This window comes from Coregonus clupeaformis, chromosome 17, assembly GCF_020615455.1.
Source record: "Coregonus clupeaformis isolate EN_2021a chromosome 17, ASM2061545v1, whole genome shotgun sequence".
Classification (NCBI taxonomy): domain Eukaryota; kingdom Metazoa; phylum Chordata; class Actinopteri; order Salmoniformes; family Salmonidae; genus Coregonus; species Coregonus clupeaformis.
Genome location: NC_059208.1, coordinates 38,983,117 through 39,105,012, shown reverse-complemented (window position 1 = coordinate 39,105,012; position 121,896 = coordinate 38,983,117). Strand labels below are relative to the sequence as shown.

Sequence of the window (121,896 nt, the reverse complement as noted above, 5' to 3'; positions counted from 1 at the left end):
CATCAATTTTAATGGTAGGTTTATTTGAACAGTGAGAGACAGAATAACAACAAAATAATCCAGAAAAATGCATGTCAAAAATGTTATAAATTGATTTGCATTTTAATGAGGGAAATAAGTATTTGACCCCCTCTCAATCAGAAAGATTTCTGGCTCCCAGGTGTCTTTTATACAGGTAACGAGCTGAGATTAGGAGCACACTCTTAAAGGGAGTGCTCCTAATCTCAGTTTGTTACCTGTATAAAAAACACCTGTCCACAGAAGCAATCAATCAGATTCCAAACTCTCCCCCATGGCCAAGACCAAAGAGCTCTCCAAGGATGTCAGGGACAAGATTGTAGACATACACAAGGCTGGAATGGGCTACAAGACCATCACCAAGCAGCTTGGTGAGAACGTGACAACAGTTGGTGAGATTATTCGCAAATGGAAGAAACACAAAATAACTGTCAATCTCCCTCGGCCTGGGGCTCCATGCAAGATCTCACCTTGTGGAGTTGCAATGATCATGAGAACGGTGAGGAATCAGCCCAGAACTACACGGGAGGATCTTGTCAATGATCTCAAGGCAGCTGGGACCATAGTCACCAAGAAAACAATTGGTAACACACTACGCCAGGGTTCTTCAATTCCGGTCCTGGAGGGCCGAAACGCCTCTGTTTTTCATCCTCTCCTTCTAATTAGGGGCTAATTCAGACCTGGGACACCAGGTGAGTGCAATTAACTACCAGGTAGAAATAAAAAACAGAAGTGTTTCGGCCCTCCAGGACCGGAATTGAAGAACCCTGCACTATGCCGTGAAGAACTGAAATCCTGCAGCGCCAGCAAGGTCCCCCTGCTCAAGAAAGCACATATACAGGCCCGTCTGAAGTTTGCCAATGAACATCTGAATGATTCAGAGGAGAACTGTGTGAAAGTGTTGTGGTCAGATGAGACCAAAATCAAGGTCTCAACTCGCCGTGTTTGGAGGAGGAGGAATGCTGTCTATGACCCCAAGAACACCATCCCCACCGTCAAACATGGAGGTGGAAACATTATGCTTTGGGGGTGTTTTTCTGCTAAGGGGACAGGACAACTTCACCGCATCAAAGGGACGATGGACGGGGCCATGTACCGTCAAATCTTGGGTGAGAACCTCCTTCCCTCAGCCAGGGCATTGAAAATGGGTCGTGGATGGGTATTCCAGCATGACAATGACCCAAAACACACGGCCAAGGCAACAAAGGAGTGGCTTAAGAAGAAGCACATTAAGGTCCTGGAGTGGCCTAGCCAGTCTCCAGACCTTAATCCCATAGAACATCTGTGGAGGGAGCTGAAGGTTCGAGTTGCCAAACGTCAGCCTCGAAACCTTAATGACTTGGAGAAGATCTGCAAAGAGGAGTGGGACAAAATCCCTCCTGAGATGTGTGCAAACCTGGTGGCCAACTACAAGAAACGTCTGACCTCTGGGATTGCCAACTTGGGTTTTGCCACCAAGTACTAAGTCATGTTTTGCAGAGGGGTCAAATACTTATTTCCCTCATTAAAATGCAAATCAATTTATAAAATGTTTGACATGCGTTTTTCTGGATTTTTTTGTTGTTATTCAGTCTCTCACTGTTCAAATAAACCTACCATTAATATTATAGACTGATAATGTCTTTGTCAGTGGGCAAACGTACAAAATCAGCAGGGGATCAAATACCTTTTTCCCTCACTGTACTGTATAGTGTTTTCAAATGAAAAATCACAATCTGATGTTCAAAGGGTTCCAAATCTCTCAGAAAATGTATAATAACACCATCCATTTCTATACGCTTTAGGCGGGGTAGATGTATAACAATACTTGAGATGGAAAACTTACCATATTCATACAAAATCTAAAGATAAATATGATATAATGTGCACTACCTTCAATTGGTTTGGTGTAACAAATAATGTTGTCCTTCTCATACACAGTTCTACCAGTTACTGTATGGCAATGCTTTAATATTATTTACATGTATTCATTACAGTATATTCTTTTAAAATGAGGAAAGAAGATCACAACATTTTTAGCCTTGGCAGCCATTGGTTGTCAGCCAATAGCAAATGCAGATAAATCTCCATCAGTGGCCAAATCCAATAATAACGTGGCATCTTGAACTTTAAAAATTATCAGCACACTCTGGCAGGACAACAACTATATAAGTGGCAGCAAAACCATCGACTCAGCCAGGCTTGTTCGCAGAACTGCCTTTGGAGTCCGCAGTACATATAAGACCAACATTATACTGAAGTTGACCTTGTAAGCTGTAAGCTTGTGACTTTTCCTCTCCAGAAACGATCCAGAGAGACTTATGCAAAAAACATAATGTCATTCCAAATGTATTAGGCTATATAGGAATAAAAAGCATGAAATACAAAACATTGTTCAAAGTCCCAATGTCTTTGTGCAACGTCTATATCTCCCGTATGGTTGTGAGGACATTCCAGATGCACAGAGTTCATAGGGAGTCATGTAGTCTGAAGGAGTCTATGCAGTCTGTCATGTAGTCTATGGGTAGTTGTGTAGTCTGTCATGTAGTCTACATATGCAGACAAAGCTGCCATGTTGCAGTCAGTTCCCAAAAAGGAGAAAAGTCTACCCCAATAGTCCACAGGCCTGAGGTGAGAGTCCACAGGCCTGGGGTGAGAGCTGAACTCTACTTGAGTTCATGCCTCAAATATCAAAAAGAGCAGTTTGTCCTCCAACTTCGCAGTTGAGCTCTGTGATAAGACGAGACCCTCTCTCATTCCACAAGCCCTCTTCTCTCCAACTACACTTCCAGGCTGACTCCTGGAGTAAAGTTACCAAGCAACAGCCAGGTGGTGTAGAGTTCACCCCCGGACAAACTCCAAAGTCGTTATGGTGAGACGATAGTAACAGGGTAAAGCAGGAAGCGTTCCTCCTAATATAGTTGTCCCATTGGCCTTACAGAGAGCCTGGGCAGAAAGTCTAACGTTGCATCTGAAATGGCGCCCTATTCCCTATATAGTGCACTAATTTGAAGTATTGCACTATATAGGGAATAGGGTGCCATTTCGGACGCACTCAATGTCTATGAGAAGTCCAGCGGACGAATCATCATGGTTGTTGCTCGTAGCGAGTAGCTGGGACCCTTAAAGTAGTGCCACTTGATGCCATTTAGCTTCCCGACGTGTTGCCCTTTGGTAAAGTACATTCCGTTGAGGTTGGACGGGCCGCAGGCGTCGAACCACCAACCTGGGTAGAGCAAAGAACAGACGGAGAGAATCAGATAATTTTATAAATCCCTATGACAAAAAGATTAAAACAACCAAAGACAGACGCACAGAGTGGGGAGTGGGGAAAAAAAGTATTTAGTCAGCCACCAATTGTGCAAGTTCTCCCACTTAAAAAGATGAGAGAGGCCTGTAATTTTCATCATAGGTACACGTCAACTATGACAGACAAAATGAGGGAAAGAAATCCAGAAAATCACATTGTAGGATTTTTAATGAATTTATTTGCAAATTATGGTGGAAAATAAGTATTTGGTCAACAACAAAAGTTTCTCAATACTTTGTTATATACCCTTTGTTGGCAATGACACAGGTCAAACGTTTTCTGTAAGTCTTCACAAGGTTTTCACACACTGTTGCTGGTATTTTGGCCCATTCCTCCATGCAGATCTCCTCTAGAGCAGTGATGTTTTGGGGCTGTCGCTGGGCAACACGGACTTTCAACTCCCTCCAAAGATTTTCTATGGGGTTGAGATCTGGAGACTGGCTAGGCCACCCAGGACCTTGAAATGCTTCTTACGAAGCCACTCCTTCGTTGCCCGGGCGGTGTGTTTGGGATCATTGTCATGCTGAAAGACCCAGCCACGTTTCATCTTCAATGCCCTTGCTGATGGAAGGAGGTTTTCACTCAAAATCTCACGATTGTTAGGCCTACTGCTGATAGGTAGCTCTCTCTGCTCTCTCCCTCCCCTCTGTCTGTCCTTGATTGCTGGAGTGAAGTCTGGTGTGCGGGAGTCAGGGTTCCAGCTGCAGCTCATTCACCATAATCACCTCAGCCTTTAAGACCCGGTCAAACTTACCACTCATCGTCAGATCATAGTCAAGACGACCATATATTTGGAACCTGACTCCTGCCTCCGCTTCACTCCTGCCACCACCATCCTGCTCTCCATTACCGGACCTCTCTTTTGGACTCACCACGGACACTAGGACATTACGGTACCACACCTGCCCTGATCTGGATCTGTTACCCTCCCTGTACCTGGACTTGCTCTTCCCATATATTTGGAAACCTGGACTTTGAACATTGTAAATAAACCTGTTAAAACTTCTCTGGCTTGGTGTACTTGTCTGCATTTGGGTTCTTATCCAGTTAAATCATAACAGTATGATCTGACCAACATGAACCCAGCAGACAGTAGCTCGGATACCACCCCAGAGTGCACTCAAATTTGGACTGCCATAGCCAATCAGGGCATTTTACTTGGCCAACATGATACCCTGTTTAAAACGATTGCTGAGGACAGTCAGGTGCTGCTTAATCAGGTTCAATTACTCTCCAATCAAGTATCTGCCCTTACTACCCCTTCAGCCCAGATCAGAGAGCCTTTTGTTCCTGCTCCAGAGCGCTATGACGGGAACATGGGAACCTGTGGCGATTTTTTGACTCAATGCTCGTTAGTGTTTGAACAACAGCCCCTCACCTACGCCTCCAGAAAGAGCCCGTATTGCCTACCTTATCAACTCTACTAGCGGTTCCGCTCGTGCCTGGGGATCCGCGGTCTGGGAGAGTCAGTCGGACATTTGCAACGCTTCGTTGCCTTCACCACGGAGATGAGGAAGGTTTTGACCACCCCGTACGAGGCAAGGAGGCTGCGAAACGGCTGTTTTCTCTTCGGCAGGGGGCTCGTGAGTGTGGCGGAGATGGCAGTGGAGTTTCGGACTTTAGCAGCAGTGAGTGGTTGGAATGACGAGGCATTACAAGGAGTGTTCATCAATGCTTTGTCTGAGACCTTAAAAGATGAATTGGTGTCATATGATGAATCGCCTACGCTGGATAATCTTATTTCACTCACTATCAGGTTGGATAATCGGATTCGGGAGCGCCGCCGGGAGAGGAGTGTTAGTTCCAAGCAACCTGTCTGTCATCAACAAACTCCTCCCTGCATCGTCCCTACGGAGAGAGCCGTGTCTTCCCGAGTCGATACGAGGAGCACTGAACCCGAAGCCATGGAGGTGGGTCGTGCACGGTTGTCCTCAGAGGAGCCGTGCACGTCGTATTCAGGCTCGGGTCTGCCTGTATTGTGGAGAAGCTGGTCATTTCGTTCCTTCCTGCCCAGTTCGTCCGGGAAAAGGGCCGGCTCATCATTAATGGGAGAAGTTTTGGTGAGCCGAGCAGCGGATTCTTCCTCTTCTCCCCGCATTCTGCTCCAGGCATCCCTCCAGTGGCAGTCCCAGAATTTCTCTGTTAGTGCGCTGATTGACTCTGGTGCCGACGAAAGCTTTTGGATAGAGAGTGGGCTCAACAAATGGATTTGGAGACTGTTCCTATGGACTGTCCGCTGCAGGCTAAGGGTCTAAATGGACAATTGTTGACCCGCATTACCCATCAGACTGTTCCTGTTTGTCTTAGAGTGTCGGGGAAATCATCAGGAGAACATTCAATTCCATATTATCGACTGCCCACAGACTCCCCTGGTCCTTGGTATCCCCCTGGCTCATAAAACACAATCCACACATTGATTGGGTGACAGGTAGCATTGTTTCATGGAGCACATTTTGTCATGTGAATTGTTTGTGTTCTGCTCAGACTCCTGCCAGTACTGTGCCTCAACCTCCACTGGAGTCCATGGATCTTTCTGCTGTTCCTGACGTGTATCATGACCTGGCATCCGTTTTCTGCAAACACAGAGCTACTTCTCTTCCTCCTCACCGCCTTACGACTGCGCCATTGACCTCCAGCCAGGAGCCCCGCTCCCCCAGCAGTCGCCTGTACAATCTCTCCCGGCCGGAGACGGAGGCTATGGAGAACTACATTCGGGACTCCTTGGCGGCAGGTATTATAGCGTCCTTCCTCGTCACCTGTAGGAGCGGGATTCTTTTTGTTGCTAAGAAGGATAAGACCCTCAGACCCTGTATTGATTACCGTGGACTTAACAACATCACCATTAAGAACAAGTATTCTCTGCCTTTGATTAATTCTGCTTTTCCCCTCCTTCATGGTGCTACCATCTTTACGAAACTGGATCTACGAAATGCGTATCACCTGGTGCGCATTCGTAAGGGTGATGAATGGAAGACTGCCTTCAACACACCCTTGGGACATTTTGAGTATCTGGTTATGCCTTTTGGGTTGTCTAATGCCCCTGCTGTTTTTCAGGCACTAGTCAATGATGTCCTTCGGGACATGTTGAATCGGTTTATTTTTGTCTATCTGGATGATATCTTGATTTTCTCAGAGTCCTCCCAGGAACATGAACTGCATGTGCGCCAGGTGTTGCAAAGGTTGTTGGAGAACAAACTGTTTGTGAAGATGGAGAAATGTGAATTTCATGTGTCTGAGACCTCTTTTGGGTTACATCATAGCTCAGGGGGAGTTGCGGATGGACCCAGCTAAGATCTCTGCTGTCACGGACTGGCCAGCTCCCTCTACCCGCAAACAACTTCAACGATTCCTGGGGTTGCGAACTTCTATAGGAGGTTCATCAAGGACTACAGCCGCATTGCGGCGCCACTCACCGCTCTCACCTCCATCTCACGACCGTTCGCTGGAATGAAGGGGCCGAATCAGCGTTCGAAGAACTGAAACATCACTTCGCCTCGGCTCCCATTCTGATGCAGCCGGACCCCGACCGCCAGTTTGTCGTGGAGGTGGATGCATCCGACACTGGGGGTAGGTGCAGTGTTGTCAGCAACGTTCTCCTGAAGATAACAAACTGCATCCCTGTGCTTTTCTCTCAAGGAAACTTTCTCAGGCAGAGAGGAATTATGATGTTGGAAATCGTGAACTGCTCGCCGTTAAGCTGGCTCTCGAGGAGTGGCGACATTGGTTGGAGGCGGAACAACCCTTCATCGTTTGGGACGGATCATAAGAATCTGGCTTACCTCCAGTCAGCGAAGCAGCTCAACCCCCGTCAAGCCAGGTGGGCACTATTTTTTGGGAGATTCAATTTTTCTCTGTCTTACCGTCCTGGGTCACGTAACGTCAAGCCTGACGCCCTGTCTCGTGTTCATTCGGCTGTTGATACTGGTAGTAACCCTGAACCCATTTTGCCTCCTACCTGCAGTATTGCAGTCATCACATGTGACATCGAGGGGATTGTTAGACAGGCTCAACATCATCAAGCTGACCCTGGGAGGGGTCCTCCCTAACCGGATGTTTGTCCCTGAGTCTGCTCGCTCCCAGGTACTTCAGTGGGCTCACTCGTCTCCCCTTACCTGTCACCCCTGGAGTTTCGCGACCCTTGACTTTGTGCGACGGAAGTTCTGGTGGGCCACGATGGAGGCGGACACTCGAGCCTTCATTGCTGCTTGTACGGTATGTGCACGAAGTAAAAACTCCACCCAGGCCAGCGCTGGTCATCTACGACCTCTACCTATACCCAGCCGGCCCTGGTCGCATATCGCTATGGATTTTGTCACTGGACTTCCCCCTCGTCTGGTAAGACTGTCATTCTTACGGTGATTGATCGTTTTTCTAAGTTCGCTCATTTTTTGGCCCTACCTAAACTGCCCACTGCCAGAGAGACGGCTGATATTTTGGTTGAACATGTGTTCCGCTCTCATGGTCTACCCACGGATATTGTCTCTGACAGGGGTCCCCAGTTTGTCTCCCAGGTGTGGAAAGCTTTCTGTAAAGCTTTGGGCATTACATCCAGCCTGTCCTCTGGATATCACCCCCAGACCAACGGGCAAGCCGAGAGAGCGAACCAGGAGATGGAGACCGCTCTTCGCTGTGTCACTGGGTCTAACCCTGGGTCATGGAGCTCCATGCTCCCCTGGGTGGAATATGCTCATAACACCTTGACTAACGCTTCCTCTGGTTTGTCTCCTTTTCTGTGTGCTCTGGGTTATCAACCTCCCCTGTTCCCTTCCCAAGAGAGGGAACTTGCGGTACCCTCGGTGCAGTCCCACATGCGCCGCTGCTTCAAGGTCTGGAGGAAGGCCAGGGTAGCTCTGTCCCGAGCTTCGGCGTACATGCAGAGGCAAGCCAACCGTCACCGGTCCCAGGCTCCCGGTTACTCTCCTGGTCAAGAGGTATGGCTGAAGTCACGGGACCTTCCATTGAAGGTGGAGTCTAAGAAGATGGCGCCTCGTTTTATAGGACCGTTCAAGATACTGTCTATTGTTAACCCCTGCGCGGTCAAGCTACAGCTTCCTGCCTCCCTACGGGTTCATTCCCACCTTTCATGTTTCCCAGATTAAGCCTGTGTCGGTTAGCCCCTTTGTGCCCGCCCTCTCGTCCCCCTCCTCCGCCCAGGATCGTGGGTGGGGGTCCGGTCTACACTGTCCGGCGACTTCTGGATGTTCGCCGCCGAGGTCGTGGTTTCCAGTACCTGGTGGATTGGGAGGGTTATGGTCCCGAGGAACGTTCCTGGGTGCCCAGGAGCTTCATTGTGGATCCTGCTCTGGTCCGAGAGTTTCATAGGTTACATCCCGATAAACCCCGTCGGCCGCCAGGTGGCGTCCGTAGAGGGGGATTACTGTTAGGGCCTACTGCTGATAGGTAGCTCTCTCTGCTCTCTCCCTCCCCTCTGTCTGTCCTTGATTGCAGGAGTGAAGTCTGGTGTGCGGGAGTCAGGGTTCCAGCTGCAGCTCATTCACCATAATCACCTCAGCCTTTAAGACCCGGTCAAACTTACCACTCATCGTCAGATCATAGTCAAGACGACCATATATTTGGAACCTGACTCCTGCCTCCGCTTCACTCCTGCCACCACCATCCTGCTCTCCATTACCGGACCTCTCTTTTGGACTCACCACGGACACTAGGACATTACGGTACCACACCTGCCCTGATCTGGATCTGTTACCCTCCCTGTACCTGGACTTGCTCTTCCCATATATTTGGAAACCTGGACTTTGAACATTGTAAATAAACCTGTTAAAACTTCTCTGGCTTGGTGTACTTGTCTGCATTTGGGTTCTTATCCAGTTAAATCATAACAACGATACATGGCCCCATTCATTCTTTCCTTTACACGGATCAGTCGTCCTGGTCCCTTTGCAGAAAAACAGCCCCAAATCATGATGTTTCCACCCCCATGCTTCACAGTAGGTATGGTGTTCTTTGGATGCAACTCAGCATTCTTTGTCCTCCAAACACAACGAGTTGAGTTTTTACCAAAAAGTTATATTTTGGTTTCATCTGACCATATGACATTCTCCCCAATCCTCTTCTGGATCATCCAAGTGCACTCTAGCAAACTTCAGACGGGCCTGGACATGTACTGGCTTAAGCAGGGGGGACACGTCTTGCACTGCAGGATTTGAGTCCCTGGCAGCGTAGTGTGTTACTGATGGTAGGCTTTGTTACTTTGGTCCCAGCTCTCTGCAGGCCATTCACTAGGTCCCCCCGTGTGGTTCTGGGATTTTTCTCACCGTTCTTGTGATCATTTTGACCCCACGGGGTGAGATCTTGCGTGGAGCCCCAGATCGAGGGAGATTATCAGTGGTCTTGTATGTCTTCCATTTCCTAATAATTGCTCCCACAGTTGATTTCTTCAAACCAAGCTGCTTACCTATTGCAGATTCAGTCTTCCCAGCCTGGTGCAGGTCTACAATTTTGTTTCTGGTGTCCTTTGACAGCTCTTTGGTCTTGGCCATAGTGCAGTTTGGAGTGTGACTGTTTGAGGTTGTGGACAGGTGTCTTTTATACTGATAACAAGTTCAAACAGGTGCCATTAATACAGGTAACGAGTGGAGGACAGAGGAGCCTCTTAAAGAAGAAGTTACAGGTCTGTGAGAGCCAGAAATCTTGCTTGTTTGTAGGTGACCAAATACTTATTTTCCACCATAATTTGCAAATAAATTCATTAAAAATCCTACAATGTGATTTTCTGGATTTTTATTTATCAATTTGTCTGTCATAGTTGACATGTACCTATGATGAAAATTACAGTCCTCTCTCATCTTTTTAAGTGGGAGAACTTGCACAATTGGTGGCTGACTAAATACTTTTTTCCCCCACTGTAAGTGTGTATGAAACGCCATTGCTTAAATCTAAATGGCCCCTAAACGGTCCTTAGACCGTAAACTTCACATTGAGTTTCTCTATTCTGGTTCTGCAATGTTGAACCTTGACAGAATGCCACAGTGAACTCCAACACTAGCTATGGCAGTTGTTTAGACATCATTACAAAGGTATTTAAGCGTTAACCCTCGTAAGGCTGCCGGCCCAGACGGCATCCCTAGCCGCGTCCTCAGAGCATGCGCAGACCAGCTGGCTAGAGTGTTTACAGACATATTCAATCTCTCCCTATCCCAGTCTGCTGTCCCCACTTGCTTCAAGATGTCCAACATTGTTCCTGTACACAAGAAAGCAAAGATAACTGAACTAATTGACTATCGCCCCGTAGCACTCACTTCTGTCATCATGAAGCTCTTTGAGAGGTTAGTTAAGGACCTGTTTACTCTCAATGGTATTTAGAGAAAGGGTAGATGTGCATGGGCTCAAATAGGCTCTGTTGGGAATGGCATTCAGAATAATGACATTCACTGCATATAATGCTGTTGCAATGCACCCCTTTCTTCTTCATGCTTAACCTTTGTATGTACTTTTTATCCTCTTACTAATTTCAACAAAATACATTGCTTTCTCCCTCAAAGGTAATGTTTTTCTTTACCCCTAGCACCAAAGAGCACATGAAAATGAGCAACACAAATATTTTATTTTCAGGTTGGCACAGTGTGGCTGGTGAGGCATGTGTCAATCGATGGGTGATATATTGTGAGGCACAGCCTTTCCCCTCAGGTCTAAATGCCAGTGCCAGTGCCAGTGTGAGCTGTGACATTTCACAGAAGACCTCCCACTGAGTCCCACAGTTTGTACTGCTGTTCTTGTCTTTGGCATGGGGGTCACGGTGGCAAAGGTTTCCCATTGGTACCTTGTGACTAAATCCATGGGCATTTATTCCAGGGCCGAGCTTTTACTGTCTTATAAAAACAGATGCCCCTGCTAGAAACACTTGGTGATCTATTTCCAGAACCGGATAGTTTTTTGTCATTGTCACCTCAGTACATTAGTGAACATACAGTAGGTCTGGGTTAGGTCTGTTCAGTATGACTGAGCTTGTGTGTACAGTGCCTTCAGAAAGTATTCACACACCTTGACTTCTTTCACATTTTGTTGTGTTACGAAGTGGGATTCAAATGGATTTAATTGTCATTTTTGTCAATGATCTACACAAAAATACTCTAATGTCAAAGTAGAATAACAAGTCTAATATTGTTTTTTTAATTACTGGAAAATAAAACACTAATATATCTTGATTAGATAAGTATTCAACCCCCTAAGTCAATACATATTAGAATCACCTTTGGCAGCAATTACAGCTGTGAATCTTTCTGGGTAAGTCTGTAAGAGCTTTGCACACATGGATTGTACAATATTTGCCCATTGTTCTTTAAAAAATAATTAAAGCTCTGACAAGTTGGTTGTTGATCATTGCTAGACAGCCATTTCTTGCCATAGATCTTCAAGCCGATTTAAGTCAAAACTGTAACTAGGCCACTCAGGAACATTCAATGTTGTCTTGGTAAGCAACTCCGGTGTATATTTGGCCTTATGTTTTATGTAATTGTCCTGCTGAAAGGTGAATTTTGTCTCCCAGTGTCTGTTCCTCTATGATTTTTGCCTGTGCTTAGCTCTATTTCATTTATTTTTATCCAAAAAAGAAAACTGACAAGCATACCCATAACATGATGCAGCCACCACCATGCTTGAAAAGATGACTGCTCAATGATGCGTTGTGTTGGATTTGCCACAAACATAATGCTTTGTATTCAGGACAAAAAGTTAATTTCTTTGCCACATGTTTTGCAGTATTACTTTAGTGCCTTATTGCAAACAGGATGCATGCTTTGGAATATTTTTTATTCTGTACAGGCTTCCTTCTTTTCACTCTGCCATTTATGTTAGTATTGTGGAGTAACTACAATGTCGTTGATCCATTCTCAGTTATCTCCTATCACAGCCATTAAACTCTGTAACTGTTTTAAAATCACTGGCCTCATGGTCAAATCCCTGAGTGGTTTCCTTCCTCTCCGGCAACTGAGTTAGGAAGGGTGCCTGTATCTTAGTAGTGACTGGGTGTATTGATACACCATCAAAAGCATAATTAATAACTTCACCATGCTCAAAGAGATATTCAATGTATTTTATTTTTATCTACCAATAGGTGCCCTTTGGGAACCATTGGAAAACCTCCCTGGTCTTCGTGGTTTAATCTGTGCTTGAAATTCACTGCTCGACTGAGGGACCTTACAGATAATTGTGTGTGGGGTACAGAAATCGGGTAGTCATTTAGAAATCACGTTAAACACCATTATTGCACACAGAGTTAGTCCATGCCACTTATTATGTGACTTGTTAAGCACATTTGTACTGCTGAACTTATTTAGGCTTGCCATAACAAAAGGGTTGAATACTTATTGACTCAAGACATTTCAGCTTTGAATTCTTCATGAATTTGCAAATAATTCCACTTTGACATAATGGGGTATTGTGTGTAAATCAGTGACACAAAATCTCAATTTAATCCAATGTAATCCATTTAAAACAACAAAATGTGGAAAAAGTCAGGGGGTGTAAATACTTTCTGAAGGCACTGTTTGTTTTTCTCCTCTTTGGTTACTAATCTTTTTCTCCTCTTTGGTTACTAATGTTTTTCTTACTGTGTCTACTGCACTGATCATATGTCAATGTTATTTCAGTGAATATGGTCAAACAAATCTAAGTCAGTGCCCTGCTAACCACACTGATGGATTGTGAGACTGGCTTGTTGAATAGGGGAAATATGCAGTCCTTAGATCGGGGTGGACAGAATTCCCTGATCCCTGATGTTGTCTTGCTTCTCCTGCCATCGACCATAGACTGTCTACAAGCCCAGTCCTCCACTGGGGAACTTTCATACAGTGAGTAGGGCCACCTCGCTCCACTTACACAGCCAGAGAATTAGAGTCATTTTGAATCTCCCTGACACTTGGTACTCGGCAAATGGACATTTATGGTGCTCATTTGAAACCCCAAATGTGCTGTAGTGGGAATGCAGAAGTTAGGGGATGGAGTAAGCTCCACACACGCCTCATTACTCTGTACTGTGGTACAATGCCACCTGCACAGGTCCGTGTTAAAATTACACAACCCAGTCTCAGGGTTTGAGCTAGGAGGAGTCAGGCTAGTCTTGTAGTGGAACCAAGTTCTCTAGACAATTGACAAGGATGCATTACTGAGATGAATCTTCCTTTCTGCCATGATGTAGTGGTTTGTGGGGACTCTTCTTGTGCCATCTCTCAGTGTGGTGCATTATGGGGTCTCCCCTGCTGTCACGGTTTCGGCCGAGGCTGCTCCTCCTCCTTGTTCGGGCAGGCTTCGGCGGTCGTCGTCCCCGGAGTACTAGCTATCACCGTTTGATGTTTTCGATGTCTGTTTGGTTTTGTCTGATTGTGTACACCTGTTTCCTGTTTGGTTGATTATGTCTCCTATAAGTTTCTCGTTTTGGTTAGTCTTGTGTTGTGTGTTATTGTCCGCCTGTCCGTAGGAGCTGCGAGTTTCTGCTCTGTTTATTTGTTTTGGTGTTTTTACGCACAGTTTGCGTAATCACTCGCCTCTGTTTGTTCGAGGCCCGTATTTTGTATTTTGTCACTTTATGACAAGTAAAGTCTGTTGGACTAAGCCTCTGTGTCTTGCGCCTGACTCCTACACCACATCCACATCAGCTCCTGACAGAATAACACACCCCCATGGAGTCAGCAGGAGCAGCGGCGGCACCCAAGTCGCTGGAGGAACGGATCAGCGATCAGGACACCATGGTCCGGCAACTTGGGGCCGCCATGAATGAGGTGTCTAACACTCTGCGCCGTTTGGTCACCGGAGAGGTGCCCACACCTCCGCACACCTTACCATCACCATCGTCCAGTCCTCCTCTTCCAGCACCGGAACCCAGTGGTATTCGGCTCTCGCTCCCGAGGGCATATGATGGTACCGCAGCCGGGTGTCAGGGGTTCCTCCTGCAGGTGGAACTCTACCTGGCCACCATACACCCGGCGCCCTCGGGATACGAGAGCGTCTCCGCCCTCATCTCCTGTCTCACCGGCAAGGCGTTGGAGTGGGCCAACGCCGAATGGAGGGGAATAGACGCCGCCACCATCACCTACGCAGAGTTTTCCCGCCGCTTCAGGGCAGTGTTCGACCATCCACCTGAGGGGAAGGCGGCGGGGGAGCGTCTGTTCCACCTCCGACAGGGGAGGAGGAGTGCACAGGAGTTCGCCCTGGAGTTCCGGACTTTAGCGGCGGATGCAGGGTGGAATGAGCGGGCCCTCATCGACCACTACCGATGTAGTCTACGGGAGGACGTCCGTCGAGAGTTGGCCTGCAGGGATGCCCACCTCACCTTCGACCAGCTGGTGGAAATGTCCATCCGGCTTGACACCCTGCTGGCAACCCGCGGACGTTCCGAGTGGGGGTCGTCCATTCCACCCTCCAGCACCTCCGAGCCGAGCCCTATGGAGCTCGGAGGTGCTGGCGCTAGAGAGAGGAGGAGGAGGAGCCCGAGGGGGGCTGTCCCCTGCACCAACTGTGGCCGTGGAGGGCACACTGCGGCCAGGTGCTGGGGAGGGTCTCCTAGGGGAGAGGACGACAGGCCACGCACTGGGGAGTCATTCCAGGTGAGTAGGCGTCCCACTTACCCAGAGCTCTCTGTTGTGCACGTCTGTTTACCTGTACATTTTCCACAGGTTGCACCTCATTCCCAGCATAAGGCGCTAGTAGATTCAGGCGCAGCTGGGAATTTTGTTGATCGACATTTTTGTTTAAAACTAGGAATTCCCCTTCTTCCAGTCGACGCCCCATTTCCTGTCCATGCTTTAGACAGCCGTCCCTTGGGATCGGGGTTGATTAGGGAGGTCACAGCGCCACTTAGGATGAGGACGCAGGGGGGTCATGAGGAAACTATTCAGCTATATCTGATTGACTCTCCTGCGTATCCGGTGGTGTTGGGGCTTCCCTGGTTGATTACCCATAATCCTTCTATTTCGTGGCAACAGAGGGCTCTTAAGGAGTGGTCTGCCCATTGTGTGGGGCGATGTCTAGGTGTTTCCGTGGGGGCGACCTCGGTGGAGAGTCCAAACCAGGTGCCCGCACTGCACATTCCCCCTGAGTATGAGGATTTGGCAATCGTGTTCAGTAAATCGAGGGCGACGCAGTTGCCTCCTCATAGGCAGGGAGATTGTGCGATAGACCTCCAGGCAGGAGCAGCCCTTCCACGGAGCCATGTGTATCCTCTGTCTCAAGAGGAGAAGAGAGCTATGGAGACTTACATAGCCGAATCTCTGAGACAAGGATACATACGGCCATCCACTTCCCCTGCGTCCTCGAGCTTCTCTTTTGTGAAGAAGAAGGATGGAGGTTTGCGCCCGTGCATTGTTTACCGTAGTCTCAATCAGATCACGGTGAAATACAGTTATCCACTCCCGCTGATTGCGACTATGACGGAGTCATTGCACGGGGCGCGTTTCTTCACAAAATTAGATCTCAGGAGCGCATACAACTTGGTGCGCATTAGAGGGGGCGATGAATGGAAGACAGCATTTAGTACCACCTCAGGTCATTACGAGTATCTCGTCATGCCATACGGGTTGATGAACGCTCCTTCAGTCTTCCAATCCTTCGTAGATGAGATCTTCAGGGACATGCAGGGGCAGGGTGTGGTCGTGTACATTGATGACATTCTTGTGTACTCTTCTACCCAAGCCAAGCATGTAGCCCTGGTGCGCCGAGTGTTGAGGAGGCTGTTGGAGCACGACCTGTATGTCAAGGCAGAGAAATGTCTGTTTTTCCAGGAGTCGATCTCCTTTTTGGGTTATCAGTTGTCTGCGTCAGGGGTGAAGATGGAGGTTGACCGAGTGTCAGCCGTGCGTAATTTGCAAACTCCAACCACTGTTAAAGAGGTGCAGCGGTTTTTGGTGTTTGCAAATTACTACCGGAGGTTTATCCGGGGTTTTGGACAGGTGGCAGCTCTCATAACGTCTCTGTTGAAGGGGGGTCCGGTGCGTTTGCAGTGGTCAGCCGAGGCAGACAGGGCTTTTGGGAGACTGAAGGACCTGTTTACTTCGGCTCCGGTGCTGGCGCATCCGGATCCCGCTTTACCATTTCAGGTAGAGGTTGACGCGTCAGAGGCCGGTATTGGGGCCGTACTTTCGCAACGGTCCGGCACGCCACCTAAACTCCGCCCCTGTGCTTTTTACTCCAAAAAGCTCAGCCCGGCGGAGCAAAATTATGACGTAGGGGACAGGGAGCTGTTAGCCGTGGTACAGGCCCTAAAGGTGTGGAGGCATTGGCTTGAGGGGGCTCAACACCCTTTTCTCATTTTGACTGACCACCGTAACCTGGAGTACATCCGGGCAGCTAGGAGATTGAACCCTCGCCAGGCGCGGTGGAACATGTTTTTAGCCCGGTTTCGTATTTAAGATCACGTACATCCCTGGGTCCCAGAACGGTAAGGCAGACGCACTGTCTCGGCGGTATGACACGGAGGAGAGGTCCGTTGAGCCCACTCCCATACTGCCGGAGTCTTGTCTGGTGGCACCGGTAGTGTGGGAGGTCGATGCTGAAATCGAGCGGGCGTTGCGTACCGACCCTAGTCCTCCACAGTGCCCGGTGGGTCGGACGTACGTTCCGCTCGAGGTTCGGGATCGACTGATATATTGGGCTCACACGTCACCCTCCTCTGGACATCCTGGTATTGGCCGGACTGTGCACTGCCTTAGCGCTAAGTACTGGTGGCCAACGTTAGCCAGGGATGTGAGGATTTATGTCTCCTCCTGCTCGGTGTGCGCCCAGTGTAAGGCGCCTAGACACCTGCCCAGGGGAAAGTTACAACCCCTGCCCGTTCCACAACGACCATGGTCTCACCTCTCGGTGGATTTCGTCACAGACCTTCCCCCCTCACAGGGGAGTACTACTATACTGGTCGTTGTGGATCGGTTCTCTAAGGCCTGTCGTCTGCTCCCAATGCCGGGTCTTCCTACTGCCCTACAGACCGCCGAAGCACTATTCACCCACGTGTTCCGGCACTACGGGGTACCCGAGGATATAGTGTCTGATCGAGGTCCCCAGTTTACCTCCAGAGTCTGGAGGGCGTTTATGGAGCATTTGGGGGTCTCGGTGAGCCTGACCTCGGGTTACCACCTGGAGAGTAATGGGCAGGTGGAACGTGTGAACCAGGATGTGGGTAGGTTTCTTAGATCGTATTGCCAGGGCCGGCCGGAGGAGTGGGCGAGGTATGTCCCCTGGGCAGAGATGGCCCAGAACTCTCTCCGCCACTCCTCAACCAATCTAACCCCTTTCCAATGTGTGTTAGGTTACCAGCCGGTTCTGGCACCGTGGCAGCAGAGCCAGATCGAGGCTCCTGCGGTGGATGAGTGGGTGCGGCGCTCGGAGGAGACGTGGAACGCTGCACACGTCCCACTTGCAGCGGGCCATCCGTCGTCAGAAAGCGAGCGCCGATCTCCACCGCAGTGAGGGGCCGGTGTACGCACCTGGTGATCGAGTCTGGCTCTCTACCAGAAACCTACCCCTCCGCCTGCCCTGCCGGAAACTGGGTTGGCGGTTTGTGGGGTCTTTTAAAGTCCTGAGAAGATTGAACGAGGTGTGTTACAGGTTACAACTGCCTATTGATTATAAGAATATTAACCCCTCGTTCCATGTGTCTCTTCTCAGGCCGGTGGTAGCTGGTCCACTCCAGGACGATGAGATAAGAGAGACTCCTCCGCCCCCACTGGACATCGAGGGGGCTCCGGCGTACACAGTTCGGTCCATCTTGGATTCGAGACGTCGGATGGGGGGTCTCCAATATCTCGTGGAGTGGGAGGGGTACGGTCCGGAGGAACGGTGCTGGGTGCCGAGGAGAGACATCCTAGACCCGTCTCTCCTGACGGAGTTCCACCGTGGACACCCTACGCGCCCTGCTCCGCGTCCTCCTGGTCGTCCCCGAGGCCGGGGTCGGCGCACGGCTGGAGCCGCGCGTCAAGGTGGGGGTACTGTCACGGTTTCGGCCGAGGCTGCTCCTCCTCTTTGTTCGGGCAGGCTTCGGCGGTCGTCGTCCCCGGAGTACTAGCTATCACCGTTTGATGTTTTCGATGTCTGTTTGGTTTTGTCTGATTGTGTACACCTGTTTCCTGTTTGGTTGATTATGTCACCTATAAGTTTCTTGTTTGGTTAGTCTTGTGTTGTGTGTTATTGTCCGCCTGTCCGTAGGAGCTGCGAGTTTCTGCTCTGTTTATTTGTTTTGGTGTTTTTACGCACAGTTTGCGTAATCGCTCGCCTCTGTTTGTTCGAGGCCCGTATTTTGTATTTTGTCACTTTATGACAAGTAAAGTCTGTTGGACTAAGCCTCTGTGTCCTGCGCCTGACTCCTACACCACATCCACATCAGCTCCTGACACCTGCCAGATCACTAAATAGTACATTATGGGGTTCTCTTTGTACCATGTCACAGTGTGGCAGTGTTGGGGAGGAGTGAACTAAATGTATACTGAACAAAAATAATAACGCAAAATGGAAAGTGTTGGTCCCATGTTTCATGAGCTGAAATAAAATATCCCAGAAATTATTTATCTCAAGTGTTGTGCACAAATTTGTTTACATCCCTTTTAGTGAGCAATTCTCCTTTGCCAAAATAATCCAAACACCTGACAAGTTTGGCATATCAAGAAGCTGATTAAACAGCATGATCATTACACAGGTGCACCTTGTGCTGGGGATAATAAACGGTCACTCTAAAATATACTGTTTTGTCACACAACACAATGCCACAGATGTCTCAAGTTTTGAGGGAGTGTGCAATTGGCATGCTGACTGCAGGAATGTCCACCAGAGCTGTTGCCAGAGAATAGAATGCTAATTTCTCTACCATAAGCCGCCTCCAACATCGTTTTAGAGAATTTGGCATACATCCAACCGGCCTCACAACCACAGACCACGTGTAACCACGCCATCCCAGACCTCCAGATCTGGCTTCTTCACCTGTGGGATCATCTGAGACAAGCCACTTGGACAGCTGATGGAACTGAGGAGTATTTCTGTCTGTATTTTGTGGGGAAAAACTCATTCTGATTGGCTGGGCCTGGCTCCCTAGTGGGTGGGCCTGGCTCCCAAGTAGGTGGGCCTATGCTCTCCCAGGCCCACCCATGGCTGCACCCCTGCCCTGTCATTTGAAATCCATAGATTAGGCCCTAATGAATTTATTTCAATTGACTGATTTCCTTATATGAACCGTAACTCAGTAAAATCGTGGAAATTGTATCATGTTGCATTTATATTTTTGTTCAGTATAGTTCAACTAGTAATTTAACTACATTTAACTTCATGCAGTAGCTTGATGGTAGTTGAACTCAATTTAAATCTAGGTAGTGTTTTCAGTAGTGAATTACTTTTTTTTGCCATGTAGCGGAATAGCTAACTACTGGAACTACACACTTTTTGTTTGCCAAAATAAAATATGGGTAAAGTAGGCAAGAATGTCCTTTCTTTTTCGGCATCAGACCTGCCTAATTCTCACTTCAAACATAGTTTTTGTGTTTAATTGGCTAAATTACACTTTCTGTTAAGATATGACCCCAGAGTGATATGTTCTTGCAATTTGTAGTCTATGACATTCAGATTTAGATATGATAATTTATCACTAAGTATTTTGGATGTAGTGAACTACTTTTTCAATGTAACTTTAAGGGTAGCTTCAGTGTAGCTTAACTTCTTCCATTGTGAAGTAATTGGTAGCTAGGTAAACTACACTGCTCAAAAAAATAAAGGGAACACTTAAACAACACAATGTAACCCCAAGTCAATCACACTTCTGTGAAATCAAACTGTCCACTTAGGAAGCAACACTGATTGACAATAAATTTCACATGCTGTTGTGCAAATGGAATAGACAACAGGTGGAAATTATAGGCAATTAGCAAGACACCCCCAATAAAGGACTGGTTTTGCAGGTGGTGACCACAGACCACTTCTCCGTTCCTATGCTTCCTGGCTGATGTTTTGGTCACTTTTGAATGCTGGCGGTGCTTTCACTCTAGTGGTAGCATGAGACGGAGTCTACAACCCACACAAGTGGCTCAGGTAGTGCAGCTCATCCAGGATGGCACATCAATGCGAGCTGTGGCAAAAAGGTTTGCTGTGTCTGTCAGCGTAGTGTCCAGAGCATGGAGGCGCTACCAGGAGACAGGCCAGTACATCAGGAGACGTGGAGGAGGCCGTAGGAGGGCAACAACCCAGCAGCAGGACTGTTACCTCCGCCTTTGTGCAGGAGGAGCACTGCCAGAGCCCTGCAAAATGACCTCCAGCAGGCCACAAATGTGCATGTGTCTGCTCAAACGGTCAGAAACAGACTCCATGAGGGTGGTATGAGGGCCCGACGTCCACAGGTGGGGGTTGTGCTTACAGCCCAACACCGTGCAGGACGTTTGGCATTTGCCAGAGAACACCAAGATTGGCAAATTCGCCACTGGCGCCCTGTGCTCTTCATAGATGAAAGCAGGTTCACACTGAGCACATGTGACAGACGTGACAGAGTCTGGAGACGCAGTGGAGAACGTTCTGCTGCCTGCAACATCCTCCAGCATGACCAGTTTGGCGGTGGGTCAGTCATGGTGTGGGGTGGCATTTCTTTGGGGGACCGCACAGCCCTCCATGTGCTCGCCAGAGGTAGCCTGACTGCCATTAGGTACCGAGATGAGATCCTCAGACCCCTTGTGAGACCATATGCTGGTGCGGTTGGCCCTGGGTTCCTCCTAATGCAAGACAATGCTAGACCTCATGTGGCTGGAGTGTGTCAGCAGTTCCTGCAAGAGGAAGGCATTGATGCTATGGACTGGCCCGCCCGTTCCCCGGACCTGAATCCAATTGAGCACATCTGGGACATCATGTCTCGCTCCATCCACCAACGCCACGTTGCACCACAGACTGTCCAGGAGTTGGCGGATGCTTTAGTCCAGGTCTGGGAGGAGATCCCTCAGGAGACCATCCGCCACCTCATCAGGAGCATGCCCAGGCGTTGTAGGGAGGTCATACAGGCACGTGGAGGCCACACACACTACTGAGCCTCATTTTGACTTGTTTTAAGGACATTACATCAAAGTTGGATCAGCCTGTAGTGTGGTTTTCCACTTTAATTTTGAGGGTGACTCCAAATCCAGACCTCCATGGGTTGATACATTTGATTTCCATTGATCATTTTTGTGTGATTTTGTTGTCAGCACATTCAACTATGTAAAGAAAAAAGTATTTAATAAGATTATTTCATTCATTCAGATCTAGGATGTGTTATTTTAGTGTTCCCTTAATTTTTTTGAGCAGTGTATATTTTCAACACTGCAGTGTGGTGCATTATGGGGACACCCTGGTACTTACCCCCTGTGAGCATGAGGGCACACTTGCACATGCAATTGTCGTTGTCCATGTCCTTGGTGCTGAAGTCTGCTCCGTGGATCACCAGACTGCTCTGCCTGCCCGCTGTCCCACTGTGACTCTTCAGGAACAGTCTGAAAGGAGGAGGAAGAGGAAGACAAGAAAAGGAGGCCAGAATTGAAGAGGGGATTTAGAGGGAGAGAAGAAGACATAACACACTGTAAGAGACCTCCCGAGAAAGTTATATTTTCAGCAGACAGTCTCTCCACCTGGATCAACATGAATGAAATAAAGAGAGAGAAGAGTGAGAGAAGTGTAGACAAAGTTGTCTGGGAAGCACGTTTTTCACCTGCAAGCCTCAGAGCAGCTATTTACAGTATAACAGGAGCAGAGAGACCAAAGACCAGGTCATTAAGGGCTGACCCAGGTACAGCGCAACGAGGCACCATCAAGTAGGCTACATAACTCCCCTCCCACTGGTCCTAGTCCTGTATGTCTCAGATACACAATGTCCCTCCTTGTGTGTATGCACTATGCCCACTGTCTTCCCTCCTGTGATCATACAGTACAGTATGATACATTCTTCTCTGTCAGAATGATCATAGGCCTGCTGCGCTTACTATGGCAGGCCTTTTTGTGGAGATAAAGCATATTAACCCAAATACATTGTATGTTACAGTATGGCAGGCCTGCTGCCTGCAGGGCGGCTCAGTCTAACCTGCACATGTGGAACCTGTAAATCAACCAGGGCCTCAGCTGTACTGGTGAAAGATGTAGTGAACCAGCGGGCACATACAGGAAGGGGAGGGGGGACCAGCATCATGGAGCCCCTGTCTGGGGGCACCGTGGCTGGGGTGGGTTGAGATGGATGTCTCTGGAAGGTTGGTTGGGTGGAGGGGTAACGTAATGTTGTCTCATGCTGATCCATGGACATCAGCCATCTCGCTAGAATAGTGTGTTTTGTGGTGTTCTATTTTTAAGTTGAATGACTGGCATTGCAAGGCCACAAGACATTGTCTATTGATGAGGTGATTGACATGCGCAATCTTACAATTCAAATCTCAAATTGAGATTTGTGCTATGATGTCATTAGGATACTTGACATCAACTAATGTTGGAAGCTTGTTGAATATTTATTCAATGATCAAATAGAGTCAATGTATATATATATATACAGTTGAAGTCGGAAGGTTACATACACTTAGGTTGGAGTCATTAAAACTCGTATTTCAACCACTCCACACATTTCTTGTTAACAAACTATCGTTTTGGCAAGTCGGTTTGAACATCTACTTTGTGCATGACACAAGTCATTTTTCCAACAATTGTTTACAGACAGATTATTTCACTTATAATTCACTGTATCACAATTCCAGTGGGTCAGAAGTTTACATACACTAAGTTGACTGTGCCTTTAAACAGCTTGGAACATTTCAGAAAATGATTTCATGGCTTTAGAAGCTTCTGATAGAATAATTTACATCATTTGAGTCAATTAGAGGTGTACCTGTGGATGTATTTCAAGGCCTACCTTCAAACTCAGTGACTCTTTGCTTGACATCATGGGAAAATCTAAGGAAATCAGCCAAGACCTCAGAAATTGATTTTTAGACCTCCACAAGTCTGGTTCATCCTTGGGAGCAAATTCCAAACGCCTGAAGGTACCACGTTCATCTGTACAAACAATAGTACGCAAGTATAAACACCATGGGACCACGCAGCCTGTCAGCGTCTGGGTGGTGGTAAAACGGAATCAGGCGCAGGACACAGAACGGAGAAAATTATGGCTTCACTAAACACAAAGTAAACCATAACAAACCCTCCACGCAGGGAAGAGCAAAACAACAGCTCAACAGACTACGTAACAACGAACAATCACGCACAAACCCAGGAGGGAAAACAGAGGTAATATAGGGAAACCTATAAGCCTAATGAGTAACAGGTGTGAATAATAAAGACAGGACTAGTGTGACACAGAAACATCGATCGGCGGCAGCTAGTACTCCGGTCACGACGAACGCCGAAGCCTGCCCGAGCAAGGAGTAGGGGCAGCCTCGGTTGTATCCGTGACAGTACCCCCCCCCAGGGAAGCCCCAGCACCACGGGAAACGCAGGAGAATCAATAAGGAAGAGACTAATTCTCTCCTCATGACCCCCCTGCGTCTCCATCCGGAGTGGAACAGTGACCTACGTAACCATACCCGACCCTAAAGGGTGACTATCTAGGGCACGTATGGGGAAGGGCACATCTAAAGGCAATATAGGAATCCCTAATCTATGCGCAACCAGCCTATCCATGAAATTCCCAGCTGCACGGAATCTACGAGCGCCCTATGCTGGGAATGTGGGGAAAACTCAGGGAAAATAACATTTACCTTCATGTGAGCAACAGGGAGATCTGGGTGAGTTGGGTGCCTACACACCTGGGATGGTCCATCAGCACCCTGCCTGCTGCCTCGGTTCCATGATGGACCACCCCCTTGCTCGTTCTCTCCACATCAGCACCTCCAAGCTCCATAGGTGTGGAGTCGGAAGGCCTGGGGGATGGACTGGACGGACCCAGATCTGGACGTCCGCGGGTGGCCAACAGGTTATCCAGCCGGATCGATAAATCTACCAACTGGTCCAGGTTCAGATTAGTGTCCCTGCAGGCCAGCTCCCTACGAATGTCCTCCCGTAGACTGCATCGGTAGTGGTCAATCAGGGCCCTCTCATTCCATCCCGCGCTGGCTGCCAGTGTCCTGAAATCCAGGGCAAAGTCCTGTGCACTCCTCCTCCCCTGTCAGAGGTGAAACAGACGCTCCCCAGCCGCTCTCTCCTCTGGCGGATGATCGAATACTGCCCGGAAACGGCGGGTAAAATCCTCATAACGAACGGACTCAGCGTCTATTCCACCCCACTCTGCGTTGGCCCATTCCAGCGCTCTGCCCGACAGACAGGAGATGAGGGCGGACACGCTCTCGTATCCTGAGGGAGCCGGGTGGATGGTTGCCAGATAGAGCTCCACCTGGAGCAGGAAACCCTTACACCCGGCAGCTGACCCATCATATTCCCTTGGGAGCGAGAGCCGAATACCACTGGACCCAGGGTTTGATGGTCTTGATGGAGGAGAACTCGGAGGAGGAGGAGGTGTAGAAAACCCAACTCTCTCCCATCGATCCATGGTGTTGATTACTCGATCCATAGCCGAACCTAGTCTCTGCAGCATGGTCGAGTGCTGTTGGATGTGTTCCTCCACCGAGTCGCTGGGACCGGACGTGCCTGCTGACTCCATAATGGTGCGTGATTCTGTCAGCGTCTGGGTGAAGCGGTGAAACGGAATCAGGCGCAGGACACAGAACTGAGAAAAGTATGGCTTTACTAAACACAAAGTAAACCATAACAAACCCTCCATGCAGGGAAGAGCAAAACAACAGCTCAACAGACGACGTAACAAAGAACAATCACGCACAAACCCAGGAGGGAAAACAGAGGTAATATAGGGAAACCAATAAACCTAATGAGTAACATGTGTGAATAATAAAGACAGGACTAGTGTGACACAGAAACATCGATCAGTGGCAGCTAGTACTCCGGTGACGACGAACGCCGAAGCCTGCCCGAGCAAGGAGGAGGGGCAGCCTCGGCTGTATCCGTGACACAGCCGTCATACCGCTCAGGAAGGAGATGCGTTCTGTCTCCTACAGATGAACGTACTTTGGTGCGAAAAGTGCAAATCAATCCCAGAACAACAGCAAAGGACCTTGTGAAGATGCTGGAGGAAACGGGTACAAAAGTATCTATATCCACAGTAAAACGAGTCCTATATCGACATAACCTGAAAGGCCGCTCAGCAAGGAAGAAGCTACTGCTCCAAAACCGCCATAGAAAAGTCAGACTACGGTTTGCAACTGCACATGGGGACAAAGATCATACTTTTTGGAGAAATGTCTTCTGGTCTGATGAAACAAAAATAGAACTGTTTGGCCATAATGACCATCTTTATGTTTGGAGGAAAAAGGGGGGTCTTGCAAGCCAAAGGACACCATCCCAACCGTGAAGCACGGGGGTGGCAGCATCATGCTGTGGGGGTGCTTTGCTGCAGGAGGGACTGGTGCACTTCACAAAATAGATGGCATCATGAGGAAGGACAATTATGTGGATATATTGAAGCAACATCTCAAGACATCAGTCAGGAAGTTAAAGCTTGGTCGCAAATGGGTCTTCCAAATGAACAATGACACCAAGCATACTTCCAAAGTTGTGGCAAAATGGCGTAAGGACAACAAAGTCAAGGTATTGGAGTGGCCATCACAAAGCCCTGACCTCAATCCTATAGAAAATTTGTGGGCAGAACTGAAAAAGCGTGTGCGAGCAAGGAGGCCTACAAACCTGACTCAGTTACACCAGCTCTGTCAGGAGGAATGGGCCAAAATTCACCCAACTTATTGTGGGAAGCTTGTGGAAGGCTACCTGAAACGTTTGACCCAAGTTAAACAATTTAAAGGCAATGCTACCAAATACTAATTGAGTCTATGTAAACTTCTGACCCACTGGGAATGTGATTAAATAAATTAAAGCTGAAATAAATCATTCTCTCTACAATTATTTTGACATTTCACATTCTTAAAATAAAGTGGTGATCCTAACTGACCTAAGACAGGGAATTTTTACTAGGATTAAATGTCAGGAATTGTGAAAAACTGAGTTTAAATGTATTTGGCTAAGGTGTTTGTAAACCTCCGACTTCAACTGTATATATATACACAGTGGGCTCCAAAATTACTGGCACCTCTGACTGGCAATGCACAAACAATACTTTAAAAAATATAAACAATATAATTATAGAGAGAAACTCAAAATACCAGCATGTGAGAAATACTGTACTTTATTAATGTTTCAATGGAACCAACCAAAATCATACAATTATTTAATACAAAATAAATTTCACCAAAATCAAGATTTCATAATTATTGGCACTCCTCATTTAGTACTTAGTGCAACCACCTCTGGCAAGGATAACAGCATGGAGTCTTTTCCTGTAATGTTTGACAAGGTTAAGGAACACATTTGGAGGGATTTTGGACCATTCCTCTATGCAGATCCTTTCAAGATCCTTCACATTCTTGGGTTTGCGCTTATCAACTGACCTCTTCAACTCAGCCCACAGATTTGATTGGATTGAGGTCCTGCGACTGAGATGGCCATGGCAGAACATTGATTTTGTTGTCACAGAACCATTTCTGTGTGGATCTTGAGGTATGTTTTGGGTCATTGTCTTGTTGGAAAGTCCACCTACGGCGAAGTCCCAGCCTTCTGGCAGAGAAAACCAGATTGTCAGCCAAAATTGCCTGATACTTGGTGGAATTCATTATGCCATCAATCTTAACCAGTGCCCCTGGACCTCTGGAATTAAAACAGCCCCAAATCATCACTGACCCACCACCATATTTCACCGTGGGCATGAGGTGCCTCTCCTTATATGCATCTCTGTTTCGACGCCAAACATGCCGATGCTGTATCTGACCAAAATGTTCAATTTTGGTCTCATCTGACCAGAGCACCTTCTTCCAGTCATAATTTAAATTACGTTTGGCAAACTCTAAGCGCTTGCGTCTGTGTCTTGGGGTCAGAAAGGGCTTTCTTCTGGCAACCCATCCAAAGTGCCTGTGGTTGTGGAGGTGGCATCTGATGGTGCTTTTTTAAACCTGGTGACCCCAAGACGCCACCAAGGCCTGCAATTCTTTCACAGTGATTCTTGGGGATTTTGTTGCTTCTCTCACCATCCTCCTCCCTATCCTGGGAGGCAAAATGCATTTGCGTCCTCTACCTGTGAGGTTTTCAACTGTTCCATATCTTTTTTTTAAATATTTTTTAATAATTGCCCTGACAGTGCTCAGTGGTATATTCAATCGTTTGTGGATCTTCGTGTAGCCATTACCAGATTTATAAAGGTCTACGACCATCTGTCTCTTTTCAACTGCCAGTTCTTTTGTTTTCTTCATGGTGTTGGATGACAAAGGGATATTGTATGCGTGTTACCTCATTTTTATACCCTAGTGAAACAGGAAGTGATGTAATGGCACAATATAGTTCCTTAAGACTTAGATAAACTGAAATAAGTGGAATTTAATTCCTGGTTTAACTTTGGTAGATGTTATTTAAAATAATCTTTAAGGGTGCCATTAATTGTGAAACCTTGATTTGGAGGACATTGATTTTTAATTAAATCAATAAATGATTTTGGTGGGTTCCATTGGAACATTAATATAGTACAGTATTTCTCACATGTTGGTATTTTCAGATTATCTCTATAATTATATTGATTATATTTTTTTAAGTATTGTTTGTGCATTGCCAGACAGGTATGCCAGTAATTTTGGAGCCCACTGTATATTCACCAACTGGTGGCAGTGTGTGGATAAGAAATGTTTGTAGCCAGAGACATCATGCCCAATGAAAATGAGGGGGGGTGAAATGTAGCCTACAAAATATGTGTACAACTAATTAATGCAAAGATATTACATTCTGATGCCTCTCGAACTGTCAATGACTGACACATCTGCTTGTAGCTGTGTGGTTTCAGGTTAGATTCATGAAGTGGAGACACTGGTCACTGGTGTTTATTCTTGGAGCAAGTCTTTTAACATGAACATGACTCCTGTATATACACAGCTGTGTAAATGGATGATTTGTACAGAGCGAGAGAGGAAAGAAGTGACTATGTCACTGTTGGGAATTCAACTTAGCCACTAAACCAATACTGTATTATGTAGTGGAGAGTCATAGCTCTAATCAGTGGTTTTATCTGAATCAAAGAAAGGTTGGATGAATAAAACATGTTGAAACTAGGTAGTGGGGTGATGAAATACTGTAGGGTGTTGAGTGTGTGTGTTGGTGTGTGTGTGTGTGTGTGCACTTGTTTTCCTACATTATCAGGACCCAAATGTTGTAACATTTCACCGTAATGTCCTGAAAAGATAGGAAAACAATAACTTTTTTGTCCTGAATTTGTTCAAATGCTATTTTAAACTTAAGGGTTAGGGTTTTGGGGTTAGGTTTAGGGTTAGGGTTTTTAGGGTTAGGTTAAGGGTTAGGGTTAGGGGTTAGGAAAAATAGGACTTTTAATGGTGAAAAAAATGTACACTCCAAAAATACCTGAAATTTCACGAAAACACAGCTGTGTGTGTGTGGGTGGGTGTGTGGGTAGTGAAGGGGTATGGGTAGTGGAGGGGTGGGGGTAGTGAGTCTTCATCTGTGACATGTGCTGAAGCACAACTCTGACCCTTTAAGACTACAGAAGTCCTCGCAGATAGTCTACTGTAGGCCTATACCACTCATATCACAAAACACAGCTAGAGTTCCTGGCAGTTTAACTTCTGTTAATTCCTGACCCACACAATCCAGGATGTAGCCTGCTATTGCTCTGATAAAGAACAGACACAGGCTGTGTATTTAGAAGACATTTACACAGCCTTTTGACCGCACACAGAAACATTGCCAAGACATGTCAAATAGTTTTTGTCTGTATTTACTGGGTTTGTTGTGTATTTACCAGACAATTTACCGGATAATCCACCTCAATTGACATCTGCATCCTGTCATGTCGAGTCCATTAAGTACTCAAGTGCCATCCGTTTTGTCACCAAAGCCCCATATACTACCCACCATTGTGACCTGTATGCTCTCGTTGGCTGGCCCTCACTACATATTCGTCGCCAAACCCAATAGCTCCAGGTCATCTATAAATCCCTTCTAGGCAAATCCCCGCCTTATCTTAGCTCATTGGTCACCATAGCAACCCCCACCCGTAGTATGCGTTCCAGCAGGTATATCTCACTGGTCATCCCCAAAGCCAACACCTCCTTGGGTCGCCATTCCTTCCAGTTCTCTGCTGCAAATGACTGGAACGAACTGCAAAAATCTCTGAAGCTGGAGACACTTATCTCCCTCACTATCTTTAAGCATCAGTTGTCAGAGCAGCTTACTGATCACTGCACCTGTACACAGCCCATATGTAATTAGCCCACCCAACTACCTCATCCCCATATTGTTATTTGCATTGTTATTTATTTTGCTCATTTGCACCCCAGTATCTCTATTTGCACATCATCTTCTGCACATCTATCCCTCCAGTGTTAATACTAAATTATAATTGTAATTATTTTGCACTATCGCCTATTTATTGCCTTACCTCCATAACTTACTACATTTGCACACACTGTATATAGATTTTCTATTGTGTTATTGACTGTACGTTTTGTTTATTCCATATGTAACTCTGTGTTGTTGTTGTTTTTTCCGCACTGCTTTGCTTTATCTTGGCCAAGGTCGCAGTTGTAAATGAGAACTTGTTCTCAACTGGCTTACCTGGTTAAATAAAGGTGAAATAAAATTAAATAAAAAATTAAGTACTCAAGTGATAAGTAGGGCGATCTGAGGCAGCAGTAACAGTCACTCAAGAGGAAGAGACGGTTTTCCTGTGTGAGTACAGTTGTTCTGCCGTGTCTATTTCTCGGCAGAAACGTTTAGCGTGTCATGTCACAGGCTGTATTTCATCTCCAGGGTCAAACATCTGCGCAACCGATGCGGGCCCTTACAGCCTTTGAAGGCCAACTGTGCCGTTCTGATTGGCTTTTGTTGGAATAACGAGCAAATTAGATTGGCCAAGGCTCATTAATAAACACAATGTTGGATTGTGGGGGATTGATTTGAGCTTTCTCATTGACACCCCGAGGGAAGAAGTGTTGGTATCCTGCCATTTAATTCAGCTAATATCCAAAGGGGATGCTGGTTTGTTAGTGTTCTTTCTTCGCCGGATGTTGGATATTAAGATATATAAAAATGTTATACAAATGGTAATAGTATTAATACTACACATCATTATTACCGCTTTGTTGCAGATTTGATTTTAATCGCAATAAGGAATGGACTCAGTTGAGGATCATTGTTTTATGATAATACAAGATCATTGGAAACTTGAAGGGACAACAATAACCAAGCTTTCCCAAAATATATCCTTGGCGAACCAATTACATTACATGTATTTTCAAATAGAGGATTCTATTTTGCTAAATTACACGGTATGCATCGACTACTCCACTGCAGTCTTTAACAATGTTTTTAAAGCCCACTCCAACATGCATGAGGGAATGCACGAGGGCATCACTATCATTAGTGCAAAGTCTGCAAACCTACAACACCATGATGAGAGACAAAGTGCCGGTCGGTGCTGTTTAAGATTAGGGAGGAATTTTTGTATGATTTCTTTTAGCATGGCCTTATTTCTATTAATCAATCAATCAATCAATCAACTTTATTTATAAAGCCCTTTTTACATCAGCAGATGTCACAAAGTGCTTATACAGAAACCCAGCCTAAAACCCCAAACAGCAAGCAATGCAGATGTAGAAGCACGGTGGCTAGGAAATACTCCCTAGAAAGGCAGGAACCCAGGAAGAAACCTAGAGAGGAACCAGGCTCTGAGGGGTGGCCAGTCCTCTTCTGGCTGTGCTGGGTGGCGATTATAAAAGTACATGGCCATTAAGGCCAGATTGTTCCTCAAGATGTTCAAACGTTCATAGATGACCAGCAGGCTCAAATAATAATCACAGTGGTTGTAGAGGGTGCAACAGGTCAGTACCTCAGGAGAAAATGTCAGTTGGCTTTTCATAGCCGAGCATTCAGAGGTCGAGACACACAGCCTACATCGTTGTCACCAATTAGCTAACGTCATAGTCAACATAGCTACTAGAAGTAACACGTTAGTAAACCCGCTACAATCACATAGTACAGTGTACAGTAAGCAGTTTAGCAGATACACCGGCGGGCCCCGGTGGCAATAAATTAATAAAACCGAAAGCTTACCTTGACTTGGAAGAGTGCCAGTGTTGGATAGCTTTAGCCAGCTAGCTAACATAAATAGCATTCCTCTCTGTTTTAGCTGGGTGTTTGAGTAGGCTAAATTAGCTAGCTGCATTAGCTAGCTAAGTAAGTAAAAGTAAAAGTGAAAAAAAAATACAACGAAATATAACTAGCTCTTTCTCTCTCTTTCTGCAGCTTGTCCTTAATTTTTGAATACATTAATTTGTTCAAAACTGTTCAACTATTGTCTTTTTCTCTCTTTGAGTCAACTATTCACCACATTTTATGCACTGCAGTGTTAGCTAGCTGTAGCTTATGCTTTCAGTACTAGAGTAATTCTCTGATCCTTTGATTGGGTGGACAACATGTCAGTTCATGCTGCAAGAGCTCTGATAGGTTGGAGGACGTCCTCCGGAAGTCATAATAATTACAGTGTAAGTATGGAAGGGGGTGAGAATCATGAGCCTCTTAGGTTTTGTATTGAAGTCAATGTACCCAGAGGAGGACGGAAAACGTCGACCTTCATTGCAAAACAGTGTGTTTTAATCAGCTATATGGTGACGTGAATATTTTTAGTATAGTTTTATCTAAAAAGGATAACCCCTTCCTCCTCTGAGGAACCTCCACTGACAATAACACTTTACGGCTAGGCTACTAGGCTATATTGGGCATACAAAGTATGTAGAGTTTGCTCATTCTAGGCTGAATTACATCATGATGCATCAACATAGAATTGTTGCAATCAATCTCACTTCTCTTTTGTTTCAACCACTTGCATTAGGCCTACCTGAAACCTGCATTTATGCAGCATAAGAACATTGCTGTTTATTTCGCAGTACAGTTTAGATTTAATTCAGCCTTCTGCCTGCAATGAAGCCAGCAGTAATTGAGTTCCTGTATCTGTAAGGCTGCATCAAACCACCCAGGCTCAGCCAGCGACAGTTAAAGTTAACAGAGACTTCCACTCCCCAAAGTACTATAAGTCATGCGTGCCATAGGGGTCCATACATCAGGGGCTCTCAGTGAAGGCGGCATTCCTCCCCAAACACTGCAAAATAAAGAAAATCATAAATATGTCTTTCTCCTCCGCACCAGTGAGACGTGTCAGACTGCGGCTAAACACACTGTGGATAGGCAAGGGACCCACTGACACTTCCACAGCCCGTCTATTATCTGCTTGCCATGTCCCATTTCGAAAGGCCCCATGTTATCCCAAAAGGGGTATGCTGTTGTACTTGATTGTATGTACTGACATTCTGAAGGGATTCCCCCAGAGATGTTTGAAGCACATCGTAACATGTAACCTACAGGTGTACTTTTATTATATACAGTATGTCTGCCTGTACAACATTTTGTATGTGTGTAACATAGCACTAATTGTGGCAGTCTTTCAAATTGACGTCTTTCATCTCTTGACTGACACAGTTCAACCTAGCATGCTGGCTTCCTTCCTTTTATCTCAGTCTGAGAAGGAGGTTGGAGACGACCAAACCTTCTGAGGTCCAGGCAGTGCATGCTGTCGCACACCTGGCAGTCATTAGCCTGCTGAACCGCAGCCTGATTGGCTCATAGCAGAGGTTAATCACCATGCCCAATGGATCACTTCCTACCCAGAGGTGTCTGGCTGTAGCCCATTCGCTCGCCTGCCGCTGGCTGTCATTTAACACCATGGAGACAGACGAATATATGGACACACACACGTATGTGCACACACACTCACCATTTTTTACTTTCCAAGTTGTCACTGACTACAATCACTGAGGTAGATCATACTGTATGCATCCCTGTTAATTTCTTTAAACTAAAACCTTAAACTGCAACCCAACAAAAGGTTCATAAAATATCAGAATAATACTACCGCCTCTCACCTAATTCATCTTTAGATTTTAGATTCACACAGCTACCTTAGCATTTGATTTACATACAGACAGTATTCAGTGTTGCTGCCTCCCCATTGTACTGTGGTTATCAGTCAGAATGCAGTCCGAATGAGTGTTGGATGAGTAAACTGAGCTCTAGGAGTTAGGGGTATCAGGGATCCCATCTCAGTGTGAGGCTAGGACAGAGGGGTCACAGTCGAGCTAGACAATCCCTCCTTTGCCAAGTCCTCCTCCAAATCCCCACATCAAATACATCTGAGGGGATTGTCTGATTCCACCCGGGATCTTACCATTACCATATGGAGAAATCCCAGGATTTAGGGAACTTGGCTGGTTGAAGAGGAAGGATATTGAATAAAGATGTAACAGTCAGTTGAAGAGTAAACATAATAGGGAGAGAATTTTGGCATACATGCAGAGAAGGAGAGCGTTTAGCTGTAAACCTCACTTGTGTCCGTGCATATGTTCAGCAACTCCTACACAGCTTTTTAACATAGTTCTATTTCAAAATGTTCCGGAGATGATGGTTTTATTCAATGCCTAGGGTGCTGTCTTAAATCCTCACATACAACATTAAAGCACAACTGCAATGAAATATACTCAGACACATTTACTGACCCAAATACAGTATGGTACATGCATGCAAGCAGAAACTAACATGACATTTGAATCCTTGCAAAGATTCTATTTATAATGTAGAAAAAATAATAATCATAACTCATACTGTAGTTAGTATACCTAAGGGCATTTAACTTTCAAGGAAACTCTAAATAGCTTATAAAGGATTAACAAGTAGCCTAAACAGTTACATAATTCAATACTTCAATATGCATTGTTAATATGTAAAATGTTCCCCCTGGACCACTGTGGTGCAGCGCCACTACTCAGACCCATGTTGAAAAGGATGTAAGCCATTGGTCAGAGCCCTTCTGTAGCCTGTGTCATGTTATCAACTCTGACCCCTGACTGATTGCTCTGACCCCTGACCCGTCCCATGAGAAATAACATGTATCTGGCGCTATCTCATGCCCGGCCGACCCCCGGAAATACTCTCCCTGACCACCCAGTCCACCACACACACACACACACACACACACACACACACACACACACACACACACACACACACACACACACACACACACACACACACACACACACACACACACATGCACACACCAGTCCTGGAAACGAAAAACCTTCATGTGAGGTCCTATCCAGTTGTTAGTCAAACTTTGCAACAACACTAATATTTCGGTTCACAGCAAACCTTCTAAACAACTTACAACCATCATTTTCTTAGAAAGTGATTATACACAACTATCGTTTCCCTCGCCCTCTTCGATCCTTCAAAACTATCTTATTAAACAAGATTAGACACAAATCTATTATGAATAAGATCTGTCCACAGATTGGCAGTGTGAATGGTTGTTCAATCCAACAACAGTAAGTCATGTTGCAAGAGGGCTGCCAACCTGACAATACGACAGTATTGATCCTCTTAGCTAAATTACAATTTGAACCCAAATCCATTGAGCTGATTGTTACATTCCTAGGAATTATAGACTAAATTCACTTATTATGTAATTTGAATGGTCGTTCCACAATTTCCGGCTGTGTTATGGACATCTATACTTCCCCTCCCTGCCCCTCTGCAGTAAGAATGTATTTATTCCCATCTTTCTGTTCTCTCTCTCTCTCTCTCTCTCTCTCTCTCTCTCTCTCTCTCTCTTTTCCTCTTTCTTTCTATCAGTCTGTATTTCCTTTCCTGCTCTTTCCTCCCTCCATCTTTCTCTAATAAGACACCTAACAGGTTCTAAGGCCTCATTTTGAGGCCCATACTGTAAATGTTGATAAATTAGTGTTATCAAACGAATGTGTTGATACGATGGAGATCATTACAACGCTATTTGCAGGTCATGACTAAATTACTGTACAACCCACTATTTCAGTTGCAACCCACTATTTCGCCAAGCTAACAATTTCAGTCCATTATAAAGACTGATCCTTTGTATTGTTTACAGAGAAACATAGGTTATAGCAATTATGGTAACTTGATTCACAATGGAGCGAAAACCAAAAAGCTAATTTCACAAGCCTGTGTGGTCATGGTTCAGTGGGAGCTGTGTAGTTATGAGCTACAAGGTCAGCCTGTAAATACTCTTTCAGCAATGTCAACAGTATTTGTACAGTATAGGTTAAGCAGCATTGTTGACTCCAGCTTACAGTATATTGTAATATATGGGCATGGTAGGCATTGTCCTTTTGGGGTAAAATTAGACATTACATAAATGGAAAATACGGGGGAGAAAAGCAATAGGGAAGAAGAAAGTTAGCTGCACACACTGACTCATATTTAAAAGACAGAACAAGTGATAATATTTTCACAAACACTGTATTCCCTTGCTGTAATATTGACACTAAGATGCTGTTTCATGTTTATAAGGATGCAAGCTATTGCCAGTACAAACATCATTAAGCAAGGCTTCAACACAATAAAAAGGGAAGTGTAGCACAGACTCTCCAAGACTTCTGCATCAATCCCATAATACTGTGTCATCTGGAAATGACTATTGCCACATTCAGATGCTAGTCGGAACTAGGAAACTCTGAAATATCCAACTTGCTGATTCGTTGAAAGTGTCACGTGTATAACTACAACCAGTTAACAGGTCGGGAAATTTCAGAGTTTCCTAGTTCTAACTAGCACTTGAACGTGGCATTAGTTACACCATGAGAAGAGAACCAGGCCAACTTACTTACTTATCCAACTACTTACTCACAAATATGTTTTGAATAACCAAGATCTACATTACGATGTATTGATTGAATAGCTTTATTATATTGTATTTATTATGCTGGCTGGATACTAAATCAAACAGCGTTGGGGAGTCTTACTCAGCCTCTGTACTTTGGAAATCATTTAAATAGGGAGAACAGTAATAAATGTGACAGTTAGTCCATGCTGTATATGATTTAGATTAAGGATTAGAATCCTATATTTCTCTGGGCAATAATTGCACTTCTTTCTAACCAAGTCATTTCCGTCTGGCACAACCAAGGAGCTGGCAGTAAAGCAAACATTTCCTGGCAAAGCTTCACATTGTTTATGATAAATGCGCACACTTGTGCATCGGTGGACTACAGCTTTAAATTACCATCTGCGATATCCAATGAGTGCGTGTAGGTTTGTGGGCCTGTGTGTGTGTGTGTGTGTGTGTGTGTGTGCATGACCGTGCTATTTTCGTTTACATGTCTTAACAAATGTGTCTGTCTGCATCAGTGTAGATTATACTATTCCAGTAAAGACCCCACCACCGATGCCCAAAATAATCCAAAAACAAAACAAAATGTCATGCTATCTTTCGCTACAATCTCGTGCTTCTTAGTACAATAAATGCAAATTGAAGAACTTGTCCCAGATTGTTTGGGATTCCGAAGTGGAAGAACCAGAGCAGAGGAGAACAGAACATAGACGGCAGCCCTCTCCAACCAGTTTGTTTGTGGCCTGGAGAAGCAATCATACCACAATTATTTGTGAGAACAAATTGATTTATAGTGAACAGCAGGCCGATTAGATTTCTCCACTCAGAAATCTAGCAGTTCGAGCGCCGTCGAACCTTCCTTCCCTAAACTAAAGCCCACTGTAGGCCCAAAGATGCCTCTTTCTGCCCTGACCTGAAGAAACAAACAACCACAGTTTCCCCCATCAAAATAGCAAGAGGTTACAGTATGTGTGCGGCACTTTGCTTATTTGTGTGTGTGAGGGAGAGAGAGAGAGAGGGAGAGAGAAAAACAGAGAGAGAGAGAGGGAGGGAGGGAGACCACATCGTTATGTCAAAAATAATCTACTTTGAGTACAAATAAATCACTATCCCTGTTCAAGTGTCCTTTTACATATAGTGTAGATAAACATACCTGAATTATCACCCCTTGAACCGTATCCTAGACGGTCCTTCTCTGCACTTAACAAATCTCCCCTTGACAAATACTGACCGTGCCATAGGGAGAAAGAAGTCAGTGCCTGTGCGGTCAGTATTAAACTCTGAGAGGTAAAAAGGGATGCAGTTATCCAATCCTCACAATGGGACATATAAACCCGAATTTAGTCTCAGCGCATAACAAAACAAATCGGTTGACATCTCCCTATAGCGTTACCGTAAAATCAATTTCAGTAGCCCACAGAGAAAACCCGGAGAGTGTGTGCACCAGGTCCTAACACTTTAAGAGGAAGACTTCTTAAAGAAAATCCTGTCGTCACATAATCCAATACATTTCCACAAATTAGATATGACAATCGCCTCACTCTCAACCCGACACCACCACTTTCTCCAAAAATCTGAACGTTGCGAAACACCATTGAAGTGTCTCCCTTCCCGGCAACATAAATGGCTGTAATGTCTTCGGAAAACAAACAGAAATCCATCTAAAGTTGAAAAGAGGACATTTAGAAACTGAAGTAGCTTCTTATCAGAAGGGACTACAAATCCAACCAATCACCTCAATTGGAATTGTCAGACCATCTCCTCTCAGAGACCTTTGATTGCTCGGTAGTGTTCCAGTAGTTTTCCACATCTAATGAATCCAAGCATCTGCCACAGTTTGAAGCATATTTAACGCTCTTGAAGAAGCAAAAAGTTTAACCCCTTATTCAAGGACTAAGTATCAGTTGCTTTATGTAAATATCTGTTATGGCATGATACCATTAAATGGGAAGGAATTTGGACTGGAGAATGTCAGCAATGTCTCCATTTCAGATATCAGTCAGTAGTGGCAACATGAATTCAAGGCTTATCAAAATACATAGATACAGCTCTTTAATAGTACCTGTAGTTGCGTTTCTCACTGTCGATGTGAAAGCGGTCATACAGGGAGAAGGCCTGGTGTCCGTCCCAGTCAGTGAGCTCCACACGGAGGGCGTACTGCCTCTGGCTGGTCAGCAGGTATACAAACTCATTCCCCAGCCAGTGCTCTGCAGAAACCATCCCAAAGCCCTGCAACAGAGAAAGAAGAGGAAGAGGAGGCCAGAGTCTTGACTGAGGCCCATAGGGAATCTTACTGTAATATAAGTCATTCCCGATCCCTTCCGAGGTCTTCCTGGAAAATATGCAATCTCTCCACCATGGAATTTATTGATAACTTAGGCGTAAATTCAGGATTGACGCCTAAGCAAATGCAACACAAAGCATGAAACCGCACATGAATAGCCCTACCTGTTTATGATAGCGTAAAATTGGGACCAGCTGAAAAAGGCACACAAAGCACCATTTCCACCCTTCCTCTCCCCACCCAAACCAAACGCGTAATAAACCCACTTTATTACACAGTCCATAAGAATGACAACAGACGCACACAACGCCATGCGTGCCTTCTCAACAATTACAATGTTTATATGTGATCACAATGACTCCCATTGTAGACAAAGTGCTTTTGACAGCAGCAGCAGTAACTAACTTGCAATGGGGAGCATTAGAAACTAGGATGACATGATGGCTCAAAGAGACTGGTCTGGAGCTCTGGACTGTTCCATTAATGATTGTCGGGAAGGGTTGAGGGTGGGTTGAAGGGGGAGATGTGCCGAGAGCGTGTGATGATTAGGATAATGGAAGGGGGAAAGTAAATATGGGGCATTCCTCCAGCCTGAGACACGTCCTGCTGTGTGGGTGGAAGGAGAAAGTGGCTGGGCCACGGCCCTAACTCAATCTGACTTCCAACCGATCTGCCTTTTAGCGCTGTGATTCCGTTTCACCTCTGGAAACCTGGCTGAAGGTTGGGATAGTTGGACTCAAACACTAGTGCTTCCCCCCTATTGTTCCACACCAGAGTGTTCATTCACACGCAAACCTGGCTGAATGCATCTACTGGGAATTTCAGAGAGGAGGTTTGAAGTATTGTTGGGTAGAGATGTAAATATTTTCCTAAAATGATAAAGATTGATAGAAAGTGCTCTATCATAAAGTTACATACATTCTGATAAATATTATTTTAGACAAATACTTATTTAATAAGGTATTGCAAATTGTCAAATTGATTTGTGTCTCATACCGGTTAAAGAACACATGCACCATTTATTATCCTGCTACACATACTCTATCTAGTACTGCTAATGTAATTATAAACATTACAGTCATAAGCTCACATACTTGAAGACTAATAGTAGGGGTCACTGCCAGAGTGCTCTCCATCCTCCCACAAAATGGGAATAGCCCATTGAAGTTTGCCTGAAAGGTTTATGAATCCTTCAAGTGTATTGAATTTACGTGCACAAGCCCACAGAGACCAACAGCAGTGAATTGAATCACACAATAAAACAATATCAATCACCTTCAGGCTCTTCAAGGGAGGGACTCTGAGGGAGGCAAAAGACCACACCGATGTTGTGCCAGTATTCGGTGGCGGTGCCAGGGTCCGTCTTGATTCCATTGCCACATGTATCCCATGCTCTCCATGCTTGGCTCGAGGGGTGCCATGGCTCCCTCACTGCTTCTAATCAGCTGGAATCTCTGTCCGTACCTCTTTACCCTCCAAATGAGCCCAACCCTCTTCACCCTTGTCAAATCTATATTTACCCTCTGCAAATCATCTATTCCCATCTGCTCAGATTGGTAATTAAAATACCCTCCATTTTGAATCTGGTCTCCGGCTGCTATGCTAACTACGTTATGTTAGTATACGCTACAGCTAATTGGAACGGCAATGGGGTAGCTCATCGCACCTAAAAGCAAACAGAGCTTAGCCTCTTTTAGTACACCAGTCGATATCTACAATATTCCCGTATCCAACAGACGATGATGATCACAACACCTGCCACAGTTATGTAAGACTAAACAAATGTATCGTTTTCGGACTAATGCTGTCCTGTTTGAAATGAAGAACACCCAAGCTAGCGTCTCTAGTCTGAGGGCTGGGGAATCCCTCCCAGTGTACAGATGTTCCAGAGATACAGCTGGTGTTGCCGGGTAGGACAACATTTTGTAGGAGTGTTACACATGGGCCTGTCCACTCTTGAGAATACAAGAGAATCCTACCTCACGCTTTTCAACATGTTAAATCAAAGAGAGAGAGAGAGGCAAGAGTACACCCATTTGTCATCATTTACTGTAACAGAGGATGTGTGTTGGAAACAGACTCCTCATCCATGCATGGCTTTATCTTGTGCGTATGGTGCTGTAGAGTTGGGTTGTTTGTTATTATTCTTGTCTTACCATCTTGTACTCCTTCCATGTTTTCTGGAAGTCCACGCTGCCATCCTCTCTTTGCTGGATGATCGTCCATCCACCGCCAGCGGTCTCCATGTTACAATATACCTGTAAACACACATAAATGGACAATCATTAAGTTCTTAGACTGCCTACAAACACAATCTACATGCTCTTATCTTACATTTTAGAGCACAAATATAGACATGATAGGTTAAACTTGCTGTTGTGAACCATCATTCTAAAATACTGCGGGCCTAACTAGTGATTCCTTTCTATTAATCATCGGTTCCAGGACACAGTCCTTCTCATGAATCATCAGGGCAAATTTGAAGTATTGTGAGTCCTCCTCAAACATAATCAACGTCTCCTGATCCTCCAACAACTCCCAGGAGGTGATCCCAATCCCAGGCCTGGTTCAGATAAAAGTGGAGGGGGCCAGTGGAGTGGAGCTGGACACATACCAGTGGACACCTGGGTGGAACATGACCCTTAACCCTTGGCCTCTGTCCTGTGTAAGCTGATAACAGGGGTATCTATCTGCTGTGGTGCTCTTTGTTTGAGGAGTGGAGAAGGTCTGGAGGAGGTCTCTCACCTCGGCCAAGACCCCAGCTGAACACACAGTGCCCAGTCTGGGTATAATTAAGGAGGTATACCCCCTGACAGAATTATTCTCAGAAACCAGACACGAGGCTTTCTCCTTTCTCTCCCCCTCATCCCTCACTCCTCCGCCAACCTTCCCCCTCGTACCTCCCTGCCATCCGTCTGAGGTCTGGCAGCACCCTGTTGAGGTGGTGAAGACATGTTTAACCCCTTCCCCCTCCCCTGCCACCCTCTTGTAAACCCTTGTCCTCATCAGGCTGCCAAGTGTATATTTTGAGCCTTCGATTATTCATGAAGCACTGAAGCAGCCAATAACTATCATAGTCCCATTTCACTGGCTGCTCTCCAGTGGGTCAATGTCTTTGGCTTTCTTGGACAGAGTTGAAGCTGACTCTAGTAACAGAAAGACACTAAACTCCATTAAACACCCATCAAAGAGCTGCCTAAAGTGATGAAATGGTAGATATTTTCACATGGCAATCCCTATATAAAGCTCTGACTGGCTGCCCACCTTTTTGGTCTCCTGGACATTAATATGTATGGTGTAGACCCCATTCTTGTAGAAACCAGCTTGGTACAGATCGGCACAGTCCCGAAACTTCTTCTCTTCGTCCACCCGCTTCGTGCTGTTTGGGACTACTGAGGAAACATGGGATACATATTTGGTATCACAACTTCAGGCTGTGGAAATTCAGGCTGATACTAGAAAGACTTAGTACTTCTAAGCTAAAAAAACAGTCGCTCAGATGTAGTCGCTCAGATGTAGTGTTTCAATGTTAAACTGTCAAAGTTAAATTACTTTCAAAGACTGTCAAACAATCTGTCAACAAGCAACTTCCATATGTCATTATTTTCAAATGTCATATTTGACTGACAGGTGTCAATTAGGTCTTTAAAAGCCCTGTGCTCAGCACTTGGACGCTGTTTTCTATCCATTACCAAAATACACTGAGTATACCAAAAATTAGGAACACCTTGCCCTCAGAACAGTCTCAATTCGTCGGGGCATGGACTCTACAAGGTGTCGAAAGCGTTCCACAGGGATGCTGGCCCATTCTGACTCCAATGCTTCCCATAGTTGTGTCAAGTTGGCAGCATGTCCTTTGGGTGGTGGATCAGTCTTGATACAAACGGGAAAATGTTGAGCATGAAAGACGCAGCAACGTTGCAGTTCTTGAACCGGTACCCCTGGCACCTACTACCACACCCCGTTCAACGGCACTTAAATATTTTGTCTTGCCCATTCACCCTCTGAATGGCATACATACAACATCCATGTCTCAATTGTCTCAAGGCTTAAAAATCTATACCCGGTGACTGACCCAAGGGAGGTTTTTCTATTAGCTTAATATACTGAACAAAAATATACATTGAATAAAAATATAAACGCAACATGTAAAGTGTTGGTCCCATGTTCCATGAGCAAAAAATAAAAATCCCTGACATTTTTCATATGGACAAAAAGCTTATTTCTCTCAAATTTTGTGCACAAATTTGTTTACATCCCTGTTAGTGACCATTTCTCCTTTACCAAGATAATCCATCCACCTTACAGGTGTAGCATATCAAGAAGCTGATTAAACAGCATGATCGTTATACAGGTGCACCTTGTGCTGGGGACAATAAAAGGCCACTCTAAAATGTACAGTTTTGTCACACAACACAATACCATAGATGTCTCAAGTTTTGAGGGAGCGTGCAATTGGCATGCTGACTGCAGGAATGTCCACCAGAGCTGTTGCCAGAGAATTGAATGTTCATTTCTCTACCATAAGCTGCCTCCAACGTAGTTTTAGAGAATTTGGCAGTACGTCCAACCGGCCTCACAACCGCAGACCACGTGTAACCACGTGCTGAGGAGGATTTCTGTCTGTAATAAAGCCCTTTTGTGGGGGAAAACTCATTCTGATTGGCTGGATTGGCTGGACTTGGCTGTGTCAGGGCCTAATGAATTCTTTCAATTGACTGATTTCCTTATATGAACTGTAACTCAGTAAAATCTTTGAAATGTTTGTATGTTAAGTTTATATTTTTGTCCAGTATAAACGCAACATGCAACAATTTCAACGATTTTGCTTAATTACAGTTAATATAAGGACATCTAGGCGCTAATCTATGGATTTCACATAACTTGGAAGTGGCGCAGCCATGGGTGGGCATAGGCCCACCCACTGGGGAGCCAGGCCAACCCAATCAGAATGAGTTTTACCCCACAAAAGGGCTTTATTACAGACAGGAATACTCCTCAGTATCCCCCCTCCCCTCCCTCAAAACTTGAGACATCTGTATCATTGTGTTGTGTGACAAAACTGCACATTTTACAGTGGCCTTTTATTGTCCCCAGCACAAGGTGCACCTGTGTAATGATCATGCTGTTTAATCAGCTTACTGATATGCCATACCTGTCAGGTGGATGGATTATCTTGAAAAATGATAAAATGCTCACTAACAGGGATGTAAACAAATTTGTGCACAACATTTGAGAGAAATAAGCTTTTTGTGCTTATGGAACATTTCTGTGATCTTTTATTTCAGCTCATGAAACATGGGACCAGCACTTTACATATTGCGTTTATATTTTTGTTCAGTGCATAGACCAGTATGTCATTTTTGATCACAGTATTTAAATAAATAATGAACTACCTTTAGTTTCATGTCACATATGAGCCATCAAGCAGTGGGGTTTTTGTAATATCAAAACCGACCTTGTCCATTTATCATGATTACCATCTTTACATTCCAGAAAATGAACATGTAAGAAAAGTGACACAGAAGCCGAACTACAAGGTCTCCGTGTGGATATCCATATAGCTCATGATAAAATCAGAGGGTGACTGGCTGGCTTATTAGCAAGAGAAAAGCAGTTTGTCAAGTGGATGATCTCTCGCCCAGGGAGAGAGTGCGTCTAACTTTGACAGGCCTGTTCAAAGAGGCAGCTGTGTCTATTTCCATCTGTAGATAATTATGGCGGCAATATTTTGAAACCAAGCAAGGGGCTGAGGACAAAATAATACAAGCTATACATTTCAAGTTCCTGTTATAACAAGTGGTTTATATTTACCCTCCAAGCCCTTGTTATATCGATGGAAATTCCAATTCCAAAATGAGGGGGCGCATCTCAGTTTTCACACCATTGTTTTTCCTATTGGGATTGTTTACGCAAAGGGGATGTCACTGGAAAGCGAAATGTGTCAGTGATCCTTCGACTCCCCTTTGATCCCCCTTCCTCAGCTGAACAGTCAGTGGAGACACAGGCTGCAGGTTAGGCGTATTATTTTGGCCATTTTTATGAAGTATTGAGTGGCAGCGACAAGAATATCCCGCCGTGACAGGTTGACAGAGTGGGACCTTGCACTGTGGAGTCTAACACAACTAAAGGCCGGCCCTGTCGTGCCGCAATTTACCTCATGCTGGGAGATGGCAGGACGCATTAGAGAGGCGGGAGAGATCAGTGTCAAAGGGGAACTTTCTGACTCACAGTCTGTCACAGTAAGGACACATTTCACAATCAATGGCGCAGTCTAAGTCTACCAGAGACTGGGGACTCCCTGCTATAGGAGTGGCACCCTTGAAGAGCTTGCAGCATGGCTCTGAAAATATTATTTATTTCCCAATATTTATTTACAGACAAATACTTTGTGGTTCAGTGGGGACTTGTATTCAGTAGGGGGTTCATGTGAAAAGGACAGCAGGGCTGGGGTGTTTGCATAAATCAGTACCCTTGCCAAATGAGCCCAAATGGACCCAGAGAGGACGTGACGCAGAGCTAAAAGGACTCTCATGAACCTACATGGACCCAAGCAGACCCGGGAGGCCCCTCAAAGACCCTTGGGGATTAAAAAGGTCCCTTATACATCCCACTGTGGACCCAGAAGACACCTCATGGAGTCAAATGGACACACGTGGACACAAAGGAACCAAAATGGACTGTGACAGATCTAGCAGACTCAATTAAATTTGAAAGGATGTTAAAAACCAAATAAAATTGACTCAAACCCACAAACAAAGATCTGAGGGAAAGACAAGCAAACCCAAATAGGGTCAATAGAAGTCTGGAATAAGTCCATGATAGATGGTGCCATTACACACCTCATGGATATTCTCTCTACTTGCTCCAGAATATCTTTGCAGTGTCAGGTGTCACTTCAAGACAAATGAGTATGCTTAAACATGAGCATAGTTAAATCATAAAAAGCCTTAATAGAAGCCATCTGATGATTTACTGTACACTATGTACCATTTTGCATAGAACTCTGAGCTAAATGCGGCTAATTAAAATAAGATCATATTCCCTCCAGACATGGCTATCCCGGCTGTAAAAATGATTGATGGCTTTCATTAGGTGGGATGATAGAATACTGTGAAAGAAAATCACATTTAGTGGCCAGAGATTTTGAAGAGCGTTCCAACACTGAGGTCAATTACCACTACTAACGGTATTTGGCTCTTTGAGCTTTCAAAAGATTTAGGTAATAATGATGACCCAAATGTGAGCTCAGTGGCATCTGGCTGTATGAGATGGTTGGATTAGAGTTCAGAATGCCGTACAACAGTGGAAAAGGCATTGAAAATGTACACTGAACAAAAATATAAATGCAACATTTAAAGTGTTGGTCCCATGTTTCATGAGCTGAAATAAAAAATCCTAGAAATGTTCCATACGCACAAAAAGTTTATTTCTCTCAAATTTTGTGCACAAATTAGTTTTCATCCCTATTAATTAGCATTTCTCCTTTGCCAATATAATCCAAACACCTGACTGCTGTGGCATATCAAGAAGCTGATTAAACAGCATGATAATTATACAACAGCATGATCATTACCTTCTGCTGGGGACAATAAAAGGCCACTTTAAAATCTGCAGTTTGTCACACAACACAATACCACAAATGTCTCAAGTTTTGAGGGAGCGTGCAATTGGCATGCTGATTGCTGGGATTGTCCACACGAGCTGTTGCCAGAGAATTTGTTAATTTCTCTACCATAAGCTGCCTCCAACGTCGTCCAACTGGCCTCACAACTGCAGACCACGTGTAACCACGCCAGCCCAGGACCTCCACATCCGGCTTCTTCACCTGCGGGATCGCCATGGCTGCACCCCTGCCCAGTCATGTGAAATCCATAGATTAGGCCTTAATGAATTTATTTCAATTGACTGAACTGTAACTTAGTAAAATCTTTGAAATTGTTGCATGTTACTTTTATATTTTTGTTCAGTATAAATAAGCATAAATACAGTGCCTTGCAAAAGTATTCATCCCCCTTGGCGTTTTTCCTATTTTGTTGCATTACAACCTGTAATTCAAATTGATTTTTATGTAATGGACATACACAAAATAGCCAAAATTGGTGAAGTGAAATTTAAAAAAGAACTAAAAAATAAATAACGGAAAAGTGGTGCGTGCATATGTATTCACCCCCTTTGCTATGAAGCCCCTAAATAAGATCTGGTGCAACCAATTACCTTCAGAAGTCACATAATTAGTTAAATAAAGTCCACCTGTGTGCAATCTAAGTGTCACATGATCTCAGTATATATACACCTGTTCTGAAAGGCCTCAGAGTCTGCAACATCACTAAGCAAGGGGCACCACCAAGCAAGCGGCACCATGAAGACCAAGGAGCTCTCCAAACAGGTCAGGGACAAAGTTGTGGAGAAGTACAGATCAGGGTTGGGTTATAAAAAAATATCAGAAACTTTTAACATCCCACGGAGCACCATTAAATTCATTATTAAAAAATGGAAAGAATATGGCACCACAACAAACATGCCAAGAGAGGTCCGCCCACCAATACTTACGGACCAGGCAAGGAGGGCATTAATCAGAGAGGCAACAAAGAGACCAAAGATAACCCTGAAGGAGCTGCAAAGCTCCACAGCAGAGATTGAAGTATCTGTCCATAGGACCACTTTAAGCCGTACACTCCACAGAGCTGGGCTTTATGGAAGAGTGGCCAGAAAAAAAGCCATTGCTTAAAGAAAAAAATAAGCAAACACGTTTGGTGTTCGCCAAAAGGCATGTGGGAGACTCCCCAAACTTTGGTGTTCGCCAAAAGGCATGTGGGAGACTCCCCAAACATATGGAAGAAGGTACTGTCGCGATGTCTGGCGCAAACCCAACACCTCTCATCACCCCGAAAACACCATCCCAAAGTGAAGCATGGTGGTGGCAGCATCATGCTGTGGGGATGTTTTTCATCGGCAGGGACTGGGAAACTGGTCAGAATTGAAGGAATGATGGATGGCGCTAAATACAGGGAAATTCTTGAGGGAAACCTGTTTCAGTCTTCCAGAGATTTGAGACTGGGACGGAGGTTCACTTTCCAGCAGGACAATGACCCTAAGCATACTGCTAAAGCAACACTTGAGTGGTTTGGTTATGCATGCTCAAGGTTTCTGTTTTTTTGTCTTATTTCTTGTTTGTTTCACAATAAAAAATATTTTGCATTTTCAAAGTGGTAGGCATGTTGTGTAAATCAAATGATACAAACCCTCAAAAAATCAATTTTAATTCCAGGTTGTAAGGCAACAAAATAGGAAAAATGCCAAGGGGGGTGAATACTTTTGCAAGCCACTGTAAATGAGAAGTATGTTTCTAGACAAACTTCAGTGACATTTTAGAATCTAATCTCCCTTTTTAAACTTTTCCCCATAGTAACTGTCAGTGATGATTTGAATCCGAGCATTAAAGGAAATGCTAGGGGTCAGTTTTCAAAACAGCGCCTAACTCGATTAGACGCCATCCAATGGCACGAAAAGCTAACCGTCCCCGAATGAAAACACAAATCTGATTGGTAAACAAACAAATCCTCCCCTGAAAATCCTCCCCTGTAACGGAGCATCATCACATCTAGATTTAGACACCGTGGGGAACGGAAGTGTTGCGACCTCCCCTAGGAGCCATTATAGGTTGAATTATTTGGCAGGGGTGAAGAGGGTGACCCCAGCGCCCGGTTGGCCCTCATTGCCACCGTGGAGGAGGACGGGACCAACCCCGGAGCCAGGACGTTCATGTTTAATTTCACTCTCCTCTCGTTAAAGCAGCCACCAATCAAGGCGGGAGGCTGGATGCCCCAGTGACCCCAGAAACACCCAGAGCTGACAGAGAGATAACATGGCTGACTAGGTGACAAAGTTGCAGAGGTGTTCACTAAATGGATTCCTGGCAACTAATGGAACATGGTAGGCTACTTGCCAGGTCAGTTAATGACTTGTTTTTCATTTGGTGACTTGGTTTAGCGACTTAATAAACCCTAATAACATATGTGGGTCACAATATGGCACGGCACAGGGATTAGTTAATATGAGCCAATGAGTCGAGAGCTTTAACGACACTCAAAGGATCTCCTGCCATAAAGTGTTCCTACTGTCAGAGCTATGAAAAGAGGCCGCTGGGGACTCTTTTTGCATAGAACATTAAAGCTATGGAGTAGCACGTGTTAATCATGTCATGCACATATCCACTCTCCATGTCTCAGATATCCATTCATGCCTGCTCATTTCCTGTTAGACGGGTGAACAGCCACAGGAAGAAGTGTGGGGTCTTGGGCCGGAAGCAGGAAGTAGGGAACATGAACAGGCTGCAAGGTTTCTCGCTAGACCACTCCACTAATCCCAGCACACACATTTACTTGAAATCTCCTATGACTGAATGTGATCGAGGGAAGACTTGGGATCAAGTGGGTTTGGGATTGTGCTGTTGTGTTGAGATGGAGGGGGTGTAATGAGTTCACTGCATTGACTAAAAGTGAGGGTCATGTTGCTGTCGGGGTCAAGATATGGACCAAAGGGAAATCCCAGGTCCCTAATTATCACCACGGGGAGACACGAAGGAAGAAAAATAGTTGATTACTCAAAATGGTGGCTGACATTTCACTCAAGCAGTAACCACAGCCTAGGCTGTCACAGTAAAGCGTGATAAGCCATTACCGTAAAGAGAGCACCACACTGAGCAGCTAGAGTCACGAGTGCTTCCCGGAAAAGAACGACCACTTTGGTTTCTCCCTCAAGCAGAGTTCAAGGGACAGGGCTTCACTATGCCTCCCTGTATGGAACCATGTTTATGGTATTGGCATCATGACAGCTCTTGCTCTCTCTCAGAGGAAGCCAGAGTATATGATATGACTGCACAGTCTGGACAAAACATGTTTTTTTCTATCGCAATCAAATGTCATATTTGGTAGCCCAGTTTCCAAGCACCTTCTTTTCTTCTTGCACCTGTAATAACACACATGCATGTGTTTTTACTTTTCTCTTCAGGGTGTAGCTCCCAACTAGGCATCTTCTTGAAAGAGAATACAGTGTTATGTCTGTCAACACGAGACCCTTAGCTACTATACCTCCGTCCTTGTTGCAGAGGCTGATGAGGTTGTGCACTGTGTCCATCATTTCCTGCTGCTGCCTCTGCATGGCGGTGCTGTTGCCCGTGGCCCTGGTCAGCTGGGTCTCCAGCTCACGGATCACCCCACTCTGTTTCCCCACCAGAACCTGCAGGCTGCCCTTCTCCTCCCGCAGCGTCCCCAGCTCCTCCCGATGACGAGACTCCATCTCCTGCATCTTCTGCTCCAGGAACCTTGGGAGTCGGAAGACCCGACATAGGAAGGTTTGTTAGGCCTATGGCTTTAGTTTATAGATGACTATAAACTAAAGCTATAACCAACTTTTCTCTATCAGATTAGTCCTCTATTCGTGATTTGGTGCTTACGTAGTTGTATGGTAGTTACATAATTGTCAAAAACAGTCGAATTCCATCACTTTCTAAGTTATTTTCTACATGCATCCTTTTGATAGATCAAGCAAGTGAATTATCATACCAAATCCGCTCCGGCATATCCCCTTCTCCCGACCCCAAAACATGTTCTGAACTGTATCCATGGCAACATGTGGTATGGAAACCCAACTATATACATTACGCCCAGACTTAGTAGAAATACAAATGTTTATGTCAGTGGATTCAGTCACCATGAGTTGCACACAGACAATAAACATATATAAATACATTTCATCATTCACTTTGCAGATTAACGTAAGCCCTAACTGTATCCTATGGTCTTCCATTTTATAAATAATGTCTGAAAGATGATATAGTCTGACGTCATATTGATTAACAAATTCAGAACTACTCCGCTTGCATTAAATTGATAAATAAAATAAAACGTTTAAATAGGAGGGGATTTCATAATTGCACAATCTTTGAAAATTGCTCTCAGTAAAGGAATCCTCTGTGGAGGCTGCTGAGGGGAGGACGGCTCATAATAATGGCTGGAACAGCGCAAATGGAATGGCATCAAACACATGGAAACCATGTGTTTGATGTATTTGATACCATTTCACTCATTCCGCTCCAGCCATTACCACGAGCCCGTCCTCCCCAATTAAGGTGCCACCAACCTACTGTGGAACCCATGTCTATAAACCTTGAGTGCAGGTCTCAAATATAGGAATCAGTATATATATATATTTTTTTTGTTCAGAAGACATATGAATGGAAGAATTCAGTACAGTTGTGTTCCTGTATTTACAGTGAGCACTAGGGATGGGAGGGAGCTTTTAAGTGGACGATGAGAGACAGTCCCACTGGACCAATCAACAAACTGGACTCTGAAAAGCCATCCAAAAGCCACATTCGATTGCTCCCATTGCAACATCATTAAAGTGCAGCTTTCAAAGACGAGCTCATCTTGGAAAATATGGCCTCATGCACTTCATACTGTTATACATCAGGGGATTGGGTGTCTTATTGCACATTGAGTTGATCTGTCTATGACGGAGTTTGTGTCTGGAGTCTCTGGACAAAAGGCCTGATGTCTTTAAATGAAGTTTCACATTGTGTTAGCGGCCTGTGAGTTTACCCGTTCTTGTCGTGGAGCTTTCTGATCTCGTTGGTCTGCACCATGAGCTGCTTCTCCAGCTTGTTGGTGGACAGGGAGTTCTCAAGCAGCTGAATCTCTAGTCTGGAGGTTTGATTCAGAACCTGTCCCAAGACAGAAATAGGTTAGTGGTATCCTGCCTTGTAGAGGTGTTCCAGCAAAACAAAATGTAGGTAAGATGTAAATGATCAGCTCCTCTTTAGGAAGAGGTAATAAAGTATAGGTTTTGCATAAAGAGAGGTTGTTCTTCTGACACATGGTAGTACTCACATGGCAATACTCAGTGATTTTGCTTAGCAACCTTTTTTTGGGGCACATCAGCAAAAATCTACCCCCACAAGTACTACTTTTGTCCCATTCCTTCTAAAGCTCCCCAAGTATCAAGCGAAGTTGAAACCTAAACATACATATGCACAAGTGGCGGTCAGTGCTGTTAAATTTTTTCATGAGCATGGCCTTATTTCTATTACAGCATATTGGATGACTGTGATTCATATTCCATTCACCCAGTTCAATGTAACAGCGACAGGTTTAGGCTACTACTACATGATACTCTAATTTTCCCTATACCCATCATGAGGTTGCTACAACCTAGCCTATGAATACAAGTTTACAAGGTAGGTGCACACAGGTCGACATTCAATACTGCCTTGCACACTATTGCCTGCATCTAGCTGATAAAGCATGTTATCATTAGTCTAACTGTTGCAAACGAGAGTTTCCATTGGACAAATTCAAGTATGTTTATCCCTGTTTTGTTCTGTTTGCTTCCGTTTAACAAACGTTTTTGCATTGCAGTGCTAGCTAGCTGTAGTTTATGCTTTCAGTACTAGATTAATTATCTGATCCTTTGAGTGGTTGGACAACATGTCAGTTCATGCTGCAAGAGCTCTGATAGGTTGGAGGACATCCTCCGGAAGTTGTCATAATTACTGTGTGTCTATGGAAGGGGGTGAGAACCATGAGCCTCCTAAGTTTTGTATTGAAGTCAATGTACCCAGAGGAGAACTGAAGCTAGCTGTCCTCCGGCTACACCATGGTGCTACCCTACATAGTGCTGTTGAGGCTACTGTAGACCTTCTTTGCAAAATAGGGCGTTTTAATCAATTATTTGGTGACATGATTGTATTTAGTATAGTTTTATCTAAAAAGGATAACTTTTTTAATGTTTTAAATGTTTTATTTTATGAAATTCACTGAGTAGGATGGTCCTCGCCTTCCTCCTCTGAGGAGCCTCCACTGATATGCACATCACATAAAGAGAGCGTAGGTATTTATATGGCATCCATATTTTCTTTGGCCAGTTCCCCCTTTAATGTGGAATAGCTGAGTCAATGGTGCGTGAGATGGTTCCCGGTGGGAGTGCGAGGAGTTTGGGGGGATATAGTACCTGCGTCTCCACATCCGTTAGCTTGCGCGTCTGCTCGGCCGTCTGGGACAGGAGGTTGGTGCCCATCTCCAACATGGCGGCCGTGTGTTTGTGAACGGCACTCTGCTGCAGCTGGGCCATCTCTGTCTTCATGCTCTCCTTTATGTCGTTTTCAATCTGAAGAAAGATTATGAGAGGATGGATGAGACACAGAGCATGAAACAGACTAAAACAGATGGCCCATAATGCAGAAGCAGCAAAACTGGGGTATGTTGAAAAACAAAGGTAGCAGAGGATAAACAGACGCTATAAATCACACAGACACAACAAAATAGAGATACGTTTGAAAACAGTGACAGTTGAGAGAAAGCATTCAATCACTTTAGTTGAAAGAAAGAACATGCCTGACAAATGGATACCATCCACATTGATCAAGATTAAAATCTCATACATTCTGTAATCATTGTAATATTCCCTTAAGTGGACATTTCAAAGGCCTTCTTATCAGTATCTCCATGTCATAAATCAACAGAGTTGATTCTGTCTTTCCACCACATTATTCTAACACAAAACCTCTTCATTGGGGAACCACCAAGTGAAGAATGAGCTTCAGAATATAGGTGTATCCAGATGTAGGTAATTAGCTAAGGAAGGAAGAGACAGAGATGGCCAGATACTCACTGGTGCTTATCTTGAAAGCACTCTTTCATTCCCCAAAAGTGAACGGATACAAGGCCGAGACAGGGTTTGAATCAGCATCAGTTCATGCACGTGCGGTGATGTTCGGCCTGTTACATGTTTCACCATCTGCACTGACACTTTTCAAAACATTCATGAATAATCTGGATGGCCTGTTTGATTTGGTCAATCTGACAGTGGCCCTTCTGAGCTCACTCTCTAATAGGGTATTTTCAGAAATGCACCAGCCAGTTACAAACATTATAGTGTCGCATGCGCTGATGCCCTTACTCAGCAACTGTTCCTGGCACATATAAACTTTGTTGAACGAAGAGTACAGCACACATGGAGACGTCACCAGCCCAACTCCACTACTCACTCGATGGTGAATGATTTTTTTTCTGTGAGACTCTTAAAGAAAGCATTTGTGACATCAAAGTCTCTCACTTTATTTTTCCATCCCTCTGAAAATACAGATTGTTCCTATTGTCACATTAGCCATGATGTCCGGTGATACCCTATGCCAACATGGTTAAAGGAACCTTACATGTGTGGCCTCCAGGGACCTGACTTGCACTATGACTGAGTGACTCACGTTAAAAGGTCCTTAGTCCTATTCTAGATAACACAGGCACTGGGATAGTCTAGACTTTCATGCTCAGACTTTATGTTAGATTTCAGTGGAAGAATGATGCAGTTGTTGTTTATCATGCCCATTATAGCTTGTGTATGAGTGGCAGTTGAAACTTTAAAGACCGTTGAAGTTTAATCTTTAACCCTTTACACTTGTGGGAATTGGCCTTTATGGATAGGGTTAAATTGAAATGTTTCATGAAGAAGAAATATGAAATGCATATGCATATGCATGGTAGCAATTGAAAGGGAGCAATTTGGAGATTGTGTGAAAATTATTAGACCAAAGTTGAGGACACAACAGTTCACCTGGTACAAGACTGAATCCAAACATTACACTGTTGATTTTATGTGCATTTTACATTTACTGTAGTTTGTGCCGCATTTGTTGATAACGAAAAATCTGAAAATACTCTCGATACAGTCAGTAACATGATAAGAATATTCCTGGAAAATTTGAGGTAGGTGCAACATAAGACAAAAACATTACACAGGTTTGAGTGAGAGGACTAACTGGTGTCTCAAAGTGGCCACACACCTCTCCAAAGTGTGCACAGTTCCTAAGTATTTTCAATGCACATTTATGACTCAAAGAAGAGTCTTCAACTATAAGCTGCTTTTTTTTTTTTTTAGCTCTCCTAGCTGTGTCAATGAGGAACTAGTGCAAGCACACTTGTAGTTGTTTTTTTTGGAACACAACCCTGTATCCCCGCCATTACACAATTACTGTTGTTTTCACGCAATCTAAACATGGCCCATTATAAATCGCAATCTGGTTCAAGTGGGCATCATCTGAGTGATTGTTCTATTGCCAAAATGACTAGCTAAGTTATAAAATACAATCTTACAGTGTTAGGCATTCACAGGGCAATTCAGAGAAAGAGATCGTAATTTTGGTACGCATAGAAAGGAGTCATGCGTGCATTCAGGTGAGTGTTCTGCGGCAAATCTTGACAATAGACAAACATAGGCTCATTCTGTTCAGAACAACCCATGTCATCTTGTAACTGTACATCAAACATAGTGATCATAAATCTTGACACTGTATATGACGTGAGTTTTATGATATGGAAATGTGAAGTGCACATTTAGACTGGCTTGCTTTTATTATAATCCTCAACATCTCATCTTTCAAAATACATTGAGTCCTCTTAATTGACAGCATTTCCCTCGCTCAGACAACATAAAATGTGCCAAGATCGCCCAATTAGCGGGAGGGATGGGGACAAATTCTTGTCTCATGCGGTGCTCAAGTTCAGAATGGCTGTCAGTCAAAGACCATAAAGCACTTTAAAGCTCAGAGCCTGAGTGCTGACGTCATTTATAGCGTATTACTGTACAGGCTCTTATCAGTGACCAAATCTGCCATTTTCAACCCGTATACAGGTACGATTGTAACGGGCTATAGACTGTAGAAGTTTAAACTTTAAAGACTGTAAGGTATTAAAAGTTCATTACGTGTGTCTTCAATTACAGTTTTTAAGGTAATGTGTACAAAACTGACACATTTGTATTCCCACAGTAGTAATGATGTTTCCAACTAAATTATCATGGAAAAAACATGTAAATCTGTACAATGTATCACAATAAATTAAACAATTATATCATTGTATGATATTACTTCATATTTTTTATATTTCATTTATCATGTTTATTACAAAATAGACAAAATGGAAAATATGTATTTAGCTAAAGAACATAAGTACAGTGGGGGAAAAAAGTATTTAGTCAGCCACCAATTGTGCAAGTTCTCCCACTTAAAAAGATGAGAGAGGCCTGTAATTTTCATCATAGGTACACGTCAACTATGACAGACAAAATTATTTTTAATGAATTTATTTGCAAATTATGGTGGAAAATAAGTATTTGGTCAATAACAAAAGTTTCTCAATACTTTGTTATATACCCTTTGTTGGCAATGACACAGGTCAAACGTTTTCTGTAAGTCTTCACAAGGATTTCACACACTGTTGCTGGTATTTTGGCCCATTCTTCGATGCAGATCTCCTCTAGAGCAGTGATGTTTTGGGGCTGTCGCTGGGCAACACGGACTTTCAACTCCCTCCAAAGATTTTCTATGGGGTTGAGATCTGGAGACTGGCTAGGCCACTCCAGGACCTTGAAATGCTTCTTACGAAGCCACTCCTTCGTTGCCCGGGCGGTGTGTTTGGGATCATTGTCATGCTGAAAGACCCAGCCACATTTCATCTTCAATGCCCTTGCTGATGGAAGGAGGTTTTCACTCAAAATCTCACGATACATGGCCCCATTCATTCTTTCCTTTACACGGATCAGTCATCCTGGTCCCTTTGCAGAAAAACAGCCCCAAAGCATGATGTTTCCACCCCCATGCTTCACAGTAGGTATGGTGTTCTTTGGATGCAACTCAGCATTCTTTATCCTCCAAACACGACGAGTTTAGTTTTTACCAAAAGGTTATATTTTGGTTTCATCTGACCATATGACATTCTCCCAATCCTCTTCTGGATCATCCAAATGCACTCTAGCAAACTTCAGATGGGCCTGGACATGTACTGGCTTAAGCAGGGGGACACGTCTGGCACTGCAGGATTTGAGTCCCTGGCGGCGTAGTGTGTTACTGATGGTAGGCTTTGTTACTTTGGTCCCAGCTCTCTGCAGGTCATTCACTAGGTCCCCCCGTGTGGTTCTAGGATTTTTGCTCATCGTTCTTGTGATCATTTTGACCCCACGGGGTGAGATCTTGCGTGGAGCCCCAGATCGAGGGAGATTATCAGTGGTCTTGTATGTCTTCCATTTTCTAATAATTTCTTCAAACCAAGCTGCTTACCTATTGCAGATTCAGTCTTCCCAGCCTGGTGCAGGTCTACAATTTTGTTTCTGGTGTCCTTTGACAGCTCTTTGGTCTTGGCCATAGTGGAGTTTGGAGTGTGACTGTTTGAGGTTGTAGTCAGGTGTCTTTTATACTGATAACAAGTTCAAACAGGTGCCATTAATACAGGTAACGAGTGGAGGACAGAGGAGCCTCTTAAAGAAGAAGTTACAGGTCTGTGAGAGCCAGAAATCTTGCTTGTTTGTAGGTGACCAAATACTTATTTTCCACCATAATTTGCAAATAAATTCATTAAAAATTCTACAATGTGATTTTCTGGAAAAATAATTCTCAATTTGTCTGTCATAGTTGACGTGTACCTATGATGAAAACTACAGGCCTCTCTCATCTTTTTAAGTGGGAGAACTTGCACAATTGGTGGCTGACTAAATACTTTTTTTCCCCACTGTATATTTGGCTGAATCTGCATCAGTAGAGTGAGAAAACCAAGGTCATTAATTTAGAACCCACAGCGGCTGTCGACTGCCTTTTAAATAATTACTATAGCGGCCACGAATGGCCTTGTTTTTCTAACAATAATATCTGTGTCAACATCGCAAAATGTACTTGCTAACAACCCATTGTCGTATTTTCGTGTGGCTGTTGTCATCAACCAGAAACCGGAAACAGGGTATGCTCTCATCTGACTTTTCAAAGTTTTTTAAACTTCATTACTCAAAATGACAGCGCCGAAGCAGACATGACTTTTGCAATGTTGAGTGCTACATCCCAACGGCCAGTGAAATGGCGTCCCTTGACAAGACAAGAACAAGATGTATGTCAGGAGAAGCGCAGGTTTATCATAAGGAGACTATACTTGGAATACTGAGGAGGAATGGAGGGAAAAAGAGAGGCAGAGGAGGTCGAAGAGAGATTGGGAGGAAGATGGTGAGCTTGAGTTGGTTAAAAATGGCGGAAAAAAGGGAGATGATTTGTTAAAGAAGAATGGTAGAAAGTGTAAGCAGAATGAGCTGTACGCCGGATCGAAGACAGGAGGAGAAATGGAAATGAATGAGGGCAAAGTATCGGAGGGGGTAGGTGTGGTGAAGTTATCGGAGCCTGTGGCTTGCACCGAGGGTCAGGATAAAGATGAGTCTGTGACAGTAGGAGTGACATTTTTTGAAAAAGTGGACCCTTGCCTTTTGGCTGATCCATTTGTGGTTTCAGGGTGGGTGAAAACAGAGTTGGGTGCTGTGGAATCGGTGAAGGTAACCAGAAGTGGTCTTGTGATAATTGTTTGTGTTTCTGCTGGTCAGAGGGAGCAGGTGCTCTGAGTTAAACGAATGGGGACAAGAGAGGTGAATTGTTTTGCTCTCAAGGAAAGGGCGCCATTGAGAGGAGTGATTACTGGAGTAGGGGTAAATGTGAAAGTTGACAAACTGAAGGGGAAGATTCCCGGTGTTTGTGACGCTCGTCGTTTGGTGCGACGTAGACAGGGTGGCGTGAGTGGTGAAACAGAAGAGTCGTTGTCTGTCCTTCTGAGTTTTGATGTTGAGTCTTTACCTGACAAAGTGATGTTAGGATATATAAGTTATCCCGTATGAGCTTTTGTGTCGGATACATTATGGTGTTACAGGTGTTAAGCTTATGGGCATGTGGCAGCAATGTGTAGGAGGGAGGTTCCTAGGTGTGAGAAGTGTGCAGAAGGGCATGAAACAAAGGAATGTGGAGCATGGGGAAAGTAGTGGTATGTGTGAATTGTAGGGCTGCCCATGGGGCTGGGGATCAGAAATGTCTGGTGCGAGAGAGGCAGGTTGAGGTTTCCAGGGTAAGAGTAGTGCAGAAGTTGTCGTATGCTGAGGCAGTGAAGAAAGTAGAGGTCGGTCAAGGGGGGGCATCCTGAGAGGAGTGGTGTGAGTAATAGAGCTGTATCAGTACAGAGGGATAGGCCAACAAGTGATATATGTTTCAGTAAGATTGGATTTTTAGCATTTATAGCAATGGTTATCAACTGTACTGCAGGGATGGAACGTAAGTCGCAGAAAATTGAGGTTTTGGTGGCAGCTGCAGAGAGGTATTTGGGTGTACGAGACTTGACGTCAGAAGAGTTACAGGGTGTGTTAAGGGGTGGTGTCCCATCCTTTCAGGCTGTTGGCTTGAGGTAGGGCTAAATAGATTGTGAGTGTAGGGTTAGATGGTAGAGTATTTGTTGATTTATTTATTGTATTTTTATTTTTTTAAGCAAAGTATAAGGGAGTTATACTCCAGTCTAATAGGTGGCGGTAATGCAACATTTATTGGATGCCAACCGCCGTTAATCCTCATCTGATGATATATGTTTGGTGTTGTCGATGTTTAATGCTGTGAAACTTGAGGAATAGCTCACAGATTAGCAAGTCCTGTCATGTCATGATAATTTGGTTGGTACAGGCGAGCACATCAGCGGTGGAGCTCGAATGATTACGCACTGTCTCATGGAAATAGTTGCAGTGTTTAGCTGTACATAGTCAGCTAACTAGTTGGTTGTTTTGTCTTGTTTCTACAGATTTAATTCATATGGAAATGGCCCAAGCTGCTTGCTATAGCTAGCTAGCTAACTAGTTAGCCTGTCAGGCAAGAAAAGTTGTGTGTAGTGGTAAATTTGGACAGCGCTCACGAAGCGTCAACCTCAGCTGTCACTTTCACTAGCTAGCCATACAGACAACCTGCTTACTAGCCACCGAAATGAAGGCTAGCGTAATCTGTGTTAGGTTATGGGTTGTCATGTTTTCTAGGTGCAGATATTTATAGGCTATACATTGCCTTGTTTTCCTATTATTTGACAGCTTAGCTGTTGTGTTAGGGTAGTAGATGCCCGCGAGGTGGAGCTCATATGATGAGCTGGATATTTAAGCAATAAGGCACGAGCGGGTGTGGTATTGTCACGTTCGTTGAATGACGGGTCAGACCAAGGCGCAGCGTGATATGCGTACATGTTTATTGATCTATAAACACACGACAAAACAACAAAGGAAACAAAACAAAATGTGAAGTCCAAGGTAGAACACACAACATACCTTACAAGGAACAAGATCCCAAAACTAGACAGTGCCAATAGGCTGCCTAAGTATGATCCCCAATCAGAGACAACGAGCGACAGCTGCCTCTGATTGGGAACCACACCGGCCAACATAGATCCACACATACTAGATCGACAACATAGAAAAAGCACAATAAGGAATATACACACCCTGACTCAACATATACGAGTCCCCTGAGTCAGGGCGTGACAGGTATATGGCCAAATTACCACGACTAAGGGCTGTTCTTACGCACAACGCATAGCGGAGTGCCTGGACACAGCCCTTAGCCGTGGTATATTGGCCATATACCACAAACCCCCAAGGTGCCTTATTGCTATTATAAACTGGTTACCAATGTAATTAAAAATAAATATCTGATATGTCACTGCTGTCAGCCAATCAGCATTCAGGGCTTGAACTACCCAGTTTATAATTATTTACATAGCCAGCTAACAAGTTGCTAGTTCTATCCTGTTTCTACCAATGCAATTCATTTGGAAACTGTCCCAGCTTCGTAACTAATCAGCTAACATTGGCCAACTCTGTAGTTAGTCTGTCAGGCAAGAAAGCAAGAGTTGATTGGAGGAGAGAGAGTGTGTGTGTGTGTGTGTGGAAATGGGAGGCGTGTAACTGTATCACACAATTTATCATGTAAACCCCTCATTAGGAAGAGAGTATGTGTATAGTTGAGAAAAAGAAAGAGAGGGAGGAAGAGAGAGACAGTGTGAGAGGGAGAGAGAGAGATTATGTTCCTGACTACAATTGTATCCTATTTGTTGCTCCTCTCCTCTCCTCTCCCCTCCCTCTGTTACTCTGTTCCTCTAGGTCAGTGAAAGTGAGGGAAGTGATGTGGAGAGTCAGGGAGGAAGAGGAGTTAGAGATGATTGGAGGGATAGAGATGTGGAGCGAGGAGGTTGGAGGGAGAGAGGAAGAGGAGGGAGAGAGGAAGGGAGAGTGAAGGAGAGGAGAGTGGAGGGAGAGAGGAAGATGAGAGTGAAGAGGATGGAGAAAAGAGTGGATGGAGAGGTACATGAGGAGGGAGAGGGAGAGGAGGAGGAAGATGGAGGGAAAGAGGGAGAGCACATCAGAGAGAGGAGCCTATGTTTCCATGGTGTGTGTCTGCCCTAAGTCCCACCATTCACCCTTGTACCACACAGCCTGGGCCTAAAGTGACAGTGGCAGGGGTTTTTGAGTTGTTTTTAAAAGTGTTAGGAACTTATATCTGTTCCATAACTTATAATGGTTACAACAAGAAAATGAGCGGAGTTGACCATCTTGACCAACTGAGGAGCTATTACAATGTTGGACGGACAGGCAGAAAATGGTGGAAGTATGTGTTTTGGGGGATGCTCAACATTGCCATCATAAATGCATACATTGTGTGGGGGACCTTCCCAGAAACCACAGGCGCTGGTTCCTGAAGGCATTCAAAATGAAGCTTGTGCATTCACTTTGTGATATGGCTACAGTGGCAGGAAGAGGGGAGCCAAGACTGTGGCACCAGGGCATGTGGACTGAGTTGTAATTCATTTGAAAGCAGGTGAAGTTTGAAGGGCACAAGAGAGGGTGTGTGATGTGCATCCGGAGTGGACACAGGGCAAAGTGTGGGAGATGTGTAGAAACCTCCTTTGGGTGATCTACGTGTTCTGTGCCACTTTGCAGTGCTTCCAGAAGTTCCATGACATGTTGTAGGCTAAATGCAAACACTAAAGTGACAGTGTGAAATATGAATTTGTCCTACAAATCTTTTATTGTCTCTGAACAGTTGTTGTGTTTTGTATCTTCTCTCTTTATCTGTCTCTATCTAATACTTGTTGCATCACTGAATTGTTGTCAAAGTAGGCTACTATTTCTACATTTTGTGTCAGGCCTGGACTGTACTATATCTAATTGAGTCTCTGAATAGTTGTTTGCATTTTTACATTGTTACAGAAGTAAGGTTTTGAAATACTTTCTGAATATTGTCCTCTGGTCATATTTTGGATATGTACATAATATTTATAAGTATTATATATTATACTTGGTACATTTTAAGTAAGTAATTTAGTCAAATTTACTACAATTTAAATACTCTATTTTTTTGTGTGTTCAGTGTTAATAGGTTTTTGTTAGTGAGAGTCTTTACACAATGGAAGACAAAATGAGTATTATTCCTATTGACATGAATGTGGTGTCATATTAAAGAATGTGCTCTTTAAAACTAAGTTAACTTGTAATTGTCATTTGTTCATTGTTTTTGAGCTATGTCTGTTTGTTTGAAATATGTGAGAAAATTAGCTTTATCATGAAAATTCTCAGTAATCTACAGCAGCATTCTAGAATATTGGTGTCGAAAGGGTTAAAGCTGGGAGAGTGAAGTCACTTTAATGTGTATAATATATTCAAATGATTGGCACTTATAAATAGGGAAATACTCAACTGTCATATTGCTTGCCTATATAAAGGATGGATTTCAACGTTTCGATCAACCATTGAGTGAACATACAATAACACAGACAGAGCAGAGACAGCTCCTTTCAATTCTACAACTATGACATCTTTCTACCCATCAGCCATCAGCAAATGTCTGCCACGTGGAATTAGTGTTTCAGTGCAATATCTCTGTCTTGGCGTTGATATAAAAGCTAAGTGTAGCATTGTTTCAGGCCCACTTTCAGATACAATAGAGCTCATTTGGCTGTGAAGCACAGCAGACTGATTTAAGTGTCACTTCCCACAAAACCTCCAAACTCTGGTCCAGGAGTTTGGAAAGAACATGAAGAGTCTGGAACCTACATGGTTAGGAACACAGATATTACAACGGATTGAAACAGTCTGAATCGATAAGCTCAGGCTCATTGCACGACTTAGAAGGCAAGTACTTGTCTTTGGAGACCTGTGTCTTTAATGGTGATATACTGTATTCCTCTCCAATGCTTCAAAGCAGCTTGTACTCTTTATAGCAGTTTGTCAATCCGTTAAGACTAACCTGTGTAAATGTCGTCTGATATGCCTTGCTTGCACCCTGCATAAGTCACCTTGAAAGACCACGGTGGAAGTGACACCGGTGGCCCTCCAGAAACTTAAGCTCAGCGCTCATCGACATATGGCTGGTCTGCCAGGGAATGTGCCTGACTCACGACTCAATCTGGCGAGGGTCATAAACGGAAAGTACCAAGGAGAAACAAGATTACAAAAACACGGCCCATCATGTAAAAATACCACATGGGAAGAAGCAAAATAGCCCAATGTGGGTGTTAAGTTATTTGGCTGTTCTACGCCCACTGCAAACTGACCACTGTGCTTTTCCAGACAGTGAACAGCACAGGATTAGAAAGCATGAGAAAGTAAATAGTGTCCTTCAGTGGTAGAAAGTGAGTAGAGAGGCACACCCTTGTTGGGAATTGGGAAAGCGATGATGAAATAAATAAAAGTGCACGATATGCATGCAGTGCTGGTGCACTCCACTCTCAAAAGGGTTGGCTAAAATGCCAAAGTCTGATTCTTCATGACATCTGACCAGACAAAAAACACAAGTCATCCTAAAAATCCACTCATATTTTTATTTCTTTGTAGTTTCTATTCAAATTACATTATCTTGTTTCAAATTGAATTCATGTTCCATCTAAATGCAACAGACAAATACAAATAGCAGTAGGCCAATGAATCATTCTGATTCTCTGATCGAAATTCACATTTGGTAGAGAGGAATCTGGGCTATTATCTGATCAGAGGAACCATGTTTGGGACCAGTTCAGCTTGGTTTAGCAGCAGTTGGAGGACTTGGTTAAACTCCACACGCAGCCCACCGGCTGAGGGTCACTCCAAATCAGTCATAACTGTGGTGTCAGGTTTAACCTCTTACCTGGACTGTGGATCATTATCAGAGGCATGAGGAGAAAGGTGGTAAAGGTTGTGTGATTGATTTACGCATTGCTTGTTGCTTACTTACATGTATACCATGGCATTGTTGAATACTCCTTTCTGATTGGCTTGAAGGGCATTCTAGAGCGTGCATTATTTCCCTATAACTCACAGTATATTTTCACAGTAGAATTCAATGGCTATAGTTCATGTTTTGTTTGGTCTGCTTTTAAAAGCAAAAGTCGAATTGTTATTGTTGAATTCGATTTTCATAATAGCAAGCTAGGACTGATAGTTTGGTTAGCTAAACTAGCAAGTCTGTTTGTTTGGTTACCACGGCAACTGCTGTAGCTCTATAGTAAACTTGCTATCTACTTCAGTGGATGTTGAACACATTTCTACCTGCAAATGAACACATTTCTAGTGGCAAATGTGTTAAATTATTGCCATGGTATAAAAGGGGTAATCAACTCGGGGCTCTATACTTTCTCTGGAAAATAATGCAACTCCGTGGAAGGTCAGTTCCACTCCGCTAGCGCGAAGTGGAATACACCTTCCATGTTGTTCATTATTTTCCATAGAACGCATAGCCCGTCATTAATTAGCTATCTCTTACACATGTTACATTATTTTAACATGTTATAAATGTTAGTAGTTCGTTCATGTAATAAGGAAAAACAGAGCGGATTTTTTGCTATGTGCAATGTTTCGTCCCCCTACATACCAGTTTAAGCAATATATCATCACAAGGTCTTTCCTCATTAGGGTTATCAAAAACCCATTCATCATTGTGTCCGAATCTAGACAATCTGAAACTTTGTCAAGTTCATATCTACGTTTTGCTGTCATTAACTTCTTCTAGAAGTTTCATTTCTTTATGTCCTGAACACTGTCATTTCACAATCAAAATTAAAACGCAAACATTTGACAGTTTGAAACCAGAACGAAATTAAAATGTAACACCACAAATGTAACACCACGAAATAAATAAAAAATACACCATATACAGTGGGGAGAACAAGTATTTGATACACTGCCGATTTTGCAGGTTTTCCTACTTACAAAGCATGTAGAGGTCTGTAATTTTTATCATAGGTACACTTCAACTGTGAGAGACGGAATCTAAAACAAAAATCCAGAAAATCACATTGTATGATTTTTAAGTCATTAATTTGCATTTTATTGCATGACATAAGTATTAGATCACCTACCAACCAGTAAGAATTCCGGCTCTCACAGACCTGTTAGTTTTTCTTTAAGAAGCCCTCCTGTTCTCCACTCATTACCTGTATTAACTGCACCTGTTTGAACTCGTTACCTGTATAAAAGACACCTGTCCACACACTCAATCAAACAGACTCCAACCTCTCCACAATGGCCAAGACCAGAGAGCTGTGTAAGGACATCAGGGATAAAATTGTAGACCTGCACAAGGCTGGGATGGGCTACAGGACAATAGGCAAGCAGCTTGGTGAGAAGGCAACAACTGTTGGTGCAATTATTAGAAAATGGAAGAAGTTCAAGATGATGGTCAATCACCCTCGTCTGGGGCTCCATGCAAGATCTCACCTCGTGGGGCATCAATGATCATGAGGAAGGTGAGGGATCAGCCCAGAACTACACGGCAGGACCTGGTCAATGACCTGAAGAGAGCTGGGACCACAGTCTCAAAGAAAACCATTAGTAACACACTACGCCTTCCTGGATTAAAATCCTGCAGCGCACGCAAGGTCCCCCTGCTCAAGCTAGCGCATATCCAGGCCCGTCTGAAGTTTGCCAATGACCATCTGGATGATCCAGAGGAGGAATGGGAAAAGGTCATGTGGTCTGATGAGACAAAAATAGAGCTATTTGGTCTAAACTCCAATCGCCGTGTTTGGAGGAAGAAGAAGGATGAGTACAACCCCAAGAACATCATCCCAACCGTGAAGCATGGAGGTGGAAACATCATTCTTTGGGGATGCTTTTCTGCAAAGGGGACAGGACGACTGCACCGTATTGAGGGGAGGATGGATGGGGCCATGTATCACGAGATCTTGGCCAACAACCTCCTTCCCTCAGTAAGAGCATTGAAGATGGGTCGTGGCTGGGTCTTCCAGCATGACAATGACCCGAAACACACAGCCAGGGCAACTAAGGAGTGGCTCCGTAAGAAGCATCTCAAGGTCCTGGAGTGGCCTAGCCAGTCTCCAGACCTGAACCCAATAGAAAATCTTTGGAGGGGAGCTGAAAGTCTGTATTGCCCAGCGACAGCCCCGAAACCTGAAGGATCTGGAGAAGGTCTGTATGGAGGAGTGGGCCAAAATCCCTGCTGCAGTGTGTGCAAACCTGGTCAAGACCTACAGGAAACGTATGATCTCTGTAATTGCAAACAAAGGTTTTTGTACCAAATATTAAGTTCTGCTTTTCTGATGTATCAAATACTTATGTCATGCAATAAAATGCAAATTAATGACTTAAAAATCATACACTGTGATTTTCTGGATTTTTGTTTTAGATTCCGTCTCTCACAGTTGAAGTGTACCTATGATAAAAATGACAGACCTCTACATGCTTTGTAAGTAGGAAAACCTGCAAAATCGGCAGTGTATCAAATACTTGTTCTCCCCACTGTATATTAGCGCCTTCTCTTTTTCCCCTCGCTTTTCGAGTTGACAAAGTAGGATTTATTCTTTGGGACATTCCACAAGGTGCAATAACAATAGCCTTCTTTGAGAACAACTAAATCTTGCCCTCTTTTTACATAATCACCGTTAGCTAAGTGAGAGCCACATGAACAGACTGCTACTTTGCAAAAAGGCATGAAGGTTAAAACCCTTTCCTGCAGTCAAATGACCAAATCGCCCTCTAGTGACCTCATGGGTGTAATGTTATAAATATTTTTTTATAGTTAATAAACATTCTTTTTTTAAAAACTGTGTTACTATGTCAAACGGTGTTGTTATAGTTCAGTCTTCTGTGATGTATATAAAGTGTAATATTGGGATGCAAACTCAAAATTGAAAACATTTCAACTCCATATCTGACATGGTACAGGCTCCTATTTTTAAAAGCCCATAGCCATGTGTGTAAGGTGTGTACTTTTGTTTCAAAGTACAGTGCCTTGCCAAAGTATTCATCCCCCTTGGCGTTTTTCCTATTTTGTTGCATTACAACCTGTAATGCAACAAAATAGCCCAAATTGGTGAAGTGAAATGAAAAAAAGAACTTGTTTCAAAAAAATTCTAAAAAATAAATAACGGAAAAGTAGTGCGTACATATGTATTCACCCCCTTTGCTATGAAGCCCCTTAATAAGATCTGGTGCAACTAATTACCTCCAGAAGTCACATAATTAGTTAAATAAAGTCCACCTGTGTGCAATCTAAGTGTCACATGATCTGTCACATGATCTCAGTATATATACATATGTTCTGAAAGGCCCCAGAGTCTGCAACATCACTAAGCAAGGGGCACCACGAAGCAAGCAGCACCCTGAATACCAAGGAGCTCTCCAAACAGGTCAGGGACAAAGTTGTGGAGAAGTACAGATCAGGGTTGGGTTATAAAAAAATCTCAGAAACTTTGAACATCCCATGGAGCACCATTAAATCCATTATTAAAAAATTGAAAGAATATGGCACCACAACAAACCTGCCAAGAGAGGTTCGCCCACCAAAACTCACGGACCAGGCAAGGAGGGCATTAATCAGAGAAGCAACAAAGAGACATCAAGGAAAATGTCTGGCGCAAACCCAACACCTCTCATCACCCCGAGAACACCATCCCCACAGTGAAGCATGGTGGTGGCAGCATCATGCTGTGGGGATGTTTTTCATCGGCAGGGACTGGGAAACTGGTCAGAATTGAAGGAATGATGGATGGTGCTAAATACAGGGAAATTCTTGAGGGAAACCTGTTTCAGTCTTCCAGAGATTTGAGACTGGGACGGAGGTTCACCTTCCAGCAGGACAATGACCCTAAGCATACTGCTAAAGCAACACTCGAATGGTTTAAGGGGAAACATTTAAATGTCTTGGAATGGCCTAGTCAACGCCCAGACTTCAATCCAATTGAGAATCTGTGGTATGACTTAAAGATTGCTGTACACCAGCGGAACCCATCCAACTTGAAGGAGCTGGAGCAGTTTTGCCTTGAAGAATGGGCAAAAATCCCAGTGGCTAGATGTGCCAAGCTTATAGAGACATACCCCAAGAGACTTGCAGCTGTGTAATTGCTGCAAAGGGTGGCTTTGGGGTGGGGTGAATAGTTATGCACGCTCAAGGTTTCTGTTTTTTTGTCTTATTTCTTGTTTGTTTCACACAGAAAAAATATTTTGCATCTTCAAAGTAATAGGCATGTTGTGTAAATCAAATGATACAAACCCCCCAAAAATCTATTTTAATTCCAGGTTGTAAGGCAACAAAATAGGAAAAATGCCAAGGGGGGTGAATACTTTCGCAAGCCACTGTAGATTTGTTTAAGACTACCAAGAAACACTCTGTGACCCGGATTTAGCCCACTGCAGTAAAAGGTTAAGGAGTTCTGGTCTGGACGGCTTTGGGTACATCTAGACCACCCTTAGCTTCACTAACGACACTGCCTGACACGTTGACCCCTCGCCACGGCGTCCAGGGCTCCTTGGCGGGAACTAAGTGGGCTGCAAACGCCACTGTAGCTGTGTGTACAAGCCTGCCTTGGTCTTTTAGCAGCTTTATGAGCTGTGGGAAGTGTATTACGGCTCCCAGTTAATGATAAAACAATCTGTTTTCAGCTGTGTGGACCTAAATTAAGACGGCACAACAGCAAGGAACGTGAGGCTCAGACCAGAGGGACAGTTTATCATTGAATAAGGGCAAACATTTAGAAAATTATCCTTTGTACTGGTTATGTTGTCATAAGACAATCAATGGCTATACGTGACCAAGTTCTTGATATGGTAACAGAGGCTGCCAAGCTGCCCCTTGTAACTGATCACTAAAATGTTTACCGGTTTCCTGACAGTTTCCATTTGTGGGCTTTCCAGCCAAGAGGAGAGATGGACATAGTTAGACTTTAGAGCTTGTTAACTAAACAGCCGTGGTGCTGGGAGCCACTGCAGGCAGAGCTACGAGACAGACAGTAGGCCTGTCCTGGACTGTTCTAATACTTACTGGTAGTGCTCTGTTGTAGCCTAGCTTATCTCTGGCTCTGTGGGGGTCTGGGTTGCCTTTCACACTGATGGGACCCAACAATCTGAGAAGCCTCTAATGGATACTGTAAAGGAGCTATTAATGTCGATTAGCACCTCACTCTATAGCACAGGGCACCTTGAGACTGATGCCAGCAAATGTGCTAATGCCTTCTTATCGCCAAACGATGGTGAATGGGGGATTTAATATGCTCTCTGAAACCTGTGGTTATAATTCCCTCAATGCCCAGGACTTTTATGGGTTGCTTAAATGGAGGTTGCATATAATTCTTTACAGACAGCATACATATAGGATATAACTCAGTCTCATTGCCCCAGCTTCAGCCAAAATGTAGTGGGTTGTTTGTATATAAGTCACTTTGAGACAGTGAGTGAGACACTGAGACGATACAAATTAGAAGAGCAACTCAGGCTGAACTCAAAGTTAACCTTTACCATTACAGCTAGCTACCAGGCACTTCTCTCTCTCACTCTCTCTCTCTCTCTCTCTATCTCTCTCTCTATTTTTCTCTCTCTCGTCCTCTGCCTTAACGTGACAGAATGGGGATCGATCAATAGGCCCCTGGTCGGCTGGAATGGAGGTCCAGTGCTTTGACTCATCACTGAAGCCCTGCTGGATGCTGATTCCAGGGTTTAACTCATCCATGGAGAGAGTGTGACTGCCATGTACCAAAACTAAATGGTACCCTATTCCCTATAAAGTGCACTACTTTTGACCAGAGTCCCATGGGAGTGACACTCTAGCCAACCAGTGCACTGCCAGGACCCAAAGCTCTCCTCTCTGTTTCTCTCTCTTTCTGTCAGGATGCTGTTGTGTTGATTTCATTTCGTTATCCTTTTCCAAGGATATAGTTAGTCTTGTGTACACAACCTGAAACCAAACCAACCATCTCCAACCCAAATCATTGCATATAAAACCAGTGCCCAAAATAATTTGGCAAGTAGAGCCAATACACCACTTTCTGTCCATCAAAGGCTCCTAGGCTCAACAAATTGACAGAAGTGAGAAGCGTGCCCACTGGTGAAAACTTCTAAAGACTTGGCGTTTTCTTTTGTTTCCAAAACTCCCTAAAATCTATCTGATTTAGAGTCTTGTGCAGTAAGGAAAATAAGGACTTCCAAATACCAATTGGCTCCTATTTTTATGCTTTTGGGCAAATGCTGATTTACAATTTAATTTACTTATCTAATATAATTATTTCCATTCCAAATGAGACTATACGAATTCTCTCTCTCTCTCTCTCTCTCTCTCTCTCTCTCTCTCTCTCTCTCTCTCTCTCTCTCTCTCTCTCTCTCTCTCTCTCTCTCTCTCTCTCTCTCTCTCTCTCTCTCTCTCTCTCTCTCTCTCTCTCTCTCTCTCTCTCTCTCTCTCTCTCTCTCTCTCTCTCTCTCTCTCTCTCTCCTCTCTCTCTCTCTCTCTCTCTCTCTCTCTCTCTCTCTCTCTCTCTCTCTCTCTCTCTCTCTCTCTCTCTCTCTCTCTCTCTCTCTCTCTCTCTCTCTCTCTCTCTCTCTCTCTCTCTCTCTCTCTCTCTCTCTCTCTCTCTCTCTCTCTCTCTCTCTCTCTCTCTCTCTCTCTCTCTCTCTCTCTCTCTCTCTCTCTCCTCTCTCCCCTCTCTCCCCCTCTCTCTCCTCTCCCTCTCTCTCTCTCTCTCTCTCTAAATAAATAAATAAATAAATAAATAAATAAATAAATAAATAAATATTTGAAATGATCAAAAACAAATGGCATTTTCAGGAACTAATGTGGAAAATTCACTTTCAGAATTTTCTCAATTCGATTTAAGACACTAAATCTCTTCCCCATTTCCCGGGGGGGGGATGATAAGGTGGCCTACTGTAGTGTAACGGAGTTAGAGTTTAGGTTGGCACTTATTACTGTTGTGTAACAGCTCATATACATTTCTGTGAAGGACAAGCACAGAGCAGCCAGTGCATGTTTCAATACCTGGAGATATCCTACATAAAATCCATTAGTACAATTATGTAAACAAAATGATCATGAGAAAAGTACAGATAGCACTTTTTTATCAAAATATCAATTAAACAACACTTGAATTTCTCTTTGGACTGAAGGATTGAATCCAGACTTGATACATTTAGCATATTTCTTGGTGGGACATTTATTTATGTTTTAGTAACATAAAATATATATGTATGTTTTAAATATTGCAAAATATAGATCATTTACTTGAACAGTAACATTTAGCATAACTTGAATCAGATTCAAGATTCAAAAGTTTAGAAAGACAAAGGTCAAACATTTATAAATGGAAAAAAGCCTGAGAAAAGTAAAACTATATCTGAACATGACCGCCAACATTTTTCTGTTCCTTTAGGGAAATTTGATCTTACTTCTTCCATTAGATACATTAATTATTATGTGATTGGAATCATTTATCCGGTTTGAATACTTTGCCTATCCATCTAGTATACGTGTATTATTAACCAAAGTCAGAGAAATCTCACACATCAATTCAAGGGCTTCAACAGTTGGTATAATGTACTAAATGAAACACATCCTGGGCAACCAAGGCAACAAGCTACTACCAATTCACAGACAATGACAGATGGGTAAAACGTTTAAGATAGGAGCCAATTTCACAAGAAAGCCCAAAATAAGTTAACATAACCAAGAAGCAATTAATTTTTGATATCCTGCCTTATAAACATGAACTTACTCGAAACATGAAGAGGGACGGAGAAAGTGTTTGCTTTAAATTTCAGCTCTCCTCTCTGAACGGCCGCAGGGATCTCGTCCAACAGAAATGTTGACTTTTCTCTTTCTGATTCGGGTGCTGTGATGTGGAAGGTTTGCTTGTTATTACAATCAAGATTCTGAAAATGATTTTTTAGAGTTGGTCTAGACAAGGATTATTTGGCTATCTTATATGACCATATTCCAGTGGCAACACACTCTGATAAATCTCCAAAATCCTTTACTACTGAGTTTTGTATATTTGCCCCATGTATGGTAATAAATTCGTGTTTTCACCCAGTCCGAAAAACTAGATAAAGAACAGTAATAGTCTATTAATAACTCATAATATAATTGAATTATAGGCTATCATAGTAATAACCATATTTTACTGTTTTGCTTCCTTCTGTTGCGCTCAGGCACTTAACATAATTCATGTGAATTCATCGAAAGTGAAAATAAATATTTTCTAGCCGTGATTGTGTATGGATGTATATTTTCACAAATCCTTGAGTTACAAGGAGCTCTCTTATGTCAAAGCAGGCCCTCAAATTACCCCAATTAATTATGTGTATCTGGACGTATGGGAGAGGAAACATATGCATTCATCCAAGACATGGGAATGCAGACACAAACCAAACAACAAAACAAATTCAAATCTGCTTGGAGGAGTTTGACCCCCAGTACCAGGACAGTTTTCAGAGGAATTGAACTAGTCATTCACTCAAACATCGGAACGTTTCCACTGGGTTTCATCTAAGTAATCCCTTAGGCACTGCCGTTTCAATCTTTCTAGCCCTAGAACACACAGGAATACCAACCACGGGAGGTGGGTGATTACATACAAACATTTGGGGTATCTCTAACCACGGGAGGTGGGTGATTACATACAAACATTTGGGGTATCTCTCTCTCTGCCAGCACATTTCAGAAATAGATGGAATTGGTTTGCCTCAAGAAAGCCATAATAAAGTTGTTATTTGTGCAATCTCAAAGTTTGTGAATATGGTAGGCCTTTCTCATGATATAATAATAACCACTACATTCCCTCACTACCAGTGCCAGCTAAACATCTATCAGAGCTGATGCCTCTTCTATTCAAAATGAATGGCCATTTAATACCAGTGATTGTTAGATTCAGCGTCATGTCCATGTTTATCTTTCCGCCTAACATCCCTCTAAGTAAAGAGGCCGATAGTTTATAAACTCTCTATCATCCAGGGTTACCCTCACAAACAGAAAAGCCTCCTATATAAACTCCCAAGTCAAACCAGGGCCCCCCTTCCTTCCTTTGCTATGGATACATCACACAACGAGCCACACTGTTACATCAGGTCTAAATTATGAGACACTTCTTCTTTGCCTCAACTTCCCATCTCACAATGAGACTGAACCATGTATCATCTGCAGCTGTGTGGGTCTGGACTCTGGACTCTGGACAGGGAGCTTTGATGTCCTACGTCTGTGCTGACAGCGGTAGTCATCATGCCCCGGGGCAGTATGGGGCGGAAGGGGGCAGCATGGGGGGTCAATGGCGTGGAGGCCGCAGAGGCAGTCGCTGGAAACAGACCCTTTTTTCCTCAGTTACGGTGCATGCTGAACAACAGTGGAATCAAAACAAATCAGCAGGAAGAGGTACAGTAGCCCTCACCAGATGGAACTGCTTTGGTCTGACCTCAGCTCATACCAGTTTAACGAAGGGAAAATGGATGCTAATGGTTGCTGAGGCAGTGTGTCACTTTCATAGATTGAAATGTCTATAACTTCAGTATTTACACAATTAAAGTCACAAATCATAAGAAGATATGCCAATGTTCCTGCAATTTCAAATCCTAACCAACAGCTAGTTTCAAATCCTAACCAACAACCCAGAGGTCATGTTGTGTAAAATACTAATACTTTGACTAATTAATCACTTTGTTTTTATTATTACTAATCTACAATCCACATGTCAACTTGGAGAGAAAGCAGTTACTTCAAGCAAAACCCAACCCTTAGAGCTGTGGAAGCTCAAAGTCATATCATTTGGAATATCCCCAGGCAGACCAGACAAGACCTGCTCAGTGGAGCTATGTTTGAACCCTGTAACATCATCGTGGTCCTCTCCAGTCACTTAGCTCTGACTCCTCAGAGGGCCCAGAGCGGAGCAGCAGACGACCAGAGCATACGCAGCACAATGTCGCCATATCCCTAGGCTTTCATCTGGCTGGACCTCTGTTTATTTTTGCTTTCTCAGACTGAAGTGTAAAAGAAGTGTGTATACACACAGTGACAAGCAGGGGAGAGATCAAATGATCGAAACCAGCGCACCCCATAGACAAGTAATGTATGACCATTATCCCCAGGCTGAGATGAAGTATAAGGGATGCTTAGGGATCCATTCTGCTAGACTATGGTTACCATATTATAGTATGCTATAGAATACAATACTCCAAAATCATTATGTAATATTTGAGAGTCCAATTTTTGAATGCTTTAGATTCCTCTTAAATTGGAAAAATGTGACTTGCAGTAGTCACCTGCAACATAACATTACTGAAATGTCCTGAATAGTAAAACAAATAAAATAAGGTAAAGTAAAGTAAAAGAAAACACTATATTATTATGCAGATTGACACTATGACATACAAAACTATACATTAAGAAGTTTGAGAACTTAATGCATAATGTTTCAAGCTCGATGAATGAGTTCTGGGGGCCTACAGAGGCAGATCCCACCTGACCATCTCTGGACCACCATTAATCAGACTGAATCCCATCCCCTGCTCCTCCAGTCCATCCAAACACAGCCCCTCCAGACCTGCTGAGGATTAACCCCCGCAACCCCAGCCTGCAGCTCCCCCTGGCAGATATGTCCACTCAAACAAACATCTGCACCCATTTATGACTAAACAGGCGTAGAGCTCCATTCGTTTTCCAGCTACAGGCATGTGTTCTGGGGCTGTCTCGTTGAGTGATTCTCTGGTCGTGGTCTGCATCAGTCTGGTAGTGTCTGAATTTCTACCCTTGACTACAGTTACACCTCTTGTTGAAACTATCCCTTTATCCCTGCAATTTACTAGAAACAAACACTTACAGTATCATAGTACAAGAGGTCAGTCTTATCCTGACCCAATAAAGCCTGCTAGGGCTCTATCATAAGGATAATTGAGACTAAATTTAGTACAGTTATTCTCTAAAAGGTCAGGGTGTAAGGTGGATTGACCTTTGACTCCTATTCTAAGCAGAGGTCTAATATTATGTGACAGGGAAGAAAAGAGGGAGGGGGGTAAGCACACTATCTACATATTCACCAATTACCTCCAGTTGGCTCTGCCAGCCACAGCCCTGGTATTGTGTGGAATGTGAGAAACCTGGCTTGGGTCCCAGACAATGCAAACACAGTGCTGGACAGGGTTAAGACGTTCTCCAGAACTGTTCCAATATTGTGTGTGTGTGTGTGTGTGTGTGTGTGTTTGTGTGTGTGTGTGTGAGGGGTGTGGATGAGGTGTCACGCCGATCACAGCTCTAAACCGTTAACCCAGGACCCAAACACGTCCCACACACAAGACAAAACCACCCACCGCACTGGAAGGAATTGTGACTGGCCTACCATATTGTGCAGTTCCAAACCGTATGTTAATATATCCTAAGATATGGACCACAAAAACATCTTCATCAAGCAACTTTTCCCTAAGCCTCACCCACACCAAAGACATAAAACAAATACATTACTGAGGTCATTGCAAAGTGTGACATGGAAGCCTGACATGCGATTGGCCCATTTCACAACAACGATACAAGAACAGAGTAAGAGAAGGAAAACTCGGCTATTCTTCATTTACAGATCCAACTCTGGCTGTGAGGGAGTGGAACTGCTTATCTGTTACACAATATCTCGCACACTCTTTCCCTCTTTCTCCACCTTCACTTGCTTCTCTTCATTTGTTTTCCCACACGGCGGGCGCTTTTATTACATGTTATTTATCTGCTGTTCTGTTCGTTTATTCAAAGCTTCTCCGCTTTGACTGAAACTATTCCATTGCTCTCTTTCATCTCCAATTGTGATGTTTTGATTTGTAATCATGGAAAAGTTTAAGAAGCTGAACTCTCAGATAAGGTGAAATGGTGTCCTTTGGAACTTTGGCAAGCGGCCCCAGTGCTGACAGACAAAGGCAACCACTCACAACGCAACATCTATAGGACACAACCTCTAAGGGGAGTAGGGCTCAATGGCAGTGTTTGGGATGCTTCAGGAATTTTCCCCAACTCCACGCAGTCAGCCTTATCTCTCAGATTAATAATTGTCAGATGGAAGAGGATTCCGATGGAATTTGTCGAGGATGAAACGCTACAGTGAACTTGAAGATTGGCTGAACCCGAAAAGAGATACAAAGAAACAACGACTTAACATTACATTCCTTTCTATTTCACCGCATGCCAGAAAACAGAAATAGAAATCATAGGCCTACATGTTTTTCCTGTGATCACTGTCCCTCGAAGAAAAACAGCTGTAAAATTTGAAGGTACACATTTATATAAAGGCAGAGTCTTGTAGGGCCTCGTGGAATTTTACAGGGCTGAAATGAACCCAAACAGGCTCCCAGATGGACAGTTCAGAGAAATATGACAGAAACATAACAAGCCAGAAAAATTATGACATGAATTATAGTCTATGTCATATATAAATAATAGAAAGCAGTGATACACCATTGGGTTCTTTCTTATCACAGCTGGATTTCAATGATATGTTGTGATAGCAGCATTTATTGGACCACTGACCGAATAATCCGTTTTTATAGTGTTGTATAATATTCCACAATGGCTACTATCTTATATTTGGGTCAGAATCACTCACCCATACAGGCATTGCACTGTATGCTGTACATTTGGCAATGCTTGTGAGCTACAACTTATAAACACAAGCATAACGACTGACACTTTTATCCAGAGGGACTTCCAGGAGCAATTAGGGTTAATTGCCTTGCTCAAGGGCACATCAGCAAATGTTTTACCTAGTCGGCTCAGGGATTCGAACTAGCGACCTTACAATTACTGGCACTACGTTCTTAACCGCAAGGCTACCTGCCACCCCAGGTATGTTAATTCCTTATACAGGCATGTCATACTTAACCATTATTCAAAACAAGGTCAAATGTCATTGAGAACTGAAGTATCCAAATATCAGTTCCCCTGATATACAGTGTAGGCCTATGGTAAAGCTATCCATATCACCTGAGTGACATGCTGCAGCACACTCACTCTTATTTATAATACCTGTGGTAATCCCAGGAAGAAAAATGTGTTCCATTGAAGAAATGAATATACTCGGGGCACAAGGAAACCCAAACATAATACAGGACATTCTCAATTTATTCCACACATATACTGGTGAGTGCAGAGCAGTAAGTAAAATGTCTCTGAGCGGTATATAACAAATGACTGGCGCACCTAAGCAAATACGAAAATAATATTGCAATTAAAGCTAGATAAATCCTGTACAAAGTGCCCACAGGAGGGTCATTCATTAAAATGAATGCAGAAAGTTTAACCACATGTACACATGATGCCTCAGAGAGACTCAAGAGAAACTGGAGAGACTCTCAAGACCGTGGGCAACATTACAGAGAAATTAACTCCCCTATTAATTTTGGGTGCATAACCATGGCGTAGAGTTAAGAAGACCTTTCTGCCCAATATCAAAAGTTCTAACAGGTTCGAGGCTAACGACCACAATGAAATACGATTTCTGGAAAAATTGTTTGAAACTAAGTGAGCTGCCATATTGACTGTGACAAACATACTAAATGCCAATTTCCTGAAAAGAACAATAACCATGTCAACCTCAGTGTTCACATCCATGTGGAAATACTGTGGTATTGCCGTAATGGACTTCCTTATATATTCCCTTGACATGCTGTGAAGAAAGCTCTGTTTTCTATTCACCTTCTCTGCTAGTGCAAGTGAGGCAATTATTAATTTATGGAAGCAGTAGCAGAATAGAACAGCCCCTTCTGCTATTTTTGTGGTCTTACAAGTTCTGTGAGGGACAGGAAGGAAGCGCTTCTCAGTCTGTTGTGCGTCCACTAGCTCGCTGCATCGTCCGATTTGTTAGTTTTGGCCTGCATTATTAGCAAAAATAAACTTTGATACAGAGGAAGTCACCCCTAAAATAGCTTAGTCTTTCCTTGGCTCTTTAGGCATGCTGTGTGGCCTTCTGATAGCATTAAGACATATTCACCCTTTTGCTGTATTAACCCGAAGGGGTGAAGGGAAACTAGGAACTACCCATGTTGTGCATCCTGATTACACTAACCAGCATGGCCATGTTCAGTTTAATGGCAGAGCAATGGGAATTTCACAGGGATAGCACTGTGAACACTGATATCGTCTCTCCTCTTTTTACTTCAACAGCTTATTCTGGCAATGCCTCCCTCTGAAGAAACATTGGTTTGAAACCCTTTCTACGCTCTGCACTAAAGTGAAAGTGTGAAGACCTGTCACTTTCAATCCCTAAGAGCAGACATGTTTTTTTGGCTCCTTGAAATTGACCTTGGTTCAAATTTCAATGACTTGAGTTGTCCTTGAAATATTGAGGCATTGGAAAGGGATCTTGAGTGTATCACTCCTGTAGGTGATTTATATCATTCAAACGTTGAATGCATCTGGAAGTGATCAGGTGAGTGATACGAAACATCTCAGCCCAAGTTATTTTAACTTTGATTTAATGTTATTCTTTTAAGGCAAACTTAATGATCTCTCTTCTACAACTGACCATGCACACTTTCCCAAGCCCTGCAGTGATGGCCTGGAGTGGGGATGCATTAAGTGGCTAGTTTCCTGCAACAAATACCCAAAGATCACAGGCAATTTGGTCCAATTCCCCCTTCTTTACAGGCCTGCTGGGGAAATAATCCTTGGACAAACAGAAGCCACCTTTGACTGGGCAGGAATGTTATCAGTGCCTGCCCTGGGCTGACCAGAATTCCACGGAGGGGGATGATCGGGACGGCCTAATTCTTCCAAACAGCTGCTTGCTGCAACTACCCCCAACAGTTAAGTGCCCATGCATGGGTGTGTGTGTGGTATCCTTTGTGTATTCTTTCATCAGGGGTGGCTGGAGTAGCATTAGGGCCAGCTCTCCTCTCGACAAGCAGTCAAGGTTTACGTGATTAAGATAGATAGACTGGCTGGGACACTTAATCTTCTGCCCTATGAAAAATGTTAACTGCATCCTGATGCTCCTGTACCTCCATAATTGGGCTGAATTATCACTGTGTGCTGCCTCTTAAAACATCTCCTCTAATTCTTATTATATTGGTGTCAACTGGTTACTGTAACTTCTATTATAAATCAACTTCATTGATTTATTGTTCTTTCAGAATATTGAAGACATGCTGGATGCAGGATTTTTTTCCTTTGTTTTTTCCTCTTGTCTTTCTCGCTTGAGATAAAAAATGTCGGAGGACTGCCGAGAATACAAACGTGTCAGGGAAGAAACATGATGGTATTAGTGGTGATGGCAGATGCTTTCGCACAATCCCATTTTTACGTTTAAGGAAAAGTGATTCCAACGGTCTCATTATTCTAGAATTCAGTCTACAATTGCTGCTGTACTGTTTATATAGTATCATCATGGACTGTTGAAGTCTACTGAACAAAGACAAAACCAGTGAGATTCAATGTCAGTGTGATTTCATCTCAGACTCCTTTTTACACAGGGTGGCCTTACAGTAGGCCTACACTGTAAAAAAAGAAAGAAAAAAAAAGCCTATTTAACCAATTGCTTAATCAGCATTTTATTTTATTTATTTTTTATTGGGGGGATGGATCAGCTTAATATTGCAGATAGATTGTATCTTCTATCAATGTAATTGTCTGCATCACTTCCAATCCCCCATGTTTTTTATATATATACTCCCCTTTATTACTTTTCAACCCCGTCATCCTTTCCCTACTTGGAGTAAATTAGTGAACAACAATGCCCAGGCCTCTACTTCCGGTCTATACTTACTATCTACACCTTATGGACACAGTTGATTTTACAATAATTATATTATATATATATATATTAATTTTTTTGCTCCTGAACTTCTTCTACTCTCAACCTCTCCGATCATTTTCATGATGTCCATCCGGTTTGCTTCTATATGCCATATCTTTCTAACTGTGCTCTTTCCCAAAAGCTCCCAACATACAACCTATATACTTATTATGGACACAGTATGCTTACATTATTAGCTATCTTTGTTATTATTTGTTGTTATTTGTTATTAGTCCCATCCTTCAACTCTATTCAATACCTCCCATCTATCTCTTAACACCATCCATATAGGATTTCTATTTGCCATATATATTTCAACCGTACTGTGATGTTTTAACAAAAGTTCTGAACCTTTCTATTCTCATTGCTTCTACAGATTGTGCTAAAAGTATTATTATATTATTGATCGATTGACTATGACTTTTCAGATCACCCAGTAATGCTATCTGCAAGGTTAGCTCCAGGTAAATATTGCAATCCTTTAGCCATTCCTGGACCTGTGTCCAAAAACAAGCTACAAATGGACAGAACCAAAACAAATGATCTAATGATTCTGTCTCTTCACAGCAAAATCTGCAGAGCTGGGAAGATTGTATCGCCCATATAAATAACATTCTATTGGTAGCAAGAATTTTATATAATAATTTAAATTGAAAGATTCTAATTTTTGAATCCGGTGTCGTTTTGCGTGTCAGTTCATAAACACTATGCCATGGGATTGGTACGTCAAAAATCTCTTCCCAACTATTTTGCAATCTATATGGGACGGCTGTCAATCCTTTGGTCCTTAAGTGAAACTGATATACTTTTTTATTTATCACAGTTTTCCTTAACCAATTATGTTCTTTAATGCAAGGCCGACAGACAAGTTCCTTACTTTCTCCCCCTTCCACTTTCCTCTTCCACTTTTGCGGTAAGGCTGCAATTATTTGGTTGTAATTTTGGGTAGAGCAGACATTTCCATATGTTTTTGTTAGCTGCATGTGCGACATAACTCCACCAGTCCTACCGATGATATCATTTACGAAGATTATACCTTTTTTAAACATTCTGTCAAAAAATAAAGGTTTTTTGTCAATTAGTATATTTGAATTTAACCACAATATTTGTTGCATTATTTGTTCTGTCGTTTCTGGAGGATTAAATTGAAATTGCAACCAACTTTCTATGGCTTGTTTTAGAAAGTGATATTTGGGAGATTATTTCCTTTTCAAATAACTGCAAATGAGTTGTTGTAATCTGAATAAAGGGAAAAAGGCCTTTCTTGAACATTGGGTGAGACAATCTTACTAATTTGCTTGAGAACCAGTTCGGATTTAAGTATAACTTTTGTATGACTGAAGCTTTTAGTGATAGGTCTAATGCTTTAATATTTAATAATGTCTGTCCTCCGAATTCATATTCATTATATAAATATGCCCTTTTAATTTTGTCTGGCTTGCCGTTCCAAATAAAATAGAATATTTTTTTCTCATATAATTTAAAAAACTGTTCGCTAGGCGTAGGCAAGACCATAAGCAAATAGGTAAACTGGGATAATACTAAATAGTTAATCAGGGTGATTTTTCCACAAATTGACAGGTATTTTCCTTTCCATGGTAGTAAGATCTTATCTATTTTTGCTAACTTTCTATTAAAATTTATTGAAGTGAGATCATTTATTTCCTTTGGGATATGTATTCCGAGTATATCCACATCACCATCAGACCATTTTATTTGTAAACTACATGGTAATGTAATTTTTTTATTTTTTAGTGATCCAATACGTAATATAGTACATTTCTCATAATTTGGTTGTAATCCAGAGGGGTTAGAAAATGTATCTAGATCCTCTATGAGGCTGTGGAGGGATTCTAGTTGTGGATTTAAAAGAAAACATGAATCATCAGCGTACAATGACACCTTTGTTTTTAAGCCCTGGATTTCTAATCCTCTGATATTATTATTGGATCTGATTTTGGCCACAATAAATAGATATGCCGATAGTGGACAACCTTGTTTCACTCCTCTTGACAGTTTAAAACTTTCTGAGAAATAGCCATTATTTACTATTTTACACCTAGGGTTACTATACATGATTTTGACCCATTTTATAAGAGATTCTCCAAAATTGAAATGCTCCAGGCATTTATATATAAACCCCAGTCGAACTTTATCAAATGCCTTTTCGAAATCTGCTATGAATAGCAGGCCTGGTTTCCCATATTTTCCATAGTGTTCTATTGTTTCCAATACTTGCTTTATATTATCTCCAATGTATCTTCCATGTAAAAAACCTGTCTGATTAGAATTAATAATATCCGACAATACCTTTTTAATTCTATGCGCTACACATTTTGCTAGAATTTTAGCATCACAACATTGAAGTGTAAGGGGCCTCCAATTTTGTAAATGGACTGGATCTTTATATTTTCCACTTGTATCCTGTTTCAGTAATAATGAGATCTTCTTCTTGAGTGTCAGATAATCTACCATTTACATAGGAGTGGTTAAAACATGCTAATAACGGTCCTCTTAGTATATCAAAAAAGGTTTGGTATACCTCGACTGGTATGCCATCCAACCCTGGAGTTTTCCCAGACTTAGTCTTTAATTGCATCCAGAAGTCCCTCCTCTGTAATTTCACCTTCACATGAGTCTTTCTGTGTGGCTGTTAATTTGACATTATCAATAGAAAACAAATCTCTACAATTAGCTTCAGTTAGAGGAGATGGAGGCGACTGAAAAGAAAACATATGCTTAAAGTACTTTGTTTCTTCCTTCAAAATATAATTTGGTGAATTATGGGTGACTCCGTCAATTGTAACCAGTTTCATGAAGTTATTTTTGGTAGCATTTCTATGTTGAAGATTAAAAAATAATTTTGTGCATTTTTCCCCATTTTCCATCCAGTTTGCTTTATTTTTATAATATATTACACTTGATCTTTCTTGAATAAGTTTCTCCATTTCTTTTTGTTTTTCCTCTAATTTATTCTGAGCCTCTATGTTACAGTTTTTATTGTCATCTATCTGTTCTGTTAGACTTTCTATTTCCTTTCTTAGTATAAACTCTTTTGACCTAAATTGCTTTTGTTTTCGAGATGAGTACTGAATTGCATGGCCTCTAAAGGCACATACAATAAGGGGATTCGCTGTACCTATGTTATGTTGGAAAAAGTCAGTTATAAATTCCTTTGTTCTAATTATGAATAAATTATCATCCAATAGGCTTTGATTACATTTCCAATATCCTCGCCCACGTGGAAATTCAGTAAGAGTAATGTATATGCCTATTATATGATGGTCCGACCGCATTCTGTCCCCTATTAACACTTTTTTTTACTTTTGGTGCCAACGAGAATGAGATAAGAAAGAAGTCAAGACGACTAGCTTGATTCAGTCTCCGCCATGTATATCTCACTAGATCAGTATATTTAAGCCTCCATACAGTGAGTGAAAAAAGTATTTGATCCCCTGCTGATTTTGTAAGTTTGCCCACTGACAAAGACATGATCAGTCTATAATTTTAATGGTAGGTTTATTTGAACAGTGAGAGACAGAATAACAACAAAAAAATCCAGAAAAATGCATGTCAAAAATTTTATAAATTGATTTGCATTTTAATGAGGGAAATGAGTATTTGACCCCTCTGCAAAACATGACTTAGTACTTGGTGGCAAAACCCTTGTTGGCAATCACAGAGGTCAGACGTTTCTTGTAGTTGGTCACCAGGTTTTCACACATCTCAGGAGGGATTTTGTTCCACTCCTCTTTGCAGATCTTCTCCAAGTCATTAAGGTTTCGAGGCTGACGTCTGGCAACTCAAACCTTCAGCTCCCTCCACAGATTTTCTATGGGATTAAGGTCTGGAGACTGGCTAGGCCACTCCAGGACCTTAATGTGCTTCTTCTTGAGCCACTCCTTTGTTGCCTTGGCCGTGTGTTTTGGGTCATTGTCATGCTGGAATACCCATCCACGACCCATTTTCAATGCCCTGGCTGAGGGAAGGAGGTTCTCACCCAAGATTTGACGGTACATGGCCCCGTCCATCGTCCCTTTGATGATAAAGTTGTCCTGTCCCCTTAGCAGAAAAACACCCCCAAAGCTTAATGTTTCCACCTCCATGTTTGACGGTGGGGATGGTGTTCTTGAGGTCATAGACAGCATTCCTCCTCCTCCAAACATGGCGAGTTGAGTTGATGCCAAAGAGCTCCATTTTGGTCTCATCTGACCACAACACTTTCACCCAGTTCTCCTCTGAATCATTCAGATGTTCATTGGCAAACTTCAGACGGCCCTGTATATGTGCTTTCTTGAGCAGGGGGACCTTGCAGGCGCTGCAGAATTTCAGTCCTTCACGGCGTAGTGTGTTACCAATTGTTTTCTTGGTGACTATGGTCCCAGCTGCTTTGAGATCATTGACAAGATCCTCCCGTGTAGTTCTGGGCTGATTCTTCACCGTTCTCATTATCATTGCAACTCCACGAGGTGAGATCTTGCCCCAGGCTGAGGGAGATTGACAGTTCTTTTGTGTTTCTTCCATTTGCGAATAATCGCACCAACTGTTGTCACCTTCTCACCAAGCTGCTTGGCGATGGTCTTGTAGCCCATTCCAGCCTGGTGTAGGTCTACAATCTTGCCCCTGACATCCTTGGAGAGCTCTTTGGTCTTGGCCATGGTGGAGAGTTTGGAATCTGATTGATTGATTGCTTCTGTGGACAGGTGTCTTTTATACAGGTAACAAACTGAGATTAGGAGCACTCCCTTTAAGAGTGTGCTCCTAATCTCAGCTCATTACCTGTATAAAAGACACCTGGGAGCCAGAAATCTTTCTGATTGAGAGGGGGTCAAATACTTATTTCCCTCATTAAAATGCAAATCAATTTATATAATTTTTGACATGCGTTTTTCTGGATTTTTTTGTTGTTATTTTGTCTCTCACTGTTCAAATAAATCTACCATTAAAATTATAGACTGATCATTTCTTTGTCAGTGGGCAAACGTACAAAATCAGCAGGGGATCAAATACTTTTTTCCCTCACTGTATATCTACTAGTTCTAATGTATCCATGACATTCACAATTTCCTTAAGAGCATGTGGGTGATTGTTTGTGGTGTGATTTCCTTTACGGTCCATTGAGCTATTTAAAACAGTATTATAATCCCCCACCATAATAATATTGTCTTGAATTGCTTGCAGGGTTGATAATTTATTATATATATTGTCAAAGAATTGTGGATCATCATTATTTGGTCCGTAAAGGTTAATGAGCCATATCTGTTTATGGTCCAATAACATATTTAAAATAATCCATCTACCTTGCGTATCTATTTGGACAATTTGCACATTCGGATCGAAATTACTATTAATTAATATCATCACCCCTTTTGAATTTATTTTCCCATGGGAGAAGTATATTTCCCCCATTCTTTTTTCCACGCTACTTCATCTCGAATTGTTGAATGAGTTTCCTGTATACAATATATATTATATTCCTTCTCTTTGAGCCATGTAAATATTGTTCTTCTTTTGTTATTATCAGCTAAGCCATTACAATTATAACTGGCTATACTTATTTCACCATACACCATAATGAGATACAAGTTTCAAGTCTATTTATCATTATATATATTTTTGTAAATTTACCAATAAAAAATACCATAATAATTGAGTGTCCATATAGCTGTACCGTGATGTTTGCATTGCTACGGAGTAACCCTTCAATTGTTCTCCACTAATTCCCCCGCTAAAGCCCATCCCCATCCCAAGTTGAGCCGTCATCCCAGTGATCAGCATCCCACCCACATCCCTCCGGATCCCTAAGGCCCCGAGAGGCCAGGACCCATCCATCGAAAACAGCACACAGTGCCACCCACAAAACAGAAGCAGATTAACCGCCAAAAGCATTTCCAATGCTTTCACCTCTCTATATATATATCTATATAACTATTTAAAAAAAATTATGCATATCCTATTTTCCATCATTATCAATTAATATGTGTAATAATGTTGGCAGTTCACGCGTAGGATTCTAACATATAACCCGGATTGCCATTGTATTACATTTCATTCATTGACAAGCAATTATTATCCTAGCAAATAATTCCCGTGGTCCATCCCATACCCCCCCTCCCCCCCAATATCCCCACCCCCCCACAACAGATGCCAGACAAGCACACACGCACATACTCACATATTCCAACACACTCAACCCCCCTCCTCCACAATCCACCATAAAATCAGATACTCAACGGCTGTTATATCCCAGAGCCCAACTCGAGAAATAACCTGATTTACGAGTGCACATACAGTTAAAGCTGATTGAGAAAGCATGCAGATTGAGCAGAAATTGATAACAATGTGAGATTTGATTAATCTACTTAATCTATGTCAAGTCCTGGGTGATGGAGATCAGATCCACCCTCTTCACCTGAGACACAAACACTCTGATCCCCTGTTGTAACCATTTTCCCAAGCATTTCCGTGCGGTCAGACCTTTGATTATTTTGTGCCACCTGGGCCACAATGATAAACCCCCTCTCTGATCGTCCGAGTGTGACCCCCTCCCCATGGGTTACTGCAGCCAGTGTTGCCAGCACTGCCACTACCTGGGTGGGCGTACCCCACCGGAATCCCCACCGGCTAGGTAAAAGGTCGTCAAGGTTCTCATTAGCAGCTTTGAGAATTTCCTTGTATATTATGCTCTCCCCATCAGGGGGCTCTGGCTTTGTAGGACCAACCCTGCCAGGCAGGCTCAGAATCTTGAGGGGGGCGGTGCTGCTCAAGTAGGTCTCTGACCGCATTTATTTCTCTGTTTAGGCTGCATACTCACAGCAGGTCCATAAAAGAGATGGGAACTTCTCTTTGGTGTATGGGTCGCTCAGGTGGGTGTCCAGGTTATAGGGTTAGGGATCTTCCCATCATGATAGGACAATGAAAAATTAGATTAGATGTATACTATATTTAAAAATGTATATCCCTCATCTACACAAAATTGAAAGCTCTCTCTCACTACCCCTGCTCATAGACCCCCGGTCGGCTCTGGGATATGCAACCATTTCCCCTCTCACTCACTTAACGCCGCACCTTTTCAAACACAAAAATGCACAACACATGGTTGACTGCGGAAGAAATGGGCCGAGCGTGCAAACGCACCCGCATCCACATCTGCCGCAAGGGGGAAAGGACGCCAGAGAGAACACAGGACCAACCACAACAACCATCCGCCAAAACAACAACCTCCCGCCAAAAAAGCCATGTTCTAATTATTTGTATTTAAAGATGTATTATTCTGCTTGTTATGTCATTTTATCCTTTTATAAAATACTATACTTACTATAAATGTTATTTAATATTACAATCCCTATCATTGCTAGTATCGGGTGCTCCAATATTCGACTCCTCTATTACAACTTTTAGAATAGCCATGGAGTAGTCTTTGTGTCTCTGAACATTTGGTTGTCAATATATAGTTTATCCACCACGAGTGCAACACGTTTCCCTTTTAATCTGTTTTCCTTGAAGATTGGATACAGAACTTTGCGCCTTTCTACAATCTCCCTCGGGAACTGATCATTCATGCCTATTTTCGTGCCAGCAAGTCTTTTTCCTAGGCTTTTCACCATAGCTTTATCTTTAAAAAAAGCAAATTTGGCAACGATTGGGCGCTCATATTTCTGTCCTCTTTTTCCAAAACGGTGTACACGTTCGAGTTGGATTTTATCGACAGCCTCGAGTGGGATTTGTAGCGCTGTATGCAGGAAGTCCTTCATAATATTCTCTGTTATTTCTCCCTCCTTTTCCTGAATACCCGTAAGTACTAGATTTTCTCTCATCGATCTAGTTTGGATGTCTAGTAAGGCTTCTCTCAGAAGGTTGTTCTCCTTTTTTAGTTCCCTAACGTCCGTTTCCATTTTAGAGACTGTCACTTTTAAGTTTTTGGTTTCTTTCTCCATTACCAAAGCTTTTTCGTCACTCATTTGAAGACTCGCTTTCAACTCTTTTACGTCTTTACTGACCAATTCTAGTATGCCCAATTTGTCATTTATCGACTTCAACAGGTCGCTTTCCACACTTACCATACCCAGTGGTGAAAAGCATATATCATCTGTATCAGTCGATGAGTCGCGTTTCCTTTTGGGGATCGGCTCTCCACGCTTATCTTCAGCCATGTTTGGGTGTTGCGTGTTGTTGTAATATTTGTCGATATATTTCTCTAGCCTTATAATCTGTTTTGTGTTATTATCCAGATTGAATTATATTAACTACAAATATATGAAATGCTAATATTTAGTCTAACTTACTGATTTTGAATATTATGTTTTTATCTTGAGGTGTTTTGTACCGCTTTCTATTCAATACGCCATCTTGTCTACGCGTGCCCCGCCCCTAGTCTGACCTCTGTGATTGCCACCGAGTTTTACTAAAGGAGTGTTTTCCAGGCAAGGGGAAAATCAGCATTATTCTGTGAGTTGATTGTACTTCAAAAGGACAAGAATTTGAGCTACAGTTGAAGTCGGAAGTTTACATACACCTTAGCCAAATACATTTAAACTCAGTTTTTCACAATTCCTGACATTTAATCCTGGTAAACATTCCCTGTCTTTGGTCAGTTAGGATCACCAATTTATTTTAAGAATGTGAAATGTCAGAATAATAGTAGAGAGAATGATTTATTTCAGCTTTTATTTCACATTCCCAGTGGGTCAGAAGTTTACACACACTCAATTAGTATTTGGTAGCATTGCCTTTAAATTGTTTAACATGGGTCAAACATTTCGGGTATTCTTCCACAAGCTTCCCACAATAAGTTGAGTTAATTTTGGCCCATTCCTCCTGACAGAGCTGGTGTAACTGAGTCAGGTTTGTAGGCCTCCTTGCTCGCCCACACATTTTCTATAGGATTGAGGTCAGGGCTTTGTGATGTCCACTCCAATACCTTGACTTTGTTGTCCTTAAGCCATTTTGCCACAACTATGGAAGTATGCTTGGGGTCATTGTCCATTTGGAAGACCCATTTGCGACCAAGCTTTAACTTCCTGACTGATGTCTTGAGATGCTGCTTCAATATATCCACATATTCCTTCCTTGCCATCTATTTTGTGAAGTGCACCAGTCCCTCCTGCTGCAAAGCACCCCCACAGCATGATGCCGCCACCCCGTGCTTCACGGTTGGGATGGTGTTCTTCGGCTTGCAAGCCATTTTCCCATGATGTCAAGCAAAGAGGCACTGAGTTTGAAGGTAGGCCTTGAAATACATCCACAGGTACACCACCAATTCACTCAAATTATGTCAATTAGCCTTTTAGAAGCTTCTAAAGCCATGACATAATTTTCTGGAATTTTCCAAGCTGTTTAAAGCCACAGTCAACTTAGTGTATGTAAACTTCTGACCCACTGGAATTGTGATACAGTGAATTATAAGTGAAATAATCTGTCTGTAAACAATTGTTGGAAAAATTACTTGTGTCATGCACAAAGTAGATGTCCTAAACGACTTGCCAAAACTATAGTTTGTTAACAATACATTTGTGGAGTGGTTAAAAAACAAGTTTTAATGACTCCAACCTAAGTGTATGTAAACTTCCAACTTCAACTGTATGTGTTAAAGTGTGTTTACTCAACAAACTCTGGTCAAAGTTGGTTCAGCTATATGCCCAAATGTGCCCAAATGTTGAGCAAACTCACAATCCTAATGCAGCTGGCTGACTTATAATTGTTCGTTGAATTAACTTCAATCCTATTTTGTTGAGCAAACTCACAATCTTATTGCAGCTGCTTTACAATTGTACGTTGAATCAACATCTTTTTTTTTTCTTTTTTTTTTCAATGTACAGTCATGGTCCTCATTATGTGATGTAATTTTCTCCACTGAACAATCTTTTGCATTCCAATAGTTTTTCTTCATTTATATAGGTCATCATTCACACAACCATTTACAGCCCACAGCTTATCTCAAGTTTTAAAGCAGTTTTTACCATTGAAATTCCTCTTCCAAGACACAAGATAAACCGAGTGATGTATAGTGATATGTGTGGTTTCTGAGCAAAAGCCAAACATTTATTTGGGAATTGATATGTACATACCTGTATGTTTGTGCTTTACTAGTGTGAGATACAACATACAGTAAGAAGGAATAACATCTATACTACTTTCCTAACTACAAACTCAATCAACAGTTCATTGGAATGAAATGTTGGGTCATTTATAAAGAACGACCATTTCTCACAACCTGAGGAGTGAAAAGATAACATTTCGAAGGTAGATGAAAAGCAATAATACTGTTGAGAAACTTGCCCCAATAGCTTTTAAGAAGGTGCTCTAATTACTAGTGAGCAGAGAGCATAGCATGCTAACAGGTATTAATGATGTTCAGTTAAATTAATCCCACAATTCCAGAGTAAACTATCAAATCCATTGTGCATTCTGTGCAATTATTTGTTTGCTTTGCGTCAACATTTTACAGACAAAAATAAACTATTGTGTGTTTAAGCAATTCATCATAGATTGGCCCTCCTAATCTCATCGTAAAGTTACAATATTGTGAAAAGTACAGCAGAGCTTCTTTTCCAAATTTAGAGTTTGTTTATTTTATTAAAGCATTCATTTCAGAGAGATAGTCTCTCTTTTCAGCGACAAGGAGTCTCAAAGCTAAGATAAGCAATTCAGTTGTATCAGTGATGACCTCACAATTAATTAATGTCACAGTGAAACCATATTCTTGGTCCTAAACACCTGACTGGCTTTACAAACAAATTATTATTCATACTGAGGCAAAGGAACTTGACACCTCACCATGAAAATACTCATTATTCGCCATATCTAATACAAAACAGGTCCTCATTTGTTGCAGGAAAAGGATGTGACGGAGTCTTATGCACCACAAGCATCCGTCTCTTAAACCCCTAACAGAGAGTAAATTTGCTTAGTTCCCTTGTCTACAATTCTTGGCAAGCCTAACGAGAAGTATATTTGTTGGTTGATTGTTTTCCCAGTTGAATTCACTGAGCACTGCATTACAAAATTATTATTTATGTTTCCCGCAATACTGTACATTACCCAATTGTAAAGTCATATTAAGTATTAAAACTTTAACTGCCCTTGCCTGTTGAAAATCTAATTTGAAGGTTACCCTTAAAAAATATACAGAGCTTTGAAATAAAGATTTATACACAACTATGCACGGCAATAGATACAGAACAGAAAATTGAAGATGCATTCCCTATAACAAGTCTATTCCCAACAATGAGTATGTTTTCTAAAAGTTTTTTTTTAAATGCCTTTCATGTTAGTAAATCCTGTACTTCGAAAATATCTGATGATTCTATTAACTTGCTTTCTTTATATTCTAAAGCTAATCTGGACTAATGGCAAGTTCTGAGTAGCAGTACATAGAGGGAGCATTTTTCCCTCGCACTCTCACAGGGGTCCTTATAGACTTCCTGTCATTAAAAAGACAGCACACTGGAGAACTCTGGATGACTGACATATTACTACCTCTGCAGTGTTGAACGTAACTGGACATCGGTGGAATTTGCTCAGGGAGCACAGAGTTTTTTGGATAGGTACTTACACAAATAGATCAATGGTTAATATATACAGTTACGTAATGAAACAGCTTTGTGGATGTAAATTATGTATGGATGTTGGTTATTTGTGGGTCTGTGACAGCCGTACATTTGTCATAATAATCATTCATCAATTCAAGATCCTCGCCAAGATCTTAAACCATTAATAAAAGAGTCGTAGACCACAGCTCCAGCCATAGAGCACACAAATGTATCCGTGACAATACTGTAAGGACTTTGATTAAGACAACCTCAAATTGAAAGCCAGAGAACATCATTCTAAAAAAAAAACACAAGAGCCAGACACAACAACGTAGCCCTTACATAAACACAAACAGCTTCAATGCATACTCAGAAAGTAAACATAAAAGAACACCTGCACAAGCTTTCAACTATGACTCCAGTCACCGCATTGCATTGCTTACGACAGTTTGACCACTTCTCCCTTACCTTCTGCAGCCACTGAGTGTAGTTTTCCATGACATGCTCCAGGTGTTGGATCTTCTGGGAAGCGAAGTCCTGTTCCAGTGGTGGAGCGTCTCTCTGCAGCGCATTGGCGCTGTTAAACTGGGTCGCTGTTTTCCCTTGTCGGCATGAATTCCCTCCGCTGCCATCGCCCTCAGGTAGGATAAAGGTGTAGGTGCACTGTCCATGCTGGACTCTGTGGTACCTCAGATTACTGCTACTACTACTTTCACTACTACTACTGCTGCTACTGCTACCCGTGCTGCCACCTGTACTGCCCTGTCCTGCGCTGCTGGCACTGCTATCTGCCCCTTTTCTCTGCTCCCCCCCGCTGCAGCCCACTGCCACCAGTAGGGCTGCCAACGAAAGCAAGTGGTAGGCAAACTTGTTCCACAACATCATACCAGCCTGGGGGAAAGGTTGAAAAGTAAAGTCCTTTTATCGTTGGCTTCGGGACGACTTTTCTTCTGTTTAGCGGTCAGTCTTGGGCCAGTATTTCCTTTGGTGGATCAGAATGCTGTAAGGATCACAGTCGATGTAGAACATGTGTCATCCATCCCCATGCTGGACCTCCTACTGGGAGAACGTCTGGAGGGCATCTCCGGTGTGATCACACACACTTACACACACACTCGTGTAATGGGCTGCTGGAGTGCTATGTGTCCGGTCAGAAGTCAGACAGAAGTCCAGTCGTCCAGGGCTCGCTGCATACACGTGTTGCACCGTGACAGCTTGTATGTTTATATAGATGGTCCTTCTTTACACTCTATCAACGCAGCGCGTGTGCATGTATGTCTACATGTGTTAAATACAAGGGTCAGTGCATACGGATAGTGTCCTCAGACCTCCTCTTGTGTCCCTGCTCTGCTCTTCCTCCTCCGTCTCTGCTCTGGTTTCTGTGTGACTAAACGACTGGAGCGAGGCTCACTGGAGAACAGCACCAGGCTTCCAACACACTCTGAGCCTGCCCCTCATAGAGACTGCAGAGGAATGTGTGTATGGACGAGTCTCTCTCTCTCTCTCTCTCTCTCTCTCTCTCTCTCCACTCTTTCTCTGTCTCTCTCTCTCTCTCTCTCTCTCTCTCTCTCTCTCTCTCTCTCTCTCTCTCTCTTTCTCTCTCTCTTTCTCTGTCTCTCTCTGTGTGTGTATGTGTAAGGCAGAGAGGGACCCCAGCACAGAGGATGTGCTCAGACTGCGAGGATTGGTTTACACGCTCTCTGACCTGAGGCTTGTGTGGTAGCCCTGCCCCTGTACACATTCAGTCTGTTCCCGTCTCCCCTGCACTGCAGTACACAGCAGACACTACAGGATTCTCACTGTCCAACACTCAACTATATAACACAGGGGTTCACAATTCTACTCACACATGTAGAAGGTTGTATTTCCCTGGTTTTTAGTAAATCTAGTTTTATCCCATTTATGTGGTAAAAGAATTCAATGTTTACATACTTTATCATATTGAGTGAAGTGATATCATATCTAATGTTATTTTTCTCACCAAAAATAGCCACAACATGGTGCGAAACTCTGCGAAAGCTGTCAAAATACCAATCTGGGAGAGCTCTCCGTGTTTTAAGTAGAACAAAACCGAAATCCAAGAGTAGGTAGAGGAATGTCTTCATCGGCAGCCAGCGAGGGAAGCCAAGGGAATACTGTGGTGAAAGGCCCAGGGTCAAAGGTCAAGTCCCTATAATGGACAGTGCCCTGACATCCCTATGATTCAGGGCAGGCTATCAACAGATAGAGAAGACCCTCATCACTTCACTGTGGTCCAAACCACCCCGATGTGCGTGTGATAAAGTGTGTGTATTCTGTGATAGCGGGGACAACATGATGTCGGGCTGACAGTGTGGGAGAGGAGGGGTGTGTGAATTAATACATGTAGGAGAACCAAGATAACAAACCCAAGCTACCCAAGACACAAAGCATGTGCAAACATATCTGGGAAAACTGGGTACAGTTGACGTACTTCGCTGGTGTCCTAAAATATGGGCGCCTGTTAGGAAGTCCAAATGAACCAGAGAGTCCTTGAGTGTATTAAATCAAAACTACTTGCACTGCCATAAACATTAGCTTAAATGCCATGCTGTCAAATAAGATATACTATCAAACAGTCCCCTGTAGCTCAGTTGGTAGAGCATGGTGCTTGCAACGCCAGGGTTGTGCGTTTGTTTCCCACGGGGGGGCCAGTATGAAAATGTATGCACTCACTAACTGTAAGTTGCTCTGGATAAGAGCGCCTGCTAAATTTGCTGAATTTTTTGAATTTTCACTTCAAATCACTTCCTGAATTGACTGACTTCAATTTGAATTGAGCCCAACCCTGATACAATACAGTGGGGAAAAAAAGTATTTAGTCAGCCACGAATTGTGCAAGTTCTCCCACTTAAAAAGATGAGAGAGGCCTGTAATTTTCATCATAGGTACACGTCAACTATGACAGACAAATTGAGAAAATTTTTTTTTAATGAATTTATTTGCAAATTATGGTGGAAAATAAGTATTTGGTCACCTACAAACAAGCAAGATTTCTGGCTCTCACAGACCTGTAACTTCTTCTTTAAGAGGCTCCTCTGTCCTCCACTCGTTACCTGTATTAATGGCACCTGTTTGAACTTGTTATCAGTATAAAAGACACCTGTCCACAACCTCAAACAGTCACACTCCAAACTCCACTATGGCCAAGACCAAAGAGCTGTCAAAGGACACCAGAAACAAAATTGTAGACCTGCACCAGGCTGGGAAGACTGAATCTGCAATAGGTAAGCAGCTTGGTTTGAAGAAATCAACTGTGGGAGCAATTATTAGGAAATGGAAGACATACAAGTCCACTGATAATCTCCCTCGATCTGGGGCTCCACGCAAGATCTCACCCGTGGGGGTCAAAATGTTCACAAGAACGGTGAGCAAAAATCCCAGAACCACACGGGGGGACCTAGTGAATGACCTGCAGAGAGCTGGGACCAAAGTAACAAAGCCTACCATCAGTAACACACTACGCCGCCAGGGACTCAAATCCTGCAGTGCCAGACGTGTCCCCCTGCTTAACCCAGTACATGTCCAGGCCCGTCTGAAGTTTGCTAGAGTGCATTTGGATGATCCAGAAGAGGATTGGGAGAATGTCATATGGTCAGATGAAACCAAAATAGAACTTTTTGGTAAAAACTCAACTCGTCGTGTTTGGAGGACAAAGAATGCTGAGTTGCATCCAAAGAACACCATACCTACTGTGAAGCATGGGGGTGGAAACATCATACTTTGGGGCTGTTTTTCTGCATAGGGACCAGGACGACTGATCCGCGTAAAGGAAAGAATGAATGGGGCCATGTATCATGAGATTTTGAGTGAAAACCTCCTTCCATCAGCAAGGGCATTGAAGATGAAACGTGGCTGGGTCTTTCAGCATGACAATGATCCCAAGCACACCGCCCAGGCAACGAAGGAGTGGCTTCGTAAGAAGCATTTCAAGGTCCTGGAGTGGCCTAGCCAGTCTCATGATCTCTACCCCATAGAAAATCTTTGGAGGGAGTTGAAAGTCCGTGTTGCCCAGCGACAGCCCCAAAACATCACTGCTCTAGAGGAGATCTGTATGGAGGAATGGGCCAAAATACCAGCAACAGTGTGTGAAAACCTTGTGAAGACTTACAGAAAACGTTTGACCTGTGTCATTGCCAACAAAGGGTATATAACAAAGCATTGAGAAACTTTTGTTATTGACCAAATACTTATTTTCCACCATAATTTGCAAATAAATTCATTAAAAATCCTACAATGTGATTTTCTGGAAAAAAAATTCTCATTTTGTCTGTCATAGTTGACGTGTACCTATGATGAAAATTACAGGCCTCTCTCATCTTTTTAAGTGGGAGAACTTGCACAATTGGTGGCTGACTAAATACTTTTTTTCCCCACTGTACATATCTAGGCATAAATCTCAAATCATATGTATTTGTCAAGTTTCATAAACAACAGGTGTAGACTAACAGTGAAATGCTTACTTACGGGCTCTTCCCAACAATACAGAGAGAAAAATAGAAATAATAGAAAAATAATAACATGAGGTATAAATACACAATGAGTAACGATAATTGGCTATATACACGGTACCAGCACCGAGTTGATGTGCAGGGGTACGAGGTAATTGAGGTAGATACAGTGGGGAGAACAAGTATTTGATACACTGCCGATTTTGCAGGTTTTCCTTCCTTTTCAGGTTATGTCTCCTAATCTCTAGGAGACAGAGCGCGTCTCCTTCCTGAGCGGTATGACGGCTGGGTGGTCCCATGACGTTTATACTTGCGTACTATTGTTTGTACAGATGAACGTGGTACCTTCAGGCGTTTGGAAATTGCTCCCAAGGATGAACCAGACTTGTGGAGGTCTACAATGTATTTTCTGAGGTCTTGGCTGATTTCTTTTGATTTTCCCATGATGTCAAGCAAAGAGGCACTTAGTTTGAAGGTAGGCCTTGAAATACATCCACAGGTACACCTTCAATTAACTCAAATGATGTCAATTAGCCTATCAGAAGCTTCTAAAGCCATGACATCATTTTCTGGAATTTTCCAAGCTGTTTAAAGGCACAGTCAACTTAATGTATGTAAACTTCTGACCCACTGGAATTGTGATACAGTGAATTATATGTTAAATAATCTGTCTGTAAACAATTGTTGGAAAAATTACTTGTCATGCACAAAGTAGATGTCCTAACCGACTTGCCAAAACTATAGTTTGTTAACAAGACATTTGTGGAGTGGTTGAAAAACAAGTTTTAATGACTCCAACCTAAGTATATGTAAACTTCCGACTTCAACTGTATATACAGTGGGGAGAACAAGTATTTGATACACTGCCGATTTTGCAGGTTTTCCTACTTACAAAGCATGTAGAGGTCTGTAAATTTTATCATAGGTACACTTCAACTGTGAGAGACAAAAATCCAGAAAATCACATTGTATGATTTTTAAGTAATTCATTTGCATTTTATTGCATGACATAAGTATTTGATACATCAGAAAAGCATAACTTAATATTTGGTACAGAAACCTTTGTTTGCAATTACAGAGATCTAACGTTTCCTGTAGGTCTTGACCAGGTTTGCACACACTGCAGCAGGGATTTTGGCCCACTCCTCTATACAGACCTTCTCCAGATCCTTCAGGTTTCGTGGCTGTCGCTGGGCAATACGGACTTTCAGCTCCCTCCAAAGATTTTCTATTGGGTTCAGGTCTGGAGACTGGCTAGGCCACTCCAGGACCTTGAGATGCTTCTTACGGAGCCACTCCTTAGTTGCCCTGGCTGTGTGTTTCGGGTCGTTGTCATGCTGGAAGACCCAGCCACGACCCATCTTCAATGCTTTTACTGAGGGAAGGAGGTTGTTGGCCAAGATCTCGCGATACATGGCCCCATCCATCCTCCCCTCAATACGGTGCAGTCGTCCTGTCCCCTTTGCAGAAAAGCATCCCCAAAGAATGATGTTTCCACCTCCATGCTTCACAGTTGGGATGGTGTTCTTGGGGTTGTATTCATCCTTCTTCATCCTCCAAACACGGCGAGTGGAGTTTAGACCAAAAAGCTCTATTTTTGTCTCATCAGACCACATGACCTTCTCCCATTCCTCCTCTGGATCATCCAGATGGTCATTGGCAAACTTCAGACGGGCCTGGACATGCGCTGGCTTGAGCAGGGGAACCTTGCGTGCGCTGCAGGATTTTAATCCATGACGGCGTAGTGTGTTACTAATGTTTTCTTTGAGACTGTGGTCCCAGTGCTCTTCAGGTCATTGACCAGGTCCTGCAGTGTAGTTCGGGGCTGATCCCTCACCTTCCTCATGATCATTGATGCCCCACGAGGTGAGATCTTGCATGGAGCCCCAGACCGAGGATGATTAACCGTCATCTTGAACTTCTTCCATTTTCTAATAATTGCGCCAACAGTTGTTGCCTTCTCACCAAGCTGCTTGCCTATTGTCCTGTAGCCCATCCCAGCCTTGTGCAGGTCTACAATTGTATCCCTCCCTGATGTCCTTACACAGCTCTCTGGTCTTGGCCATTGTGGAGAGGTTGGAGTCTGTTTGATTGAGTGTGTGGACAGGTGTCTTTTATACAGGTAACGAGTTCAAACAGGTGCAGTTAATACAGGTAATGAGGGGAGAACAGGAGGGCTTCTTAAAGAAAAACTAACAGGTCTGTGAGAGCCGGAATTCTTACTGGTTGGTAGGTGATCAAATACTTATGTCATGCAATAAAATGCAAATTAATTACTTAAAAATCATACAATCTGATTTTTTTAGATTCCGTCTCTCACAGTTGAAGTGTATCTATGATAAAAATTACAGACCTCTACATGCTTTGTAAGTAGGAAAACCTGTAAAATCGTCAGTGTATCAAATACTTGTTCTCCCCACTGTATGTACATATACAGTAGGTAGGGATAAAGTGACTAGGCAACAGGATAGATAATAAACAGTAGCAGCAGCGTACATGATGAGTCAAAAGACAGTGCAAAAAGGGTCAAATAGTCTGGGTAGCTATTTGGTTTAACTTTTTAACTAACTATTTAGCAGTCTTATGGCTTGGGAGTAGAAACTATTCAGGGTCCTGTTGCTTCCAGACTTGGTGCATGAGTAATGCTTGCTGTGTGGTAGCAGAGTGAACAGTCTATGACTTGGGTGGCAATTTGTAAGGCCATCCTCTGACACCGCCTGGTATATAGGTCCTGGATGGCAGGGAGTTCGGCCCCAGTGATGTACTGGGCCGTACGCACTACCCTCTGTAGTGCCTTGGGTCCAGATGCCAAGCAATTGCCATACCAAGCAGTGATGTAGCCAGTTAAGATGCTCTCAATGTTGCAGTTGTAGAACTTTTTGAGGATCTGAGGGCCCATGCTGAATTCTGTTCAGCCTTCTGAGGGGGAAGAGGCGTTGTCGTGATGGTGTGTGGGGACCATGATAATTCCTTAATGATGTGTACACCGAGGAACTTGAAGCTCTCGACACTCTCCACTACAGCCCTGTCAATATTGTTGGGAGTGTGCCACACTGCCAGGTCACTGACCTCTTCCCTATAGGCTGTCTCATCGTCGTTGGTGATCTGGCCAACCACCATTGTGTCATCAGCAAACTTAAAGGTGCTACACATAGAATTTTGGGGACATTTTGCATTGTAATTTCAGAAAATGTCCATAATATATCTGGCGCTAATAGTGGAATGATAGTGTTTCATAGTATTACAGTTTTGGGATTGGGTGTGATATTCGCCTAATGGTTTTTCCTGCCGGAGAGTCATCTGTTGTCAAAATGGGAAAGCTGTTCTGACTTTGTTTTGGTCCACCAGTTTCAAACAGCGGTTTTGGTCCACCAGCTTCAAACAGCTGTAAAAACAAAATGTTTTGTTATTGAAAATATATTTCACAGCGATTTAGATGGTACAATGATTCCCTACAATATTGTTTTGTCACATAAACTGAAATTGAGCAAACCGTGTAGAATTTGTGCAACCAGGAAATTACACAGCAATTTCCACTAGATAACACAGCCACAAAGTCAGAACAGCTTTCCCATTTTGACAACAGATCCCACTCCGGCAGGAGAAATCAGTAGGTGAATAAGTAGTAATACTGTAATACTGTGAAACAATATCATTCCACTATTACTGCAGATATATTATGGACATTTTCTGAAATTACAATGCGCAAAAATGCTCAAAAGTCCTGTGTAACACCTTTAGTGATGGTGTTGGAGTCGTGCACGGCCACACAGTCATGGGCCTACGTGCCAATACATGTGTACTCTATAAAATTACGATGCAGAAATTGTCATATCAGAAACAACTTCCTTTTATTCCAGCTTGTATTGGCATAGTCTGCCTTTTCATTACACACAAGCTGTTCATATTTACATCATCATAATTGAATTGTGTAATCTCAGATCTTAATTCTCATAGGAATGTAAACACTGAACATTATTGAGAAAACAAACACAGTTTCAAAGCTACGGGACTACCGTCATTTTTTTAACTTTGACAAAATGGCTAACTTGTGACAATCAAGCACGGCATGGATTGTGTCAGTTTTTCAAGGCCGAATACAGCTGTTCTAAATCAGTATCTGGCTCATGTTGTGCTTTTGAAAAAGAAATGAGCAACATTTATTTGGTTGTCAGTTGCTTTTATCAATGTATGTGTACATATACAAGACACATATAAATGCAAGACAATTCAAATGGAGACTACTGAATTGTCTATAAATATTCAGATTTAAAAATATAAAATATCATAAAAAAAGTATGGTTATACATGAAAGACAAGTTTCAATTGTCATAAAATTATTACATTGTCTCCAGATGACAACTGTAAATCACATTTGCCTCCTACATGAATAGCACATTGTTTTCTTTTCATATTACAGAAGAAAGATTTTAACTTAACCCAGAGTTATCGCCCAATAGAGACTCAAGCAACTCATTCAGACCCACTTCAATAGCTTAAGACCCTTCGTACTTACTTGCTCCTTTAACGAGGCACATTTGAATTAATTACATAGTTGTGCAATCCATTCACTGTGGTGCTGACACTATGAGGACATAGAAGAGGCTTTAGCCCCTAATCCTCAGGTTTGTCATGGCAATGCTGAACCTGCGCCAGCCTCCATACCATTCATTGCAAGTGCTAATGCGGGTCATAACAGTGTCTTATTCTCCTGTTTGGAGTTCTGAGTCCAGGGCAGACCTGTGAGCTCTACATATTCTGACCTCCTACTGAAAGACCCACAGTCGAGTCCCACCGTGGTCTCAGGAGGCCGTAAAGCATACACACAATGGCTGTGTTAACATGACTCAGCGTGAAGACTACACTTTTCACACTTGACAGTTGAGAGGTGAGAATTAGGGAATGAATGTGTGTGTGTGTGTGTGACTTGGTGTGAATGTGAGTAGCTATATGTTTGAGTATATAATAATAATAATAATAATAATAATAATAATAATAATAATAATAATAATAATTATTATTATTATTATTAAGTGTCCATAATGGAAATGGGTCCAGGTTGAGAATTTAACCAGGACAACGGGGTTAACACCCCTATACTCTTGTGATAAGTGCCATGAGATTTTTAATGACAGAGAGTCAGGACACCAGTTTAACGTCACATCTTAAAGATGCCACCCTGTGCAGGGCAATGTCCCCTTCACTGTCCTGGGGCATTGGGATTCAATCTTAAGACCAGAGGGAAGAATGCCCTCCAACACCACTTCCAGCAGCATCCGGTCTCCCATCCAGGGACTTAGCTTCAGAGGCAAGCCAGCAGTGGGATGCAGGGTGGTATGCTGAGAGAGGAGAGCTGTTCAACTACAACTACATCCATAAGTGTACTTCAACAAGGCCTACATTACAATGAGCTCACAATGTAAGCTCACTTACCAAAATCCTCGAGGCAACAAATTAAGCGACTAAATCTCTCATGGATTTACTTGCAAGGGAATGCATATAAACGACTTAAGGATAGAAATCGTTTACTCAACACACCAGAAAGAAAATAACATCCGAGAGACAAAGCGGGTGTCTTGTCACAGGTTGGCCTACACCATGGATAACATGTCCCCGGATGAGAGTGACAGACAGACAGACAGACAGACATGTTTAGTCTGCCTCCTAGCACCTTGGACTAATTCCTGCTGCAGTAGATGACTTGATTGATTCTTTAAACAGCCCAACGTGGCACTTGCCTGGAGGGATGATGTCATCAGGGTGAGACGACTCGAAGAGTGACTTCCCCAAGCCATTAACTCGAGCGGGCTGCCATTCCTAGTTATCCCCTCCACTCCTGAGGCCGAACTCAACACCGGCACTGGGCTCTGTCCGCTGTCAAAGCAGCCGGTTCTCCCCTATCCTCCACTGATGGCAAAGTTCAGGTCAAGTTTACGGAAAGGTAAAAAAGTCCCTGCCTGTCAATTTTCACGAAGCGCTCTTTTATTGTAATTCTTGATTGAGACCTTAGTTCCTCTCGTCGTCATTGGCGGTACCCAGACGTGGCAGTGTCACAGGAGGAATGTAAGGTATGAGAGAATAACAGTTGACGGGGAAACCCACCCGTAGCTCGATTAGCTGCGGCTTAGCGACATTGTAGTGTTTCAAAATAGAAAACAAAACATTCATAAACCAGGAAACTGACACAATTAAAGAGCAAGAGAGTGATCAGACAGCGAAAAAGACAAGTCTGTTTGACACATATATAATTGTGTGGCCTCTAAAAGCTTTTGTGGTTTAGACCTCCTGGGTACTTGCCCCTACAGCAAGTTACAAAAGCCTACAGTATTTTGCATGCTAATGCTAACAACTATAATTCAACTATAATTCTGCCAATTGCTTGTTACAGCACCTGTACACAACACCTTCAACACTCTGTAATGTGCTCTGTACCCTCACAATACAGAGCAAGTACTGTACATACTGTAGCACACTAAAGCCTATCTCTGAATACTTAGACTTCTGCAGCATTCATAGGACTCTTTACAAATCAATTTGATCAGGTTTGTCACATAGCAGTTTACATTATGTAACACGAGCCTGGCTTTTAATTTGTAATCAACAGGTTGACTGACCCTGTGCGCAAACAAACGCGTAAACAAAGAATATGATCTTCGCTGCTTGTTGCGAGGCAAGCGGAATTTGGCGCTACTTAGAGATATCTGCCATGTCATACAGCTACTCTTTCCTTTGCTCCATAATTTGAAAAGCAGAGTCAACAATAAACAATGTGTGTCTGCAGGTTAGGGTTCCAGGTGGTTCACTGAAGTGTGGACAATCACTGCATTTCCAGGGTAATTGGCTTTCCAGAGCAAACTTGTTTAGATCCCCCATAGGCCGTTAGCTTCTGTAATCTGCTTGATCTGACTTGTACTTAAACAAGTGGCCGGTGCTGCTATGCTGTTATCTCGGCAAAGGGTGGAGGGACCCTTCAGAGGTGTTTACAGAAGATCATACTCCTCCATTCTCCCAAACAAGGCAACTAATGTCCCCCTAAAGTTTACTTCCAGTTCCACCCACTGGGCAAAAACTGGTTAAATCAACGTTGTTTCCACGTCATTTTATCCCCAAAATTCAATGTGATGACGTTGAATCAACGTGGAAAACTGATTGGATTTGCAAAAAGTCATCAACGTAAGGGAACGTCGGCTTTTTTTCACCCAACTTTTTGACAGGGGGATTTCTGGGGGGGATTCACGTTAGTTGACAACTCAACCAAATGTAAATCAAAACTAGACGTTGAACTGACGTCTGTGCCCAGTGGGCAAGGCCTAAACCAATGCAGACCTATCTCATACACTCCAATAGTCTAGGTCTGCTTCAAGAGGACCCCACCCCATACCTCTGCATTGAGTTAACGTCCCATTTAAGTGACATTTTGGGTAAGACATCTCCAAGATTATAGCAATGGACTGCATGCACAAAGTGCAACTGCCACCTGCTGAAATCTGATACATGTTGACATGTTCTAACAAAGAAATCTTAATTCTAGCCCCTTAATTTTAGTATTTCATTCAGTGCCCCTTCAACATTAATTATTTTCTCTGAATAAATACATCATCCATCAATACACTGATATTCTTCTGTGTGATTGTCTATATAGCCTACTACTCTTTGTCCCTGGTGTTTGTCAGCCTTCCACAACATTATCAACCCTGCAACCTGATCCACTATGGGGAATAAATAGCAATGCAGCCGTAATTAGCCCCAACTCATTTAGCTGGCTACTTGGACCACTGTTTGACACAAGGCATGATGTATGTGCCCCAAAGTCACTGTCGAGAAGCTTTTTGCCATCGTCAGCCTCTGATGCATTGGCCATCTGATGCATTGACCAACGTGTTCATCAGATGAACGTAGCAAGCCCAGCTATCTTTCTACTTACTCTCCTAATTTCCCCATTGGCAAGCTCTGTTTGCACTCTTAATCTCGAATGCAGCCAGCATGCTGCCATTTGTCATGTTGTATTTTCTTCTGCAGTAATGGGACTGGTCGTTCTAACATGGGAAAAGAGCATGACATCATCGCGTGGTAATTTTCTGGACTCACACTGCCTATGGAATCAACAACACATATCAAGTCAAAGAGTGTGTGTGTGAGTGTGGATGAGATCACCCACTTGAGAGCAATAAATGTGTCCACCTATGGCATTTTGCCTTTTGTCTATTCAATCAGTATCCATCCATTCCTGACTCAAATGTAGTTCCCTATCAGATTCACTTACTGGGATATAAAAGCACTGAAGTGGTGCTGAAACATGGAAGTCACACACAATTAGCCAGAGATAGAGTTCACGTGCGTGTTCATCCTCTTCTAGTTCTCCCTCGCCTTGGTTTTCTTGGCAGTGCATGCCTGTGTTTTCGTAACACACTCAGAGAAGCAGGATGATACATGGTGGTCTATCAACCCCCTGAGATGAATGGGGATAGGGATGGGTAAATCTCAGGTTTACTTACAGAACACTCCCGTTCTCTGGCTCCCAACACATGAATGATGGCGGTAGAAAATCTGATAAGGCCTTGAGCAAGGCAGAGTCTGTCTGTTTCTCTGTCTGCTCCAGCCATCACCTATTGGTGGCTGTTTGCAGATATCATGAGGTATGATGCAGCCAACACCAGACAGAGCATGGGTTTTTCTCGGTTCTGTCACCATTGTAATCGTTTAATGGAGGGAATGGGAGTCCAGAATTGTTCACAATGTATTTAGCTTGTCAGGAAACGTATAATATGAGGACTCATGTACAACAGATTAATCTTACTTACTGTGGTTGATGTAACAACTATACAGGTTATGTTGCTGTAGATCTGTTTGGATCTGATGAAAACATATCTGCTACTTTGATAATGTACTTCTTGTAGCAAGGCCAAAGAAGTTATAAAGTTAATATGCAAGATGTTCCAGCCTTGTTCTTGTCATGTGATTAAAAGTTTCTAAAGGGCTATGATATCCATCCTATCCATCTTCTGGAGTATTTATGTTGTTCATCAATAAACGTGTATTTGAAAAGCCGCGAGTTAAGGCTTCCAGAAAAATAATTCATTTACAAAGCCCCTCATTTCTGAAAACATAGCTCACATCTGTGTACATGTCTCGTGTATTGTTTAACACAATTACATGTAAAAAATAAGAAAAAGAAGAAATGAGGGCCATTTAGACAATTTTACATAAACACTTGAGAAAAATTTCATAAAACAAACCATTTTCACTAATGAACAAAAAATCCCTTATGAAAGGCCATTTGAAACACAAACACCTGTGGAGAGACTTGTAATCCATCTAGATAAATGCTGACCACAACCTACTGTTTTATGTCATGTTGTATGTGCTGAAAATGTACATATTTGCTCTCTGGAAAAAATGGCAACCGCACATGTATGGCAGCCAAGCCAGCCTGTCTTTCATGTTTTCAGACACAAACAGTGGGATGATGAAACATTTGTGAATTTTGTATCCATTTACAGTTGGCTTACTGTATAAGGCCTCCGTAGTATTGAGACACCCCACCTCCTTTTGAATGGCTCACTGTAGAAAAATTGAAAAAGTGAAGTAATAGGCTGGTTTTGAGGGAAATGTAAGTAGTTGTTTAATGTTTTTGTTGGAAATTAGAGGGAAATACAGGCACATATGTGACTCGTTTCAGGAAACTAGGCATATGTCGCACGTCACTACTTCACAGGAGCGACATTTGAACGTAAACATACTTTATTTTATCAAAATGCGTTATTTGGCAGAAATGCCTTCAGGAACGTGAACTTTCATGTGCCTTAATAACAAACTTTTATTCCATCCATAAATACGAATACAATTGTTAAATTACGAGCCTAGTTGGTTTAGCCACGGAAAAAGACAGGAACCTTCCCGCTAGCCATGATTGGCTGAGATAATGCAGGCATCAGGTAAAACAAGCCAAAAGAGAAATTAGGCTCTAATTACACTGTACCTGCCTATGAATTTACCATGCAAATTAATACATAGGTATTAGGAACACTTATTTTAAAGTGGAACCCATTGTTATAATATAATAAGTAGTTGCTATAACTTCCACAATAACTATTTAAAATTGGCTTCACTAAAGGGGGGAAACATATTGGGCTTGTGCTCACATCTGCTCACTGTCACACAGCCACAATAAAGAATCCTTTGGCTCTATTACTATACTTTTGGTTATGAGATGCACAAATTACTTATTCATAAGATTTATGGATGAGTTGAGAACATGTGCAACACATTATATACATGTAACTACCAAGATGTCATCACCACAATAGTCTATTTTGGTGTTTCTCTTCCCGTATCTAGATCAAAATCCATAGAAGCACATGCAGACACTGTGGCCTTGCAATCTCCTATTCCCCCTGGCCTGACCTTAGCCATTCACTGTCACCAGACCTGTGAATTCCTGTGTGATAGTAGAGCTAGTTACTGGTAAAAAAAAAGAATACCCAGTTAGATAGCCATGTACAGGGGGACAGGTGGAGTAGGCACTATGAGGTTGACTGGCTGACACGTCAGATCGTTTCAATGGCATGCCTTTCTTGATGCCTTGTAGGCAATGATTAGCAGTGGTGGAAAAAGTACTAAGTTGTCATACTTGAGTAAAAGTAAAGATACCTTAATAGAAAATGACTCAAGTAAAAGTGAAAGTCACCCAGTAAAATACTACATGAGTAAAAATCTAAAAGTATTTGGTTTTAAATATACTTAAGTATCAAAAGTAAATGAAAGTGCTCAAATGTACTTAACTATCAAAAGTAAAAGTATAAACCATTTCAAATTCCTTATATTAAGCACACCAGACGGCACAATTTTCTTGTTTTGTTTTTATTGACGGATAGCCAGGGGAACACTCCAACACTCAGCCATAATTTACAAACTAAGCATTTATGTTTAGTGAGTCCGCCAGATCAGCGGCAGTAGGGATGACCAGGGATGTTCTCTTGATAAGTGTGTGAATTGGACCATTTTCCTGTCAACATGTAATGACTACTTTTGGGTGTCAGGGAAAATGTATGGAGTAAAAAGTACATTATTTTCTTTAGGAATGTAGTGAAGTAAAAGTAAAAGTTGGCAAAAATATAAATAGTAATGTAAAGTACTTAAGTACACTACCACTGATGATTAGTGTCACACTGTGATGTCAGGACACTCAACCTACACCTGAGTGTGGGTGTGGGTGTGTGTGTGTGTGTGTGTGTGTGTGCGTGCATGCATGTGTGTGTGTGTCTGTGTGCAAGAACTACTGTTATCATCCCAGGTTCATTAAGGGCTGAGTTTACCACTTAGTGAGTTACAATGTTTTTATTTACGGGTGTAGATTTTTTATCTCCGAAAGTTTCCTTGCATTGGCTGTGTTTGTGGTCGATGTAACATTGAACCAATCTCCAAGTGTAACCCGACAAACATGAACCGGTCAATGTGAGCTATCATTGACACTCCCTCATGCTGTTTTGACATCTCCTCCACATCTCTTCAATTCTATTGTGCATTCTTGTAGTAACTCGGAGTGATTCAATTGTTTTACTTGTGTTTTCTCTCTCCGTTCACCAGATCGATGACCCTTTCTGTAATAGACCTGCCCATGTTTCGCCAAATGAAATCATTTTAGCTCTAGTGTTTTTGCCAAATAAGCAATTTATTTGTCTCTCTCTGTGTTGGGCCCTTGGAGAGATGTGTGGAAAGCTCAGGTTCAGCCAATGTATTTCAATGCCTAACCTTTTGACCATGTTGAGTAGGTAAGTGATAGCTTCGAACTATAGTGTCTTGAGGGCCACAGGTTTTGTATTGAAGAGGAACTGCAGAAAGACTGTTCTGAAATCTGAAGCTACAGTATAACAATGGATACAACCCTCGCTCTGACCCTCAAGCTGCTCGAAGCACACTGGATATGTACAAGCAAAAGCTGATCTGCCTCAAAAACGACATTTACTTCTTAGAAAAACACACAAAGAGTCTTAAAGCAACCCAAGACAGGAACATTAAATTGCTCAGATAAATTGCGTACAGCAAAATTCTAATTATGCTCTCTTGCACCGAATTATCTTCTTGTGCGCATGTGAAGAGGTGACCACCCATTGAAGCTCTGATAGTACAACACTGATGGTCTGAGAAACTCTGCCATGCTTGGGACTATGCCAAACTGTAATGTTTTCAAATGCATTTAGGAGAGATATGGCATGAGCTTATTCTTATGATAAGACCTCCATGAAAAAAGCCTAGATACAGGATGACCACATCCCTACGTGTACTCGTAAAGCTCTTTGACAAGAAGCCAAAGTAATTATTTTTGTCTCTTGTTGCAAGGTTAAGTTTAGGCTTCTTTAAGATTGTATGCGTTCTGTAATGTCAAAGCGATATAAATAAATACTGTAACACAATGATGACAGCAGCAGGTTGACAATACTTTTTTGATTATGGAAGGAATTTATGGAACCCAACTAAAATGATGAGAAGAAGATGGCGGACATTAAGCCCAGGTGTACCATAAGTACAGTATTTCCACATAGGAAAGTCAGAGCTGCTTTCTCTTATTCCCTGAATATGGAAAGGGTCTGTAAAGGATCATTGCGTCATGGTTGGCGGCGATTGCCTCACTGATCTGCAACACAGTGAGGTCAGGGATGTGAGTGACAGAGTTTAGCGAGGACCTTAAACACCTCGCAGAAGTAGGGCCATTAGCTGAATATTAAAAAGGCAAATAATAAAACAGTCAGCTCGACGTGTCTTCAGCCAACAGCAAGTTATTCTCTGTGTGATTTGAGGGGATAAGTAACAGCGATCACCTTTCAGGAACACTCACCGTGGTACAAACCAGACCTTGCTATCCTCCTCCACACTTTGCTTTACGATGTGAAGTAACTGTAGTAAATGGAAAAAGGCAATTTTATGGTTTTAGATTCTTCACATACTGACTAAAGATTTATACACCAATTTCACCATCAAAGTATATTCATGGTTGCCTTTAATCTATGTAATTTCTGTTTTCATGGCTGCTAATTTGCCCTAATCAATTTCATGTCAAGTCATTAGGGTGGAAGGTGAAGGAAAATAATAAGCTTGGTCACGCTATGTATATGTTTACCGTGAGACTGTCACATCAAATAAAACCGGAAGTACTCCAATGGTTTACATCACGTCACTTTGTTGTATGGGTCAGGAGGCCAACAATAAACACAATCAATGGAGCTCCCTCTCGCTCTGTGCCTCAGGCTAGGCGAGTAAGGCTTCAGCAGTTCTTTGAGTGTATGTCTATGTACTTGTCACGCACTGAATTCACTATTAGCTCGTACAAATAAATGAGAACTGATTTCCATGAAGGGGAGCGAAAGCACCAGCACATGGTGTACGACCTTTCTGCCCCAGGGTTTGACCAGCTTGCCGACCGCACTGGTTCTGTTTGTTGATCCTAATATTCTAACAGTTTACAGAACTGGGGACTGGTTATGCAGTGTCGTTTCCCCGTTTTCACAGATGGGCAGACAGCGAGCACGGCTAGCGCACATTCTCTGCTTGTTCATCCGTGTCTCAGTGACAGCCACCCGACGCTCTGTACAGAGTGAAGCCCATGTGTAGTTAACAAGGAAAACAGCTGACAAAGCTAGAAGTGTGGATTCCAACTCTAATATGTTCTTTATGTGTAATTATCCTGGGTTGTTGTAATAAGTCTGTTATAATGATCGTATCCCTCCTTTGTTGAAAATGAAGACAGCTATCCATTAATAATATATTCAGTGACACTTTACAACTGGCATTCTATTCCCATGTGAAGTCAATTTCAAGATCCTTTTTAGTTGAAGTAATATAGCAGTAGGCAACATATGGTTGTGTGGATTTGTGAATATTGATGATGCAGGTGAGTTGTAGTAATAAGTAAAGTTATTCAAAAAATTCAAAACAGATCATTTCCATTCACCGTATACTTTCTCTTGACTTTGTCAGACTTCCTTTTCAAGGATATGGTTAGAAACCAGAAAACTTGATGGAAAACATGTCAATCAGTTTCAGAGGGAAATAAGATGATTGAGAGGAAAATACTGTATTAGAAATGCAGCCATAGACTGGGTGTGGTTTTGTGGACAATGTTTTGTCATTTTTTTCCTGCTGAAGGCTTTGGCATGCTAAACCTCAGGTTGTGGAAAGGCAAAACATTTATAGCATTAGCAGTATTATGATAAATAAAACTAACACAGAGGATTTCATAAATTCAGCCAAAAACAGAATCTGGCCGTGTGTGTTACCATTACAAACATATGTCTCCATGTTCGGAAACAGTCTTCTCCTGTGTGTAAAGGTGGTGTTGTGGTGCCCTTAAAGGAAAATTAAATGGTAAACTGAAACAACTTTTACTCAAAGACATTGTTGCCATGGAATATGACTCACCGTAATGGAACATGGCAGACATTTTGTTTTCACTATCAACAGAATGGGGTCATGTTTTTGGGAAGAGGATTGAGGCATGTCAGAGATAGTTAGATAATGTAGATGCTGAAATGGAGGACTAAGGATGTCAACGTTATGAAAAAAAGGAACAGTTGATACGTTAACTACAACAAGAGATCATCTCAAACCTCCAACTTCCTTGTTTGTTTTTAAATAGTAAGGGAAATTGTTGTGCTGAAACTGAGTTTTGGCCTGTCGGGCCACATGTAATGTCTCCCAAAATACAATGATTATAAAAGGGTTGAAAGGTCGTCACTACTGAGTTTATCTGTGTATCACTTCCAAGTTTGAGTTGGGTTTAAAACCAAAAAGTTGTCTTTGATGTGAAGGCAACACTTCTCCTGGAATGTAAAAAATGCTACTGAATGTCCATGGTTCGTGAAGCAAGGTGACAGTATTGAGAAGGTTGAAGGTAATGTCGAAGCTCACTCTGTGCCAAGTTTGTTGGTCTTGTCTGTTAAAACAACATACCTGCACACATTGTTACCAACTATATGAACCAAGACTATTTTGTGAACCCATCACAAGCTGTTGAAACGATGATATTTGATGAAACATTGTGCAGAAACCTGTAGTTTACTGATCAAGGTCCATATAATATTAAAATAAGTATTTATCCAACCACACAACGCAACACTTATCATACTTCTTTCTAATGATGCAATCGTTCCAGAGATACTATTTCGTGCCAGAGATACTATTTTGTGCCAGAGATACTATTGCCCAAATTGAATATGTATGCATCCGGACCCTCCAAACTGATAATGAACAGCGGATGTGCGCAAAATGAAAACTTGTATATCATCTATAGCTTGTCTCTCACATCACACCATATTGAGCATGTCATACTCTGTTGGACACTCGCCAGCCTTTCAACACTACATCCAACTCCTGCTGCCTTTAACATGCTAGCTCTTTTTTCTTCCTGTCCTGCCACGGTGAGGGAGAGTGGGAGAGGTCTTGTGCTAAGCACCTTCATATGCTGTGCACCCGTTGCCAAGAAAGCTCTTAACACATGGAGAATAGCCTGGAGCGATGAGCTCCTCTGGACCAGGGTCCGGGTTTGTCTGTCACTGCCACTTTGTAGGGTGATGCACCTTCTCCCGTTAACACTGAAGAGGAGGATGATAGCCACCTGCCACCTGCCTGTATGACAGAGTGGCTCCATCGAGGTCTCTGTAAGACATGAACTGCGGCGAGACGGGTAGGCAGATCAACAGACTCAGAGAGTAAGCTGACCCTCTCCTTGGCAATGCAACATAGGGGACATCACAGCAGATGATAAATCTGCCGTCCTTTTACCACTGTCCTTCCCGCCAAAGCGATATGTTTTTGATTACGGTAATAAAGTGCTCTTGAGGGGATTACAACACTAAATAGCTATAAATCCAGGTCAGAATAAACTGTCAGTGGTATCTAAAAGGGTCTCAATGGCCGACTTAATCTCTACGTCAGGGGTAGGCAACACTGGTCCTGGAGTACCGCAGGCACTTCATGTTTTTGATTGAACCGACCTGGAATACCAGGCGTGTTGAATTTAGTCAATCACTGAACTGATCAATTAGCTCAGTTGGTCAGGTGGGATCTGACTCTGAGACATACAGTACATTGGATTCTACTTTGTTGGCTGATCACCAAAATGGCTTTTGACCTTTGTATTGAGAACATGATCATGATAAGTGTTTGGAAAGCGCCAAAACTGAAATATGTGGCAAACAAAAGGAAAGCCTTCCACATCTCAGATTCCAGGTCTTGCATTATGAATCCACATTCATTAGTGTGAAATTGGCATGCTTGGTTAGTATTGTGCAAGTTGAACATCTAGCTGTACAAATGACTTAAGAATACAAGTGGAAGGTTAAGCATCCAGCTGACAGAAAGAGGTGAAAAGCTAAGAATTGTGCAAAACTGTTTAAAATCATATTTTGATGTTATTTTTCAGCTTTCATTGAACATGTACAGTATTTATATCTCTCTCCAGTGGTTATTTGTATTTCTTACAGTTGGTTATGTTTGGGCACCAGGTCCAACCATTAACCCAGTTTAACCTTATGGATGTATTATCACGTCTTCCATGCTGTGCTCACTGGCATTTCCTGAGGGACTTCATAGAGAATAACTCTTCATGCCACACATAACTACTGATTGCCACATGCAGAAGAACAATGTTGAGTCATTGATGTCTGCGCTCAACCTTTCAGGTTAATTTTTAAAAGTCTAAGCCGGGGGCAGGGGGTTCTAAGCTGATTTATGGAATTGTTTTAAGATGGTCATATTATGGATCATTTAGCTATTTGATTTCGAATTGTAGTATTCCTTTAGGTATCAAAATATATACAACAATTATTTGATAAAATATAGAATTTGACCTTTACCACCCAATGAAACGCATTGAATAACACATTCATAAATGGCAAAAAAGACAGTAAAAAATATATATAATAAGAAACAAGGTTTTGAAGTGTCATTCCTATATCTAGGAGATATAAGAAAGCTCAGGAAATATATACTGTATATATTTTTTGGGGGAAGGTACACAACTACCTTCATACTTTTTAAAACCGGTACAGCTTACCTTCAGATGAGTCCTGTGACACTTGTCTTCCCTTTCCATAAAGGGGTCATAATAGTTTGTAGGTCAAACCATTCGGACACTACAGACGTTTTCTTAGATGACCGATTTTTGGGCTGTCTCATGGTCTGACAAATACCGCTCTTGCTCTGCCACCTTTCACCGCAGATACGGAAGTGCGACATAGGCAGATGCAGTGGGTTGAGACGCATCCAATGCAACAGATATCTCTAGCATGAACTGACGGATTTTGTTGGGGATTTTTTTTATTATATTACTACACTGGTGCGGCAATCGACTATAGGGGGGTTAAGGTACATCTAATAGATCTGTAAAATAGCAGCTATAGATCTAGGGCACCAATGTGCTAATCATGGCATAATACTGCACTATGAGACCGTAGATGAAAGCTTTAATTCCCTTTCTTTATACTCCAGTAGCGTAAAATTGGCCAACGGACCCATGGGAGAAAAGGTTAAGGGCAAACGGATAAAGAGCAATAGGGAGGATGGGGCTGATGAAAGCAGCACCAATATATAAAAGGCTAGCCAAGGGCCACAGCCCTAATAATAACCCTGACTACAAGATTACCAGCTGTGAGGGTGTGAGAGAGAAAGGGAACAGCCAGGCCAGGTGTGTGTGTGTGTGTGTGTGTGTGTGTGTGTGTGTGTTTGGTAATTTAATCAAGTGTGAAATATAACCACAAGTACACCAAGAGTAGGTCAGGCTGAGCAATGGAGAGACTCTATTTGTATATAAATAGAAATAGAATACTAAATCTATATATTATATATATATATATATATAAAATATAATATATAATATAATAATTAATTCTGAATTCTAATTCTATGGTTGTGATTCAAATCCATTGGATTTCTTTCACAGAGGTAGAATGCATTTTTGTGCTGCACTTGGGTGATTCCCCAGATGCAAATACATCTAAGGAGATAAGAGTGACTGATAGTAAGTATAGTGGCAATTATTACAGGATTAGAGACCTATAAGTATTTGGTACTGTAATTAAGTAATGGTAAATTATCTCTCTATCTTGTAGGCCAGAGTCGAGATGTGGGATTTGGATAAGATGAAGGAGTGGAGGATGTATGTGGATGAAAGGATGAGGATGTTTCAGATGGAGGAGAGGAACTGGTTAAACGAGAGGCTAGATGTCATTCAGCACTCCAACAGAAAAGATGTTGAGATCAAAATCAAAGACTTCCAACTGGATTGGACACAGCAGGAGAAGAGAAGAAGTGGGTCTGAACGGGGAGGACGGAAAGATGTGATGAAAGACAAGGAGAAGATGTGGCTGTCTGGAGCGGAGAGAATGCGAGAGGAGGAGGTGTGGAAGCGACAGATGAGAGAGGAGTTGAGAAAGGAGTTTTCAGGAAATCAGACAAGGATGGAGGGGAGAGAAAGCAAAGTGAGCAAGAAAGAAGGAACATTGGAAGCAGAAAAGAGGGAGGTGGCAGAACTCGTAAAAGAGCTGGACACACACAGGAAGTGTCTGGAGGATAGAGAGAAATCCATTGAGGAAGAGAGGAGGAACAAACTGGAGAACCTCGATAAGACGATGGAGAGAGAGAACAGAAAGAGGGAGGAGGAAATGCAGAGAGAAATAGAGAGACAGGTAAAGGTGCTCCGGAAGAAGATGGAGAAAGAAATGCATGGCAGTCTGAAGAAAGAAAAGATGGAGCTAGAGAAAAGGACGATGGAGGAGAAGATGTTAAGAGAGGGAGAGAGGCTGGGGCTGAGTATGGAAGCGAAGCTCACTGAGGCAGTACGGAGAGAGAGGGAGGAGATGAGGAAGGCGAAAGAGAGGGGGATTCGAGTGAGGGCAGAACTGAGAAGAGATATGAACCTGGACAAAAGTGAGACAGACATGACATGTTTTGACCTGGAGGGCAGGAACGGCGTGAGGATGAAGAGAATAGCATGCCAGAGGAGAGGGAGAGGGATGGAGAGGAGGAAGATGGAGGAAAGAGTGAGGGAGGAGAATAGGAGGAATGGAGAGATGGAGGAAAAGAGGCTGAGGGGAGAGGTGGGCAGTGGTGATAAAGTGCAGGAGAAAGACAAAAACCAGTAAAGACAGTAACTCTGCCCCTGAGGCCTCCATCATGCTGTCCAGTGTTGAGATGGAAAGCAAGGGAAAGAAAGGAAGCGTGTTCACCAGGTGGTTCTCCAAGAAGTAGGAAGAGAAAGCTATATTCAAAAAATATATATATGACAAAAATATTATTCCATGCATAATTTTCATTTAATTAAGTTCAATTGTTCATTACAAAAATAATCCTGTATATGTGCCATTTCTCTACTATAAATGGTCATGGTACTGTGGGTCCCTTTCTTCTGACGTCAAAACCCCCATCGTTAACAAACGAACAGTATTGCTGCTCAGGAGTTTGTTACATTGGCAGAGTATGTCTGTTTATGTGTCTGGTTGAGAGAACGCAAACAAGATTTTCCTATAAACCAGTAGTGTGTTTGTTTCTGTAAACCCCAGCAGGTTAAGGAGACAAAGAGACTAAACTCATAGGAGTTTATTCTCAGTAGTAGAGCTTGGGGGTTGTAATGTGTGTGTGTGTGTGTGTGTGTGTGCGCTGCGTTTGTGCGTATATATGTGTTGAGGAGGGGGCCAAATGAGCCTTAATAAATTAGCCTTATTTTAATTGGCAACGGGGCCGGAGGATGACTGAAAGACGTGAGGATGAGCACTGAAGACCAAGCTGCGTTCTACTACACAAACACTCTCTCTCCTCCTCACTCTTTAAATAGAGGAATTGATGATGCTGAAGACATTAGCTATTTACGTTGACATACAGGTAACTGCAAAAATAAAGGAAACACTATATATTGAAAGAAGGTGCTTCCTCACAGGTATGGTTCCTGATGTATAAACATTTCCAGTTGCCAATAATTTTTGCTACCATGGCTAGAAGAAGAGATCTTAGTACATTTAATATATACCCTAAATTACATGTTGAAATACTATAGTAATTGATTTATTGTTATGGTACCAATCATACTGTATCTGTGTTGAGGTGTTGACGGCAATGTTTTTGCCAGAGGATCACATGGAAGGCTTTCTAAGACTGCATTAGCATTGTGGATAACACCCTCTTGTGATATCACCACAGATTTCCTGTCACCCTCTACAACTAGATAAACACCCCAATGAAATCCAACTTCTGACTGGAAACACTGAACTGTGATCCAGCGATGCCCCTGACAACTATTTGGCGATCTTTGGTGTGGTAAGTATATACAACTTTAGTGGCTGTGGTACAGTATCATCCAGTTTTACCACAAAGTGAGGTTTATAGAGAAAATGTTTATGCCAAAGAACAGTATCTGCAGAACAATGTACTGTTCTGTATAAGCTCATTCAGCAGCCACTAGATTGAATGTGTGCGGGTGTGTACATGCCTTACTGTAGATAGGCTAAGTGTGTGTGTGCATGTGTGTGTGTGTGCCTTTGTGCACGTATGTATGTGTGTGAGAGTGGGTGTGTTTAGATGTTCATGCGCAAGTGTGTGTGTTGGATAAGATAAATCGAATGAAGAGGGGATAGACCAGAGATGGCTCACCCATATTGTTGAAAAGTCCCACTTTGAAGCCTGGTGTCACAGAGGTGTGGTGAAATTAGACACACACCACGCCTTGCCTCTCAAAAGTTAATTCCTTTATGGACGAACCGCTCGATTAATTGTGAGTGTGGCATATCTGCTGAAAGGTGTTGGATGAGAGGCCTGTGGCTAGGTCCTTTTTCATTTTGGCAGGGGCCCTTTCTCTTACACCCTCTATTTTTACCCCCTTGACAGCTGCATAGAGTAGTAGATCTGCACATGGAACCTTTTCCAAACAGGGTGGAAGTTGGAACAATCGGATGCAAGGCCCATCCAATGTAATCCCGACTCGCATGTTAAATTATTCTCAAATAATGATAGTCTGGGTTTAATGCCTTATATCACCCGTGACGTTCCTTCTCAAGTTCCTCATCAGTTTGGATGACGCCCATGGGATTGTTCACATCGCTCATTGGTTATTGCAGAACTCACAGCCGATACCGTACTGAGTAACTACTGAGTAAGATGGGCATCCTCCCTTTTCCAAACACAAAGTAAATTACCAATTTATACCAATTAATCTGGGACTTTATGCTAACAGACCTCTTCCTCAGGGTATCATTGTGGAAATCCAGGATATATGATGTCTTCATTTATTTGTAATTATGTAATCGCTTTCGCAGCTGCAGTGTATTATAGTCAATTCGTTGGACACGCTCCTAGCCGAGGCCATCGGACAGTGCCATGGGTCCACCTGGGTAATGGTGTGTTTGGGTTGTCGTCACTCTGCACACAACTGTCTTTTTGACATCTCTAATATGAGAATTCCTGAAAACTAGCCATTAGCGCTATTGACTAGGCGTGATCGATGAAAAGGAGTTCTATGAAAGGTTTTCTTTCTAATTGCGATGGTTTGCCGTAGCATTGCCAGGATGGAGTGTGTCTGTATATACTGTAATCCGGTATGAAGAACACGATTCATCTAAAAACCGACACAAGGTCCCTCGAGCGACTTAATATATCTGACCTCAATTTCGTAGTTCAGACCAACTGCTGCTTCATTTCACTATTGTATTTTTTGTCCCGTCTTAAACACACATACCTGAGACATTTATGGATGAAAGCTGCCCAAAAAAATTCAGGCATATTATTGCCGTGTCTCTCCTCAATGTCTAGTGTGCGGGTAGAAAGATGGCATCTGCGGTGAAATTGTATTTCAGGCCCAGTTAATGAATGGAGTCATTGTGTGTGCACCGCTAACCTGTGCTCTGTGGAGTGTCATTGAAGTGCTACTCATGTTGTTATCTGAAAACTGGCAGAAATGGGTTCCAGACTTGTGCCGAAAAAAGAAAAGAAAAGGTGATTTGTGAACATGTGTGATTTTAAGGGGGGATATTTTATGGATGTTTGGTAGTTTGGACATCTTTTAGAAAAATAGCTCAGCCTGCCAGTGTTGAAAAGAGTTCCAAATGACACAACAGTGTTTTGGTTAGACTTGGAAATTGATGATAATTTGGTGAGGAAACTAAAGGTTTCCTTTCCTTTTAAGTGATTTATAAACAGCCTTTGAGATTCCACGTCTACGGTGAGTGAATGAATATGCCTGAATGAAGCCTCATCAGTCATTTTCTTAATTTACACTCTGAATTCAGCTTTCAGCGAGGAATAAACTTCTGTAACCTTTCTCTCAGCATTGGCAGTTGAACTGAGGCAGCAACAATCTCATCCATTTTCACCTCTGTACTCATATTTGGCCCTCTCAACAGTGAGCACACACGCACTATTGAAAGAGCCCTGGAATGTATTACCAAACACTATCATTGGGTTATGGATGGTCCCCCTTTCAGCTCAGATTCAGACAGAATTATTAGGAGAAATCGGGGTCCATTTTCTCCTTGGTAATTTATTCCTGTGTCCTTGATCAACCTTGCTCTGAGGCCAGCTGTGCCTTGAGGGCAGAAATATGTACTGGTTGTATGTGTGTTTATGTGTACAAGTTAGTATTTGTGTATATGACTAATCCATATAAGTAGGTTTGTTTGTGTGAACGTACACACAGCCATCAGTAGCACGTTATCCATAAAGTAACACCATTAGCTCAGCTGTACAGCCTCATGACTAGGCTCTCTCCCATTCTCCCATCGCCTCATAGCTGCAGTAATCACCATCCTCTCTGATTAAGCCTTTCACTAGCGCATGCTAGTTGAGGGGAGACCTATATCAGCCACACCAGCCCTTTATGGCCATGCTAAACTAAGGACTTAGCTCCCACTCAGCCAATTGAAAGGAATGTGCAGGCAGATAGTGGGGTTCACCGGTTCATCTTGCAGGGGCTCGGCCACCACTAGAAACCTGTAGGGTTCCATTTATGCGGCAACACATAAAGAATGTCGCGGAGAGCGCCTGATAAAGGATGGTTGACTGTAGAAGACTCTCTGTTTGTTTTGTCGTTAAAACCTACTGTATGTGAAGGAATGCCTCTCTGGTCTCTGCTCTGACAACATACACCCAGAATACATTCCTCTCTATGTGTTTTTAATTTTTAATTTTATCTCCTCGATTCAATGTCTCTGTGTTGTGATGTTAGGTGTATCCCCGAAAATGGATGATTGCTGTGGATTTGATTTGTAGAACAACAAATGGGATGGTCATATTTGAGTTGTTAGAGAGCTTGATACTCAAGCTTGACATTAAATTAGGTTTGAGGGCAGTTCTAAAATGTACGTCAGGAGATTCAGATTTAAGGACGAGGACTTTGAATAATCATATTTTGCGGTTAGATATTTTAAGTTCAGGTCATTTCCATGCAAAAAGACCCATAAGCACAAACATGTGAAGTTCATAGGAGCATGTCAAATTGGGTGTCAAATGAAAGCTATGAGTCTATATTTTGTTGAAATATACACTTTCCAACCATTTTCCATCCTAAAAATTAAGAATAAGCAAAGGCTTTGATTTCTGGTCAAACAGATGGAAAAGGGGTCTTAGAACACATCTACCAGAAAAAGTCTTAAAAGGTATTAAAAATGCATCAAAACACAATAGTTTTGAAGTAAAGACACCTACCAACTAATATAAACTCTTGTATTTAGTTTTGGAAAAATGTTTCTGCCTTCTGTAAGTTTAAGAAACATTGCCTTGTGCCTTGATATTCCGTTACAAAAAAAAACCACATACACTACATGGCCAAGAGTATGTGGACACCTGCTCGTCGAACATCTCATTCCAAAATCATGGGCATTAATATGGAGTTGGTCCCCCCTTTGCTTTCCACTAGATGTTGGAATCTTGCTGCAGGGACTTACTTCCATTCAGACACAAGAGTATTAGTGAGGTCGGGCACTGATGTTGGCCGATTAGGCCTGGCTCGCAGTCGGCGTTCCAATTCATGGGGTTGAGGTCAGGGCTAATTTGAAGGGGTGTCCACATACTTTTGACCATGTCGTGTATCTTTAAGATATTTTATCATTTCTCTCTCTCATGAGGGAGGATAATGAAAGTTCACAGAAGTAACAAGTAAAGGTAGACCTATCAATTACTGTAGTTAGTGTTTTTACTGATATCAATTTTGTTTATGAATTATTAAGTGATTAAAATTCAAAATTCAGTTACCAAATTTCCCCAAAATTTGTAACTGAATTTCTGCAATTGAATTGGCTACAATGGAAATAATAGTAGTCACAAACCACAGTTGGGTTCACAAGTTTTGACAGCACAATATATACAGCACAGTAGAGTAAAGAAAAGTAGAGTACAGTAAAGTGTATAAATTGAGCAGTATAATAAGAATCTGGTAGCAGCAGTTGTGATGTGTGCTAAGGTACGGCGAATCAGAGCAAGTGAGCAGTCCAGTACAAGTGTTCAGCAGTCTGATGGCTTGTAGATAAAAACTGTCTCTGAGCCTGTTGGTATCAGACCTCATGCTCCGCTAGGACTCTGAGCTTGGTGTCGAGCTTGGAGGGAACAATAGTGAACAATAGTGTTGAACGCTGAACTGTAATCAATGAACAGCTTTATCACATAGGCGTTCCTCTTGTCCAGATGTGTTACGCCCGTGTGAATAGTGATGGAAATGACATCTTCTGTGGATCTGTTGGAGCGGTAGGTAAATTGGAGTGGGTCCAGTGTGCCTGACATGCTGGCCTTGATGTGGGCCATGACCAGCCTCACGAAAACTCTTCATGATATCCGAGGTGAGCACACTAGAGTTGAGTACACTATAATGTACTGTATTGTACTGTACTCTGCTGTACTGTACTGAATTCTACTGTAATGAACTATATTATACTGTACTCTACTGTTCTGTGCTCTGCTGTGCTCTTCTGAGCTGTACTGTGCTGTACTTTGATGTCCAAACTTGTGAAACATAGACGTCTATGATTGGTTCAGATTTGGTCAGGTCTGGACCAACCAAATTTGGTCGTTTGGAGGCAGAGCTCATGACAATAATAGCCAGTGTGTAGAATAATACCTAAATATGCAAAGGAGCATAATGCATATTTATACCTTTGTATACCTATTTAGGATACATCACCATGAAGAGAATGACATTCATATCCATAATTATGCATTTCTGTGTAGTAAAGATCGGGGAGCCATGATGAAATTCCGTTACCGTGTGTAAATCCACTTCACTTACTGCAGTTCGATAACTAAAATAGATGTTTTCAAAGTCAATGTGTCATATCATAGCTGACACCCCATTCTTTCTGCAGACATCATTGTATCTTAATTCTGAGCAGATATTTAGTGTTTGGAAAACGTGGACACAGAAAAAACTTTGCAATTGGAGTGGGTCCAGGGTGTCTGGGATGATGTTGTTGTGAGACATGACCAGCCTTTCAAAGCATTGTATGGCTACAGATGCGAGTGCTACGGGGCGATAGTCATTTGGACAGGTTACCTTGGCATTCTTTGGCACAGGGATTATGGTGGTCTGCTTGAAAAACATAGGTATTACAGACTGGGTCAGGTAGAGTTTGAACATGTCAGTGAAGACACTTGCCAGCTGGTCAGCGCATGCTCTGAGTACACGTCCTGGTAATCCATCTGGCCCTGCAGCCTTATGGATGTTAACCTGTTTAAAGGTCTTACTCACATCGGCTACAGAGAGCGAGATTACACAGTCATCCGGAACAGCTGGTGCTCTCCTGCATGGTTCGTTGTTGCTTGCCTCAAAGTGAGCATAGAAGGTATTTAGCTCATCTGGTAGGCTCGCGTCACCAGGCAGCTCGTGGCTAGGTTTGCCTTTGTAATCCATGATAGTTTGCAAGCCCTGCCACATCCGGTGAGCATTGGCGCCGACATAGTAGGATTCGATCTTAGTCCTGTATTGATGTTTTGATTGTTTGATGGCTCGTCGGAGGTCATAGGGGGATTTCTTATAAGCGACCGGACTAGTGTCCCACTCGTTGAAAGCGGCAGCTATAGACTTTAGCTCAGTGCGGATGTTGCCTGTAATCCATGGCTTCTGGCTGGGATATGTACATAAGGTCACCGTGGGGACGACGTCGTCGATGCACTTATCAGTGAAGCTGATAACTGATGTGTTAAACTCCTCAATGTTATCGGATGAATCCCAGAACATTTTCCACTCTGTGCTAGCGAAACAGTCCTGTAGGTTAGCATCCGCTTCACTGGACCACTTCTAAATTGAGCGCATCACTGGTACTTCCTGTTGGAGTTTTTGCTTGTAAGGACTCAGGAGTTATCAGATTTGTCAAATGGAGGGCAAGGCAGAGCTTTGTATGTGTTTATGTGTGTGGAGTAAAGGTGATGTAGAGTTTTTTCACCTCTAGTTGCACAGGTGACATTCTGGTAAAAATGAGGTCAGACAGATTTCAGTTTCCCTGCATTAAAATCACCGTCCACTAGGAGTGCTGCTGGAATACTGGTAAAAATGCTGGTAAAAATGAGGTCAGACTGATGTGCATTTTCTTCTCTGCTTATGGCCCTATACAGCTCGTTGAGTGCGGTCTTAGTGCCAGCATCGGTTTGTAAATAGTATGTTTT

The 121,896-nt window shown here is 42.8% G+C and overlaps 1 protein-coding gene across 2 annotated transcripts; it reads right to left on the bottom strand.

Moving 5' to 3' along the window:
- Positions 1-1,941: 1,941 nt before the first annotated feature.
- angpt1 (angiopoietin 1) lies at positions 1,942-92,244 on the bottom strand. 2 transcript variants are annotated; one of them, XM_041902993.2, is made up of 9 exons: positions 91,268-92,244; positions 52,396-52,551; positions 50,988-51,109; positions 49,476-49,708; positions 41,647-41,774; positions 40,539-40,640; positions 38,161-38,327; positions 21,614-21,744; positions 1,942-3,223 (listed from the first exon to the last, which is right to left on the bottom strand). In XM_041902993.2, the coding sequence occupies exons 1-9, from the start codon at positions 91,682-91,684 to the stop codon at positions 3,060-3,062; spliced, it is 1,620 nt and encodes a 539-aa protein (XP_041758927.1). In that variant the 5' UTR covers positions 91,685-92,244; the 3' UTR covers positions 1,942-3,059. The 2 variants fall into 2 exon arrangements, with proteins under 2 accessions (XP_041758927.1, XP_041758928.1); XM_041902994.2 differs by having other exon boundaries at positions 41,647-41,771.
- Between the last annotated feature and the right edge of the window lie 29,652 nt (positions 92,245-121,896).

Bases quoted from the DNA above. Each gene is read 5' to 3' on its own strand.
- angpt1 (XM_041902993.2), bottom strand. From the start codon at position 91,684: ATGATGTTGTGGAACAAGTTTGCCTACCACTTGCTTTCGTTGGCAGCC. The intron at 51,110-52,395 runs GTACTATATCCC...GTCTTGGGACAG, and splicing joins TAACGGATGTGGAGACGCAG to GTTCTGAATCAAACCTCCAG. The intron at 49,709-50,987 runs GTAAACTCACAG...CCGACTCCCAAG, and splicing joins AAGCTCCACGACAAGAACGG to GTTCCTGGAGCAGAAGATGC.